Below are 132,059 nucleotides of genomic sequence, written 5' to 3'. Positions count from 1 at the left end.
AAAAGCGCCTGCAATATTCCTACAAAATATATGAAAAGCACCTGCAATTATCGTACAAATTAAAGTATCTGAAACGCGCCTGCAATATTCCTACAAAATATATGAAAAGCGCCTGCAATTATCGTACAAATTAAAGTATCTGAAACGCGCCTGTAATGGTCCGTAAAAGTATCTGAAACGCGCCAGTAATGATCCTGAAAAGTATCTGAAACGCGCCTGCTATTTTCCTACAAAGTATATGAAAAGCGCCTGCATTTTTCCTGCAAAGTATCTGACATGCGCCTGCAACTATCCTAAAAATTATCTGACATGCGCCTGCAACTATCCTAAAAATTATCTGAAACACGGCTGCAATGATCCTGCAAAGTATTTGAAACGCGGCTGCAATTATCCTACAAAGTATCTGAAACGCGGCTGCAATGACCCTGCTAAGTATCTGAAATGCGCCTGCAATTATCCTGAAAAGTATCTGACAAGCACCTGCAATTATCCTACAAAGTATCTGAAACGCGCCTGTAATTGTCCTACAAAGTATATGAAAAGCGCCTGCAATTATCCTACAAAGTATATGAAAAGAGCCTGTAATTATCCTAAAAAGTATCTGAAACGCGCCTACAATTATCCTAAAAATTATCTGAAAAGCACCTGCCATTATCCTAAAAAGTATCTGAAAAGCACCTGTAATTATCGTATCTGAAACGCGCCTGTAATGGTCCTTAAAAGTATCTGAAACGCGCCTGCAATTTTCCTACGAAGTATATGAAAAGCGCCTGCATTTATCCTGCAAAGTATCTGACATGCGCCTGAAACTATCCTAAAAATTATCTGACATGCGCCTGCAACTATCCTAAAAATTATCTGAAACGCGGCTGCAATGATCCTGCAAATCATCTGAAACGCGGCTGCAATTATCCTACAAAGTATCTGAAACGCGCCTGCAATGATCCAAAAAAGTATCTAAAACGCGCCTGCAATTTTCCTACAAAGTATATGAAACGCGCCGGCAATGATCCTGAAAAGTATATGAAACGCGCCTGTAATGGTCCTGAAAATTATATGAAACGCTCCTGCAATTTTCCTACAAAGTATCTGAAACGCGCCTGTAATGATCCTACAAAGTATCCCAAAATACGCCTGCAATGATCCTAAAAAGTATCTGAAACGCGCCTGCAATGATCCAAAAAAGTATATGAAAAGCGCCTGCAATATTCCTACAAAATATATGAAAAGCGCCTGCAATCATCCTACAAAGTATATGAAAAGCGCCTGCAATTATCCTACGAAGTATCTGAAATGCTCCTGCAATTATCCTAAAAATTTCTGAAAAGTACCTGCAATTATCCTTAAAAAGTATCTGAAACGCGCCTGCAATTTTCCTTCAAAGTATATGAAAAGCGCCTGCAATTATCCTACAAAGTATATGAAAAGAGCCTGTAATTATGCTAAAAAGTATCTGAAACGCGCCTACAATTATCCTAAAAATTATCTGAAAAGCACCTGCCATTATCCTAAAAAGTATCTGAAAAGCACCTGTAATTATCGTATCTGAAACGCGCCTGTAATGGTCCTTAAAAGTATCTGAAACGCGCCTGTAATGGTCCTTATACGTATCTGAAACGCGCCTGTAATGGTCCTTATACGTATCTGAAACGCGCCTGTAATGGTCCTTAAAAGTATCTGAAACGCGCCTGTAATGGTCCTTAAACGTATCTGAAACGCGCCTGTAATGGTTCTTAAAAGTATCTGAAACGCGCCAGTAATGGTCCTTAAAAGTATCTGAAACGCGCCAGTAATGGTCCTTAAAAGTATCTGAAACGCGCCAGTAATGATCCTGAAAAGTATCTGAAACACGCCTGCAATTTTCCTACGAAGTATATGAAAAGCGCCTGCATTTATCCTGCAAAGTATCTGACATGCGCCTGAAACTATCCTAAAAATTATCTGACATGCGCCTGCAACTATCCTAAAAATTATCTGAAACGCGGCTGCAATGATCCTGCAAATCATCTGAAACGCGGCTGCAATTATCCTACAAAGTATCTGAAACGCGCCTGCAATGATCCAAAAAAGTATCTAAAACGCGCCTGCAATTTTCCTACAAAGTATATGAAACGCGCCGGCAATGATCCTGAAAAGTATATGAAACGCGCCTGTAATGGTCCTGAAAATTATATGAAACGCTCCTGCAATTTTCCTACAAAGTATCTGAAACGCGCCTGTAATGATCCTGAAAAGTATCTGAAACGCGTCTGTGATGATCCTGAAAAGTATCTGAAACGCGCCTGTGATGATCCTGAAAAGTATCTGAAACGCGTCTGCAATTATCGTAAAAAGTATCCGAAACACGCCTGCAATTATCCTACAAACTTAGCAATTTCTGACTGTAACATGCATACAATATATTTGGAAGGTACAGTACTTGGAATGAGCCTACAAACATCCTGATTTCTTACGGGAGTTACTATTTCCCCTCTGTTTTCTAGCTGTAAGGTAACTATTTTATGACTCTAGAGTCGCTAAATTTTGTATACTGTTGTACTGAGTTTTCCAACGCAAGATATTTTTTCTGCAAAACGTCTAAAATGTTCTGCATTGCTCTCTGGAATCACCTTAATTTTGTCTGAAATTGAACATTTTTCAGGTTTATTCCAGTATTTTTCCAGAATATTCCAGTTTATTTGCAATATATTGCAGACTCTAAAAAATCTAATTAACAGCAAAAATGCAGCCGTGAATTTTTGTACGGGCGGATAGACGTTTCTTTTTCTTTGACTTTCAGATTTGGAACTTTCAGGGTTTTTCCTCTTCACCGCCTGAAAATTTTTATTCGTAAGTGCATGCCCATCAATGCAACCTCTTCTTTTTTCAAATACAGCTGGTGCGTTCTTATATTCGGCGAGTCGCCAGCGAATATTTGCCGAGTCTATAGTATAGGGAGTATGCTGCTTCCCCTCTGCAGGCAAAAACAAACTAGAAATAAATCATTGGAGAAATCAAGATTTGAAACGACTTATTTTGTACTTACTCCTTTTGAACATGTTAAATGCGGCCTTTACGCTTTACTTTGAAGCTAGATGGCTATAGTGGGGATATCTTTATAACAATGGCGATCCCCATTAATTTTTCCTACGGTAACCTTGAAGGAGAAAAGTTTATAAAATGTCTAAGAATGGTTTTTGTCATTGAGCATTTGCGAGTGCAATCACATCTCATTTGAAAAACTTTAATTTTTAGCCACATCGTAGTATACGATAGGCTCTTGGTTTGCCCCGAGCCGTAACAGTAGTAATAGCAGTAGTTGTGGCCGTAGTTTTCGCTTCGCTATCGTCAGATTTTAGGTAGAAAGGAATTCTAAAGTACCTCAACCCACCCATAGGGCCGCATAGGGCTAACTGGGCTCGGTAATAGATTTTATTTTAATTAAAAAATGTTCACAACGCACCCGGGAATAAAACCCGGGACGCTGACGTAGCAGTAAGACACTCTACCACTGCATGGTCTGCACCATAAAGACTCGATAGGAAAGCCTAGTTTTCATCCTTAATTAATCTCTAAAGTGTTGGGGTGCGGGGTGGTACTTCTTTATCTGTGGGGACGGATATTATTTAATTTCTATCAGTGGGGTTTGATATTATTTAATTTCTATCAGTGAGGTTGGATATTATTTAATTTCTATCAGTAGGGGTCGGATACTTTTGAATTTATATCTTTGGGGTCTTTATATTTATTTTCATTTTATTGAAGTGCTAATTTAATACGATGTCGCTAGTAATCAGATTGTGCTTGTTGCTATTTTACCTTTATACAAATATTTAAAACTACCAAAACTTAATGTTAGTCGAAATGATACACTTTTATACCTTTACAGATCCCTGAAGAGACAATTTTCTTGAGAGAACTACAACTGAGAGCTAGAGTCGAGTATTAATCATGTAGGAAAATATTTTAGTCAAATCGAATTTTTTTTATAAGAAAGGATGATACGTAGATGTTTATAATCATGTCCTTAAAACTGAAAATTTGATTATCTGACACTTAAGCACATTCATTTGGTCAACTTATGTTTTATTTTCAATGCTTTGTCTAGAATGTAAGTTTTCATTAATTTTTTTAAGCTCTCATAGAAGCACTTATGATTAGAAATCTCAAGTCTTTCGCTTTTCCTTTTTATCGCTTACTTTATAAATCAAAGTGTAAAAATGCCTTTAAGGTCAAAAGTGGAGAATTGAAAGCGTTGGTGAAATGGTAAAAGAAAATCAATAGGCAAATTCAGAAAATGCTATTACGCGACTCCAAGTTCCTCGAAAACGAGAAAATAGAGAAAAAATTATAATTTCCAAAGTTTTGGAAAAAGACAAAGTTTGCCAGGATGAAGTGAAAGTTTTTTAGCGTCGTTTTTATACACCTGCAATTTAAAATCAATGATCCTTTTGAAGATTACGCCTCATGCCTTCACCCTTTTCTCAATTCAACCAACACCATCTTATAAAAACTCCATCGAAACTTGCTTTAAAAATATTTTCAAGGACCCCAACCAACATCGGTGGACTTTTGACACTTGACTCCCTACATCAAGTCCTCGCAGCCAAATGGCCATGCATAGAAAATTTAAACGGCATCATAACGTAGTAACTGCGTGCCTTTGAATTATTTCTTATCTATAAAATATCTGTTATTTAAGGTTGTTGTTGGGGAGTTGTCCCATTACGCCGAATCCCGTTAAACCGAAATCCCAATAAATCGAATCCCGTTAAACCGATTCCCAATAAATCGAAATTTTAAGTATTGCTTTTCTCAATCAAGCCCGTTGGGCGGTTTCTGTCTATTGGGAATTTTTTATCAGAAATGTTATCTGTTGTTAGTGTTTTATAATTCTTCGTCAAAAGTTAATTAAGCAATGGTGGTTTCCGTCTCACCGTGGCCTAGTGGAAGAGTATCGGACCATCAATCGACAGACCCTGGATCGAATCCTCGAAAGGAAAAGTAAGTTTCGTAATACTAACATTCGTGTGTTTGCATACTAAAGTCATTATAAACTAAATTAGTTGCATCTGCCTTACGGTTAGGTTAGGTTAGGTTAGGTTAGGTTAGGTTAGGTTAGGTTTGGTTAGGTTAGGTTAGGTTAGGTTAGGTTAGGTTAGGTTAGGTTAGGTTAGGTTAGGTTAGGTTAGGTTAGGTTAGGTTAGGTTAGGTTAGGTTAGGTCAGGTTAGATCTGGTTAGGTTAGGTTAGGTTAGGTCAGGTTAGGTCAGGTTAGATCTGGTTAGGTTAGGTAAGGTTAGGTTTGGTTAGGTTAAAGAATTAGTCTCAATTATATCATTCCAGTTATTAATTTTTATTTCCTTTATGAATATTTGTTACATTCCATTCAAAATTTTTAAACATCCGTTACAATATTTGATGATATGGCATCCAGTAATTTCGTCGCGGCACTGATTTTACATTCTTTGGGATTTTCAATGGCGGCTTGATATTTTTTTACAGCATTGTTGTACCTTTCGTTGAACTGAAGAAATTTTGTTTTCGCTGGTTTCGGAGGTTTCCCAGCGTCATTATCGAGCTTCAAGGATCGGCATTCTACGTGTAGCTTTTGCAGTATTTATATATATTTCAGAATATAACCAGCTTAAAAAATATATTTAAGACATTGAAATGCCAATCTTAAGAAAAAGAACCCGCCAAAGTATGAAAATTAACCCGCACATTTGGCGTTTTCGGTCCAATGGGATTCGGTTCAATGGGACATTCGATCTAATGGGATTCGGTCTAATGGGACTTTCGATCCAACGGGATTCGGTCTAATGGGACGGGAGCGTTGTTGGGGCCATTGACCCAGGGAACATTTTTTAAAACCAATTTTTTTAAGAAGATACATTTTCCAACATATTTGTTGGCTTTTAGTAAAATATATAATGTACTTATCCCTCAGCCTATGGGACTAATTGTTTTTATTTTATTGGGCAACTGGCAAGTTAGCGTCTTTGCTATCTACTGTACTTCCGCTTGTCCACTAACGAATTAAATATTTCCCCAAGTTCCTTAATTTTATTTTCCCAATTCAATTGATTTTTATAAATTTCAACACAAAAATAGCCATACCATGAACAATTTTAGTCCTAAAACTATCCTATATAGTCTTGTTGACCCATGAAGTGTACAAGACAGGAAAAAAATCCTATTTTTCCTATATGACAAAACTCCATTTCATAACTTCTGCAATAATAAAATTTTCCTTTATTTCGACTAGGCCTACTGGCATTTTTCTCTGTTAAATCACTCATTTCGCTGTATAGCCTTGAACAATGAGTTATCCGATTAAATCTTTTAACTACTAAAGACTAATGAGTAAATTAGGGTCCTAGCGAAACTGGTGTTCAGTTTCTTAAGAAAAGCAGTTTATCTTCGAGCTTTTCCTTGACTGTCAGTCAGTCAGTCAGTAAGAACTTTTGCTTAAAATTAAATATATAGATAATTATATTCCAAAAATTCCCTGCAGCCATTAAGGAATGCGTGAAATATTTTAATATTTAATTTTCATCAAATAATTAGTAGGTTGAGGAACAAAGCCTGAAAAATTAAAACAAAATACATTTCGCCGTATCGGATTCTTGGAAAATATATGACTATAGAAAACATTTCGACTGAATTTTAAAATGGTGTCCCATAAAGTAACTAAGACGTTCCGATGGGCTGACGAACCACAGCAGGTGTCTTTTATTCTAGTATCTTAAAAACCATAAAGCGGAAAGGGAAACTGGACATTTTATGGGTAAAAAATCCATTCTTTGGAGGAGCGATAGTAATCTAGTATATCAAGGTCACTCAAAATTTAAGTGATCACTGGTGATAGTAAAGTGAGGAGAGGAAGTAAATTGTATTAACATATTCCTCTAAGATCATTTGCCCGTGTCTTAATGCATCCTTTTTAGGCTGGTCCATTTAGGACAATGACTACACCTGCGCAGAGGATGCTGGATCCGTTATATCGTGGAAGCGTCTAACGTATATCTTTTAAGAGATACGTTATTTTTGGGATCCACATACCTTGGGCCATTATCGATTCGCAAGCTCAATTTTAAATGAGAAATACACGGTTATTTGAATGATGTGGTTAGGTAAATGCGCTTCCAGTTAAGTGTGTAAAATCGTTTTATAAACCATTCCATTTAATACTGTTGGAGAATAAATTGCTTCAATTGAGTTGATTAAAAATTAATTTTTCACGTTTTTCAAAATATTTTTCCTTGAAATCAGTCGCATACCAAATATTTGCACTCCAGGCTAGGTTTGGTTCGTTTGGGATAGAAGAATGTAGGTTAGGGTTTGTTATGTCAAGTTAGTTTAAGCTATGTAACTCATACTAAAAATATATTCTTTTAAATGAAAAAAAAATGTGGTAGACATATTTAGAGAATCGCCATAAAAGTAGTATATATTCGGCCAGATCTTTGCTCGATATGGATTCCCTTAAATGGTATTATAATGAAGATTATGATTAAAAATTAAAGATAAGATCAACGGTTTTCTCCATTAAATTTATTAACTGAGAATTAATTGTTCTTAATCCGAATATCTAATTAACTGTTTCGAAGTTCGGCTTACTTTAAAAGTAAATAATCCCTCATTTCTTGGCTGAATTATTCTATAATTGCGTTCCCGGGATATCTAAGCTAGGGTTTACGTTTCGTAAACCCGCGATGATGCTCGGTTTCGGTTGAATGGGAATTTCGAATTTTGCGTTGGAGTTTCGGTGCAATTGGAAGGAACCATTGTCCAAGCAACGAAGATAGAATATCCCATAAATAGAAAGGATTAGATACTAGTCAAGTATCAAATGTTTTTTGTTTCCAAAAAGCCATGATTTGAATATCTAAAACTCTGGCTTCTGATAACCCTGTTGAAAGTTGGGGGTGAATGTCTTTTATTTTTGAAAAGAACTTTTCTTGAGACCGTTTTTTATTTTTCTAACTTTTTTTCGGTTCGGGTTCCCTTTAATAATCATTTTGAAAACTTTCGGTTTCAGGATTAAGGAATATAAGATCGATGTACTCTTTTGTTCCGCTACAAAGAACCGGGCGTCCTTCAACACACCACGTCGCTCCATCCCTACTCGCCTCTACCCTCAAGCTATCCGGGATTTTAATAGAGTTTTCATGAAAACGACAATTATAAACTTTAAAGGTACAATGAAATGTTTTCCCATAAGTGGGCGTTGACTCACAATCGTTATTTGGAATCTATCTGGAATGAATTGTTCCTTTTTAGAAACTAGGTTCACAATATTTTCAAATCAATTGTTTTATTATATAAAAACGTCTTGGTTTGGACCAAGGCCGAAAAAACAAACGATATGTGTGAGGTTTATCAATTGACTGAAGTACCAGATATTGAAATTTTGTTCTAGTTCTTTTTATCCACTCAACCCTTAATCAATATTTAATTCAATCAACTGATTTTACTGTTAATCGATCTAGTCGCTCTAAATTAATTGAAAAAATTACATATCTACGCTTTTTCAAGAACAATTACATTTTTGAAAACATTTTATCATGAAATTAATTGTTCTTTAAAAAGCGTAGATATGTAATTTTTTCAATTAATTTAGAGGGACTAGGTCGATTAACAGTAAAATCAGTTGATTGAATTAAATATTGATTAAGGATTGAGTGGATAAAAAGAACTAGAACAAAATTGCAATATCTGAAACTTCAGTCAATTGATAAACCTCACACATATCGTTTGTTTTTTCGGCCTTGGTCCAAACCAAGACGTTTTTATATAATATCTGTCACTTCAGTCTTAATGTAATTAAATTTTGAATAATTATATTTGCTTTACCGCCCTCTAAAATATAATGGTGCATTCAAACACCATATATGCTGTTTTTTCCAGTGCCATAAAAGACATCATTTAGGGTGTACTTTAACCCCATTTCTATGATCAATTCACGCCATTTACTAATATTATTTGCAAGTATTGAGAAAATATTAAGCATTTATGCACCATTTACAGTGGCTTTTAACATCTTTTTTAGACAATCTATTAAACTTCTAATATTACTTAGTTAAATGGTTTTAAAAGTAGGGAAAAAGTACGCTACCTATGTCACCTTATTAAACCAAGTGAAGTGAAATAATTGTTAAATATATATTATAACCACTACACCACAGACACGTGGTAAGTCTAAGTTTTCCAAGAGATCTAACTAATTATTATGTCCAATCAAGATGGTTAAAACATGTATCTACCTGGGCTCGAACCTGGGACTTTCCGCGTGTGAAGCGGACGTGATAACCACTACACCATAGATACGTGGTAGCACTGAGTTTTCCAAGAGATCTAGCTAATTCTTATGTCCAATCACGATGGTCAATACATGTATCTATCAGGGCTCGAACCTGGGACCTTCCGCGTGTGAAGCGCACGTGATAACCACCACACTACAGATACGATGTGACACTGAGTTTTCCAAGAGAGCTAGCTAATTATTATGTCCAATCACGATGGTCAAAGCCGTACTTCTGTAATTAAGTAAAATTAACGTACTTAGACTTAATTGTTTTGATCAAGCTGGCCGATACCACACCCTGAATACTTAATTGTTAATTTAAGATAATTCCGAAAAATATCTTCGCTGTAGTTTTTAAGTTATCGGTGGGGAAAAATCACGAAAAACCCATGTTAATCTCCATAGGAAATTAGCAAAAGCGGGTGAATATTACTTTAACGTTACAAAACGGTATCAAGTCATATCTACAAGGGCCTACCGGCCCTGTAGAATTGCGCTAACTTATAAAGCTTTAAATCATATTACTGCTTTTAATAAATAGAAATGTAACTTCTTATTTAAATCAAAAGTATATAGTTTCTATCCGAATTTATATAAATTATTTTTTCCAGAAGGCTGACATTTTCCTGGGGCGTAGTAGTAGGAAAGCACTGAGAAAAACTTTTTCAATCTTCGGCCATCTTGATAGAAACATTCTTCTTGGTATAACCTAGACGCTTTTCAATCGATTTCGCTCATATTTAGTACACTGGTTCCTATACGCTATAGACGGGTTTTCAGGCTTTTGGTATTCAATTTTCCGCCATCTTTTAAAATGGCGAACAGAAATATGAGAAACCATCTTTATGGACTTCACTTAAATTTATTTTACTATTCGCTAGCGAAAACTACGTAGACGCCACCTATCCACTGCGTGGAACTAAATAGTGTTGATCAGAATAAATCAGTTGTCCCCATTTCGGCATTGCCGGCTCTCCGCGTTATTAATGCACTGAAACAATGGAATCTCAAATAGCTATGTCATCATTAAAGGGAGTGTGAAAAAGAAAATCAAGTTAATTTTCATCGATTCTGCTAATTATAAGACCAATCTGCCTAGTGAAATACATCCGTATGGTTTAAAATCATGTATAATTTTAAATAAGTACCTCCGACCGATCCCGTAAGTCCCTGCCATCTTTTTAACAAAATTCTTGTGGCACGCTCCATCTCTTGAGCCACGATTGTCACAAATTTTATCAAACCTCTCGATAAATTTCTTTCGAAACAGAGCGTACTTGGTTGGAGGTACTTATTTTAAATCTATATCTATATAAACATGAGTTAATAATATGTCAGCTCCCTATAAGTTACTCAGGCAATACATTTTTATACTCCAGCGTTTTCTCCCGCGCCGCCGGCTTCCCAATTATATGCGACGCTCTGCGGCCGCCACGCGAACGAAAATCTTATTTACTCTTCTTTCCGGTTTTTCCCTGGAAGCGCGTGTAGTGGAAGCTAGCCAATGATATCGGAGCTATTTAAGCAGCCGAATATTTCGCTCAGTAGCCTCGGTTAAGAAAACAGTTAAGAGATCAGTGGAATGGATTTAGCTGTTGTATAATTTTCTGGATTCAAGTCACATTAACAACTCTTATCTTTAGCATTCTTTATCAATATCGGCAAATTGCATTGAGTTCCTGCACTTTTTTGTCTCAGTACTGACACAAACGCCTTGATTTAATTTAAATTGTTAAAACATAAACATTCAAGACTAAAACACTCCCTTGGTGAAAAAGCAGCCGACGACTCGAGGTCGAGGAGCCGTACGAGCTGGATTTTTTTCCGACAAGAGAGAGCGCAACATTCGGATTTTCTTCCCGCGCGGGCGAAATGAGAAGAAATCGCTGGATACATTACGCCTATGGAGCCTGAGTAACTTATAGGGAGCTATTAACTCATGATATAAATCAAAGTCCTGACTGATTGACAGACAGACTAAACCGCTTGCCCTAGAAGGCTGAAAATTTGCAGGAACGTTACTCATAAGTAGTAGGCGCGTACTAAGAAGGATTTTTCTAATACGAAGCCATCTTAATAAATGGGCCCCCAGAAATGTAAAAATCTTCTCTATGCAACCAAGTCCGCGCTTTTCAAACGATTTCGCAAATATTTTGTACACTGTTTCCCTTAACCTATAGACGGGCTGAATGGTCTTTTGGGTTCGATTTGTTGCCATCTTTCTAAATGGCGGCAAAAAACTTAAAAACCCTTCTTTATGGATAATGTCCACATGAAAAGAAATAAAAAAATGTCCCTTCGGGCAACGCCGAGTGCCTTCGATCCTAAGGTGCTACAACATTATCAGTCGTCAGTAAAATCTACCCATTCTTTATATCATTTTGATGGAAGTTCTTATTACACGTGAGCGACGCCGCTGATAACAGCTAGTTATCCACAAAATTTGAAACGAATTTTAATTTTAAAATCATTCTGTGTTACATCTTGGATGTTTCACTATGTAGTTTCGTCTTATAATTAGTAGAAGAATCGATTAAAAATCACTTGATTTTCCATTTGACCCTTTTTTTAAATTATTATTAATTACTATGTATAGTTTTATTTCTTATTTTTTTTTTCATAATTGTGAATCTCACCATGTTTGAAATTCTAAAATACATTAGAGAAAGCCAGGAGCGTTAAATGAAGGGGAAAGAATCATAAGAATGTTCAGGGAGAACCAGAAAGGATCTCTAAAATTATATTTTTGGCTAACGAAAAAGACGACGTAATTTTAATTAATGTGTGAAATGATAACTCCGACTTTTGTTCATTACTATTTTGAGTTCCAGTATTATTACAAAAAGAACAGCACAATTTCTTCCGCCTCTAGTGTTAGTACAAGCGGCCATAGCCCATATGTTTTGGTTTGTTTGATCACCACTATAAGCAGGAAAACCAAGTTGCAGGGGTAGCGATTGCGGCGCCCCCTATTCCCGTTTCGCTAGCGAATTTCACTATGGCCATTGTTGGGCTAAATTTTCCACCATCTTTTAAAATAGCGGGCTGAAAATCGTCCCGATGGGCAACCCTTGGTTCTTTTATTTCTACTTCACTGTATGGCGAAATCTTAGTCATGGTTTTCAAAAGTGTAAGTACATTTGAGCCCTGTGAAAGAAGCTGTAGGTGCGCGAGATTGAAAGCTAATTTGAGACGTCGATGCTGAGGGGGGTTGCACAGGGAAACGAAATCCATTTTAATAGCATTCCTGCTTATATTAAACGGCACGGAACCGTGGTCCAAGCACCAAGATAATATATTCCTTAGCGCTCGCTTTTACAATGAAAATTCTAATACGTTGACTTCCCTTCCAGCAAAAACGTTTCCAAAAACTTGTGATCATTTTCCGATCAAATATTATAAAAATATAAAAATCTTTCTAACAAGACGACCCAAGGGCTGGGATCGTAATAGTAGCTACATCATACCGTACTTAATAGGTGCACAGAAAATTTGAGTGAATAGCCCCTTGATGCACTACCTTTAACTGTTTTAAAATATTTACTTATTTTACTTATGTTATAATTATAATACTGTGATAGGAACGGAAAAAGGCAGTGAGTACCCCCACGATGCACATCCTTTAACAGTAAAACGAAATACCCGTAAATACCCATTAAAAGAAGTCCTCTCGATGCCCTAGCAAAAAATTATTACCCTTAATCCTTACCTCATCACAATTTGAAATGCTTAACCTTACTAGTAAAATTAAATGAAAGGCTTAAACTTACTATTATAATCCCCATCCCTTTGAAATACACGAACGAAAAACATCCCCTTACCACAATTCTCTCACATTCACTCTCCCTTCAATGACGAACGAAAAATTTTATACTGCCTAATGCGGTTCTCCTTCACGACGCCATCACCACCACCACCTTCAACAACAGGCCAGATCAAACTAAGACCCACATCGTAGATGTTCATCATAAGATGTGGCTAAAAATGAAGAATAATAATGGTGTACCAAACCGCTCTGACAAAGGTATACTTAAGTGAATAAAATTTTAAAAGCAGTCCAGATGTCAGGCGTGAGTTACCAATAGCATTTTCTAATGTGGATCTTATGATAAAACTTTCGCCGGACTCTTGAACCTCCGTCGCGAATTAGTGAAAGAAAAAATAACTATACTATAAGCTTCATCTCTGAAGGAATATTCACCCTAAACCAGCGGCTATTTTTCAAATTGTTCCTTTAAGAGGTTTGGGTTTTGGAGTCTTGCCCTGTCTGCCACAGCTAACCGACAGCGCCACATGCTATTACCATGAATCAATAAATAGATTCGTGCTATTACACTTAGTTAACCTCAGCAAGTTTTGAGGGACATTACTGAACATAGTCTCATTTAAAATTTTAAAACGATAAATAAAATTGCAGTTGAAAAGCGTATAATTGTTTCGCCAAGATTGGATTGTCCTGTAATTGGACACTACTCTCAAAAATAGAAGTTGGCATTTTACGATCTGATTAAGCTAGTTTTCCATTCCTATTGGTCTGTGTTCTCCGCGTTAACACATGTACATATTAATGCTTTGAAATCGCAATATATCTTCTATTTTAAATTTGTACGGGAAACACGGAATCACGATCTTTAAGCCTAAATTAATTAGAAATTTAGAAAATCCTATCGGATAATAATAATTTTTCGTTTGGGATGCTACGTCGAATGTAATGGAAAATTAAATGAAGCCATCTCTCCTCGCTTTAATCTAATTGGCCATTTTTCATCAGTCTTTGACTGAATCCATCATTTTGACATTGGAAAAAATTTTTTATACAGGAAAATTATCTATTTAAAAATATTAAATCCATTTTAGTAAATGAAAACACGTCGAAACACATATCTCATTAAAATTTCAGGTAGTTTGGATCAGTAGCACAGAGGGTCTGGCCAAAATACCTATCATCTCCCTTAGAACTTAATGCAAATTTTGGTTTCATAGAGGCAATTAAGCTCCTCGCCGCCTAACCTGACTGTTGGGCACAATTGCGATGCATGGTGAGGCTGCGGTCGAGAAACGCTACTCATCACCGCTTTCTTCGAGTTATTTGATGACCAAAGTTGACGCCTGTAACAACGATATACATTGCGGGGTGTGCGATTACCTCTTTTTGGGTATTGAACCGGATACCGAATACCAAAAAATTTTCTTTATCAAATGCCGAATCCAATAGTATATTCCAAATCGAATACCGAATAGTTAGGCCTTGGTAAATTTTTAACTAACCGATTAATCGGGAATTGTTACACCATGTATTCGCAAATAGTTAAACGAAGTATTCGCGAACAGTTAAGCCAAGTATTCGCGAACAGTTAAGCCAAGTATTCGCGAAAAGTTAAGCCAAGTATTCGCGAACAGTTAAGCCAAGTATTCGCGAACAGTTAAGCCAAGTATTCGCGAAAAGTTAAGCCAAATATTCGCGAATAGTTAAGCCAAGTATTCGCGAATAGTTAAACCAAGTATTCGCGAATAGTTAAGCCGAGTATTCGCGAATAGTTAAGCCAAGTATTCGCGAACAGTTAAGCCAAGTATTCGCGAAAAGTTAAGCCAAATATTCGCGAATAGTTAAACCAAGTATTCGCGAATAGTTAAACCAAGTATTCGCGAATAGTTAAGCCGAGTATTCGCGAATAGTTAAGCCGAGTATTCGCGAACAGTTAAGCCGAGTATTCGCGAACAGTTAAGCCGAGTATTCGCGTATAGTTAAACCGAGTATTCGCGTATAGTTAAACCGAGTAATCGCGTATAGTTAAATCGAGTATTCGCCTATAGTTAAACCGAGTATTCGCGGATAGTTAAACCGAGTATTCGCGGATAGTTAAACCGAGTATTCGCGGATAGTTAAACCGAGTATTCGCGAAAAGTTAAACCGAGTATTCGCGAATAGTTAAACAATGTATTCGCGAATAGTTAAACAATGTATTCTCGAATAGTTAAACCGAGTATTCGCGGATAGTTAAACCGAGTATTCGCGGATAGTTAAACCGAGTATTCGCGAAAAGTTAAACCGAGTATTCGCGAATAGTTAAACAATGTATTCGCGAATAGTTAAACAATGTATTCGCGAATAGTTAAACAATGTATTCTCGAATAGTTAAACCAAGTATTCTCGAATAGTTAAACCAAGTATTCTCGAATAGTTAAACCAAGTATTCTCGAATAGTTAAACCAAGTATTCTCGAATAGTTAAACCAAGTATTCTCGAATAGTTAAACCAAGTATTCTCGAATAGTTAAACCAAGTATTCTCGAATAGTTAAACCAAGTATTCTCGAATAGTTAAACCAAGTATTCTCGAATAGTTAAACCAAGTATTCTCGAATAGTTAAACCAAGTATTCTCGAATAGTTAAACCAAGTATTCTCGAATAGTTAAACCAAGTATTCTCGAATAGTTAAACCAAGTGTTCTCGAATAGTTAAACCAAGTATTCTCGAATAGTTAAACCAAGTATTCTCGAATAGTTAAACCAAGTATTCTCGAATAGTTAAACCAAGTGTTCTCGAATAGTTAAACCAAGTATTCTCGAATAGTTAAACCAAGTATTCTCGAATAGTTAAACCAAGTATTCTCGAATAGTTAAACCAAGTATTCTCGAATAGTTAAACCAAGTATTCTCGAATAGTTAAACTAGAGGTGTGCGGTTAACCGTTTCAATCGAATAATTCGATCAAATACCGAACCGAATTATTCGATTCGGTATTCGATAAGCCCATTTTCACTATTCGAAACGAATATCGAATACCGAACTGACTATTCGGTTAAAGTTCGACTACCATAAATTTAGGTCCTTGGCACTAGAGAGACCCACCTTATTTTAAAAAATAGCATCCCGATTTTATTTGTCCTCCATCAAAAACTACCATCAAGTGCCTAGGAAAAGTTTAAAAAATACTTGGCCACCAATGAGGAGAGGTATTTTGAAATTTAGGAGCTCCTAAATGTTTTTCTCATTGCTTTGTATTAACTATTTGCGAATATATGGGTTACCACCCGATTAATCGGGAATAGTTAAGCCTAGTTTTCGCGAGTATTAGGGTTAACTATTCGCGAATACTAGGCTTAACTATTCACGATTAATCGGTTAGTAAAATATTTACCAAGGCCTAACTATTCGGTATTCGATTTGGAATAAACTATTCGATTCGGTATTTGATAAGGAAAATTTTTTTGTATTCGATAACCGGTTCGATACCCAAAAAGTGTTATTCGCACACCCCTAAGTTAATCCAAGTATTCGCGAATAGTTTAACCAAGTATTCGCGAGTAGTTAAACCTAGTATTCGCGAATAGTTAAACCATGTATTCGCGAACAGTTAAACCTAGTATTCGCGAACAGTTAAGCTGAGTATTCTCGAACAGTTAAGCCTAGTATTCGCGAACTGTTAAGCCTAGTATTCGCGAACAGTTAAGCCTAGTATTCGCGAACAGTTAAGCCTAGTATTCGCGAACAGTTAAGCCTAGTATTCGCGAACAGTTAAGCCTAGTATTCGCGAACAGTTAAGTCTAGTTCGATTGAAACGGTTAACCGCACACCTAAGTATGTATAGTTTTTAAAGTGTCCAATGAATTATTAAAATACAAAGTTATACTTTATTTAGCATAAATTAATAATAAAATAGGGCTTACCTTAATGAACTTCCATTCCCGAGTCACGTTATCGTGAAACAGTAAACTAACCCTAAAAATGTGGAAAAAATAGTCTGGTATTTGAAGGATCACGAAACAGATGGCGTACACCTAAACATTTAGGTTAAAAGTTATTGCACTGACCTATGACAATAATTGACTAACAATCTGCCACCATGGATTAATATTTAGGGAGACCAAACTGCAATGCAGTGCAATTTAAAGGAAAGCTTGATTCTCACTCCAATAACAATAATGTAATATGCTTTGTAACGACTATTGAAATTAAAAAGTTTTTTATTTTGGAATTTTTTATATTATTTTTTTATTTGTTTTTTTGGAATAATTATTTTAAGCTATGAATCACGTGAACGACGGTATTCTTGACTTGTTCCATATAATCTCTCTTGGTTAAACGATATAAAAGGCAAAGTTTTTCGAACGAGACATGCAAATCAGATTTCAAGTCTGTTATCCATAGTCAGCACTGGTGATATTGAGTAATGGCTCGCACTAAAACAGGACCGAAGGATATGCGCAATGTTACAATTAGGAAGAGGAAAGTCGATAAACCGGAAATTCCAAGATCGATTGACCATGGTAAATATGTAGAATAATCTGGGCTATACCGTCTTATTTCCACAGAAAAGAAACTGTATTTGAAATACAGATCTTTGGGGTTTCTCTTCCAATCGCCCGCCTTACATTGATCACTTTGAAGTTTCTATTGACCTTGATAGGCTAGAATCCTAGTTAACCTCTCCTCATGCACGCCACTCACGTAGTTGTTAAGACCCAGGTTCTAACAGACTGGCACGTCTAAGAATAGAACATACTTTAATTCTTGATAATTTTATGCGTCATTTGATCTTCTCGGGTCAATCGTGGCTTGAAAATAAAGATAGCACGTGTGATAATTTAATGGGGCGTATTTTCAAGGAATTTGTTTGAAAGTTGAAATTAACGTTTCTCATTTTAACTTGAATGTTTACTCGGAAATGAACTGTGACTGTGCATGAAGAAGAGGCCTAACATTTGCTTATCAACTACAAATGACTATAAAAGTGATGTTTTTATTTATAGCAATTGTGAAGAAAAGTAGGCACCCACGACAAACAGTTTCGAGTCGTGTCTAACTGATCCTGCCAGTTCCACGCGTGAAACGTAGACTACAAGATGGCAGCTACGCCTTCAGTTACCAAAGAGACGCAGTTGTAGCCTTGACCGCGGCTCTGGAATACCTGTGGCTGAAATAATGGAAATTTCATCAGCAAAAGCTCTTGGAGAGGAAAGGCCGCGTCACTCCTCGGCACATTATGTTGGCCCTCGAAGAAGACCTTGATTTGAAGTCATTGTTCAAGGGCATAACCATCGCTTCCAGTGGTGTAAGGCCTAAATTAATAACATATCCGAAGGAAAAGAAGAGCGCAAAAAACAATAGTTACTTATGATGGTTTTAGTTTAAATTCAACGTTTTCAAATATAATTGTTTAATCTTAAGTTTTATTAGGCCTATTTTTTATAGTTTTTGGAAACATTTTTAAAATTTTATTTTAAAAGGTAATAAAATGGTTTACGTACATTTGGTGTTATAAATTACTCTATTCCATTCTTGACCTACGATATATATCGTACTTAGATGAATCGAGGCATTAGAGGGGAGTTAACATGGACCGGAGCCTCCGAGAAATATAGGCCCATGCATGTAGCGAAGCGAGAATATTATTTTACTAATTTAGTTCGCCGTGTTTTCCCGCTTGGTGGCGCTTTCAGCACCGTAAAATAAACAAATTCAGCCTTATGACCCCGTCGAGTGCTACAATATTAGGGCAAGGTATAGACGTAGAGCGGTGAAACCGAGGTCGCGGAGAGTTAAAAAATGTTTTTGAAAATTTCCGAAGACCTTTACTAAACAATCATTCCAAAGAAGTAAAGGATAAAAATGTTAAGGTTAAAAAAATGAAAGGTTTTGAAGGGGTAAAAAATCCTCTAATGGTATATGAGCACTGTGAATTAGCAACACAAAGGTTGAAAATATTTCCTCTATGAAACTGGATATTTCCCCACGTAAAATCAACATGCATGGGCCAAGATATCTCGGAGGCTCTGATTTCGCTCATATTTAGTACAATGGGTCCAATACTCTTTAGACGGGTTTTCAGGCATTTGGTATTCAATTTTCCGCCATCTTTTGAAATGGCGAACAGAAATATGAGAAACCATCTTTATGGACATCACTTAAATTTATTTTACTATTTCACTATGGCCATTGTTGGGCTCAATTTTCCGCCATCTTTTAAAATGGTGGGCTGAAAATCATCCCGATGGGCAACCCTTGGTTCTTTTAGATCTAGCTCATTGTATGTAGAAATCTTAGTCCTGGTTTTCAGAAGTGTAAGTACATTTGATCCCTATGAAAGAAGCTGTAGGTGCACACTGCGCGAGATTGAAAGCTAATTTGAGACGTCGATGCTGAGAGGGGTTGCACAGGGGAACGAAATTCATTTTAATAGCATTCCTGCTTATATTAAACGGCAGGGAACCGTGGTCGAAGCACCGATATAATATATTCCTTAGCGCTCGCTTTTACAATGAAAATTTTAATACTTTGATTTCACTCCCATTAAAAATGCAAGCAAAAAGCATTTCCAAAAACTTGTGACCATTTATCGATCAAATATTATAAAAATATTAAAATCTTTCTAACAAGACGACCCAATGGCTGGGATCGTAAGAGTAGCTACATCGTACCGTACTTAACACGCGTACAGAAAGTTTAGTGAATTGCCCCTCGATGAACTACCTTTAACTGTTTTAAAATTATTACTTATTTTATAATTATAATAGTGTGATGCGAACGGAAAACGTCAGTGAGTACCCCTACGATGCGCATCCTTTAACAGTAAAACGAAATACCCACGCATTAAAAGAAGTACTAAAGAGCCTCTTGATGCCCTAGCAAAAAACTATAACCCTTAATCCTTACCTCAATATTTTTATTTACGTTATAATTGTAATATCTGGGGCCACAAGCTAGTACTTTCTTTTAAAATTCTTCTCGATTTGAGGAGAAATACACGTAGATTCTAATAATAAACACCGTCTTAATACCATTCAAAATATAACGTCGGTAAATACTTGCTTTTGCTTGTTAAAAATTCCGCTCGATTTCTGTGAATTTTGAAATTAGGGAGCGGAATTGAAACGCGTGAAACCCTTATTGTCGACGGGTGACAGGAATTTTAAAGGGAGTATTAAACCTCCAATTTAAATTAAGGCAATACCATAATCCTCTCTCTCACTTTAAATATATCGAGCAAACGTAAAACACAATTTGCAATGCTTAACCTTACTAGTAAAATTAAATGAAAGGCTTAAACTTACTATTATAATCCCCATCCCTTTGAAACACACGAACGAAAAACATCCCCTTACCACAATTCTCTCACATTCACTCTCCCTTCAATGACGAACGAAAAATTTTATACTGCCTAATGCGGTTCTCCTTCACGACGCCATCACCACCACCACCTTCAACAACAGGCCAGGTCAAACTAAGACCCACATCGAAGATGTTCATCATAAGATGTTATGGCGAGCCAAAGCGGACAAAATTCGAAATTCGCTCTCCCTCCTTAGATATTTCGCGCTCTCCCTCCTTATAATACCCTCGCTCCCTCTCTTTAAACCTCGCTCCCTCCCTTCAAAACCTTCTCTCTCTTTCAAAACCTCGCTCTCCCTCTTTTTAATACCCTCGCTCCCTCTCTTTAAACCTCGCTCCCTCCCTTCAAAACCTTCCCTCTCTTTCTAAACCTCGCTCTCCCTCCTTATAATACCCTCGCTCCCTCTCTTTAAACCTCGCACCCTCCCTTCAAAACCTTCCCTCTCTTTCAAAACCTCGCTCCCTCCCTTCAAAACCTTCCCTCTCTTTCAAAACCTCGCTCCCTCCCTTCAAAACCTTCCCTCTCTTTCTAAACCTCGCTCTCCCTCCTTATAATACCCTCGCTCCCTCTCTTTAAACCTCGCTCCCTCCCTTCAAAACCTTCTCTCTCTTTCAAAACCTCGCTCTCCCTCTTTTTAATACCCTCGCTCCCTCTCTTTAAACCTCGCTCCCTCCCTTCAAAACCTTCCCTCTCTTTCTAAACCTCGCTCTCCCTCCTTATAATACCCTCGCTCCCTCTCTTTAAACCTCGCACCCTCCCTTCAAAACCTTCCCTCTCTTTCAAAACCTCGCTCCCTCCCTTCAAAACCTTCCCTCTCTTTCAAAACCTCGCTCCCTCCCTTCAAAACCTTCCCTCTCTTTCTAAACCTCGCTCCCTCTCTTTAAACCTCGCTCCCTCCCTTCAAAACCTTCCCTCTCTTTCCAAACCTCGCTCTCCCTCCTTATAATACCCTCGCTCCCTCTCTTTTAACCTCGCACCCTCCCTTCAAAACCTTCCCTCTCTTTCAAAACCTCGCTCAATCCCTTCAAAACCTTCCCTCTCTTTCAAAACCTCGCTCAATCCCTTCAAAACCTTCCCTCTCTTTCAAAACCTCGCTCCCTCCCTTCAAAACCTTCCTTCTCTTTCTAAACCTCGCTCTCCCTCCTTATAATACCCTCGCTCCCTCTCTTCAAACCTCGCTCCCTCCCTTCAAAACCTTCCCTCTCTTTCTAAACCTCACTCTCCCTCCTTATAATACCCTCGCTCCCTCTCTTTAAACCTCGCTCCCTCTCTTTAAACCTCGCACCCTCCCTTCAAAACCTTCCCTCTCTTTCAAAACCTCGCTCAATCCCTTCAAAACCTTCCCTCTCTTTCAAAACCTCGCTCTCCCTCTTTTTAATACCCTCGCTCCCTCTCTTTAAACCTCGCTCCCTCCCTTCAAAACCTTCCCTCTCTTTCTAAACCTCGCTCTCCCTCCTTATAATACCCTCGCTCCCTCTCTTTACACCTCGCTCTCTCCCTGCAAAACCTTCCCTCTCTTTCTTAAACTCGCTCCCTCTCTTTAAACCTCGCTCCCTCCCTTCAAAAGCTTCCCTCTCTTTCTAAACCTCGTTCTCCCTCCTTATAATACCCTCGCTCTCCCTCCTTATAATACCCTCGCTCCCTCTCTTTAAACCTCGCTCCCTCTCCTTATAAAAGCCTCGCTCTCCTTCCTTATAATACCCTCGCTCCCTCTCCATATAAAAGCCTCGCTCCCTCTCCTTATAAAAGCCTCGCTCTCCCTCCTTATAATACCCTCGCTCCCTCTCCTTATAAAAACTTCGCTCCCTCTCCTTATAAAAGCCTCGATCCCCCTCTTCATAATAGACTTGCTCCCCCTCTTTATAATAGAGTCGCTCCCCCTCTTTATAATAGACTCGCTCCCCCTCTTTATAATAGACTCGCTCCCCCCTCTATATAATAGACTCGCTCCCCCCTCTATATAATAGACTCGCTCCCCCTCTTTACAATAGCCGCGCTCTCTCCTCAGAAAAAACGGTCGCTCTCTCCCCTCAGGAAAACGGTCGCTCTCTTCCCTCAAGGTAGCGTCCGGGCTTGCTTGTTTTTTATCGTTGCCTTCCACAGTACATTTTTTTGTTGGGATGCGCTATTTTGCAAAGCCATACAGTTGCGGTGAAGATATTCAAACAGCTCGTGCTACTTTGCAGACCGTAGTTCAGGAGACTCATATGCAGACTCTGTATAGGTTGGAATTATATACAAATTATTACGGATAATTACAGATAATTATAAAATAAAGTGCAAAATAAACTAAAATCTTATTATCCATATTTTTTTCATGTAATACCATGCCAATTTTCTGGGTAATTTTAAAATAAAGTGACGTAGCTTATGTTTAAAAAGGCAAAGCTCTGGTGCTTAACTATGCAAACGTTAGCTCACACGATTGTCAGATATTGAAGAGGTAATTTCGGAATTTACTCGGGTACAAGCATGCTTGTTGTAGTGTTTTTCGACAGTCATTTAGGCGGTCCAAAACAGTCCGAAAATTAGTGAGTGCACTTTTCGGCAAATTTCAAAATGAATTAATTAATCTTCATTAACAAATTTATTCTAATATCAATTTTGTCTGTAAGTTGTACTCAAGCATTTATTGTGCAACTTTAGAAATAATTGCTTTTGTGTTATGAATTTAATTAACTTTAAGGTATGTTTCCGTTTCTCCCAATCTCAGATTGGTGGTTGCCCATTTCCGCAGAGTTTTATTTTTCACACCTTAAAAACCCATAGCCCGTTTCCGCACAATTTTTCATAACCCATTTCCGCACAGTTTAATAAAAAAAAACAATTTTTACTTTCTTTTAGAAACCTTAAGCTTGGGCTGCTGACTCATTGGAACGAAAATAGGAAAAATATGAGGTTTTATGATTATAAAATTTTCGATACTATTTAACGATAGATTTAATTTTGATACAGATTTTACAAACGGTATTTAAAAAATGCTCCTTTTACTTCTTTTTTTTAACAAAAACACACTTAATTAAATGCTAACGTCTATCAATACACTTTTCTTTATAGATAGTGATATTGCAATGGTCAAATCACAAGTTTAATAGGATACCTCTATTGTAGCATGACCTAACTGAACCAAACCGAACCCGAACCAAACCTAATCTAACCCTAACCGAACCCGAACCAAACCTAACCCTAAGCGAACCTAACCTAATCAAAACTAAACCGAACCGAAGCCGAACCAAACCGAATCCAACCCTAAACGAACCGAACCGAACCTAACCTAGCCAAAACCTAACCGAACCAAACAGAACCTAACTGAGTGGGAATGTTATGGTAAAAAATGGTGAACTAAAATTTTAATGTAGAAATGGGTTATAAAAAGTGTGCGGAATTGGGCTATGATTCTCGAAAATTGTGCGGAAATGGGCATCCTCGCTCAGATTTCCCAATCGGATTTTTTCTCCCAATTTTTCAGATTCCCATTTTCCCCGAAACCACGTTCCTCCCGAAGCTCTTAGATACAGAATTTAGTAAGGTGGAATTGATTAGGTTCGTTCATAAGTTTATAAGATATGTTCCATAAGTATGTCACTACCCATACTTCGTAATGTTAGAGGCTTAATTAGAGCTAGTTCAAGAATGACGTGAGAATTGACTACACTCGGTTTTGCAGTCCATCCTCCTCTTTAGTCTGTACTAAGCCTTTGACAGCGCCTCACTAGGCGCCGCTTTACGAGAATCTATGACGTTTCACCTACGTCACTTCATGACAAGCTTTCATTAACGACTGACACACTTATGGTTCGTTGCAGTTGTAATTGATTACTTTAGGTTATGTTTGGTTGTAATTGATTAAATTAGGTTAGATTTGGTCGGAATTGATTAAATTTGAAAAGGTTGGATTTGGTTGGCATTGATTAAAGTAGATTTGGTTATGTTTGGTTGGAATTGCACAAATTAGATTAGTATTGGTTTGATTTGGCTGGATTTGATTTATTGAAGTAATGTTTCACTGGGTTTGAATAAATAAATTCAGGTTAGGTTTGGTTGAAATTGATTAAATTAGGTTAGGTCAGGTTTTTTTTAAATTGATTAAATTCGGTTAGGCCAGGTTTGGTGGTAAGTGAATAAATAAGGTTAGATTTGGTTGGAATTCATTATTAAATTTGGTTAGGTTAGGTCGAGGGGGCTGACACTTCAGGAACTCGGTGTACAAGTGGAAATGAACTCGCAAGAACTCTCACGAATTCGTCAGAACTCCGAGATCTCTTGATTGAGAACTCCTGGAAACTAGCTAGAAATCTCTAGAATTCAGAATAAACTCGCTAGAATTCTCTCGAATTCAGAAGAACTCGCGAGAACTCTCACAAATTCAGAAGAACTCGCACAAACTTTCCCGAATTCAGAAGAACTCGCACGAACTTTCCCGAATTCAGAAGAACTCAGAAACTCTTTCTAATTCGCCATATGTCTAATCAGCGCCACTAGCGGAGGGTCTGAAAACTACTCCCATTGAGTCTAGGGCGCCATACACGGGTTCGCAGAATTTCCGTCAGATGGCGCGGCGCTCGAGCCCTGGCGGTGATTCTGCAAACCCGTGTATGGCGCCCTAGACTCAATGGAAGTAGTTTTCAGACCGTCCGCAAGTGGCGCGGATTAGAACTCGCAAGAAACTCTTTGGAATTCAATAGAACACGCAAGAAACTCTTTGGAATTCAATAGAACTCGCAAGAAACTCTTTGGAATTCAATAAAACTCGCAAGAAAAACTCTTTGGAATTCAATAGAACTCGCAAGAAAAACTCTTTGGAATTCAATAGAACTCGCAAGAAACTCTTCCGATTTCAATAGAACTCTCTCGTATTCAGAAGATCTCTTGCGAACTCAGCAAAATTCGAACTCAGGGTTACACAAAAAAATGAAGTGTCTACACCCTCGCAATTAAGATTGTACGAACTGTACTTTTTCTCCTAATATCTTTATACTTTTGGTAATACCATAAGTTAATTATCCTCCTCTAAGTACACAAAACGCTATGCTTCCTATGGCAATAGTGTCTGTTTGGATTCCATTACAAAGACCCTATACCCTATCCGTAACATGTATCAACTCAACATTAATACAAAATTGTGCTGTATGAGCTAGCGCTTCCTACATATTCTTTACTACGCTTTAGGCCTGAAACCTGCTTCGAACTCGCCAGAGAGAAGAATTTTTGGGTTCGGTTTGAAAAATACTTTCCACCCAATACCCTACGCGAGAGATAAAAATACGAAGTTTTGAGATAGCGGGAGGGAAGGTTCACCTGCCAGCTTGACTACTAACAGAAATACTACTAGTGATTATATAGTGAACTCTCCCAAAATATTCGCAAACGCCACTGAATAGGGTGCCACCTTGCGGCATTCTATGGAACCTGGGAGAGAAGGATACCTAGCAGACGACGTTAGTGGGAATTGTTGTGGTTTAGCAAATTGGCTATTTATTTAATAATTATGCCTCAACCAAGCAATGTTTATTGCTCTGTTCCTCAGTGCAATTCATCTAAAAAAAGATGTATACCTGGTTTAAGTATGCACGCCTTCCCCAAAGATAAAAAACAGCGGTCTTTGTGGCAAATGAAACTCAAAATCGGTAAAAACATAACAAATTCGATGCGAGTCTGTAGCCTACATTTCCTACGGTCAGACTACTTCTTCCCAGGTTAGTACTATTTTGGTTGTGGTATTTAATTTTAAATTAATTAATATTTTTCATAGATTTACCTAGTGAGAAAAAAAGATTAAAGAGAGGAGTTATACCCTCCAGATGCTTGCCAGTTAGTCAATTGGAAGTTAATGGAATTATTAAACGGAAAATTCCCCGGAAAAGTCCTCGCAAAAGCCCCAGAAAGAGCCCCTTTAAGAAGAGAAATGAAAATTTAAATGAAGCTGGGATTCAGGTAGAAGAAACAAGTCACATCCGAGAATGCACTCTACGGGAAGCTGATGTTCAATGTGACAGTTGTGAAATGGCAGATGTTTCTGTGCAAGTTAACACGCTGACAATAGAGAAATTTAGCCTTCTTAATCTCATTAAGACTGATAAAGATCTAAATACGATGTGCGGTCTTCCATCTTTTGAGTGTTTTCGAACAATTGTAAACTGCATGGAAGACATTATCACAGTGAAAACCTTACTGCCCGTTGAAGGTCTCGTAACTTTGGTTCTTACAAAAATGAAGCTCAATTTGACATACAGTGTGCTCTCAACTATGTTTAAAATTCCCGAAACTAGTTGTAGACGATATTTTCAAGGAGCAGTGTTAGCGTTAGCGGATGTTTTGAGAGATACAGTAGAATGGCCATCAAAGGATGAAATACAGAAAAATATACCACAATGTTTCGAGAATTTCAAAAACATGGTGGTAGTTTTAGACTGTAGTGAAATACCTATTGAGAAGCCAAAGTGTCTGAGGTGTAGTTTGTTGACATACTCATTCTACAAGGGAGTTAACACAGCTAAGTTTTTAGTTGGTGTTTCTCCCGCAGGGCACTTAACATTTTTCAGTGACGCTTATGGTGGTAGAGCCTCGGACAAATTCATCACGTCAGACACTAAAATTCTTGACCGATTAATACCTTACGTAGATGGGGTCATGGTAGACAAAGGCTTTTACATAGAGCAAGAATGTTACGACAGAGGGATTGAACTTATAAGGCCTCCGTACCTTGGGAAGAAGAAACAATTAACAGCTCAAGAGGCTCGACAAAATGTAGCGATAGCAAAGGCAAGGGTACACGTTGAGAGAGCGATTCAACGCTTTAAAATCTTTGCCATTTTTAACCAAAAGCTTGAATGGGAGATGTTACCATATCTAAATGCAATGAAAGACATAGGAGCTTCTATCGTCAACTTATCCCGACCTATATTAAGCGATAAAAGATTCTAATATCATTAAACAAATAAATTCAAACAGATTAAATTGAAAATTTAAGAATTGGACTTTTTTATTTCCATCATTCTACTGCAATTTTTGGAAGCAAATATTTAAAATACACGGTTTTTAATTTCATTAAATACTTGTCAAGAAATGCTAAGTCACGATAAACATGAATGATAAATATTTCATTTAATTTTTGACCAAACACGATGAAATGGCAAACGTTTAAGTTGGTTAAAGCCATCCCAAGTTGAATCTGGCCATAATATTTGTGTTTCTTTTTTAGGGCATAAACCCCATTGGTTTTAGTCAAATATTTAATTTTTTTGCTGTCAAATATTTTATCGAGAGAATCATTTTGGGCTTCAAAGGAGCATTTAACTTCAATTAGGGCTACTGGTATGCCTCCTTCAAAAACTATTCCATCTGGGCTATAGCCTAGCCACGGCAATAAATAATTAATAATAAGGCCTATAGATACAACAGTTGAGCCCGTTACTTCTTGGTATTTCCTAATTGCGTTTAATTCGTTGGCCTGACCAAATTTTGTATACTTATTTCCCTTGAACTCAATGTTTTTTAAATGATTTGTTATTTTTTTCACCCAATCCCCATTATACGTAAATAAGGCATAGCTGGTTGATCCTGTAATTCGAACTCTCCTGAGTTGTACCCAAATTTCTTTACAGTCGGAGCCATCACCACCCTGCTTTTCAGTCTCGATAGCGATTTTTAAAGCTTCTTCTTCAGTGATAACAATTCTTTCGCGGTAAAAGTTTTGCTGTTCCAGCTTTTCTATTTCCATCTGAGGTGCACTAATGCTGTCTATTACACAATTTTTATCTGAAGCGTGCTTCAACAAAACCCTACATGATTCTTTATTTGTGTCCAAAGTGCTATCCAAATTAGCTTCATTCTGAAATTGATTAAAATTCCCATTAACAGATGGGTTAGGTTCAGAAATAGCAAGCTCAGAAGCATGATTGAGACTAATTGGTAGGTTTGGTTCGGAGGTGACTAGGTTAGATTGCAGGTTGGGTTCGGTGGTGACTAGATTTGATTGCAGGTTGGGTTCAGTGGTGACTAGATTAGGTTGCAGATTGGGTTTGTTGGTGACTAGGTTAGTACTGCGTACTCTACCTTTCTTGTGTAAAGAAATTGCAGAGTCCGGCGCACACTCAAGCAATTTGCGTTTGAAATGCTGTTTCTCATCAGCTGACGGCTCCCGATGAAATCCCACAATTTTTTTCACGTGGCACATTTCAGTTAATGGTACTGGATCATACATTGACTTAGCGTCACTTTTCCTTTTGCCCCATTGTTGCGTTATATCGGTGCAGCTTAAATCATCTCAGGAACAGAAGTAACGCCACACAATGTTTACATTTCTCTAGAAGGCCTGATTTGCAAGAGCAAACAACCGAGAAGTCGCCTTTAACATTTAATGAACAATTTAATTCGAGGGGTTCGCCTTTTAAATCACTCGTTTTCAAGCAAAGTGCGACAATCTTCAAATTATGTTCTTCTCTTTTCTGTATTCCACAACATACCAAATGTTTACTTTTCAAAACTTCTTCTCCCTCTACAAGGCACCGTTTTCTTTCTCCTTGATAATCAATATATTGTAGAATAGACTCGATAGAAACCGAAAATTTCACTTCCTCCATGTTCTAATAAATGTAACTTACATGAAAATAGTTTTTAAACTACTAATTTTAAGAGTAAGCGCGATAAAAAGTGCTAAACTGTCTATACACCGACAAGCGCTATCCTTCTCTCGTCCGCCATTTTGAAATTCCGTAGCACCCCCTATATTCAGTGGCGTTTGCGAATAGCTCCACATATTTAGTAACCGTCTCGGCCGTTCGGTGGCTGCACCTCGACAGAATTTTCTCTCTTTCGATCTTAGAGCCATACAAGTTCTGACGTCAAGCTACCCTGCCGAAGATACCCAGCCGAAACCCCGCATTTGTGTACTTAGAGGAGGATAATTAACTTATGGTAATACACAGGTTTTTTCTTCGTACTCGTAGAATCTTTTTATATCCAACTATGTTTAGTTACCTTTTCGTCGGTATTTGAAAATTTTGGGGAAAAATGTAACGGAAATATACCGGTAAATTAAGTTTTTTAGGATACGGCCCGCCAAAATGATCTGCTCTATGGGACTTTAACATTAGACATAAAGTAGTTGGCTCGGCCCTTATTGAAAGTGTTTTCTTCGGATTCAACGGTTCAAATATCTTGAAAATTTACAGAGACGTGAAATGAAGGTTTCTAAATTGTCGTCCAAAGTTTCAAAGTTTAAAACCAATAGTTATTTTTCCCAAAATTCCTAAAAATTTGGTTTTTGAGTGAGCGCAACATTATTAATTGTTTCAATTCCAACCTAACGAAACCTGCCCTATAAAAGAAGCAGTATTTTGCTAAAGAAGATGTATTCGACCAAAATAAAGACTTTCCAAATATAGTTAAAAACGTATAGAAAACATTTCCAATAAGAAAGCGGCCTAACCTAACCTATTTTTTCAATTCCAAACTAAATTAATTAATTAACCTTATTAACTATAATACAACCAAACCTAACGTAATTTAATCAATTCCAATTAAACGTAACCAAGCCAAATTTAATCAATGACAACCAAATCCAACCTTTTTAAATTTAATCAATGACAACCAAATCCAACCTTTTTAAATTTAATCAATTCCAACCAAACCTAACCTAATGTAATCAATTGCAACTGCAACGAACCTAATCAATTCCACCTTACTAAATTCTGTATCTAAGAGCTTTGGGAGGAACGTGATTTTGGGGAAAATGGGAGTCTGAAAAATTGGGAGAAATAATCCGATTGGGAGAAATGGAAATCTTAAAAATTGGGAGAAAAAATCCGATTATTAAATCTGAGATGGGGAGAAATGGAAACATACCTTAAAGTGAATTAAATTCATAACACTAAAGCAATTATTTCTAAAGTTGCACAATAAATGCTTGAGTACAACTTACAGACAAAATTGATATTAGAATAAATTTGTTAATAAAGATTAATTAATTCATTTTGCAATTTGCCGAAAAGTGCACTCACTAATTTTCGGACTGTTTTGGACCGCCTAAATGACTGTCGAAAAACACTACAACAAGCATGCTTGTACCCGAGTAAATACCGAAATTACCTCTTCAATATCTGACAATCGTGTGAGCTAACGTTTGCATAGTTAAGCACCAGAGCTTTGTCTTTTTAACCATAAGCTACGTCACTTTATTTTAAAATTACCCAGAAAATTGGCATGGTATTACATGAAAAAAATATGGATAATAAGATTTTAGTTTATTTTGCACTTTATTTTATAATTATCTGTAATTATCCGTAATAATTTGTATATAATTCCAACCTATACAGAGTCTGCATATGAGTCTCCTGAACTACGGTCTGCAAAGTAGCACGAGCTGTTTGAAAATCTTCACCGCAACTGTATGGCTTTGCAAAATAGCGCATCCCAACAAAAAAATGTACTGTGGAAGGCACCGATAGAAAACAAGCAAGCCCGGACGCTATCTTGAGGGGAGAGAGCGACCGTTTTTTCTTAGGAGAGAGCGCGGCTATTGTATAGACGGGGAGCGAGTCTATTATAAAGAGGGGGAGCGAGTCTATTATGAAGAGGAGGATCGAGGCTTTTATAAAGAGAGGAAGCGAAGCTTTTATAAGGAGAGGGAGCGAAGCTTTTATAAGGAGAGGGAGCGAGGGTATTATAAGGAGGGAGAGCGAGGCTTTTATAAGGAGAGGGAGCGAGGCTTTTATATGGAGAGGGAGCGAGGGTATTATAAGGAGGGAGAGCGAGGCTTTTATAAGGAGAGGGAGCGAGGCTTTTATATGGAGAGGGAGCGAGGGTATTATAAGGAAGGAGAGCGAGGCTTTTATAAGGAGAGGGAGCGAGGCTTTTATAAGGAGAGGGAGTGAGGTTTAAAGAGAGGGAGCGAGGGTATTATAAGGAGGTAGAGCGAGGTTTAGAAAGAGAGGGAAGGTTTTGAAGGGAGGGAGCAGGGTTTAAAGAGAGGGAGCGAGTTTTAGAAAGAGAGGGAAGGTTTTGCAGGGAGAGAGCGAGGTTTAAAGAGAGGGAGCGAGGGTATTATAAGGAGGGAGCGAGGGTATTATAAGGAGGGAGAGCGAGGTTTAGAAAGAGAGGGAAGGTTTTGAAGGGAGGGAGCGAGGTTTAAAGAGAGGGAAGGTTTTGAAGGGAGGGAGCGAGGTTTTGAAAGAGAGGGAAGGTTTTGAATGGAGGGTGCGAGGTTTAAAGAGAGGGAGCGAGGGTATTATAAGGAGGGAGAGCGCGAAATATCTAAGGAGGGAGAGCGAATTTCGAATTTTGTCCGCTTTGGCTCGCCATAATATGTGGCTAAAAATCAAGAATAATAATTGATGTACCAAACCGCTCTGACAAAGGTATACTTAAATGAACGAAATTTTAAATGCAACCCAGATGTCAGGCGTGAGTTACCAATAGCATTTTCTAATGTGGATCTTATGATAAAACTTTCCCCTGACTCTTGACCCTCCGTCGCGAATTAGTGAAAGAAAAAATAACTATACTATAAGCTTCATCTCTGAAGGAATATTCACCCTAAACCAGCGGCTATTTTTCAAATTGTTCCTTTAAGAGGTTTGGGTTTTGGAGTCTTGCCCTGTTTGCCACAGCTAACCGACAGCGCCACATGCTATTACCATGAATCAATAAATAGATTCGTGCTATTTCACTTAGTTAACCTCAGCAAGTTTTGATAGTCTCATTTAAAATTTTAAAACGATAAATAAAATTGCAGTTGAAAAGCGTATAATTGTTTCGCCAAGATTGGATTGTCCTGTAATCGGATACACTTTTCAAAAATAGAAGTTGCCATTTTACGATCTGATTAAGCTAGTTTTCCATTCCTATTGGTCTGTGTTCTCCGCGTTAACACATGTACATATTAATGCTTTGAAATCGCAATATATCTTCTATTTTAAATTTGTACGGGAAACACGGAATCACGATCTTTAAGCCTAAATTAATTAGAAATTTAGAAAATCCTATCGGATAATAATAATTTTTCGTTTGGGATGCTACGTCGAATGTAATGGAAAATTAAATGAAGCCATCTCTCCTCGCTTTAATCTAATTGGCCATTCCCCAATCGTTTACGGATAGACATAAGTGGCATTGAAGCAATAAGTAAGAAACGCACCCAACGTTTAAAATTAATGTATGTTAATTTCCGATTAAAATTGATATCCATTAAACTCAATTTGATATTTTTTGTCAATGAAGACCAGCTTAAATTAAAGAAGAAATCAAGCCTTGAGGGTAATGTGGGCGAGCCAATGGGTATTTAGCAAAAATTCAATGGGAAGTTCATATCCTACTTAATGCTACTATGTCACTTGGGAAAAGAGGACTAAGCGAGGTCAGGGTGGGAAAGTATGAGGAGACCTGGATGCTTTCGAAGCTGAAACGTTTCAATGAAAATCAAATAATTGAATATCAATAATTATTTTCTGGGCCAATCTGCCTAGTCAATTATAATGGAACTTTTTCGCCCTGTACCAATTCGCGCCATAAACGGCGGCAACTTTCGCCCTTAGTTAGCCTTTGTATCTCATTTAACTGATCCAGATATGGATGCTACAAAATAACCAGTGGATCTTCTACACTGCACTGAGACACCTTTACACAAGAAAATTGTAAATCGTTTTCATAAAATTATCTATTCAAAAATATCGAATCCTGTAGAATAATTTTATGTTAAGTTATAATTTTAGTTGGCCAAAAAATGAATATGATTTTTTTGTATATGATATCGACATTAGTTTTTTATGCTTCCCTTTTAACGATATATAAAGAAACTGTAAATGCAATAAGTTAACCACACTCTAGTAACAACCTCGAATGTAACATTTGTTTGACGCGCTAATAAAGCAAACTCTTTTAATTTAAACCACGACTTTAAGATTATTATATGGTGCCGAAAATCCGGGAGTTAATTTGAGAGTATCGGAGACGAAGTTAAAAGTTTAAATACACGATTTAGAGTTTAAATTACGCGAAAAGTATTCGGGATGGCGGACAAATTAGAAAAGTTACGGAGAAAACGCGGTAACGTGAAAGCGCAAGCGACGCAAGTCATGAAGGCAATAGAGTCGGAGTTGATGGCTACAGTTACTGACACCGAGCATTTGTCAGTACTTATCCGACAGCTGAGCAAAAAGGAAGAAATCCTGCTGAAGCTCAACGACGAAGTATTCAACGAAATTACTGATGTTAAAGAATTAGACAAGGAGGATCAATTAACGGGAGATTATCACGATGCACTAACCGAATGGGCAGAGAAGGCTACTTATCGTATATCTCAAATGGGAGCCGGAGGTCAGACAGCAGCAAGCAATACGCCAACGGGGTCAGTAAACTCTTTAAATCTGGGAGGAAATATAAATCAAGGTCAAGCAACAGTGAAATTACCCAAATACGTAATCAAGAATTTCAAGGGAGACATTACTCTTTGGAGGACATTTTGGAGCCAGTACAGCAATGCAGTACACGATAACCCTGACATGCCAAAGGTAGCCAAGTTTACCTACCTAAAATCATATCTGGAAGGTTTAGCAGCACAAGCGATCGCAGGATTGGCGGTCACGGACGAAAATTACGATGAAGCCATCGATATTTTGGTGAAAAGATTTGGGAATACGGAGGCAATCACACACACGCACATCAGGAAGTTGATGAGCATACCTGAAGTCAAACGGTCTACGGATACAACAGGTCTACGGGAACTCCACGATGCATGCGAAGTAGAAGTACGGAGCCTCAAGGCGTTGAACCTTGATACAGACGACTACAGCAAATTCCTCTGTCCAGTAATTCTTGGAAGACTGCCTCATGAATTATCATTGGAGTTCACACGCACAACTAAACAAGAAGATTGGAAGGTCTCAGAATTATTGCAGTTTCTTTGTCAAGAAGTCCGAAGTCGAGAACGTATGTCTGCCATAAATTCAGTGGAACCGTCTAGCGCAAGTGGAAGTCGGACATCGGAGGATCGAGAAATTACAAGGCAACATTACAACGGAGCAAAGAACTACGGTAATACGTCACGGAAAAGACCGGTATCAGCCTCAGCATTGGGGGTCGGAGCAGAACCAGTCACTTGCGTATTCTGCAAGACCGCAGATCACGAGTCAGAAGGTTGCCAATCTCTATCAGTCAAGGAAAAACGGGATGTCATCCACAGAGAAGGACGATGTTTCCTCTGCACAAAGCCTTACCATAACGCTCGAGTCTGTAGAAGTCGAAATAAACTTTCATGTAAACACTGCGGGAGGAAACACCATTCAGCCTTATGCGAATCAGAGTCGAAGACACTGGTACAAGGGAAGACTATGGAAGACAAGGAACATACCAAAAAGGATCAAGGAACTTCAGCAATATTAACAGCTACAGCCATCACGCCAAGTCCTAGTGGGAAGACTATATTACTACAAACGGCACAAGTACACGTTTCTAATGGCGGAAGTAGCACCAAACGAGTCCGTTGCATAATGGATAGCGGATCCCATCGAACGTTCATATGTGAAGATCTTTCGAGAGAACTTGAACTACATGAAATTGGATACGAAAATCTGGATATCTTCGCCTTCAATAATGCAAACCCGGAGAGAGTACGACAACGAAGAGTGAAGGTTATTTTGGAAAATCCCATGGTACTTGGTAAGAAGATAGAAATAGAAGCCCTAGAAACTAAGAGCATCTGTAGTGCCATGATATCGGTTCCTGGAGAGGAAGTTACTAAAACGTTACGCCAGAGAGGATTGCAAATAGCAGACGATCAACAAGACCCGGAAGCTGTAAAGGGGCCTCCAGGAATCCTTCTTGGTTCTGACTACTATTGGACGGTGGTGATTGGGAAAACCGTGAGATTGGGAGCTTCTCTCGTTGCACTAGAAACCAAATTCGGCTGGGCTCTACAAGGACCAACTAACGTATCTTCACTATCCATTGGAGTAAACATGATTGCCACAAACACAAATCCAGACATGGAGAAGGAAATAGCGGAGACGATAAAGGCATTCTGGAGTCTTGATTCTATGGGGATTACGGAGAACCAAGGAAGGTCGGCGACAGATCAAGAAACGCTTGAAGAATTCCGGAAGTCAATCACCTACAAGGATAACCGTTACGAAGTAGCACTGCCATGGACAGAAGATAAACACGCACTCGGATCAAATTACAACTTGGCAAGATGTCGCACTGAAAACCTAAGAAAGAGGTTTTGCAAGGATCCTTTTTTGTTTGCCCAGTTCCGAGAGGTCATTCAAGAGCAAGAGAGACTTGGGATCATAGAAGAAGTTCCAGAGTTAGAAGAAGATTATGGAAACCCTAAGTACTACTTACCTTACCATGGAGTCTTCCGATCGCAAGCCACAACAACAAAACTCCGAATTGTCAACGATGCCTCAAGTCACGAAAATGGAGTACCGTCATTGAACGATTGTTTAAGACAAGGTCCGAACTTAAACCCTGAAGTCTTGGATGTCCTAATTCGCTTCCGGACACATACGATTGCCTTTACATCAGACATCGAGAAGGCGTTTCTACAGATATCACTAAAGCCTGCCGATCGAGACTGCGTACGCTTTCTTTGGTGCAACGATCCCAGTCCGACTGAAAAACTGAAGACCTACAGAATCACAAGAGTACCCTTTGGGGTTAAGTCCAGTCCTTTCCTGCTATCGGCCACAATTGGATATCACCTTGATCAGCATAAGGAGGAGCATGAAGATATCTGCGCACGTCTACGAAGAGATATCTACGTTGATGATTTTGTGTCTGGAGGCGACGGAAGAGCTCAGGTGGAGACCATCTACCATGATTCAAATGCAATACTCAAGTCAGCCGGAATGAAGCTAAGAAAATGGAGGACTAACGACATGGAGCTCCAAACTCAATGGAATCACGAGCAAGACATTCATGACGATAGCAAACGAATCCAATGCAAAGACACCATTTCTCATGAAAAGGTTCTTGGCCTGATCTGGAACTCTGAAACTGACAGCTGGGTCTTCGACTTGACAAGCCTCTTGCCATACCTTGCGAACTGCACAACGACCAAACGGAGTGTACTTCAAGCTGTCGCACGGATATTCGATCCCATTGGATTTCTAACGCCTTTCATAATTACCGTAAAAATGCTCTTTCAACGAATATGGGAGCTTGGATTAAACTGGGATGATGCCTTACCCGAAGCCATGGCCAATCAATTCGAACAATGGCGAGACGAGTTACCAAGCCTGAATCTGATTTCAATTTCACGTCATTATTTCGGAGGTCACCCAGAGACTGAATTGGATAAAGTAGATCTGCACATCTTCTGCGACGCTAGCGAGAAGGCCTATGCCACCGTAGCATATGTCCGTTATACCACCACAGAAGGGAAAATTGGAGTATCTCTGGTGGCTTCCAAATCAAAGGTCGCACCCCTAAAACGACTAACACTTCCACGACTGGAATTGATGGGTGCAATCCTGGCGGCACGATTGGTCACTTACCTCAAACCGAATTTCCTAAAGAAACTCAATGACATCAGATTATGGACAGACTCTTCTATTGCGTTGCACTGGATCAAGGGTTCTGCCGTGCAGTGGAAACCATTCATCTCAAATAGAGTGACGGAAGTGCAATCGCTTACGGAACCAAGAATGTGGGGCCACGTTAGAGGAAGAGAAAATCCCGCTGACCTTCCAACACGAGGAGCGAATATTGATACCTTGGCAAGCAGCAGTATTTGGTGGCATGGACCGGATTGGCTCAGACAAGAAGAAAAATTATGGCCGAAGCCGACTGTTGAAACTCCTTGCAACATCACAATCAAGACAGAAAAACGAACGAAATACCAGGACGTAGCACAAGGATCCTGTATCGTATCGCCAAGAGAAACCCTACTAGATCTAAAAACGTGTAGCTCCTACCGAAGGATTTTAAGGATATCAGCATGGGTCTGGAGATTCGTTACAAACTGTCGAAAGGCGAAAACTGACAGAATTCAAGGAGCTCTCTCGGCCGAGGAACTCAACAAAGCGGAGATGACCTGGGTACAACAAGCCCAAAGCGAAGACTTCGGCAAGGAAATTCAGCTGCTGAAGAATGGACAATCACTACAAGAGAACTCTAAAATACGTGACCTCAATCCACTACTAGACGAAAATGGACTTATATGCGTAGGAGGAAGGTTGGACAAAGGGGCATTCACGTATCGAGAAAAACATCCCTGGGTGTTGTCAAAGGATAATCACTTAACGAAGTTATTAGTGATGCATTATCATGAACGGAACGGACACGCGGGACTCAGTTTAACTATCTCGGACATCAGAGAACGATTTTGGATACCTCGTGGACGCCAGGAAGTCAAATCAATAATTAAGAGATGTGTTTTCTGTAAACAATTCAACGTCCAGGCAGGCCAAATGCAAGCAGCACCACTTCCAGCCGACAGGATAACCGAGACTCCACCATTTGAAACCTCTGGCGTTGATTTCGCCGGACCTTTATACGTTCGAAACGGAAAGAAACTGGAGAAGACATACATCACCCTTTTCACCTGTGCTGTTACGAGGGCCCTACATCTAGAGCTGGTCACCAACCTTTCCACGGAGAAGTTTCTACTTGCGTTCAGTAGATTCATAGCAAGACGCGGTATACCCAAAATTATGTACTCCGATAATGCACGTACTTTCAAGCGAGCTGACCGAGATGTCCAGGAATTATGGCAAAAACTAAGAAGTCCGGAAGTGAAGGAGTTCATTGGCAACAAGGGTATTACTTGGAAATACATAACAGAAAGAGCGGCATGGCACGGAGGCTTCTGGGAACGTTTAGTACGCACAACGAAAGGCTGCTTGAAAAGAATCCTGGGGCGAGCCACTTTGGGATACGAAGAGCTGGAGACAACACTCATGGAAGTAGAGGCGATCGTCAATTCCAGGCCTATTTCCTTCGTATATAACGAGCCTGGTGAACCATCTCCCTTGACCCCTGGACACTTTCTCATTGGACAGAGACTCATGGCCTTACCCTCCAGAACGTTCCCGATCTCAGAGCCGATTCCTACTACTAGACAACACTTGATGAAAAGACTGCGTTATCGCCAAAATCTCCTCGACCGCTATTGGGCAAGATGGAAATCGGAGTATTTGTTCGAACTTCGCTCAGCGCACCATGTGAACCAGCCAAGGAGGGAAACTATCCTAAAGATCGGAGACGTAGTCCTCGTACATGAGGACAAAACCCCAAGACTATCCTGGAAAATGGGAGTAATCGAAGAAACATTCAAGGGGAGAGACAACAACATTCGATCATGTATGGTTAGAGTAAATGGTGGTCAACGCCTGCGTCGCCCTCTTCAACTACTCTATCCCTTGGAGATAAATTAGTCATATGTAAATAACAAAAATAGTTAGAATATGGATGAGCTTCACTCATCGGCGGGCAGTGTAGAATAATTTTATGTTAAGTTATAATTTTAGTTGGCCAAAAAATGAATATGATTTTTTTGTATATGATATCGACATTAGTTTTTTATGCTTCCCTTTTAACGATATATAAAGAAACTGTAAATGCAATAAGTTAACCACACTCTAGTAACAACCTCGAATGTAACATTTGTTTGACGCGCTAATAAAGCAAACTCTTTTAATTTAAACCACGACTTTAAGATTATTATAAATCCATTTTAGTATATGAAAACACGTCAAAACACAAATCTCATTAAAATTTCAGGTAGTTTGGATCAGTAGCACAGAGGGTCTGGCCAAAATACCTATCATCTCCCTTAGAACTTAATGCAAATTTTGGTTTCATAGTGGCAATTAAGCTCCTCGCCGCCTAACCTGACTGTTGCGCACACTTGCGATGCATGGTGAGGCTGCGGTCGAGAAACTCTACTCATCACCGCTTTCTTCGAGTTATTTGATGACCAAAGTTGACGCCTGTAACAACGATATACATTGTGGGGTGTGCGAATACCTTTTTTTGGGTATTGAACCAGATACCGAATACCAAAAAATTTTCTTTATCAAATACCGAATCCAATAGTATATTCCAAATCGAATACCGAACAGTTAGGCCTTGGTAAATTTTTAACTAACCAATTAATCGGGAATTGTTAAACCAAGTATTCGCGAATAGTTAAACCAAGTATTCGCGAATAGTTAAACCAAGTATTCGCGAACAGTTAAACCTAGTATTCGCGAACAGTTAAACCTAGTATTCGCGAATAGTTAAACCTAGTATTCGCGAATAGTTAAGCCTAGTATTCGCGAACAGTTAAGCCTAGTATTCGCGAATAGTTAAGCCTAGTATTCGCGAACAGTTAAGCCTAGTATTCGCGAACAGTTAAGCCTAGTATTCGCGAACAGTTAAGCCTAGTATTCGCGAACAGTTAAGCCTAGTATTCGCGAACAGTTAAGCCTAGTATTCGCGAACAGTTAAGCCTAGTATTCGCGAACAGTTAAGCCTAGTATTCGCGAACAGTTAAGCCTAGTATTCGCGAACAGTTAAGCCTAGTATTCGCGAACAGTTAAGCCTAGTATTCGCGAATATTTAAGCCTAGTATTCGCGAATATTTAAGCCTAATATTCGCAAATAGTTAAGCCTAGTTCAATTGAAACGGTTAACCGCACACCTCAGTATGTAAAGTTTGTAAAGTGTCCAATGAATTATTAAAATACAAAGTTATACTTTATTTAGCATAAATTACTAATAAAATAGGGCTTACCTTAATGAACTTCCATTCCCGAGTCACGTTATCGTGAAACAGTAAACTAACCCTAAAAAATGTGGAAAAAATAGTCTGGTATTTGAAGGATCACGAAACAGATGGCGTACACCTAAACATTTAGGTTAAAAGTTATTGCACTGACCTATGACAATAATTGACTAACAATCTGCCACCATGGATTAATATTTAGGGAGACCAAACTGCAATGCAGTGCAATTTAAAGGAAAGCTTGATTCTCACTCCAATAACAATAATGTAATATGCTTTGTAACGACTATTGAAATTAAAAAGTTTTTTATTTTGGAATTTTTTATATTATTTTTTATTTGTTTTTTGGAATAATTATTTTAAGCTATGAATCACGTGAACGACGGTATTCTTGACTTCTTCCATATAATCTCTCTTGGTTAAACGATATAAAAGGCAAAGTTTTTCGAACGAAATATGCAAATCAGATTTCAAGTCTCTTATCCATAGTCAGCACTGGTGATATTGAGTAATGGCTCGCACTAAAACAGGACCGAAGGATATGCGCAATGTTACAATTAGGAAGAGGAAAGTCGATAAACCGGAAATTCCAAGATCGATTGACCATGGTAAATATGTAGAATAATCTGGGCTATACCGTCTTATTTCCACAGAAAAGAAACTGTATTTGAAATACAGATCTTTGGGGTTTCTCTTCCAATCGCCCGCCTTACATTGATCACTTTGAAGTTTCTATTGACCTTGATAGGCTAGAATCCTAGTTAACCTCTCCTCATGCACGCCACTCACGTAGTTGTTAAGACCCAGGTTCTAACAGACTGGCACGTCTAAGAATAGAACATACTTTAATTCTTGATAATTTTATGCGTCATTTGATCTTCTCGGGTCAATCGTGGCTTGAAAATAAAGATAGCACGTGTGATAATTTAATGGGGCGTATTTTCAAGGAATTTGTTTGAAAGTTGAAATTAACGTTTCTCATTTTAACTTGAATGTTTACTCGGAAATGAACTGTGACTGTGCATGAAGAAGAGGTCTAAAATTTGCTTATCAACTACAAATGACTACAAAAGTGATGTTTTTATTTATAGCAATTGTGAAGAAAAGTAGGCACCCACGACAAACAGTTTCGAGTCGTGCCGAACTGATCCTGCCAGTTCCACGCGTGAAACGTAGACAACAAGATGGCAGCTACGCTTTCAGTTACCGAAAAGACGCGGTTGTAGCCTTGACCGCGGCTCTGAAATAATGGAAATTTCCTCTGCGAAAGCTCGCGAGGAGAAGAAAGGCCGCATCACTCCTCGGCACATTATGTTGGCCCTCGAAGAAGACCATGATTTGAAAGCATGGCACAACCATCGCTTCCAGTGGTGTATGGCCTAAATTAATAACATATCCGAAGGAAAAGAAGAGCGCATAAAAAAAACAATAGTTACTTATTTTGGTTTTAGTTTAAATTCAACGTTTTCAAATATAATTGTTTAATCTTACATTTTATTAGGTCTATTTGGTTTATAGTTTTTGGAAAAAATTTAAAAATTTTATTTTAAACGGTAATAAAATTTTTTACGTACATTTAGTGTTATAAATTTCTCTATTCCATTCTTGACCTACGAAATATATCGTGATTTAGATGAATCGAGGCATTAGAGGGGAGTTTACATGGTCAATAAGCTATTATGAAGTACTACTATTTTAAATAATCTTTTAAAACTGACGCAATAAGTTTCAATTCCAGACATCAGTCCGTGAAATAACTTATTAGTTTTATTATCTTTTAAAGAAAATAGATTAGAAATTCATTTTGAATAAAATGACATTTAAATTAATCATTAAAATACTTCAAATTAAATATGAGCTAAAACTCTTATAAATTTCCAAACACGGTGAGAGTAAGGACGGCCCTATAACTCCAAAAATTTAACCGCCCTTCCTTCCCCCTTTGGGGGTGGCGGGGTAAAATTTTTGGCGTTATAGGGCCGTCCCGGGAACAGGGAATTGATGACGTCACGTATCACGTGACGTTGTTAGCGGGAAATTTGAAAAGTTGCGCCATATTCATTAATATCTCAACAATTTACTGTAAAATGTTTATTTACCCTTATTTCAATATAAATATATCTTTTTAAGCATCATTTTACAATAATATTAAAGAATATGTTACTGATTATGGCCTTTTTCACCATTCTTTTATATTCATATAAGTTATTCCCTTGATATCGGAGAAAAATTAGCAATAAACACTTCCACAAAGTGCCGTCTTTTGACGCTACTTTCAGCTTTCGGAAAGCCACGATTGGTGTGGAAGTCGAATGGGAATTCGGACCAAGGGCAGGGAAAAACATGACGATCTGAAGAAACATTTATTCGACAGCGAAGATCTGGTTTACAAGCAAAGCTTTAATAGTTTCATCTAACACAATTAGGGCCATTACAATAATATCAGGATTGCATGGAGGGGCTGGAAAAGCTAAGGGGCTCTCGTTGTACCCTTGATGGTGGAAACATAAGGCGAGTCCTTTTAAATTTTTTTTTTAAAATTGAGAAGTGTAGCTCCTCCCCCTACGTCTGTTTAGCTGTCTACCGAAGGCGGAAAATGTCATGACTCGTTAAAAAAGGCATGGCAGAAGTGACCTTTTAGATTTTAAATGCGCTGATTCGCCGCCGTTCGCGTTCATATTCGATTCTGTAAGCCTAGGCAGAGGACCTAGGGTAGAGGGTGGAGAATTATAGCAAACAAGTTTTTTTGGCAGCCAATGAATGAATAAAAATGTTTTAAGTGGTAAATTTGATTTTTACGTCAGGCCATGACGTCACTAGCGTAAATTAAGCCACAGTTGTTTCCAAGAACATTTCACACCGATTAGGATTTGACATTAGCCATTCCAACCCCTCCATACATTCCTGATAATATACTAAGCCGAATGTAAACCATTCTTTTGGTTTTTAGCCACATCGTACATTGATATACGATGAGGCTATTAGTTTGTCCCGCGAGCCTGTGGTGGGTGTGGTGGTGGTGGTAGCAAAAGTATATAGATCTATAAAAACAAAAAGTACAGTTCATGAGCAATTCCCTGCCTTTGGCTGTAGACGGCATGTAAACTGAGAAGCTAACGGTCCTCCTCTCAACCCCAACACGAACTAACCAATCGGAGAAGCGGTTTTTGACGTCATAGGTTTATCGATTTTTTTTCTGAAAATAGTACATCACGCTGACGCCCCAAACGTTAATTCTTTGTACTAGTCTAGTAGCGTCTGCTATCGTTTCTGCTAGAATATAACAGTCAAAAATGGAAAACGACGTATCTGTCGACTTAATTTTAAAAGACTTTGAAAATAATGATTTTTTTACAACGGACCCGTCGGAAAAGAGGAAAAAACAGATTATGTTTATGAAGGATTCTGGCTCTTTAAAGGGAACTGTAGAAAATATGAATATACAATATAATTTACTCTATTCAAAACATGAAGGAGATCGCGGAGGTTATTCGGCTTTTTTATATTCATGGTGCAAGTGGGTTCACAATTTAGTCTTTTCTGAAACTGGAACAGATCCAGTAATCTTATGTGATGACGAATGTGAAAGTGAATTACTAAATGTTATTCAGTGGGTGGGTTGGCGGTTCATTGATCTTAAGGCCAGTGACAAACAAATCAATGATGTTCTACCACAAAAGCGGTCTTATGACCAAACATTTATAGAATACGAGGAAGACATAATCGCTGCAAAAACATCTAAATTGAGACATTTAAAAACCGACAGGCTTTATACAATAAATAGGCTGGTTGGTGGAGTTATGGGAGAGATCTGGTCTGTTAACAAAGAAGGGATGCAAATTCTTAAAAAAATTAAAAAGGGCAAAAAACCTTTAAGTGCAAAGCAAAGGGATAAGGCACACTTGTTGTATAGAATTGCTTTATCAATAAGAAATACTGAACAACTAGTCTCAGAAATTCCATCAGTTATAAGAATGATCAACAGAGGCGGATTATTTATTGCGCATCCAACATTGATACCGTTTGTATCTCGCTTATGCAAAATGGTTGTGGACCTATATAGATATTGGTCAACTACTCCAACCCCCGGGAAAACAATTAGTAAGTAATTTTAGTCCTTTTGGTAAGCTTTTATATCCCTGATTTTGAAACCTTTACTATTGCAGAGGAGACCACAAAAATTATAAGAGAGGATGAATCTTTGAAAGCACAATTTCACGCAATAGTGTCGGAAATTCCTGAAGTTCAGGAACATGGATTTACAACTAGTCAGTTGGAAGACTTCAGAATAATATTTCAAAGGAAATTGGTCCACGCCAAGTTGGCTGACCTCATAAGAGGTGCAACACGTCGGAGAAACGAAAGGAGGGGTAATCGAGGTGTAGGAGGGCAAAATTTACGGTGTATGCTGTATGGGACTAAGAAAAAAACTGTGATTAACAAAAAGGTTGTGATTAACAAAAAAAATGTGATTAGCAAAAAAAATGTGATTAGCAAAATAAATGTAATTAAGAAAAAAAAGGTGATTAACAAAAAAGAGATAAACAAACAAAATGTGATAAACAAACAAAATGTGATAGACAAACAAAATGTGATAGACAAACAAAATGTGATAAACAAAAAAAAATTTGATAAACAAAATAAGTCTCAAAAACAAAAAAGTCCTTATGAAGATGAAAACTGCCATAAACAAAACATCTTGGATCCTGATCTTCCAAATCAAGACACAGACTGCAGCAACACTCAAATAATAAGCCCAACTAGGCCAATCAAGTCAAGTTCTTTCAGAGCACCTAGAAAATTAAGAGACATTGAAGATAACTTACTCTCGGAGAACACTCAAATTAACAGCATAAACAATGATTCAACTACGCCAAACAAATTAATAGAAGCTGAAAAAACGTCAAAAAATAGATTAATAGCAGGGGAAAGCGAGTGCAGCAACAAAGGCATAGTAAGCCCAACGCCATCAACTTCTGGGTTTACTATCGAAGGACATGTAGGGGAAATAACGAGATCAAGATCAGGGAGACATATTAAAAAGAAACAATTAAAAGACTTTTGTTACCATTAAAATTTTATGGTACTATTTTAAAATGTGTAATTGTCACCAAGCGTATATAGATCAAGTATAGTTGTTGACGTTTTGATGGTTGTTATATAGTTTGGTTATATAAGTTCCTGTTCTTATAATTTTATTGAATGTTATGACACCTTAGTTCCTATTATAATTTTAACTGAATGTTAAAAGTTAAAATACCTAAATAGATTGTTAAATACAAAATAAGAACATATATTGAATGTTAAAAGTTATAACACCTTAGTTCCTATTTTTATAATTTTAACTGAATGTTAAAAGTTAAAATACCTAAATAGATTGTTAAATACAAAATAAGAACATATCTTATTTTGACTCTTACGATGCAATTTGAAAATATGTCAAATAGAAAATATTGCTGATAATAAGTCGAGAACAATGAAATTTTTTTAAAAACTTTTCTAAAACCTTTATTACTTTTATAAAGTTGTATAGTTTTCCGAAAATGCAACTACATTGGGAATGAAAGGAGATACGAAAATTCAATTCCTATTTTTCACAAATATCCAAGCCAACTTTGCGGTAAGATGCCTCTGCATTTTGAGAGGTTTTTGTGCACCCCTTAATCAATAAGGCTCGTCGCGCGTTGCTATAGTTTAAACTTGTTAATTTACCGGCTGTTACATATTTCATTTGGCTGAATAGAGTTTCTACCGCAGAGCCGTTTAACCGAAGAGGATAAATGTATTTTGAAGGATGGCGCGTCGTGAAATCTTGCAAGTAGTCAATGAAACCATAAATAGATATTCGAAGAAGCTCAAATGTTTGCCATGCAAGAAACTTGGGGTTATTTGTCATTTTCTTACTATCAGTCATTCGTTCAATCGCCCAATTTTCAAAATACTTTAGTCCATTTAACATGGATCTTATGGGTGGCGACTCTAGGCTATAAACTCGTTCCTTAGAGAGCAGGCCTTCTTCAAATATGTCATGACACGCTTTTAAAAAGTCATAGCAAGCCATCACATTTTCCCTGTCATTTGGGACGTCTTCAAACGTTGGATTGGCATAATTGTAAAGTTCTCCCATCACTTCCATTTGTTGCAAGATTCTAGCTGGGGTAACATTTAGTTTCGTCCAGGAATCACGGTCAATATGGGATTGCAGAAGACGCTTGACCTGAACCAATTCGCCACTGTCCCTTCTGTCATCTTCTCGCTTTTTCATTTCAGCAATTTGTTTCCACCCAAATCTTACACCTTGTTTTGTGAAATCTCTAGTTCCTTCATCTTGGGAATGATTTAAGGCATTTATCATATTCTTTAGTTGGTGGCTTGGGCACACCATCCAATAAATCCATCTCTCCTGGACACACCAATTTCTTATTTTTGTGCTGAACCGGAAATTTAATGATCCATCTTCATTCGCAGAAGGTTCGAGGGCTTTGCTGATACCTAAACTTTGTCTTAGGGAAGAAATGTTGCTGCTCCCTCCATCGCAAACGAAAACTCCTACCTCCAACCCTACAGAATGGAATGCGAAAACAGTCTTCAACAGTGTGCTAGTTATAGCTGCATGAGTGACTGGCTTCGAAAACATGAAATAGGGGCCTATAATGTCAAAAGATGTAGTGGTGCAGCGCCAAAGATATTGAAGAGCATATTCAGCTTCCAAAACTTCCGAGAGGTTTCTGACTTTGTATAAATCTTCTAAAGACGCATATTCATTGGGATCCATTGCAGCCCCCATGAATTCACCATTCGTTGAATTCCACATTAATTTTCCAATGATTTTGACCTCATCAAAAATCAATGCGCCTTCCTTGACAGGATTATAATATTCGGGGTGATCTCCAACGAACTCATCAAACCTTTTGGATTCCTTCTTGAGGTGAACAAGATCGATTCCTGGCTTACTTTCAATCTGTCTCACTTTGGCCTTTAAGGTGTGAGTACTTGGTAATTGCAAAACGTCAAATGATGCAAGAGCCTCGTACGCTGCAGGTGAACGAGAATAGACACTGAGCGCAATTCTATAAGTAAGTGGACTCCATCTGTTCCCTTGCGATCCTTTTCTACATTTTTCCTGATCATTCAAAAAGTCATTTTTTGTTGAGGGTTGACTGTTTAGCTCCCATGCTTTTCTTAATGCCAATCCAATAGTCTTGTTTTTTTTCATGGCTTCACTAAATATTTGATCCAAATCGTTACGTCCTTTCATGTTAATTTCAGCAACGATTTTTTTCATTTCCCCATCGTGTTCTTGGTTTAGTTCCAAGGAGGTCGCTATAAGTTTGCTTTCTAGATCCTTTACTTTTCGAACTAGTGATGATCGTTTGCGTTTACTTTGCAACAACCTTTTTCGCTTGGACTTGGGAGTCAAAATGGTAATCCTGCATCGTGAATCAACAGACTGCCTCTTTAGTTTGGATCTCGGGGTGACTTGTTCTTTTTTCTTTTTGCAATCCGTCATGTACCTGAAAGTAATGTGTTATGTTATTCCCAAGTCAAATTCAAGCTCCACAGCTTGGTGGATTGTAAGCTTTTACCAGTTAAGGCTACGACAATTTGTACATTGGTACAGCCTTTCCCGAATTTTTTCTTTAGCAGCATTGGGTGGAGGTACAAACCATACAAAACAATCAGTAGCTTGATAACGCTCAAATGGATAAACATGTTTTTGAAGCATTTTGGTACATTCCATCCCCATTGCTTCATCCTATTGGAGAGATCCATTGTTTTTTAAGTATTAAGTCACATTTAACAATGACAACATTAGAGTTCATCATACCTTCCTTATTCCAGTACAAAAAACGTATTTTTTATCCAGTGACGCCATGGCATTGGTGACTATTTCCACATTTAGGGTTTGAGTTTCAAAATTGTAGTACTTAATTTGTTCTACACCTTTGAAAAGTGTCAATATTGACAAGGTTCCATCACAAGAAAACAACAAGCGTCGCGGAGCATCATAATAATTTGCTACAGCCAGTAACCCATTCTCCTGGTAAATCTCAAGGTATTCCACAAGTCCATTATGGTCTTTTAAAATTCTAATAGAAGCTCCTGCTAAGCATATAATATGTCCAATTATTCATCAATTATTATTATTGCGAGGTAAACAAAAGGATTTACATACCTTGACTTAAACTCTCTGTAAATGTTTTTAAAGCTAATATGGCTGGAGAAATAAGTTCTAATTCATTGAACGTCGTATCAAACGCAGTGGCTTCTGTTGAAATTGATAGAGCTCGTCTTCGTTTGGGTCCAAAACTGTCATCGGCTGTGCAAGTCTCTTTATCCAAATATAACTTTCGTTTACGACTATTTTCAACTAGGTTTAAACTATTAAAGCAATTTATTTCTTCCCATTTCTGAGATGGTACGTTAAATCCAAAAATCTCCGTTTGAGTTTCAACATTTCTTATGTTTAAACCAAAGTCTGTCTGGATTTCAGCGCTAACTTTCACTAAGCCTTTGCTCTTTAACTCACTGGCGCTGGTTTCATACGTTTGTACACCAACATCTTCTTTAAATACTACATAAAAGTTACACTGAGTTTGCTGGTTTTTGGAAGTTATTGCATCCAATTGCGCTTGGCTTTTCTTCCGTGGCATTATTTGCTTTATTAATTGTCTTATTATGTCAAAAGATTGTAGAAACCGTTACCGGACTCACTGTAAAAACAAATGCAAGAGCCAAGAACCCGATATTATGACCCATAGCCCATTCGATCCGCGCTCCCGGTCCCGGACGCTGCGCTGCTCGCGCTATAGCGCTATAGCGCGAGCAGCGCAGCGTCGTGATGCGCGTAATCGAGTGGGCTATGTATGACCACAGACGCGATGCTTAACTAGATGACCAAGTTTTCTTGGCTCTACTTTGTGAGAGCCTTTTTACGCATGTACCTGTGCTACGGTCGTGAATGTAATCATACGCGGAGGGGGGTCGGCACTATTTTGAAATGAAGCGGGGATTCTCATATTACACGGCGCGAGGAAGAACCTATGAACTGTACTTTTTGTTTTTATAGATCTATATACTTTTGGTGGTAGTAGTAGTTTGGAATGTGGTCAGAGTTACCCAAAGAAATGGTTATATCAGAGCTAGCCGAAGAAATGGTTATTTTATGCCTTTGGCAGCATAAATTTTTCCTTTGTCATTGAAGGGAGAGTGAATGTGAGAGAATTGTGGTGAGGTGATATTTTTCGTTTTTGTACTTTAAAAGGATGGGAATTATAATAGTAAGTTTAAGCATTGCATTTAATTGTACTAGTAAGATTAATAATTTTGAATTGTGTTTTACGTTTGCCCGATATAGTTAAAGCGAGAGAGAGGATTATGGTATTGCCTTAATTTAAATTGGAGGTTTAATGCTCCCTTTAAAATCCCTGTCACCCGTCAACAATAAGGGTTTCACGCTTTGGGTGTACCCCATATGAGCAGTTCCCTGTAGAGCAGTTCTCGAAATAGCAACCGCGATTCCATAAAAACAGCTTAGTTTTTCAAAACTGCTGTTTTAGAAATAGCGGCTGCTATTTTGAGAAATAGCAGTGTTTGTCTTGAGTTTCGAGCATGTCTTAACAATACAGTTATATTCAATGGTTTCAAATACTACCTTTTCCGTGATCATTTAATCATTAATGTGACCTACTAACCTAACCTAACCTAACCTAACCTGACCTCACCTGACCTAATACTATTTAGTTGAAATAATCAACTTTAACCTAACCAAATTATCCATATCTGACCTAGTTCTTTTTGAGTTCTTATAACCCAGCTGGGCCAGCTTACACCATAATAAACAACTATAGTTTTTCGCATATCTGTTTATCCGCTCTTTAGAGAACTGCTGTAACGGTACGCCGCGTTTACGAGAACCGCTGTATCGGTAATTGCTGTAATGGGTAAACTGCCATTTCGGGAACCGCTATTTAGAGAACTGTTGTTATGAGGACCGCTATTATGAAATCCTCTCATATGGGAACTGCTCATATGAAGGCTTCCCTCACGCTTTCAATTCCGCTCCCCTATTTCAAAACTCAAAGAAATCGAGGGGATTTTTTAAAAGCAAAAGGAACTATATACCGACGTTACATTTGGAATGGTTTTAAGGCGGTGTTTATTATTAGAAGTTACGTTTATTTCTCCATAAATTGAGAAGAGTTTTAAAAGAAGGTACTAGCTTATCTTATAGGTACAGATATTACAATTATAACGTAAGTAAATTTATTGAAGTAAGGATTAGGGGGTTATAATTTTTTGTTAGGGCATCGAGGGGCTATTCACTGTGATTATCTGTACTTCATATAATGGGTATTTCGTTTTGCCACTGTTAAAGGTTGCGCATCGAGGGGAAATTCACTCAAATTTTCGGTGCTCCTGTTAAGTATGGTACGATGTGGCTGCTATTACGAGCCCTTGAGTCGTCTTGTTAAATTTGTGATAGTACGAAAATGGTTTATGTTCGTACTATTGCGATTATTTAACAGTATTTAATGGTTTAAGCTACATAAACCAGTGGTTTTAACATAAACCATTGAAATCCAAACCAAAATTATCTAAAATGAAAAAGTTCTTCAATTAATCCATTAGATTTCAAAATGGTTTTAATTTAAACCTTCCAGGGTTTGAGTTTTGGACAAAAAGTAAACACACATTTATGGTTTAAATTGAAACCTGTATTTTTCACAGTGTATAAAAGAATATTAGGTCTTTCTTCTAACAGTAGAACATAATGGATTTGATCTAAAATCAGAACATTGAGGCTAAGTGGACTAGAATTACAACATGATGGGGTTTGTGTCTAAAATTAGAATGTTTTTATTTCTAATATTAGAATACAATTGTTTTCTTTTTAACTTCTAATATCAGAACAGTGAAGTTTTATTTTCTAATATCAGAACAGTAAAATATTGAGTTCTAATACTAGAACATTTAAACTTTACCTCTATTATTAGTATTATTAGAACATTAGCAGAATATGGTCTAAAGACGGATAATTAACGACATATGGTTTAAAATCGGAACATTTCTGAATCATTCTGAAAACAGAACATTAGTTCAAGGGTCGGATACTAGAACATAACGGTTTCATGTCAAATTTCAGAACATCGTCGGTTTAATCTAGGTTTATGGACAAACCATTCATGGTTAATTTTGACTGATACCATTTTCAAATCGTAAAACACCTAAATTTAAAATATTACAGGTATGATGTTTCAGTTTTAATAATGTAGAGACCATTTTAGACCCCTAGTTTTTACGGTGTGCCTTTTTGGGAATGTCAGACCTCTCGGGGAGCACTCACATTGAAAACTTAACAATGGTTTTACGGTAATTTAATTACATCTTTAAAAGACGAGTTATTCGAGTTAAAAATCGATCCTAATTTTAGGTATGCCTTTTGCTACAACACATATTTGCCACCTTTGATTTGCAAAGTTTGCTTTTAGTTCACGGGGAACTTTATTTTGTACACGACAGTTCATACCACGACTATTTGACGAGCACTAAAGAATGATTGGTTGTACTGATAATGTACAAAAAACTGATGGCAAACTTTAAAATAAAGGGTATTTAGAGTATGTTGGCATCTTTGGCCAAGTCGTAGAACATTGATTTCTCATTCTTCAAAAGAGCATGTGGAGAATCGAATTCCGCAATTCTACCCTGATCGAGAACCATCACCCTACGAATAGATAAAGGACAAAACGTTAGACGCATAATGCCTTTTCAATTGCTACATGAACTAACTTGTCGTAGTCCAAAATGGTGTTTATTCTGTGTGCGATGGTGATGATGGTGGAGTTTGCGAATTCCTTCCTGATGGTCTCTTGAATGAGATCGTCGGTGTCCATGTCGACCGAGGCAGTCGCTTCATCCAAGATGAGGATCTTTGTGTTCCTTAACAGGGCACGAGCCAAGCAGACCAACTGACGCTGACCGACGCTCAGATTGTTACCTCCTTCAGCCACGGGGTGATCCAGTCCCTGCTCGAGTGACGCCACGAAGGACTTCAGGTGCGAGTGTTCGAGGGCGGCCCACAGTCGCTGGTCGTCTTGTTGCCCGAAGGGATCCAGATTGAGTCTCAGCGTGCCCGAGAAGAGGACGGGCTCTTGGGGGATGATGGTCAGCCGCGATCTCAAATCGGACAAGCCCAATCCCTCCACGTTCACTCCGTCTATGACTATCTGACCCCGCACTCCTTCGATCAGTCGGAAGAGCGCCAGCGTCAACGATGACTTTCCCGCGCCTGTCCGCCCCACCACGCCCACCTTCTCTCCGGCTTCGATCCTGACATCTATGTCCTTCAAGACCAAATCCAAGCCTTCTCGGTATTTGGTACTGTAGTCCTGGAATATGATTTGTCCTAGTTGAGGCCAGTCAGATGGAGGCTGAGATTCTGGTTTCTCCCACTCGGCCTCAGACTCCAAACGACAGTATTCGTCAACTCTTTCTATAGAGACTAAATTTGATTCCAAACCCGTAGTGGCCGAAATAAGGAGTTTCAGAAAATGCAGAACCTACGATTTATAAATATTAAATTTGTACCTAATTTGCTTAAATTAACTATACACACTTAAAACTCATGGGTTGAATGAGTTGGGCTATTTGAATTTTAACTACAATTTGGTTAAAAAATAGCCCAGTAGCAGTTGAATAAACATTCCCTGGTAGTTTGGGATGGGGTTGTTTCAAAGCCAAAAAATATGGTTATTGCAGTAACCCAAATTGGGTCATTTGCAATTTTAGGCCAACCAAGCATTCAAATACATGAAATTGTACACTAGATGTATGTTTAGAGAACTTTGCAATACCAGTTATTTAAGTAATATGTAAAGTTACTCTTTCTGTATTAATTTTGAGTTGATAAACAAGATTATCGTAAATATAAAAATAAATAGTTAATTTTATACATTTTCTTCGATAAAAATTAACTATTGAACATTAATGAGATACTAGACTAATATTGACGTATTAAATGAAGCATACGCCTGTTGATTTGTCTTACTCAAATCGGTACATAAGACTTCGAATCTTAGTAATGGATCAGAACAGCGCAATTGCATCAACCTTTGGTGGAAGTCCCACCATTGGTAGGTTAGACGTCACGTTTCTCGTAACCCTAGCCGATCGCCGCGTACATCTTAACTTAATGATGATGGAGTAGAAGCAAGAAGTTATATCAGTATCTCTGAGATACTAGATATAACTTCTTGGTAGAAGCCAGTAAGTACAGATTGGTGTCCATTTGGGATGGAAAAAGACCAGACGATGATGGTGTATAGTAGCCAGTATTTACAGACTCGAGTCCATGTGGGATGGACATTCAAGTAGAGGATGGTGGTGTTAGGCAGACAATGGGGTAATAACCATAAGTGGAATACAATGTTCCAAATTTCCCGGACCTGTAAATGCAGTCTGGAAATTGAGAGCGCATTTGCTCCGATTTTTCAACTGCGAACGCGGTGGCTCGGGTTGTAAAAACAGACATACACGTCAAAATTAGAACCTCTTCGTGACAAACTTCAGGTAAAACTAATCAGCGATCTTACAATATCGTGGAAGCTGAAACATGTAATAAATAGCAATTTGGGTTCTGTTTTGAGAAGTTTTAATCAACACAAATTAGGCTTCATTTCAACCCAAAAGTATGTAAGAATTTTATCCAATTTGTGGCTACCTTTTATCCCAAAGTTGCGTCAAAATTACAATTAACCCTTGCTAGGGTATTTTTTTACCCAAATATGATTTTACAATTTAACAAGTAATGTGGTTACTGGTTAGCCGAAATCTGAGTTATAGTTTACGTTGACTCAATATTGGGTTAAATAAAACACCAATTCTAGGGTCAAGGATCAACAACCCAAAAATTGGGTCGGTTAAATACTGACCCAGCAAAGAGTTGAAAAATTACCCACTTTGGGTCAAAAACAACCCAACATTTTTAAGAGTGATAATTGTTCAACGTCATCGAAAATTCTGCACAAACTCTGGTGAAAATGCAGGGGAAACTCATATTAGCCAATTAGATAAAATAATATAATAACCTTCATAGAAGAGACCTAATAACGAATTTAATGCAAGTATTACAGTATTTCTCCAAAAGTATATAAATTGAAGCAAATAGTCTCAGTCAAGCACGTTATACCTTTCCCCAATTTCGAATGACCTTTTTCAGCAATACTATTTCGAGTCGCAGGAATTGGATACAATTACGAGATCTAATAAGGTTATGTTCCTGCAGTTTCTATTATTTTCACTATTTTGCATGTACTGACGACGAAAGCGGAAACATCGTTCGCTGAATTGTTGTAAAAGATAGATCGAAAAAGTAATTGTCTCATTATTAAATTATTCTAAATCTAACAATGACGGCTTGTTATTTTTTAGAGTTGATTGGTTTTATAAACAGAAGTTACGTTTCGCGTTTACTTTCAATTAGTTACGAAACCATTTAAGAAAAAAGTTCTCCAAAAAAATTGTTTACACATAAACTTCAATTTCGCTCAGACTACGCCGACAGTAACTATAATGAGCAAAAAGTTGGGAAACCAAAATAAACCTCTGCGAGTCTAGACGAGTTCTATCTACCTACATTAGCGACGCTTCGCTATAAATCTAAGAAAAGCCTTCCGTATCAAGAAATAATGGAAAACCAACAGAGATTTTAGGTTTTGGTAAGGTTATTATTTACTAGCTTCGACTTCATTTGTAGCGCTTACCCGATCAACATTCGCCAATATCATTCCGACAAAATTAGTTGACAAAGTTCCTTTGCTCAAAATTATGAAAACTGCGGTGCATAACATCAAGCAATTGCCCAAGATATTGTAGCGTACTGTCAGCCATCTGGAAAGAAATAGGAATTTATTGAATTGAGCAAAAGAGTTGCCACTTGGAATACCCGTTTTGCATCAACAGAGCATTTCAAATCGAAGGTAAAAATTTAGTGTATATGCTATAAAATTTAGTGAATGAGATACCTTTGCGCCATATTCATCATATAATTAGCAGCAGTGCATTCGTCGATCAATTTCAGGAAGTGTCCTTCGAAGTTCTCTACGGCGTCGCATGCCCTGATGACAGTGCTGCCAGCCACTGATCCTCCCACGTGCGAAAACAAGAAGGAATTTCTCAAGCTTGTTATCCGCTTGAATTGACGATTGCTCGACATCAAGAAGCGCTGCAAAGATATTGGATAATCTTCAGTTTTAATGAGTTATTAAGTAATTCTCCCCGGAGTGGGCGAAAGGACGCCTGGAGTAAAATGCGCGTGTTTTCTTCAACATTTTGCAATAAAATATAAGTGTGAACACACTCTAAGTGCATGGTTCAATATTTCAAAGATTTGTTGCTATTTTAAATTAGCGTGGAAAGTGTTGGGTGGAGAAGTTCCAATTTGGCACCAAGACCTCTTCCAAATCGGGTTTTCGTTGAGTGCAGTCGCAACATTTTTCTCTCTCTCTGATTATCGTTATCTAACTTATCTTATCAATATGACGAAACGCGGTACCGGTCTCTTCGGAGTGTGTATTGCGTTAATGTTTATTTTACCGTTTTTTTGCCTCAAAGGCTCAGTTAATTCTCTTGCGTGTGAACGTGCTATTCCTGCGTTTCGCATTTCGGCTACGTCGCATTGTTTTGATGTCGTTACTTTCAATGGCCATCAATTTGTTAAGAGTAAACCTTTGACTATTAAGCCTCTATGCAGCCGGTGCAGTAAGTTAACTTTTGTCTCCATTATTCTGATTTTATCGGGTGATATTGAGGTGAATCCGGGACCTACTCTTAAGAGTCGTTGTAAAGTCTGCCTCAAGTCTTTTCGTAAGTCTCAGAAACGTTTTCGCTGCAGTGTGTGTGATCTTGACTTTCACGTCAAGTGTGTTTATTCGAATGTTTTAAAAAAATCTCTTCATCTTGAGGACTCTGGCTTCGTGTGTTTAAATTGTGGTTTACCTAGTTTGAATGATTCTTTTTTCACTGAATTTACCTCTGGCGATAAAGATAAGAGGTCTCTCAATATTAACGCTGACAGAAGTACAAAGAGATCAAGATCGCTGATCTCTTTTCATGTGGCGAATGTAAGAAGTTTAAAAAATAAATTTCTCGACTTATCAGTTTTTGTGGAACGGAACTTACCCGATGTTATTGGACTTACTGAGACATGGCTTAGTGCGGATATTTCTAGTACTGAGTTCTTTACTGAAGACTATGTAGTGTTTCGTAATGATCGTGAAACTAGGGGTGGTGGAGTTCTTTTGGCTATTAGCCAAAATCTCTCGCCTGTCGAGACTGTCATTGATAATGAACTATATAAGACTGCCTCTGGCAAACGTCTTGAAGTAGTTTTTTCGTCCGCTAAATGCGACTCAAGATCAATTCTCTTTGGTTGCGTTTATGTCCCCCCTCCGGTTACCCAAGACTACATATTGAGTTTATGTTCTCTACTCAGTGAGATAACAGATATTATTAACAGTCATGATATCTTTGTCTTGTTCGGTGACTTCAACATGGCATGCCTTGGTGTTAATAGACCTGTCCCTGATAGTCTACCTTCGTTGGACTTTTATGAATGCGTATCCAATCTCGGTCTAACCCAAGTTGTCTCTGATAGCACTAGACTTGGCAATACTCTTGACTTGGTTTACATTAATGAACGTCGCTTCATTAAGGAAGTTAAAACAATCGATAATCTTCCTGGTTGCGATCATGATGCGGTGACAGGTCTAATCGCTTGTGAACGTGCAACGCCAAGAAGCTCAACCACGGAAGTTCTACAGTTGAGTCGCGCTGATGTGAAGGGCTTGAAAGGCCTGATAGATTATGCTCCGTGGCATTTAGCGTTTAGCGAGGACATTAATCTAACATGGGACTTTTGGTTACAATTGTTTTGGTCTTGTTTTAAAGACAGTGTTCCTTCAAGGACGGTATACTCAAAGAGATTTCGGCAGCCATGGATTTCTGGTGATATTGTTCACCTTGCTAATGTCAAAAGAACTTTATACAAACTTTTTAAGTCTAAGCCAACTGAGGCTAACAGAGCTAAATACAGACGGTCCTGTAATTTGATAAAAGCTAAAACTCGCTCTAAATTTAATGATTACGTGAATGACTTGTCCTCTAAGATTAAGGACAAACCGGATAAGTTTTGGAAGTTTGTCGCTCGCAAAACTAGAATACCTATACCGAACTTTATGAATATTGATAATACCCCTGTCACTGACGCTTCTTCGATTGCATCAATGTTTAACTCTTTTTTTCAATCTTGCTTCAATAAGTCTGACTCAATCCCTCTTGATGTTGCTTCATTGCCTAATCCGACTAGGGACCCAGATCTTGTTTTTACTCCCGGTTCCGTTGCTGCTGCTATAGCACGCTTAAAGTCCAGTTCTTCGTCTGGGCCCGATGGGGTTTCTACTAAAATGATTAAACTGTGCGCTACGAGCATATCTAAACCCTTGTCAGAATTTTTTAACTACTCTTATAGATTAGGTAAACTACCTGATGCCTGGAAGAAGGTCAATGTAGTACCCCTTTATAAAGGTGGTTCTTTGAGTCGTTCAGAGCTGGAATCTTATCGACCAATATCACTTTCTTCCGTCTTTTGTAAAGTAATGGAATCTATTATATGTGAGAATCTCCTCGTGTTTTGCTCAAAAAATAATGTTCTTCCCGAGCGTCAGTTTGGTTTTCGTAAAGGATTTAGCTGTACAACTCAGCTTGTACAAGCTTTCCACTCTTGGGCTCTCACCCTTGACACCATTAATCCTCCTGACGTACACGTAGTAATTTTTGATTGGAAGAAAGCCTTTGACTCTGTACCCCATGATCGTCTCGTCTCTAAGTTGCAGGCTCTAGGTATCGGTGGTAATTCCTTGCTCTGGGTCTCGGATTTTTTGAGGGATAGATTGCAGAGGGTTGTCTATCAGGGTCAATCCTCGAGTTTTCTTCCTGTTACTTCTGGGGTACCTCAGGGCTCTATTTTGGGACCACTACTTTTCAACTTATACGCTCATGATCTTCCGATGAGCATATCTGCACAAAGCACTCTCTGGCAATATGCAGATGATTCCTTTTTATCTCGTGCTATTAGGACACTGCAGGATTCCGTAACTCTTCAGAGTGACATTGACGCAATCTTTGAATGGGGTTTGCTTAATTTGCTTAATTTAAATATTAAAAAGTGTTCTTTCATAATTTTTACGAGGCGTCGCAATGTACTAAATTATGATTATAAGATTAATGATTTTTCTTTGCCTCGTGTTTTCAAGTGTAAATTGCTTGGTATAATATTCTCAAGTGACCTTAAGTGGTCTAACCATGTTATTTATATAACCGCTAAGGCCCGTCGCATAGCTGGTTTGATTCGTAGAACGTTTGGACGTTCGAAAGCGTCGCTTATATCTTTTAATGCTCTGGTTATTCCATTGCTACAATATGGTGTAGAGGTCTGGTCACCTTATTTAAAGAAAGATATAGATTCTATCGAGAGGGTTTTGCGTTATTTTACATCCTTTTACCTTGGTCAACCTTATATAAATTTTCCCATGAATCGCAATCGTGTAAGATTGGATTATAGTACTCGTTTGAAACAATTGAATTTTTTGCCAATGTATTTGTTAAGTCAAAAAGCTGGTTTAATTTTTTTGTTTAGAATCATTAACGGATGCTATTATTTTCCCCTTTTAGACTATATTAGTATTAACGAGAGGCATGAATGCTTAACTTTTTATATTTCTAAATGTAGATGTGATGCTTTTTTACACTCTTTTTTTAATCGTGTTATTAGACAATGGAATGCGCTTCCTTTTAACATTAGATGTTCTATGACAATTTATACTTTTAAAAATGACCTTGATTGTTATCTCAAACAACAGCGATACCATGTTTAAAAATTGTTCTTTTTGTTTTAATTTAATTTATTCTAATTTAATTTTTGTATGTCTGTCTTGGCAACCAGTGCGATAATGGGACTTGTCCTTAATCTGGTTGCCTTCAGTGGAATTTATTTTTTACTGAAAAATAAACATTATTATTATTATTATTATTATTAACGCTTGATAAAACTTTTTAAAAGCCGATAATAATCTTGACTATTTTTATTGTTAATTGGAATGTTTTCTATTTTTCAATAGCACCATTTGTAGCGCTACAAGTTCAATTCCCTTATTATTAAAGATTAATAGAAGCAATCTATCCCTCGGCACGAATTCAGTGCGTTCATCCAGGACAATTAATAATTGAGAAAGATACTGACAGGAGACTGAAATCTAGTTCATACCTGAAGTAAAAAGTATCCAACGACAACAATGATGCAGGGAATTATGAATAATGGTAAAAATATTGCAATTCCTAACGTGAAAACAACAAAAAATATCAATCCTCTATTGGTTAGCGATAGTACTGGAGGTAATTGCTGGTCGAGGGCGTCGATGTCTTGGGAGAAACGATTGAGTATCCTTCCAACGGGGGTAGTGTCGAAGAAGGACATGGGAGAACGAGATACGCTGTCAAGCATTGTCCCATGTAGACAGTGTGCCGCTCGAAGACAGCGAAAGACGTTCATGATTATAATGCTAAATCCAGAAATGGCTTGGCTTAGACCAATAACTACTGAGACTGCTATGCGGATTGCCTTTAGGTCAGGGTTCGCTTTAATATCTTCTTTGGAGTCCGCGCACCAAAGAGACAGCCAGTACACGGAGACCACATTTAAGACTGCCGAATTGGTGGTCATTACTTCGATGATCGCAAACCATGTTATGCCATAGGTTTTAAAATATTGCTTGTATTGTGATACGGAAATCTGCGAACGACCAATAACATTATAATGAGGAAAGTGGTGTGAAGAAAAGTCAAAACTCTCCTCGTATATTAAAGAATATATACATTTCCTTCCTTGAGAGTCTCTTTAGTCACGAGTTTTCCCTCATCTTCATTTGAGACTTTTCCTTGGGATGCAAGATGAATTTTCTCAACTTTGGTATTTAACGTACTTTAAAAAAATACTTATTTCAGCAAAGCGTTTTCAAATTTAAAGAATCAATTCAAACATGTTGGGAAACCAAATTGAACCTTTCCGAGTGGAGCCGTTTTTCTTAAATAATTTTAATCAGTATTAACATGAATGTATTTATTAACATGAATATATATGTGTATCATTAGCCTTTCTATCATGTTATTCAGGGATGGGAGGGACCTTTCTATTACATACGCGTTTAACGTCATCGTGGTAGCCAATCAAAATCGAGACACCTGGAAGTTCGAACAGCAGACGACCAGTTTAACAAAATTGTATGGGGGATACAATTTTCGGTTAGGTTCACCAAACTGCGTCAACTGAATATTAAAAATGATCGCCGATACGTGAATAAATATCTCAACACGATGTCCGAAAGTGATATTGATCTTTTAAACGAAATTATAATAAGTGCCTGCAACGTTTTTCCTAATCTAAAACTGAAAACTGTTGGTAAAGTGCTAAGCCTTGGCCATTATGAAAATTAATGTAACGGTTGAAAGTAAACTACTAACATTTTAAATCGTGAGAATTGATGAAGCTGGTTTTTCCCTGCTGTTGGAGTTAAATAATGCGGTAATTGATCAATTTACAAGCATAATTAGCCTTCCGCGTGACAAGAGCTTTAGCTTTAAAAACAAACCGCGAGAAATTCTCTGACGTCACTCAAACTAAGCCCCTCCCATCCCTGAATATGTAGTTTAACTAGTCAATGCAGATATATATTCATGTTAATAAATAAATTCATGGTATTAATCATTTTAATCGCCATTAACCTTAATTTTAGTTACACCGATTAATAATTTAAAAATAGCTATTGTTGACGTTTGAATTCGAGCACATGCCTCTTTAACAATTTTAGGAAATTTAGGGTATTTAAGGCGATTTTATTCCCAATAAAAGATAAGAAAACCCGCAATAGCGTGAGCCTTCGGTGGAAGTCACACCATTGGGTGGCTTGACGTTTTTCGTAACCCTAACCGATCACCGCGTACTTCTTCTTAACCCTAACGATCATAATGGAGCAGAAGCCAACATTGCCTTCTGCGAACACGTTTACTTCAATTTGCCAACTGCGAACGCTATGACAGACAAACACACCCACACACGCCCAGTCTTGGTGAAGTCATCGTCACTCGGAGAGGTAAAAATTTAAATTAAGGGCTGTCTCTACAAACAGTAAGAGCCACATGGAGGTTGTTCGCAAAGAATTTATCTATGAATTTTCACTTTTCGGCTACTTACTGGAGGTAGAAACTAAATATTTCATATAGGTCCACACAGGAATACATAGATTTAGTACTTGGAATCTTTAAGAGGCCATAGATCCCACACAAATATCTGATTGACTGTGAGGGGAAGCGCCAAAACTTTTAAACGACCTGCTCCTCCTTCCTCGCGTCTCATTGGTTATGCGAATGTGTGGGAGTGGGACAGATCGAGATCATGACCTTTTAAGCTGTCGTCTGCATCAGTTTCGGCTCCGAAATGGTCGGAAAGTGCGAGAACTCGGAACAGTTTGACGTTAACGACATTTCTGAGGCGGAACTTTCTCTAACTGTAACTAAAGTCGACGATTTGGAAGTTAGTCTAGCTCGAAATTCAGTATTGAAAGCGAATGCTATAATATTTTCGAGAAAAGATGACGTTACCTCCCCTTAAACCCTAAGCCTTTGCATAGGGATACTGATGTTTTGTTTTTGTATAACTTTGGTGTGGAAGGAATTAAATTTTTACTCCACCCTGTGAGAATAGTAAGATCGAGTTTTTAACGGAAAGCAAGTCTCGCCTTTTTTTTTAGAAACGTAATCCTTGGTCTACTTGTTCAGACGACGTATCATGTCTACATTCGGGTTCACCGCGCATAGGTCGCGGGAGTCGCGGCGCAGGTCGCAAAATACGTCAAATAAATTATGCATGACGTCAACGGTGACGGTTTCTACACCGCCTCCCCTTTCAGTCAGACACCCAGGCCCATAAAATGGCCTCTTAAGGATTCCAAGTAGTAAATCTATGTATTCCTGGTCCACACTAGAGATATATTTCAGTTTCGCACGCCAGTTACGCGCGTCGTACACACACGAAATATTTGCTTCGCCCGCGAGATCGCTCTGTACGCAGCACCAAGGAAATCTGTTTGAAATTTCAAACATTTTCGCGTCGTACGCGCTAACGCAGCCAATCAGGAGAGGCCATGAATCACGTGGTCTTTTTAAGATGGCGCCGAACTGTGAAACACACGGCAAACAGTTTTTAGAAATGAATAATCTCGTGATATTTTCTCTAGTTTAATTAGGGCACCGATACTCGGGGTTCCCCGATAGTATCGGATCGGTTGGTTAATATGATACCAAATGTGGATGAGAGGGAAAGTATGACAATGGCCACAGAGCCTGTGTTAAAAACGCGGACATCAAAGTTTCACCAATAACTATTTAGTTTACTAGTGACTGATGGACTTGCAAACTCGCGACTGAAAGTAGTTCAGACTATTATGCTCCTTGGTTTAACCATAGCCCACTCGCTCACGCGCATCACGACGCAAGCTGCTCGCGCAATAGCTAAATTACCGAGATTTGTTTTAAACGTATCTAGTTTTATGTGCTCTTCTATTGCTTCGATAACCTTACTTAAATCCATATTATACCTTCAAATACCTTTTAAAACATTACCAGCTACTCTGTCCTGACTACAAACACAAATCGAGGAAGTTCTAGCATACACAATAGCAGACGACAGTAACCGCGTAACCGCGAATTAACACAAGACCTATTTTAAGGGAGTGAACAGGCCCAGTAAAGCTACGCCAATAGAACGGTCAACTACGGCGAAACTCTGATGACTCGCGACTTTTGGCCATTTTCATACTTTTCCTCTCATTTACTTTTGATGATACTTAACCGATATTCGTTTAAAATGCGTTACATGCCGCTACATGACATGATTTTTAGGTCTTTCTGTAATGTATTGATGGTGATATCTTATTTCTATGAATGTCAATCCGGATGATTTCTCATTTACATAAAAAGTACCTGAATTTAGTTTACCTAATAACTAAGTTTAATTGAAGTTAAAGGATAAAAAGGCCTCTCAGCATATACTAGCTAAAAAAGACAAGCCGTGATATTATTTTGAAAATACTTCTAAACATTGTAGTTTAATTCACGAAATTACTCTTTAAATTATTTCCTAATAATTTTAATAGATATGTAAATGGCACTAAAAAGATCGATATCGGTTGAAGTATCGGGTTTTGGGTCATAGTGAGTAAATATCGGTATCGGTTCATGTTTGCATCGGTATCGGATTAAGCCTGGTATCGGCCATCAGTATCTCTAGTTTTAATAAATCGTAGAAATAAAATGAAAAAGAAAAGAAGAATATGGATTTTAGGAAGTATTCGCTGACCGAGAGAAAGACGGAAATTTTCATAATTTAGTCCCAAAATTTAGGATGTACATAACAGAATGCAGAAAGGCAAAGTAGCAGACTGGACTTCGAAGTTCCGGTATTTCCTATTGGTTAAAACCAGGAATGTATAGATATTGGAATGGCTAAAGGGGTGTCCGGTGTTCCCTTGATGGTGGAAACATATGGCGACGCCTGATTTATTATTATTATTTTTTTTTTGAAAAGTGTATTTCCTCCATCATCGTCGGCTTAGCCATCTCCTGAAGGCGGTAAATGTCTAGTCATTTCAAACTAGGGACCGAGCGGATAGAGGGTGGAGTTAGCAGAAGAATTTTCACTTTTTGGCAGCCAATGAAAATATTTAAGCGGGAAATAATCTTATTTCGTCAGTTTATGACGTCGCTAACATAAAATAAGCCACACCAGATTTTTCCAAAATCATTTCACGCCTAATATGATTTGACCTTAGCCATTCCAACTCACCTCCATTCATTCCTGGTCGAAACAAATAGACGTGGCGTTTTCCCTCGATACATTGGAAAATAAACTTCGTGTGTGAACGAGATGCGAGCTAGCGATCGGCCAACGCATGCGAGGCGTGCGAAATATCTGTAGTGTGGATGGACCTTAACAGACTCACGATGGGTCTTCTTTATTCTCGTCGCTCATGTGCTGCGCGAAATAATCATTGGCCATTCCCTGTCGGCTCATGATTTCATCATAGGTTCCGTTCTCGATGATTCGTCCGTTGTTCATAAAGAAGATCTCGTCCACTTCTCGGAGGAAGCTCAAGTTGTGCGTCACCAAAACTCTCGTCTGTAGCAAATAAAATTTGAAGAGCGTGCTATTAAGTTCCTAACATAAGGAACTTTCAAAAGCGAGCAACTCACAGTAGCGGCGCGAGGATACTCTTTGGTGTAGGCTAAATGCTTTTTGAAACTATGGGACCCCTTTAATTATTGTTAAGGATATTTAAGTACTTAATGTTTTAATTGTTTTCTTTGTATTATATTTCTTATCTTAAAGGGATAGAATCGGCTTTATCTGAGTTGGTCACACTAATATTGGTTTTCTATTAATTAACCACCCCTAAAAACATGGGGGTCAGTAGAAATCGCGAGAAAAATTTATTAATTAAAATAAACGTGAATAAAAATTAAAATTTTGAACGCCAGATTTAAAATCGGCCACCATTTCCAACCCATTACCTACGTAGGTAAAGTTCGGCCTCTGATTGGTTGGTAGTAGTTGGAATGAAAACGGTCGTTTAAGGAGTAAAAAGTAGTAGGAACGAGAATCTAGGTCAGCTTGCCTGGTGAATCGTCGTCTGCTTATATGCTTAAGAATGTCAGACGAGAAAGTATTTCTGATCATTCCGGTCCTGAATCTGAGGATGAAAGTTCGAACTCTGATTCTTTGGATTCAGAAAATTCGGAACAATTTATAATAAATGAATCTGAGGGTAGTTCTTCTGAAGTAGAAGAATTTGGTGTGCAGCCATACCAATTCCCGTCAATCTGTATCATACTGCGCTCACAGAATGAATCCCCCTACCAGTAGGAAAAACACTACGGAGCCTTAGAGACTTATGACGTCGAAATTGGTAGAGACGAACTAGTAACGTTTTTCGGTGGTTCGGCTCTGTGTCACCAGGTGCCCTCGTGATCGCAAAACAAGAGCATTTTGGATCTTTTAATCGTAATTTAAAAATCATTAATTAAACTAAAATATAAAAACATCTATATTTTCAGAATCCTTATTTGTCTATCTATCGAAATAAATTAACCTTATAGGGATTTATTGCAATGAAATTAAAAGAAAGTATCCCTTTAACTCAAAGCCGACAATTACGATGACAACGAAAGTTTTTAAAGCCACAATTTTTATAACTGGCCATAAACTACTTCACGAAAAAGAAAGCATGGTCACGTTTTTTCAGACCCACTCCCCTAAAAACCACGTCCCATTTTTAACCCCCCCCCTAACGCACTATGACTTGTCTTAATTTACAAATCTAATTTGATTAATTTGAAAAGATAATCTTTTTTTCTTTAGTGTTATGGCGTTCCACTCAGATATTTTTGTCAGCTTGTAATTCAAAAGTTCTCTTCCGTTTAGCCCCTGACGGAGCTTCAGAACTTTAATGTCAGATGTGATTTTCTATAAGCTTCAAAACATTTTCCATAAAACTTAGTTAATGGGGCTCACTTTATAGGTTTCGACATTGCTACGCGAAAACCTTAGTCTTATCGAGATTGGGATTAAGATTTCAGATATTAGCGAAAGAAACGGAACCATTTCAATCCGAGGGGGTGGGGGGGGTCCGATTCATCCTCGCTAATGCAAGCGAGGAATAAACAGTGACATTAAAGAGGTTAGGCTGACACTACTCGTACTCTTTATTTATTTTACTTTAAGAGACCCTTACTGGGCCCCTAACGTGGCTGTAAAAAACAAATGGTTTTAATAATTTCCCTTCTCAAGGTTCGTGGTCTAGCGCAACTATTTTATATTAAAAGGCCCTTGCAGGGCCTTACTCGGCCACTAATGGCTTTTATAGGCCCTCAAAGTGAAACGAAAAGTAGGCTATAGCCTGTGTCGCCCACCACTAACGCCGCTACTGGCGACTCAAAGGTTTTATTTGCGTTAACTGTAGAGAATTACAGCATCAATACATTTTGAACTCTTTTTGAGCCGCTATTACTGAAGTTGCGAGGATTTGAATCAAAAACTACGCAGCTTAAATAATTACGTATGTATTTGACAGTAAAGACACTGACTACTTTCTGGGCCGCCATAATCAAGTACAATCGGAATTTAAACGAAAGGGCACGTCGACATCTCATTTAGATTATTGGATGTTAAGCACTTACATAGAAAATATGAGAATAGCGTTAATTACTTTATTTCGCAGTAATCCCTTTGGTCCGATGACTTCGTTAAAGAGATGTTTGGCCACGTGCGAGTCAACCGCCCCCAACGGGTCATCGAAGAGATAAACATCGTCATTGCGGTAAATTGCTCTTGCCACGTTGACCCTTTGCTTCTGACCACCACTCAAATTGATACCCTATGTATAATTAATATACTAACACTTTACTGAAGAAAGCAACCATCTATGAAATTATGAATATAACGTCGTTACGCCAGGTTTTTCAAGTACAGCGCCGTATATATATTTTCAGTATATTTCTAGATTAACCCGAGAAACAGACCTTTTGCGTAAGACGTAGGGCCACTCTTCCATGTTATGTGCGCGGAAGTGACACACCACTCATGATTCTTAGCGTATCCAACTTTCAATATCAAATTAAATAATGCATATTCATTCCCCTCCGCGCAGGAGAATGAATATGCTTTCTCTAACTTTTAAGGCGCTCTTGTACTTTACTACTTCGAAAATGAAAATTTTCTTCATAATTCAGTTTTTTTCCTCAAAAGGTTTTGCGTTTCAATGATACATACTCTTTCTCCAATCTCCGTTTCGTCGTCAGCGGGTAGTTGGTCGAGGTCTGGTTGTAGGGCGCATGCGCGTATGACGTTGTCGTATCTTTCCAGGTCCATATCGTCGACGAAGAGTATATTCTGTCTGAGTGAGGTGTTTTGGATCCAGGGTTGTTGAGTGACGTATCCAACTCTCCCGGCCACTCTCACCTCCCCCTTTATCTTCTGCATCTCCGAAAGAAGAGCGGACAAGAGAGAGGACTTGCCACAACCCACCGGACCCACCACTGCCACCAAAGAACCATGAGACACTTTCAAATTGATGTCCTGAAAAGACTCCGCTGTCGTCTCTTCCAGGTTCCATTTAAACGTTCCGTTCTTAATCTCAATTGCTAGAATTTTCATAGAAAAAATTATGTTAACGCTGGTAAAATATGACCAATTGTGAGAAGCTAGAGTAAAAATATCTGGAAATAATCTAAAATAACGCCAGGTCTTACCATTCTCTATAAATACGATATGTGTTTTGGATTTTTTTAGAAATAAGATTATCAAAGGAGCTAATAGGGGATTGTAAAAAAGATTAGGAGGGGAAACAAAAATGGGGGGAAGGCACTAAAAAGTGTTTCGTCACGTGGTGCAGCTGCTTTGAACCTTCGAGCAGACGCTCCTTTAGTTGGACCTTTATTTATAAAAAAATGAACATCAATGTAATGCAAACGTACTTCATATTGCACGTAGTAAAAGAAAAACTCGCCTTCAGTTTTAAATTAAAACGTTTAATTATCTGCAGCGAACAAATCCACAAAATAAAGTTTTCAGTTAGGCCTTGTCCCACCAAAAAAAAAAAAAAAAAAAAACATTATGGGCGGGGGAGGGGGTGTAGTAGGACGTTTTAAATATGTCCAGCCTTCTTTTTAAAGTTATCTGGCAGTACTGAAAACACTTTCACGTGACCTCTTTCTTTTTTACAATCCCCTATTGAGTCTTTGCGGGTTTTTTTTCTATACTTTATTATTATGCTTAAAACGTTTTTTCAATTGTCTCTTTTCCATGCTCAAGTTCGCGGTTCACTCTTAACCACAATTAATTTCGAGCTTAAGTTCATCTGCTTGTGAAGGACGAGCCATAATAATAATTTGACACACCATATTGGGCGTTGCTAGCCATCTGCTCCACGTAATTCTTGGTTTCTCCCTGACACAACATGATTGCAATTCTTCTTACCGAGACATGAGCCTATAGAAAACTAGTTAGTGGTTTTGTGTTATTTTGAGACGTTTTAACAAAAGAGAAGGTCAACGTAACAATCCTGTACGCATCTTTTACTATAAACAATGCTCATTTCATGGGAAAATGTTTTGTACCAAATGTTTTAACATGGCATAAGTTGCCGTTATTTAATTTCGCCAGCAATAATTTCAAAACTTTCTTTTACAGCAGTATATGATGATAATACAATGATACATAATGTCAAAAGTTTATATATTGAAAGTAAAAGCCTCGGTCAAGTAGGTGGAAAGTGTCAGGCTATCCCCGTTTCTCAAATTTCCAACCCCATTTTATGGCGTAATATTTCAAAACGCAGCACTCGGAATAAAGCGCTAGAGCTATGCCTATTCCTATTTATTGCACCCGCGATTTCTTAAATTTTGGGCGTCCGGACGGCCAAAGCGGTGGTATTGTTCGCTTAATTGTGATGACAGAGTGAAAAAAATCGTCTTCTAATTAAAACGCTTTAACTAAAAGATCAACTCTAAGAAAAAAAGTTTTTTAGAGTTGATTGGTTTTCTAAACAGAAGGTGTTGTTTAAGTTTCCGTCGTTTAAGAATTACCAGAAGTCCATTAAATTAGCCTAGGAAGTAAACAATTACAATAGCTGGCATAGCGTACGTCTCTGATGGGGAAAGAACTCCTTCTAACTCCATGGATAGGGGGTTAAATTTTTCCCCCTTTCCTAACGCTGTTAGAATTCTCGAACTCCTCTCTTGGAAGTCTTTCTTGACGTGAGCGGGGCGTGACTTCTTCAGCACATGAACGCTGGATCTCTAAAGGGTAGATTGTTTGCTTTATAAAAAATTAAAAAAGGAACGGGCACGGTCGTTAAATATTTTTTTCAATAGGTTTATGAAGAGTCATAAAAAACTGAATGACCTTGACTGTTCCAGAATCCATCTCCCCCAACCCTGTTCATTTTCAGCCAATAGTTTTTTCTCTCTCAATAGGGAAAATTTTGGCGTACGAGTCGCACCTAAACCGGAGATCTGAGAAAAATTATCGCGAGGTGGCGAATGTGTCGCCCTTCTTCAGTATTACTACACAAGAGAGGGGAGTCCTAAACCCCGCTTTTGGTTACTTCCTAGGCTAATTTAATGGACTTCTGGAATTACGAATGAAGAACAGAACGGCAAATAGATATAGGTAAACTCAGAAGTTTAAGACTTCTTATCCTGGGAAGTATTGGACTCTAACCATATCCGGAACCATCTCTGTTAGCCAACTTCTTATTAGGTCCGATCACCGCGCCACCTACGGCATTTCTCTCATTTTGAGTTGTCAGGCTGATTTGTGCGCCAGCAGCGGGCAAGAAACGAAACTTTAAGGTGTGTCCTGTGGTTCGAGGTAACGAATCAGAAACGGTGACAAGAACAGCTGTTTTAATAGACTGCTAGAAATTCCGGTTAAACTAGTGTGGGGTCCTAGGCCCACGGATTGTAATGGATTTTCATAGAGTTCTAGCCAGACGGCTTTTCAACGATTGGTGCTGAAAAAGTTTTGAACACGCCCCACAGTTTGAGTGCCACAGCCTCTCGGTGTGGGATTTTTTTCAGTACATTAGATAGTTTTCCTAGTGGGGAGGAAACTTTCGACCCTCTTTTACGATTGCCATAGGCAATTTTGACTTGCAGGGATGGATACTATCATAAGGAGATTATCTCTCTCTCTAAGGGCCCAAGCGCCTCTATTAGCAAAAACATCTAGTTCTGCTAGATGTGACGTAGATTTTGTATAGGGGCTCCTTCCGAATTTTTCGTCAAATTCGCGGGAGAGAAAAATAATTTTCAAAATCAGCCACGACCGATATCCTAAGCCGGTCGTGGTCTAGAGGCGAGCTCTGAGATAACGCTCCCAAGCGGTTGGGAATCAAACTAAAACAGGCGGGGAGGCGAGTGGCGAGACACGAGAGAGGAAGGACTGAGGGGAAAAAATAAGTAAGAGAATTTCCAGAACCCCCCAGCTCTCTGAGACACAAGAGGTAAATTCGCGCTTAGTAAAAATCACGAAGAATTGTCGTGAGAAATCTTTGAAGGAGGGAAAAATGTTCAATATCGGGTTACTCTGCAGCGAATGCGCTCGGCCTCTGTTTAGGCTATACAATTATTAAACCACTTGAGATGAGACGGATGGCTGACCAAATCGGACATACATACATTTCAACCGTAACATAGAATCTTGGGCCCTTAGAGAGAGAGATAATGTCCTTATGATACTATATAATGCCTTAGTGTCCAATACTTCCCAGGATAAGAAGTTATCAACTTCTGGTAAACTAGGGTCTATTTTTTTTTCTTTTTTTTTTAAAGACGTTGGACTGACCGTGATTTGAGCCGCGTTTAACGGGTGTGACCCAAAATCCCCCCAGACTAAATGACCCCGGACAAAATCCCCCCAAATCATAAGTAACGGACAAAATCCCCCCAAAACTCCTACTAGATGGACAAAATCCCCCCAAAATTCCTACTTGATGGACAAAATCCTCCCAAAATCATATTTAATGGACAAAAGCCCCCAAATCATATTTAATCTACAAAATCCCTCCAAATTATATTTAACGGTTAGGTTAGGTCAGGTTTGGTTAGGTTTGGTTAGGTTTGGTTAGGTTTGGTTAGGTTAGGTTAGTTTAGGTTTGGTTTGGTTTGGTTTGGTTCCAATAATTCGTTGTCACCTTTTCCAAAATATGCTCCTTTTAATTAGCTACCACCTTTTCCAAAATATTCTCCCTTTAAATAGCTACCACCTTTTCCAAAGCATTCTCCTATTAATTAGCTGCCACCTTTTCCAAAAGATTTTCCTATTAATTAGCTAACACCTTTTCCAAAATATTCTCCTTTTAATTAGCTAACACCTTTTCCAAAACATTCTCCTACTAATTAGCTGCCACATTTTCCAAAATATTCTCCTTTTAATTAGCTACCACCTTTTCCAAAATATTCTCCTTTTAATTAGCTAACACCTTTTCCAAAACATTCTCCTATTAATTAGCTGCCACCTTTTCAAAGTATTCTCCTATTAATTAGCTGCAACCTTTTCCAAAACATTCTCCTACTAATTAGCTGCCACATTTTCCAAAATATTCTCCTTTTAATTAGCTACCACCTTTTCTAAAATATTCTCCTATTAATTAGCTGCCACCTTTTCCAAAAGATTTTCCTATTAATTAGAAATATATTTAATGCAAAACCACACAGTATGTCTTCTTCCAGTTCAATAGAATTTTGGTCTTTTATTGAGGGTTTACGCTTGGACGTTGCTATTGCCTTGGGTCTGTTACATGACGAACAAAATGGCGTTGAAATTAAAGCCAAAAATTGTAAAAAATATTTCGAAAAGCAAAAAATTCTAAAAAATATGTGCGTGAAATATGATAAAGGGCTTGTAAGTTTGCAAAATTTTCTAAGCTGTGTCGCCAAAAAATGTGAAATGTGAAATAAACCAAACTACTTATATTTGAAACTTCTGTTATATATTTCTCAGAGGATTTTCGTTGGGGATTTTGTCTTCTTATAATGATTTGGGGGGATTTTGTCTTGTTATAATGATTTGGGGGGATTTTGTCTTGTTATAATGATTTGGGGGGATTTTGTCTTGTTATAATGATTTGGGGGGATTTTGTCTTGTTATAATGATTTGGGGGATTTTGTCTTGTCATAATGATTTGGGGGGATTTTGTCTTGTTATAATGATTTGGGGGGGTTTTGTCTTGTTATAATGATTTGGGGGGATTTTGTCCTACATTTGGGGGATTTTGTCGCATTGGGTTAAATGGGGGGATTTTGGTATACAATCGCGTTTAACAGAGCTCAGTGCTACCAGAAGTTCATTAAATTAGCCTAGGAAGTAACCAAAAGCGGGGTTTAGGACTCCCCTCTCTTGTGTAGTAATACTGAAGAAGGGCGACACATTCGCCACCTCGCGATAATTTTTCTCAGATCTCCGGTTTAGGTGCGACTCGTACGCCAAAATTTTCCCTATTGAGAGAGAAAAAACTATTGGCTGAAAATGAACAGGGTTGGGGGGAGGTGGATTTTGGAACAGTCAAGGTCATTCAGTTTTTTATGACTCTTCATAAACCTATTGAAAAAAATATTTAACGACCGTGCCCGTTCCTTTTTTAATTTTTTATAAAGCAAACAATCTACCCTTTAGAGATCCAGCGTTCATGTGCTGAAGAAGTCACGCCCCGCTCACGTCAAGAAAGACTTCCAAGAGAGGAGCTTGAGAATTCTAACAGCGTTAGGAAAGGGGGGAAAATTTAACCCCCTATCCATGGAGTTAGAAGGAGTTCTTTCCCCATCAGAGACGTACGCTATGCCAGCTATTGTAATTGTTTACTTCCTAGGCTAAGTTAATGGACTTCTGGTGCTACTGAACGGGTTTTTGTTTTTGGATTTTGACGCCACGCTGCTGAGCGCGGTCCTTAAGAAAATAGTCGGTTTTGGATAGCGTGACGTAAAACGCGTACTTCTCAGCTCGGTGAAAAAATGGTGAAATTATTATAAATAGCTTTTGCTGATTGTGATGGGACTACCTATTTCATTGCCGTGAAACCAGCTGATCACGTGAGAATTTTAAGAGATATGTTAGTCTTTCTAATTTTAATTATCAAAATTCTTCTTATTTATATCAATATGTTTTCATACAAGTTTTGTTAAGCCTTGATACCTTACACGCTTTGTTGCGCTACCGTCATTTTTAAAACACCGATGACTGGGGAAAAGTGTTCAGCAAAGCTGACGTCATTATGACTACATAGCTAACCGGTAAAAGTTTTCTAAAATCCGCTGTTTTGCTTGGTGAGCTCTGCTGAACGCAGCCTAAGATAGAGCTCATCAACTCAACGCATTGTCTGCTACGTTAAAAAAGGTGCCAAGTTGGCAACCACAATACAAGTATGCGTGAAAGACAGTTTCAAGTCTGATCTAAGAGAGCTGGGAAACCAAAACGTTTTGTTATATCATGTATAGTACGTTGGATAATATTCAAATTTTTTTGCTTAGAAACTTCAAATAAAACAAACTTTCGAATATTTGATAATCGGAAAACAGATAATGCATTTAGTAGAAGAAGCGTATAGTAAATTTTTCTTTTGACCCTTCCTTCAATGCGTTCTTACCAAAACTAGGGTATTTATTAAATCCGGAAACGTCAGCATTGACGTCCCTAATAATCGAACCAACTGAAACGAGACGAATGCTTTCCTCGCGGTGAGAACGTTATCGTCATCAATTAATACGTACATAGCGAAACACGGTGTCGTAATCTGGATATTTAGAAAATATCTGTAAGAACTTAAACGCAGTATGAAGGTAAAATATTATGTTAGCCCTGAAAATATATAGTTAAATAGAAAGATATGACAACCAAGAGTAAAACCAGGTTCACCCTGTGTTCATATTCCATTGCCGGAATGTGGCATTATCGCCTTTCTTGAGCTGGCGAAAGCCTTTTCAGCGATTATGCCTTTTTTACCCATGCAAGAACGCTTGGATAAGAAACTATTACGGAGCTGAAATCGTTACACCTCTAAGTCCCCCTGTCATCATTAGTTCGTAAGATATATTCCAAAAGTTTGTCACTGGTTACTGGTCACTAAATAGGAAGACGAACTGCAAAAGCGAGTGTAGTCAATTTTGGCGTCCTTCTCGAACTAGCTCTCAGTAAGTCTCAAGTATTACGAGGTATACTCAAGGAACATATCTTATAAACTAATGCTGTCATTGATATTAATAATCCACTTTTTGTAAATTTTTTCTAATTCGTACCAAAACCGTTATGAGGGCAGTTATAAATATGTTTATTCCTTTGAAGAGGCCTTGCTTCTTCAATAGTGCAATTTCCTTTTTCCTGATTTCAAGAACGATTCTGTGGAATGATCTCTCCCAGGCGTACAACTTCAGGACACGGATTCCATTCAAGATTTCACTCATCATTTTCATTCTCTTGTCCTTCAGTTTCATCAGCTCAATCTAATAAGCGAGATAATTAAAGAAACCATTGAGAGAAACTCTGCTGGTAGCGATATTGTTATGAAGCTCGTCAAGTTAACTGTCGTAATTCAACCCGCGATTTTCAAAGTATTTACAAGAAACCTTGCGGCGTACGATCTGCTCGTCACGATTTTAGGTACAAGAGTAAAAGCACGCTACCGCTAAACCATCCGCGTTTGCTGTACAGACTGTTAAAAAAGTCTTTGCGCGTTGCGTTTTTCGCACATAGTTTACTATATTTCAAAAACTATTCAAGCTAGCGCTCTGGAATAAAGTGCGTTATAAAAGTTTTGCATTTCTCTTTCATATTTTACCCGTTCCAAAGTTGTCCTTTGCATACTTATACCGGAAACCGGAAATGTCAAAATTATCAACTTTGAAAATATTGGATTCTCGAGGATATAAATGCGATTTTCGGAATCCTTGGGGTCGATTCATATTTGAAAAGTGTTCACCAAATTCAATTCGGATGAATAGGTCACGAGTAATCAGCCTTTATTCAAAATCTGGCAAACTTGGTTAGATTGGCGATAATTCATAATCGAGTATCGAATCTTTGTCGTAATAATGCTTGTTAGATGTTATGACACTTTATGCATATATATATGATTGGTCTTTTGGCGCAATACTTTGAAACAAATCAGACGTTCATTAAAGGGATGGTGAAGTGGAAAATAAAGTCATTTTTTATTAATTCTTCTATAAGACCAATCTGCATCGTGAAACATCCAGGAAATAACACCGAACGATTTTTAAACGACAATTAGTTTGAAATTTCATGGATAATTTTAAATAGGGATCTCCGACCAATCGCGTAGCGCCCCGCCTTTTTATCAACAATTTTCTCTTGGCACGCTCCGTGTTGAATAAATTTATCGCGAGACTTGAAAAAATTTGCACTATGTGACAATTGTGGCGCGAGACATGGAGTGTGCCACGAAAATTTTGTTAACGAAAAGGCACGGCGTTACGGGATTGGTCGGAGTTCCTTTTTTGAAATTATTCTTAAAATCTTAACCTAATTTGAATATTAAAATCAATGGGAGGTATTTCCTGAATTTTTCATTATGCATACTGGTAATCAATAAAAAAATCACTTTATTTTCCACTTCCCACTCCCTTTAAGAGAAAACTCGCGTCTTTTGAAGAGGAGAAGCGGTTTGAAAATTTTGTTATTTGGGCCATGATATCATAATATTTAGAACTCATATTAATTACGTCTAGGTCTTCAGCCCGATTCATTGCAGCCTAGAGAAAATCTCACTCGTGATGGCGTATGCGCTTCACGAGATCCCTTCAAATAGACATATTCGACTATTCCAAATAAGAAACAACTTCAGAGGAGAGGGCTTCTATGCTAGGAATGTTCGCTACGCGATTGAGCTTCGCTAAACGGAGCCTGAGGTTGGCTATAGCCTCCCCCGTTTAGCGCAAATTTGAGGCCAGGGATAGATTTAATTTTAGAAGTGGGAATAGAGAATAGAGTAATCTAGGAACGCGTCAAATTCCCGGACCCCCTTCCACGGAAAGGAGGGGTATGAAAGAAGAGGCGTGTCAAAGCGACAAAGGTAAAAAGGAACAACGTATTTTTTGCCGATCCCGTCAGTAACGTCAGCAAAACGTAGTTTAATTGAGCAATACGAAAATTTAAACTTTTCATCACGCGTTAGAGGAAGGGCTCTATACTGGGCAATGAGTCGGACTGAATTAAACACTAACCGTTCTCGAATCCTGCTTCTAAAATTAAATATATCTCTATTGAGGCTTAATAATAAAGCCGACCACAACCAAAGCATGGGCAAAGGCGTATTTCACAACTGACGTTCAAAGCTACCGATGGAAAAACCTAAAAATTAAATGAAAAAAAAAATTAATGCCGGTAAGAATGATCACAACTGAAAATAACAGCTAAAACGAACCCGAACTTGAAGTTGGCCTCTCTGCGCTGCTGGTCTGCTACTCCTTTCGTTTATTTTCTATGGCAAAAATACTAACTTTGGGAGGTATTGGGATATTAGGCCATTTGTGTTTTAAGACTTTTATTGTGAAGGAAAGATAACTAGCTTTTTAAAGAAATTTTGGATAACTATTAATATCATTATTGATAACTAGTTAAAAGTTGAAAAATATTTATAAAATTTGGACGAAAATTTTCAAATAACAAGACTTCCTTCGAGTTTCAAATTGAAGAATGCTCGTGTGCTTTATTGAACTATTTTATACAAACAAGACAGTCACTTTCAGCTTGAATTGTTGCTTGATATTTTAGTGGACATCCCCTAGCCCTTAAAGGGAGGATGAAGAGGACAATAAAGTGATTTTTTTTATCGATTCTTCTTCTAATTATAAGACCATTTTGCATAGTGAAACATCCAGGAAATACCGTCTGCGTTCTTGAACTATCTATTACAAACAAGACTGTCACTTTCAGTTTCAATTGTAGCTTAATATTTTACTTAACCTCCCGTAGCCCTTAAACACATTTTTAATCTTTTATTAAATGACAGAAATAAACGCTAAATCGGGTTCAAGTCGGGCCAATCCAAAGCGTTAATTCATTCGTTCTCCAAAAATATTGCAACGAGTCGGGACGTATGGGTTGGACAATTGTCCTGCTGAGCCTGAAACCATACACTAAAACAATGTTTTAAGTTAGTCAAGAATAACTATCAGGTGATTAATATTAATACCGGTCATGACGTGGGCTGGTTACTCATACGGAGAAAAAATACCAGCGAACAGGGCGCATCTCTATTTTTAATATTACAATGCTTTACCTCCTAATTTCATTAGAGTTTATGTCTGTCTTTTAGAATACGATTAAGAATGTGTTTAATGGGAGGGTGAAATGAAAAATCAAATAATTTTTTATCGATTCTTTTACTAATTTTAACACCATTCTGCATAGTGAAACATCCATAAAATATCTCCGAATGGTTTTGAAACTCCAATTAGGTTAAGATTTTACGGAAAATTTGAAAAAATGACCTCCGACCCATCGCGTAACGCCCTGCCTTCCTATTGACAAAATTCTCGGGCCGCTTCATGCCGAATGAAATTTATCGCGAGATTTAATAAAAGTTGCTTGCGATGTGACTATCGTGGCGCGAGATATAGAGCGTGGAACGGAAATTTTGTTAACAGGAAGGCAGGGCGTTAAGCTATTAGTCAGTGGTGCTTACTTCAAATTATCTTTAAATTCTGAACCTAATTTGAATTTTAAAATCATTCGGAGACTGTATTTCCTGGATGTTTCACTGTGCATATAATGGTCTCATAATAAGAAAAATCGATCAAAAAATCACTTTATTTTTCATCTTCATCCTTCCTTTAACGACTAGGGGATGTCCAATAAAGGCAACAATTGAAACTGAAAGTGACTGTCTTTTTTGTAAAAAATAGTTCAATAAAGCACTCGAACATTCAATTTGAAACTCAAAGGAAGTCTTGCTATTTAAATATTTTCGTCCAAATTTTATAAAAAAATTTCAACTTTTAACTAAATATTAAAATTTATTAAACAGGGTCGTTTTTTCTTTCCTACACAATAAAAGTCTTAAAAAGTTAAAACACAAATGGCCTAATATCCCAATATTTCCCAAAGTTAGTATTTTTGCCATAGAAAATAAAAGAAAGGAGTAGCAGACCAGCAGCGCAGAGAGGCCAACTTCAAGTGTTTACCGTTCGGGTTCGTTTTAGCTGTTAGCTGTTATTTTCAGTTGTGATCATTCTTACCGGCATTCATTTTTTTTTTCATTTAATTTTTAGGTTTTTCCATCGGTAGCTTTGAACGTCAGTTGTGAAATACGCCTTTGCCCATGCTTTGGTTGTGGTCGGCTTTATTATTAAGCCTCAATAGAGATATATTTAATTTTAGAAGCAGGATTCGAGAACGGTTAGTGTTTAATTCAGTCCGACTCATTGCCCAGTATAGAGCCCTTCCTCTAACGCGTGATGAAAAGTTTAAATTTTCGTATTGCTCAATTAAACTACGTTTTGCTGACGTTACTGACGGCATCGGCAAAAAATACGTTGTTCCTTTTTACCTTTGTCGCTTTGACACGCCTCTTCTTTCATACCCCTCCTTTCCGTGGAAGGGGGTCCGGGAATTTGACGCGTTCCTAGATTACTCTATTCTCTATTCCCACTTCTAAAATTAAATCTATCCCTGGCCTCACATTTGCGCTAAACGCGGGAGGCTATAGCCAACCTCAGGCTCCGTTTAGCGAAGCTCAATCGCGTAGCGAACATTCCTAGCATAGAAGCCCTCTCCTCTGAAGTTGTTTCTTATTTGGAATAGTCGAATATGTCTATTTGAAGGGATCTCGTGAAGCACATACGCCATCACGAATGAGATTTTCTCTAGGCTGCAATGAATCGGGCTGAAGACCTAGACGTAATTAATATGAGTTCTAAATATTATGATATCATGGCCCAAATAACAAAACTTTCAAACCGCTTCTCCTCTTCAAAAGACGCGAGTTTTCTCTTAAAGGGAGTAGGAAGTGGAAAATAAAGTGATTTTTTATTGATTCTTCTACCAGTATGCATAATGAAAAATTCAGGAAATACCTCCCATTGATTTTAATATTCAAATTAGGTTAAGATTTTAAGAATAATTTCAAAAAAGGAACTCCGACCAATCCCGTAACGCCGTGCCTTTTCGTTAACAAAATTTTCGTGGCACACTCCACGTCTCGCGCCACAATTGTCACATAGTGCAAATTTTTTCAAGTCTCGCGATAAATTTATTCAACACGGAGCGTGCCAAGAGAAAATTGTTGATAAAAAGGCGGGGCGCTACGCGATTGGTCGGAGATCCCTATTTAAAATTATCCATGAAATTTCAAACTAATTGTCGTTTAAAAATCGTTCGGTGTTATTTCCTGGATGTTTCACGATGCAGATTGGTCTTATAGAAGAATTAATAAAAAATGACTTTATTTTCCACTTCACCATCCCTTTAATGAACGTCTGATTTGTTTCAAAGTATTGCGCCAAAAGACCAATCATATATATATGCATAAAGTGTCATAACATCTAACAAGCATTATTACGACAAAGATTCGATACTCGATTATGAATTATCGCCAATCTAACCAAGTTTGCCAGATTTTGAATAAAGGCTGATTACTCGTGACCTATTCATCCGAATTGAATTTGGTGAACACTTTTCAAATATGAATCGACCCCAAGGATTCCGAAAATCGCATTTATATCCTCGAGAATCCAATATTTTCAAAGTTGATAATTTTGACATTTCCGGTTTCCGGTATAAGTATGCAAAGGACAACTTTGGAACGGGTAAAATATGAAAGAGAAATGCAAAACTTTTATAACGCACTTTATTCCAGAGCGCTAACTTGAATAGTTTTTGAAATATAGTAAAATATGTGCGAAAAACGCAACGCGCAAAGACTTTTTTAACAGTCTGTACCGGGAAGAAGTGGAAAAGGAGAGGTATTGTTCGGGCTTATTTGACTGATAAGTGTAAATCCTAATTCCCACATCTAGAGGAAAGGAAAAATTGGTTATCGTTTATCACTCGACCACTTGAGGCGTCAGATTTCAAACTACGAATCCTTTGACTGTTGCTCAATCAGTACTATGACTTTTTAAAATTAATACACTCAGTATTGGAGAGAGGGCCCAAATAAATCTGAATAAGCAAACCGTAATCTACGTGACAAAAAGGAATAAAATTAACCCCCTCTCTCTCTCAGTTTCGGATCGCGCTGTTAAATACTATAGTTTACCCCACGTACAATAACTCTCTTTATCTACTCCTCCCTGGCTGTTGAAACCAAGTTTTCTTTCCCTACTGTAGGGAGTGAGGGGAGAATCTAAAACAAAACGATTTCGAGCCTATAAATGAGTTTATTCGAATGCTCGTAAAAACCTCTATAGTGTCTTGGGATTTTTCTGGCTTCTCGTGTCATAATCCACCATCATAGAAACATTTCAAAGTCCTTCGTCCTCTATACAAAATCCCCTACTCTTTGGACAAAAAACCGACAGTCTGGACAAAATCTCCCCTCTCTCTGGAAAAAAACCTAGTCTCTAGATAAAAGCCCTCACTTTCTGGACAAAATTTCCCCACTCTCTAGATAAATCCCAGGCTATAACTCCCATCAAAGAGAAGGTAAAATAGTGGGTAAAACATCAATGTAACCTAAGGCATCAGCGATCCGGTGGTGTAATCGAGAAGGCTTTGAATTGCGGAGAGAAGGATGGTGAGTTCAGATCCCCGAAAGTGCGTTGAATAAATTTGTCGTATTTTTAAGTTTTTCGTTCAGTATCACTATAGTTTCAAGTGGTATGAGTGGGCTGAAATTTTAATGAGTGATAAGCGTAAATAATGCAAAAAAAATTCTATCATCTATTTGTATTGACGTAATTTCAGGTGGGATATTCTATGGATATGTTTCACAATGCTATAGAACTTAAAATTACCCGAAAATTTCAATAAAAATCCATTTATTTTGCTTCTTCCCATCCCTTTAAGAATTCATAATTTTTAAACATTTGTCGCAAACACATTTTTGGGGGAATTTGTCCCGTGGCTTGTGGTTTTTTATCCCAGACATCTCTTTCGTGTGATATTGTCTGGGTCTTGTGGACCATATGAGAGGAGATTATGTCCTATTTTTCGCTCTGAGGATTATGTGCTCCATTCTTATAATTTAATTTCCAAAGAGTGGCGCGTGCAGGTACGGAAGGAAAGAATCTTCCATCTCGTGTTTTTATTTTTGCACATAACATCTAGATGGCGTTTGCAAAAATGTTACTCTTACCCCTCGAGCACCATCGGGTGGTCAACCTGGTGGTGCAGAGCAAAAGGCCTTGTCGTGGCGGAGGGGACCCGAGTTCGGTGTGCCGGTTAGGATGGTTCCTTGGGTTCGCCCTTGTTCGGGCCTTTCCCTGCCCCGTTCCGCGAACGTTTATCTCGGCCCGCCCGGATGTTGCTATGGCTCATCCCCAGCTTTTGGCAACCCTCTGGAGGTCGCGGATACACTTTCAGACCGTATGGGACTGCTGTGCTCGGAGGGAAATCCTCCGTCCCCTCGAGCCTTCTGCTGCCTTAGTCCATCTCTGTCGCCGACCACCTCCTGGCTGGGCTCGCCGCTGACGGTGTCCTGCCTCAGTCACCTGCTCAAGAGGCGTTGCCGGGCCCACTGGCCGCACCCGTGTGCCTTGACGGCGGTTCCGCAGGTACATAAGGGAATATGATGGACGACAATTGTGGGGGGGGCGCTGATAAGGCCCCCCAGCTAGGTGCAGCGCCTAATCAAATGTTCTGGCTTTATACGGAAAATTTGACGAGGGAAAAACCACTCTGTAATAAAGTCTTTCTGAGGGTGTACGATGGGAAGCGTATTACGCGGTATAACGCGGAAATACACTCGGGAAAACTTTTTACAGTTTCTATGGCAATATTAGAACGGATTGTAGGCATATCGCCCGAATTTACGGCATTAAAACCTCCAAAGAGCTATAACCGGGGGAATACGCTAGTGCCTGATCCCTGGAAAGACGTGCGGTGCTCGCGACATGCGGTTTTGCTGACGCTCGCCTAGGCGCCTCGCTATTATGTATTTTCAGCTTGAGAGGTTACTGAGAACCAACGAAGGAGATATCGCCGCTCTAACCCCCCCCCCCCCACCCCCGCTGCTAGGGGAATCATATATTATGTACGTAGGGAACCTAGTATTTTCAGCTTAAGATGATCCTGAGAATAAAGGAAGGGGAGATTGCCGCTCTAAGCAGCGCTCGCTAACATGGGAACATTTACTATGTACGAAGAACCTTGTATTTTCATTGCCGATTGAATAGCGGTGAGCGGCCTCAGTGTGGTTTAGTTAGCAAAGGCTTAAAGCCGATCGAATGATCGGGGATTCGTGCCGGGAACTTATCATGAGAAATTTAAATTAAAGAATAACTTAATATATTTTCCAGTTGATAATTGTTTCACATTTATATTTTAGTTTCATTGATTTAAAAAAAATGGTATTGGCATCGGTTAATTTAAGATATTGGCCAATTGATCATCACCATAAGCATATCATACCACCCGTAAGCGTGAATCCGATGGAATTTAGCCACAGGCATTATCTGGGTAAAATTCGCGACACGGGTCTTCCTGGTGGCACAAAAAGGAAACGTTTTTCAAATGGCGCAAGGGATGCTACCGGAACTTCCGGAAGCTTGGACACAAATACAAGGATTAATATATATCTTATTCTTACCTATTATATGCTCTACCTACATTAATACTTGTAATCATAACAAACATTTCAAACCGTGGATTTCTATGTTCACGTCATCGCTTATGATCGGGAAGGGGGAGGCATGCAAAGTTAATGTTTATTTAAATTTTATTTATTCATCTATTTATTCGGATGGGAGATTACACCGAATTTTTATAACAGTTTAAGTGGCCAATATAAAACTTCTTCCAAAGGCTTAGCGCGAAATTGAGGCATGCGGTAACCTACTCTTTTATCCTATTCTTCCGAAACCATATGTACTGTGTAAACTTATCCCTATCATTTTTATTTTGCACACGACATCTAGATGGCGTTTTCAAAATATTACTCTATACGGAAAATTTGACGAGGGAGAAGCCACTCTGTAATAAAGTCTTTCTGAGGGTGTAAGATGGGAAGCGTATAACGCCATTTCACGCGGAAATACACTCGGGATTACTTTTTACAGTTTTTATTTCAATATTAGAACGGATTAAAGGCATATCGCCCGAATTTACGGCATTAAAACTTCCAAAGAGGTAATACCGGGGGAATACGCCAGTGGCTGATCCCTCGGACGAGGTTGTTCGCTTTTCAACTCTTTCGAGCGATGTTCGGGGCTCGCGAAGTTCGCCTAGGCGCCTCGCTATCACGGCGATTCGATATTATCAGAAGTCCATTAAATTAGCCTAGGAAGTAAACAATTACAATAGCTGGCATAGCGTACGTCTCTGATGGGGAAAGAACTCCTTCTAACTCCATGGATAGGGGGTTAAATTTTTCCCCCTTTCCTAACGCTGTTAGAATTCTCGAACTCCTCTCTTGGAAGTCTTTCTTGACGTGAGCGGGGCGTGACTTCTTCAGCACATGAACGCTGGATCTCTAAAGGGTAGATTGTTTGCTTTATAAAAAATTAAAAAAGGAACGGGCACGGTCGTTAAATATTTTTTTCAATAGGTTTATGAAGAGTCATAAAAAACTGAATGACCTTGACTGTTCCAGAATCCACCTCCCCCAACCCTGTTCATTTTCAGCCAATAGTTTTTTCTCTCTCAATAGGGAAAATTTTGGCGTACGAGTCGCACCTAAACCGGAGATCTGAGAAAAATTATCGCGAGGTGGCGAATGTGTCGCCCTTCTTCAGTATTACTACACAAGAGAGGGGAGTCCTAAACCCCGCTTTTGGTTACTTCCTAGGCTAATTTAATGGACTTCTGATATTATGCACGTAGGTAACCTCGTATTTTAAGCTTAAGATGATACTGAGTGGAGATTGCAGCTGTGAAGAACCGCGCGCTATTAGGGGCAGTGATGGGCACTATCATATCTTTTTTGAATCTGATACTTTATTTGATAGTTGGAAAAAAATCTAGCTATCATTTGACCGATTTTGATAGTGATAGATCAACCTAAATGATAGGCATGAAAAAATTGAGTTTGAAAGTTCCGATTCGTAAGGAATTTTTTTTGATACTTTTCCTGATTCATTAGTTTTTAAGAATATTTAATTTGATTTAAATTTGATAGGTATCGCTACCTATTAAAAATATTTGAAAGCAAAAATTATATTTCTAATATATTTAATAAAATTTTAGTGAATTCCTTCCTTCCCTCTTCCCGGTATACAGCAGCAGTAGGTCGAGGGCAAGGCTGAACTAGAATTGGGTTTCTCCCTTCTACGGAGAGCTTTAACACCTCACCCTCGCATATTTTACAATGAGCTCGTCCAGTTCAGTAGTTTTCTAACTCTCATCACCCCTCGGTCTGGTCCCCTCCCACGGTCCCACCCTCCCGGTGTGAACGAAAGTTTCAAGCGATGGACAATATGCCGAAGGAATGAAAGGCTGTAACTCCTCAGTTATTTTGAAGCTGTCCCTTTTCGCGGTATTTCTCCCTCCGAAGCTGGCCTGCAGATTCATTGGATTGTTTCCGCGAATCGGCTTATTTATTCTAGTGATCAGTGAAAAGAAATTACACATAAAATTAATCGGAAATTTCGCGGTAGTAACTAAGCTCCTTCTGTTATCTATTTCATCACGGGAACTTGTAAAAACCTATCCTTTTAGTCATCGGCTTGGCTTGAACACGTGACTTTTTTTAAGTTGCGTTTGATTCTTTAATGTGTTTAGTATGATATTGAGACGGTGAGAGTTCGCCATTTGACAGGTATAAAAATTGATTGGTGCAAAACTAAAATATTTTTATAGGTATAAAAATTGATAGGTGCAAAATCCAAAATATTTTGATAGGTAAAAAATTGATAGGTGCGAAATCCAAAATATTTCGATAGGAAAAAAATTGATAGGGGCGAAATCCAAAATATTTTGATAGGTAAAAAATTGATAGGGGCGAAAACCAAAATATTTTGATAGGTAAAAAATTGATAGGGGCGAAAACCAAAATATTTTGATAGGTAAAAAATTGATAGGGGCGAAAACCAAAATATTTTGATAGGTAAAAAATTGATAGGGGCGAAAACAAAAATATTTTGATAGGTAAAAAATTGATAGGGGCGAAAGCAAAAATATTTTGATAGGTAAAAAGATATATCGAAATAAATGTGCCCAACACTGATTAGGGGCGCCTCAGCAGCAGCTTTATCGGGAGACGGGAGTCTATAGTAATGTACGCGGGAAGCTAATATTTTCAGTCGGCAGCTCTAAGCCTTTGCTTAACTGAATTTTCTACTTTGATTTAAATATTAATTTTTTAAGCTAAGTATAATTTTTGTGATCTAAGTGAGACCATTTTTGTTCGTAATATATTCTTTTACTAATAGCTCAAGTGTTGTTTATTTACTACTTGAAGTTCCGATATAATTTTATAAACAGATTAGCATCATTAGCCGAGCCGATATTGTATATTAACGGATGTCAATCTCCCTAGATACACCTCTCATTAAATTTTTGGACATTTAAGTATAATTTTTGTGGTCTAAGTGAGACCATTTTTGTTCGTAATATATTATTTTACTAATAGCTCCTTAGAAGATTGCGTTTAGTGAGGAATTTTAGCTTGACCATTGCAAGCAAAACTCTGAGGCCATTGCCCAACGTTCAGTGAGCCGCTTCGTCACATTATCTTATTACAATATCACATATAATGATAAGTTTAAGCACGGATATCCTGTTGAGATTGTTTTAAAGTTCCTAACTCTCGATTTTGAAGTTATATACGGTCTAGTGACACTTGAAGTTCCGATTTAATGTTATAAACAGACTAGGATCGTTAGCCGATATCGTAAATTAATCGATGTCAATATCAAAGCTTAACTGAAACACGGATACCAATTTTTTTAACTCATTAATCTAAAATAAAAATATAATCTTTCATATTTAAAAAAATATTCAGGTAGTATTTATAAAATATTAATTAAAAGACGTAGTAATTGTCTAGATTAGTAAAATCCATTATCGGTAAGTGTACTCATACAAATGGCCATTTGATTAAAGTTCCTTTATAGAAACTAGTTCAAAAGAAACGAAAATTATATTTATATTTCTCCTTTATTATCACAAAACGTTAACCTTTCTATTTTGGAATAGAAAAACTTCGGGAATTATGCAAAGAAGCTGCCAATTTTGGTGTCAGAAAATAATAAAATTCATCATCTTTTGAAACTTAACCTGAGAAATTTAAATTAAAGAATAGCTTGATATCTTTTCCAGTGGGTAATTGTTTGATATTGATATTTTCGTTTCATTGATTTTAAATAAATTGGTATTGACATCGGTTAATTTACGATATTGGCCAATTGATCATGACTAATAGTTTAAATAATTTCAATTAAACGGTTCAAAACCTTCAGGAAAAGCTTAGTTTTATAATGAATAAAATTCTAATTTTAAAGTAATAAATTAATTTATCGTAGGTAATTAATTTACTGCCTTAGTGTTATTTATGCTGAAATAAAATTATGCAATGAAAGAGGAAGTGACGTACATTTGCGTGTTTCGCGGGAGATTCAAATGTCGAATTGGTTTAAAGAAATAAGAGAATAATTTGAGATGGTGAAATGTTTGGCGGGAGATTCAAATGTCGATTTGGATTAAAGAAATAAGAGAATAATTTGAGATGGTGAAATGTTTGGCGGGAGATTCAAATGTCGATTTGGATTTGGGTTAGAGAATAAGGTTTTAAGCTCTCTTTCCTTATGAAACCAAACCTAATGTTTACATTTGGATTTGGGTATTTAATCATTGAAATTTTTAGAGAATAGTGTCCCTGGATACATTTCAAGTGTTCTGCTTATTTCCGCTCTCGCGAATTTCCAGGAGGCTCAAAGTATTTGACTTATTTCCGCCCCTTTTCAACCTTGTCTTGCTGTGATTTATTTCGTCGGTTTTATTTTAAGCAGGGACAGAAGTAAGATAACTTTGAGACACTTATAGGGGTCACTGCCTCACTGGACCAATGTCCTATAAATTGATTGGGTGTGCAAAATGTTCTGGTTGCTGGACCAGCTTGTTTTCTATTTTGAACAAAAATTCAAGATTATTTACGCTTAATAAACTTATAATAACAACTATACTCCGAATACCGCCGCCATCCAGACGAGTCGAGACGACTGTTTAGATTGCCAAGTTAAAAGATAGTAGGGGCCCAGTAGGGGGATACTGGAATTGCTTCGATTCCCCTCGAGGTGGCGTAGGACCTCAAATCTCTCTCTGGCGCTATTGTACAATGGTGATTAACCGTGGTCGTGTTGTGAACTCACGCTTACGGGTGGTATGATATGCTTATGCCATCACTAATAGTTTAAATCATTTCAATTAAACTTTTTCAAAACCCTTAGGAGCGCCTAGTTTTGAAATGAGTAAAATTCTAATTTTAAATTTATAAATTAATTTATCGTAGATAATTATTTTATTGCCATAGTGTAATTCATGCTGAAATAAAATTACGAAATGAAAGAGGAAGTGATGTACATTTGGGATAGGTAAATGTTTGGCGGGAGATTCAAATGCCAATTTGGATTTGGGTTAGAGAAATAAGAGAATACGGTTTTAAGCACCATCTCCATATGGAACCAACCCTATTGATTAGATTTGGATTTGGGGTCCTAATCATATAAATTTTTAGAGAATAGTGTCCCTGGAAACCTTGGAAGTGTTTTGCTTATTTCCGCTCTCACGGATTTAATGGAGGCTGGAAGTATTTGGCTTATTGCCGCCCCTTATCGCCTTTTTCTAACTTTGAGTTATTATGTCGGTTATCTTTCAAGCAGGAACAGAAATTATATTACTTTGAAACACCTATAGCTAGGGAGGGTCACTGCCTCAATGGTCCAATGTCCTATAAATTGATTAGGTGTGCCCGGACCAACCTTGTTTTTCCCCGCCTGCTTTTCTGAATTGGCTTATAATAACTCGCTGTTAACATTTCTTTGAAGTGTTCTGCTAGAGATGGTTGATCATTTATGCATGTGGCCCCGATTACGGTCTAGTGGTGTTTTAGTTGGATAACATTTACCTGCAATTCCTTGTATTTCTTGGTGCTGAGATAGTTCAGTGGAAGAAGAACGAGAATAGGTACGACGCCAGCAAAGGCTGAATATCCCAGTTCTCGATACATGAAGGCGAAACACAGTACTGTTTGTACTGGGACCGACCACAAGAGGCCCAGTTGCGGCGACAGAATTTGGAATCTGTTCGTGTCGACGTACATCGTGTTCAGTATTTCGCCCATGGTCAGGTTTCGCCGATCGCTGCTTGTCAAGCGAAATGTCTGTTTCGACGAATCTCATTAATGAACTGGCGTCCCATTATCACGACAAACATTAACTTACTTTTTTGTACAGAACGTGCATGGTGGCGGATTTGAGTCTCAGTCCTAATTTGGTGTGAAAAATGGCGCTGCCTTCTTGCAACAGAGTTTGTGTAAGACTGGCCACACCGTAAAGGCAAGCGTAAAAGATCCCCTTCCACAAAGGATCATGACTCGTCGAGTAATCAATGATGGAACTGAAAACATAAGTATAAACTGGTTAAATCGTTCCAAAAATTCATTACAGCGCGACCAGCCATTTGCAATCTCAACGTCTGCTTAAATCAGTTTTGAATAATTTTCAGAGGATTGAAAATATTCCGTTTAAGACATCTGACCAGAAGTTTATGACTTCTTATCCTGGGAAGTATTGGACTCTAACCATATCCGGAACCATCTCTGTTAGCCAAGTTCTTATTAGGTCCGATCACCGTGCCACCTACGGCGCTTCTTTCATTTTGAGCTGGCAGGCTGATTTGCGCGCCAGTAGCGGGAAAGTAACGAAACTTTAAGGTGTGTCCTGTGGTTTGAGGTAACGAATCAGAAACGGTCACAAGAACAGCTGTTAATAGAGTTTGCTAGAAATTCCGGTCAAACTAGTGTGGGGTCCTAGGCCCACGGATTGTAATGGATTTTCATAGAGTTCTAGACAGACGGCTTTTCAACGATTGGCGCTGAAGAAGTTTTGAACACGCCCCACAGTTTGAGTGCCACAGCCTCTCGGCGTGGGATTTTTTCAGTAGATTAGATAGTTTTCCTCGTGGGGAGGAAACTTTCGACCCACTTTTACAATGGCCATAGGCAATTTTGACTAGCAGGGATGGATACTATATAAAGCCTTAGTGTCCAATACTTCCCAGGATAAGAAGTCATTAACTTCTGATCTGACCCACAGAAAATGTTTCTGCTCAGTTAGAGCTTCAATATGAGCAAAGAATCAAAGGAACTTCATTTTACGCTTATGGTGTACAGCATGTACAATATTGAATTTTTATTTTATTTTAATGTTATCTTTTGATTTCCCAGAATTTATCACTTATGATATTATGACGTTTATTAATGGTTTAAAAAATGAAACTTTTTACCCAGTCAAAAGGGCAGGACCGATAGACACTACGTCGGACAGAACTTGTAAGACCACTCCAGCAATCATGCAAGGCCCGACTGTCCTCAACAATGGCCAAGCGATTGACTCGCTTTGACATTTCGTTCCGTTTTGTACTTTCGAAAATATTTTCATTTCCATTTCATTGTCGTCACTTTTGGTCTTAGCTTGGGGCTTCCAGTGTTTTTCGAAAATGCGCGAGACTGTCAGCGCCCTCTCCGAGTCATTCAAGTCGTACACATCCGATGGCTGCAGATTATTCTTCCAACCTTTCCATAGGGCACTACAATTCGTTAACAATTGACAAGAAAACTTGAAAGTTAGCATTGAAATAAAATAAGCTGCCCAGAAATAACTTCTTCAAGCAATGGTAATATATAAGAACAGGAACAGAGTTACCTGGTAAGCCATGAATGAACCACGCGTGAACAAAACGATGCATCATCTTCCCTTGATTTCTTAATGTTTTAAAATAATTAAAATTTTGTTAAAGAAATTTAAAAGAAAAATGAAGTTTATGTGTTCCATAAGTATGACACTAAAGCGTTACCTACAGCTAAATGGAGATCGACAAGCAAGAAGGCAAAATCAACTAGAGCTCCTAATGACCAGTGTCGAACTTATCTATATCTATATAAATCAAAATCCTGACTGACTGACTGACAGACTGACTAATAATCAACGCTCAGCCCAAACCACTTGCCCTAGAAGGTTGAAAATTTGCAGGAATGTTTCTTATAAGTAGTAGGCGCGTACTAAGAAAAATCTTTCCAATCCGTCGCCATCTTAATAAATGGCGCCCAGAAATGTAAAACAATCTTCGCTATGCAACAAAGTCCGCGCATTTCAACCAATTTTGCAAATACTTAGTATACTAGTTTCCATTAACCTATAGACGGACTAGATGGTCTTTTGGGTTCAATTTCTTGCCAACTTTTTAAAGGGAGGCCAAAAATTTAAAAACTGTGCTTTATGGAATAATGTCCGCGTGAAAAGTAATAAAAAAATGTCCCGACGGGTTGATGGGCAACGCCGAGTGCCTTCACTCCTAAGGTGCTACAAAAATATTAGTCATCAGTAAAATCTACCGAGCATTCTTTATATCATTTTGATGGCAGTTCTAATTACACGCGAGCAACGCCGCGGGTAACAGCTAGTATTACATAAACGACTTACAACAGAAATGATTGGAATATTACCATTTTGACTTCGATTGCTTTCGCATGTTTTTCGTAGTGCGGAGAGATGTCACTCAGTGTGTGTAATAAGAGAGTAGCTAAAACTATAGGGTAAATTACCGACTCAGTTACCAGGCCGAAATAGTCATCTTTGTCGTTCTGAAATATAACATGTTTTTATCTTTCCATAATACTATTTTTAAATGAAAACCTTCGCTTACTTGTAGATAATATTTGATAATGGTGGATCTCAGTGTGATAGTTTGCGTTAATGTTAATAGAAACCAAAATATTGTCAGGATTCCGGACAACACCGTGCCACCTCTTAGGCCGTATATTATGAGGAATAACGCCAAGATCTGCAACACGCGAGCTTAATTAATTCCATCAAAACTTTAGATATGGATTTTTTTTTAAATTTTCTTACATAGGTTCCAAATTGAAACACGACCGCCAAATTGCCAACGACTTCAAAATCGCTGTAGTACATTTGTTTTCCAAATTTTAAGACGCTAATTGCGGCCAGTAACAAAACCAAGAGCTGAAAACACAAAACAAAAGCTACGTTTTATGAACTTTTCTGACAAGACCGCGGTCATCCTGTGCATTTTGTGCCGTACATCGATGATCCTTGCTCAATAAGGACTTACGCTTTTCGTAATGGAAAGATGAGAACAATGGATGCCTCGCCGCTCCGACTTGGCGATCAAGGCAACTTCCAATGGTAGGAACAACCATAGTATGGCGCACGGCACCCAGACCAAGATGGTCTTTTGAAAACACGGAGTAAAATCCGGGTCATCCGTGTTCCATGTCAAATTGGCGTCCTTTCAAATACAATTACACTCTCCTAAACTCTCGCAAAACTCGTAATATTCGTACTTTAATTCAAAACTATGAATTTAGTAAATAAACATCACGTAACATACCCAAAATGGTGAATTACAAAAGTCATCCATTATGAAGGAACCCATTTAAAGGTGAATAAATCTAACTTTCAGCAATTTTTTTTACAGACTAGTCTAACTAATACTTTCAACGTTTCACAGTAAACCGTTCTGGTGATGTTTCAAACCCCTACACTAAAAGACCTTGATCGAGACTCGCTCGCAAAACGCAACTATACTATACTATTATATCGAATTCGTCTACATTAGACCTGAATATCAAAATACCAGACGTCAGGCGATAAAATTTATCTTTTGTGAACTGTAAATTTTGTATTTATAATAATCTTTCCACCACTGATTACAGACCATATTTCTAGAGCTATATCTATCCTTGTAAAAGATTGTGTAATCCTTAAGAATTCACTCAAATTTGACGTCACACACGATAGGTTTAAATCTCAAATTGCAAAGAAGAAAATCATGCCAAGGCTGTAACGAATGCGTAGCTCTTCTAAAACCAAATCTGAGGGAAGATAATCAGTCATAGATGTAACAATTAAGCTTATCGGAGGTGACTTATTTTTAACCCATACTTTGGGGGCCCCATTTTTGCGTTAGTCCGTCGGAACCTACTGCGGGCAAAGGCTAATTTACGCCTGTCCAGATAGCCTTTGTTAAATGATTTTTTGCGTTTGTATGATTTTTTGTAAAATAATGTTGAATAAGAAATCAATGTAACCTCTAAACTAAATTAATTTAAATGTATTTCTATTGAAACTTTACTTTAAAGTGTAACTGCATTACAATTTTATATTCCCTTACCTATAAAGATATTTTTTTTTACCTCTTTCAATACCAAGCAAAACGCCCCTCGGTACTTTCCCATCTTCTTGGAGGGTCCCATGGCTCATCGGTTAGTAGTGGAAAGTTTCTAAAAACACTTCGTGAAGCCTCTCTTCAGTCCTTTTCATGACCATATAAGGTAAATTTTGGAGGCACAAGAAGCTACTGACCAATGAGAAATGGGCCTCCCTTTTTTGAAAATATCTTGGAACTCTAGGAGAGAAATCCTCGTTTTAAAAGACGAGTAGTTGCAAACTTTCGCTAGATCTGTAAACTTCGGGAAACCTCTCTCTCTCCTCCCTCCTAAGGGACCTATCACGGGATGGGCGAATTTATAGAACCTTTTTTGTAACTCGTTGAAACTTTAATTACCTTAATAAACTTTTTATATTAATAAACTTAATATTTTTGTTTTTATTTAAACTCGAGTCCATGAACATTTCACAGTAAATTATACGCCCAATCGAACCACCGAAGTAGGTTTAGTTTCTCGAGAAATAGCAAGAATAATTTTTACCATAAAATATGTGGGATTAAGATATTTAGTACCAACTTTCAGGAATTTTATTATTATATGGTTAACTGAGTAACTGCTTATTAATTGTAATAAGTTTAGCTTTCACTAGAAGTAAATCAACGGAAGTTTGGAATAATTTTTATGCGGTCAAGGCTTTATAACGTTAAGAGAGTATAAATCAAAAATGAAATTATTTTATAGGGTTAAAGCTTCATAAATTGAGTATAAAGTAAATCAGACCATCTTTCCTAAGGCTAGAACGGTTTCACAATGTAAAAGCAAGTATGAAACAAATCAAAAATTAGATTAAGTTTTTATTAATTATTAAAAATAAATCAAATAGTTTAGTTGTTAAATTATTTTATTTGATATTAGAGAAGTGAGTACAAAGTGAATGTCTTTAATTCAAAGGTAAAGGGAAAAACGTTACATAATTTGACTCATAAATCCTATTTAAATGTTAGATGAACTGACTTGTCGTAGTCCAAAATTGTGTTTATTCTGTGCGCAATGGTGATGATGGTAGAGTCGGAAAATTCTTCCCTGACGGTCTCTTGAATGAGATCATCGGTGTGCATGTCGACCGAAGCCGTCGCTTCGTCCAAGATGAGGATCTTGGTGTTCTACAACAAGGAACGAGCCAAACAGACCAACTGACGCTGCACGACGCTCAGATTCTGGCTTCCTTCGGCCACGGGATGATTCAGTCCCTGTTCGAGTGACGCCACGAAGGACTTCAGGTGCGAGTGTTCCAAGGTGGCCTTGTTGCCCGTAGGGATCCAGGTTGAATCTCAGCGTGCCCGAAAAGAGGACGGGCTCTTGGGGGATTATGGTCAGACACGATCTCAAATCGGACAAGCCTAATCCCTTCACCTCCACTCCGTCTATCACGATCTGACCACGTACCCCTTCTATGACGCGTCAGTGACGACTTTCCAGCGCATATCTGCCCGACTACGCTCACCTTTTCTCCGGCTTCATTCCTGACATCTATATCTCTCAAGAGCAAATCCAATCCCTCTCGGTATTTGGTGCTGTAGCCATGAAATACGATTTCTCCTCGTTGAGGCCAGTCAGATGGAGGTTGAGATTCTGGTTTCTTTGACTCGGACTCGGACTCCAAACGACAGTATTCATCAACTCTTTCTATAGAGACCATATTCAATTCCAATCCCGTAGTGGCAGCGGTAAAGACTTTCAGAGTTTGCAGAAGCTGTGATTTCAATATATTAAATTGGTACTTTATTTGTAGAAAATAAATTATGTTAAACGTGACTGAAAAGACTGTATATTTTGTTTTATTTAGAGTAAACACCACAGAAAGGGAGGCCGAGTTTCGTGACCTCAGGCTACGTCCGTTGTTACCTCTTGGTGCGAAATAAATAACCTAGGATTCCGGTCTACCTCCTTTGTGTTTGCTTCCTAACGTTTAATTAATAGAATGTCTATAGTGCATACACGTGCTTTCATGGATACTGCAAATACGTGCTAATGGGAACTAAAATAGCGTCGAATTGCTACCTTTGGCAGTACAAATCTCGTGGCATAAGCACGCTTTGGGTTTCAGCATGAAGGTTTGGTTTTAGAAGAAGTTATGAATTTTGCCTTTATATCTATTGACATGTGCAAAAATATCATAAAATTTCGTACTCGTGATAGAGGATTTTTTAGCATTGTTTACCCGTCCTTATGAGGTTATTGAGCTGTTCCTGATTTCCCCCGAGACCACTTTTATCATGCTTCAAACCCGCGTCTTTGTGTGAGGAGGCAGATAGAGTTCCAGAAACAATTCGCTATGCTATTTCACTATAAACTAAGTTAGTACTACGCTACCAGGTTGTAGTGGCAAAGTAATTTGATGGACGGCTGTATCGAAGCGGAATTTTTGGAAAGCAGTATATATATATTGATATATTTTGTTTATAGACCCGTTTGTAGGGTTGGCGCGGAGGGATGGGGAATGTGGGCCCGGTAGCAAGAATGTGAGTTTCATTTTCATGAGAAAAGGACACTATGTATAAAGGCTAGGTTGCTGTTATTAATTTATAGTTGTAGTTCTTCTCCTGATCCTGCCATGTGAAATGAAGTCGTTAACGGTTTAATCAGTTTTACGTGGTTCAACAGGACAGGAAAAGTGTGTTTGTTGCGCCGTAAGTATTTTTTAGATTATTTCTCTGATTAATTAATTTGCAATTTTAATTGGATTGAAATATCGGGCGTCTTTTAGACGGTAATTATTTGTTTGTTCTAAAATCTTGGGGATGTTTGAGGATTTGGATAATGAGTGAAGGATAATTGATCAAATTCCGAGAAATGTTACGGGTATTGTAGTTTAAAGGTTATAAGGTTGGTTACTGAACTTTTAGGACATGGATCAATTGGAAAGTTGTTGAAATTAGCGTCTGTAGGTATGTTATCTACATCTTATCATGTACATCTACGATGTGGGTATTAGTTTGGCCTGCCCCGATGTTGGCGCCGTCGTGAAGAGTACCGCCTTTTGGCAGTATGAAATTTTTCGTTCGTCATTGAAGGGAGGGTGAATGGGAGAGGATTTTGGTGAGGTGATATTTTCGTTCGTGTATCTTAAAAGGATGGGGATTATAATAGTAAGTTTAAGCAGTGCATTTAATTGTACTAGTAAGGTTAAGCATTGTGAATTGTGTTTTACTTTTGCTCGATATACTTCATTATCAGCGTCAGATTTAAACTCGAGAAATCCCATCCTATTCCACCACCCTAAAATGACAGATTAACTTTAGACAAAGGTTTGGTGTTAAGAAACATCGATTTTCTCGAAAACCATAAATCTCGAACGATAAAAGAAACAAGGACCAACGTAGAACAGTTCGACAATGGACTGGATGCGTACACACTTCATTGAATAGGTTTAGGAAGACGAGGAACTAAACTGAATAAGAATACCAAGGACGTTTGCAAGTCTATACAACCGCCAGAAACATTGCCTTCATAAATACAACGTGGCCACGTGGGGATATTTTGGCGCGAAATCGTCTTATCCCATAAGAGATTTTCAATATAACCAAATTTACCGTTCTAACAGCCGATTTAAAGGGAATCGTTTGCCAATATGTTGAATTGGAATTAGTTGTTTATTTCTATAATAAACTATCTCGTTATACGACGTATCTTTGGCTTATTCCACGCCACTCTATTCTTATTTATCCTTTATTTCATCTTTTATGACATCGTATTTCCGCTCCATACTTAACCATCCTTGTTTCTGTGCAACGGGGTAGCATTAACGATCCATTGTCTACTTTTAAATTTTAAATAAAAAGTATTAATACTATATTTATTGCAATATTATTATAAGAAACATAACAATATTAAGTGTAACAGTCAAGTTTGTGTTTGTTTGCTATTCTTGAGTCATAATACTTTTTAAAATCTCAGAGACAATTCTTTTATTTTGCCTTAGTAACAAGAAATTCATTGTTGAAACTCTTTTTAATTGGATTATGTCGTTGCTATCTCACTATGATAAAACCCGTCTGTTATAGTCTTATCTTATTTTAACCTTTTAAGGTAAGTTTCACCGCGTAACTAATCTCGCCTGATGTTATTCCACAATGAAGTGAAATTTTACAAGCTGATAAGGACTTTGAAAGATTAAATTAGTTCAGTCGTGTCCATAGCCTTAATAATAACGGAAATAAACGCTAAATTCAGAATGTTTAGTTTAATTGCTTATAATTAATTGAAATAGATATAGATCGTTCAGTAAGAACATTGTAATTGTAGTTAAAAGTTATTTTTATGTGAGCTGTTCATTCGCTAATCTGAAAGCGTAATTTTCAAGATTCCGGATATTGTTCGTGAAAAGGCTTAGGAAGATGAAAAGGTAGGTTTTAATTTAAATATTTGAAGCATTGTTAAAACTAACGACGTCATGTTTATACCTAGTTCTTAACCAATAGAAATTGTACTCCGTTAATGTCGGATGAAGAATTTGGATAGAATTACGCCACGTCATGTGAGTGATCTCATTACTATTTTAAATAAGTACATGTTTTTTCACTTTTAGTTTAGTTTTCAATGAATTTACATGTTTTTTTCTTCTTTTTTGTTGTGTGAAATTATAGCATAAGCTTGCCGTGTTTGTTTTTTGAGTCTCTGGGAAAATTAAGATATTCTACAATGGCAGGGCGAGGTAGGATAATTTATAATACGCTCTGAATGTATTTTCATAGTCCTTTAAGGGTCATAGTGCGAAAACTGTTGCTTACAATGGTGAGGGTAGGAATATCTCTCCACTTTCATTTAAGCAGAAGGGGATAATAGAAGGATGACACTCTGTATCCTCTTATTATTCCACACCCCGAGTCCGAAGAAGACAATCGTATTTTCAGGGAATTCTTCCGTGTTGCTATGACCATCTAACTTAAATGACCATGGTTCTATTTTAAATATTTTGAATATTGAATCTGGTTTCCATAACAGGGACAGTTTCAAACGCGGAAAATGAAATTGATAATTTAGCTCTTGAAAATGTCTCAGACAAATTAGCTGTCGAGGATTGCTTAGAATTCAGCAACGGAAAACTTCTCAACGACCTCAAAACTAAAACACCAAAAGAAACAAGGGCTAAAGAAAAACAGGTACCATTTTCGAAAGAAGATCAAGTGGAGTTAATTGTTAAATATATGCAAAAACATTTCAATATCCTGAATTCAAAATTCCCGGAAACGTTTCAAGGTTTGAATGAATACGTCTCAACATCAATTGTCAATTTATCCAACTCTATAAAAGATAACGAAAGACAGTTCATGGGAGTCCCATTACAATGCAGATTATTGGCGTCATATATGCTTCGTAACATTTCAAATGAACAATTCGCAATGATAGACAACGTATCGTTAGTGGATTTATACGAAAATTATATTGAAAGCAAAGTTGGAATTTACGACAACGAAAAATGTTCCCCGACGGACGGTAACGTAGCTGCGAACCATGTTCAAAAAAGTATGAAATCACAAATACTTAAGAAATACAGACAATACGCTCTTCAACTTTTGCTGTCTGAAAACGTATATGAAGAATTGAATTTCCCCGAACTTGAGGACGAAGAAGGTCTACTTGAGGATTCACTTTTAAAGGCAGGAGTTTATACCGGAAATCTGACGTTTAAGCATCGAACCTTTGCTGAATATTTCGTTGTGGATTACCTTTTGCACCTAGCTAAAATTATGGAAAAAAACGCAGGTGCCTGGAATAAATTGTTAATTTTGGCTCGAGAAATAATGTTAAAAGCGGAATTTATAGTGATTCGAACCTTCCTCGATTGTCTCATTCGAAACGGCAGAAATTCCGAGGGAACTGAGAAGATTTTACGAAGTTCAGTAGAATTTTTAGGTGAGAATTATCCCAAGAATCCAGCAGCTTGCCACAATGCCTCGAAAGAAACCGTTCTACACGTACTAATCCACGAAGGTCAACTTGATACACTATGCAACTTGATCGACATTTTATCCAAAGATAACCAACGTTTGTTAAAGTCTTTAGTTCAGTATCGGGAAAGACAAAACGAAAACGTTGAACGGTGGTATTCTGATGGCTCCGCTGGATTATTTTCGCCTTTGTACTTGGCTTGCCGGTTTGGTTATACTGAAATAGTCGAGAAGCTATTGGAAGCCGGAAGTGACGTCAATCCACTAGAGTGTGACAGATTTAGTCCATTGTATGTAGCATGTAAATTTAGTCTTATGCAGAATGGTGCTGATGTTGAAACAAGGCCTTATATAGGTAAGTTAAAATGTTTCTATTTGTTTCTGCATTCATTAAAATGCATAGTTTTTTCATCGGTAATTTATTTCTTGCCAAAATCAATAATACAGAAATTATCTCTTATATAGTTGGTTTTAAGACTAAACTATTTTATCTAGTGATTGTTTATACTAAATTTTATGTCGTTATATTTAAAGACACCAATATTTATATTAGGGATACCAAAAACAGCCTAATTTAACCGAAAACCGTTTTTCAAATCCGGACCACCACCTTTTCGGTTTTTTGATTCTTTGGTTTAAATCGAAACGGTTTTTTTTTGAGTTCACTATTCACGTTTCAGTCACTTGAATTTTATGCCCAGCAATCTGTAGTGACGCAGTGAGTCAGCGACGTCAGTTTAATTGCATGATTTCTGAAGGATAAAAAAAGCTGCAGTGTTTCGTTTCTCCCCACACTGCTAAGTGCTTCTGTTTTTGGTCAATTTTTTTTTATTTTTGGATCGGTTAAACGGGCCTTTTTTAAAAAACCAGTTAACCGAAAACTGGGTTTGGGGCAAGTTGATATTCCTAATTTAGATGCGACACGAGTAATCTTTATGGTTCCACGCTTACTAGAGTACTCAGTATTCGCTCACTTCTAACTTTTCTTACTTAGTGTAGACGAGGACAGAAATATTTTCAGTGTCACTTGTTATTTTTCGTGAAAACACAACTTCACTTCATATTCATAATTTATGGTTTCATATTTGCTTTAATCTCTCTCATGAAGTATTATTAACCGTTTAAAACGCAACGATTCCCCAACTAACTGTAAACTTGGGCAGGAGTTCATAATAAGTATGAAACCTGGAATACATAGATTTAGTACTTGGAATCTTTAAGAGGCCATAGACCCCACTTAAATATCTGATTGACTGTGAGGGGAAGCGCCAAAAACTTTTAAACCACCTGCTCCTCCTTCCTCGCGTCTCATTGGTTATGCGAATGTGTGGGACAGATCGAGATCATGATCTTTTAAGCTGTCGTCTGCATCAGTTTCGGCTCCGAAAGGGTCGGAAAGTGCGAGAACTTGGAACAGTTTGACGTTAACGACGTTTTTGAGGCGGAAATTTCTCTAACTGTAACTAAAGTCGACGATTTAGAAGTTAGTGTAGCTCGAAATTCAGTATTGAAAACGAATGCTATAATAATTTCGAGAAAAGATGACGTTGCCTCCCCTTAAACCATAAGCCTTTGTATAGGGATACTGATGTTTTGTTTTTGTATAACTTTGGTGAAGAGTGGAAGGAATTCAATTTTTACTCCACCCTGTGAGAATAGTAATATCGAGTTTTTAACGGAAAGCAAGTCTCGCCTTTTTTTTAGAAACGTAATCCTTGGTCTACTTGTTCAGACGACGTATCATGTTTTCATTCGGGTTCACCGCGCATAGGTCGCGGGAGTCGCGGCGCAGGTCGCAAAATACGTCAAATAAATTATGCATGACGTCAACGGTGAAGATTTCTACACCTCCTCCCCTTTCAGTTAGACACCCAGGCCCATAAAATGGCCTCTTAAGGATTCCAAGTAGTAAATCTATGTATTCCTGATGAAACACCGCCTAAGTCCCAAAGAAATAGTTACCCCAATTTGTAGCGCCCACGCGCATTAACTTTCTCACTTCCGGTTTAGCACTATTTTGATCTTGTGATTTTGGGAGCGAAAATGGCTCGCGTCTGCGTCTGTCGGCGTGGTGGAAATTAAGCCTTGGCTAAGAAGTTGGCTTTTCGATGGTTTCTAGTTTTATACAAAACATTTAAACGATCGTCATTAATGTTTTGTTGTGATATATGTGAGCATGGCCAACTTAGATTACCGGTGGTAGAATGTCTGCCTGGAAAACTGGGTTGGTAGCGCACCTAAAGGCGAACGTAGGGGCTATTTTGCTCGTCCTTTTTTAACATGGGGCTCGGGTAAAGCTGGCAGGCCTTCTAACGCCGAAAGAAGGTTATCTAAAAGGCTGCTTTCAGTAACAGGCATCGATGACTAAATGATAACATCGATGTTTTACTGAACGCTTTTTCGTGGCTTTGGGCATGACGTCACGATGCTCATCGTATGCTCATTAGAAAAACCAGTTGTGAGAGGTTTTTTTGATGAGCATCGAATTCATGACGTAAATTTCGTCATTTTGCGCCGTGACAAAAAAAATGGAGGGAGCTACATCCCAGTCTCCCGCAATCTTAAATAATGAAGAATTGACAAATATTATCGTTATGGATAATAATACTAAAAATCTATATATTATTTCGGTTAATAAACGTTTTATGACAGATTTTTAAGAGGTAGGCGTTTCGACTTAGTTGATAAATTGAAGTATTATATCTTTGTAAATAGTTCGGTTTCATTATTTTAGCCTCTGCCATAACGTTATCATAATATTGTCGCCATTTTGAAAAGCATCGATTACGGAAAATTGTGACGTTCAACAACTGCAACGTCATCATGACATCAAAAGAACACCGATTTCATATTCCCAAACATCGATGTTTTTCCCTGATGAGTGTTACTGAACGCAGCCATAGTTGGCCATGGTGTTAATGAGAATTCCGCGGTTAAATTAAATAACAAGGGGGTTATCATGAACCCCTGACCTAGGCTATACTTTGCTGCGTGATTAGTAATGCATGCTCTTTTAACTAGACATGACTCGAAAACACCCTGCCGCTTCAAACAACCACGTCAAAATTGCGGAACTTTTAATAAATGCCGGTGCTGACGTGAACTGTGGAGACTCTTTTAGAAAAGATGCCCCGTTACACCTTGTTTCATCCCTGGGTCAAATTGACGTCGTGAAATTGTTATTAGAACGCGGCGCTAATTGGGATTTAAAGAATATCAAAGGTGATACGCCATTGCACGAAGCCGCTGATGGGGGCTCCGTTGATGTCGTGAAATTCTTATTAGAACGCGGCGCTAATTACGACTTAAAGAATTACAGAGGTGAAACGCCAATGCACAGTGCCGCTTTTAGGGGCCACGTTAATGTCGTGAAATTGTTACTGGAACTCGGCGCTAATTACGATTTAAAGAATGCGGACCGTGAAACGCCAATGCACCGTGCCGCTTTTGGGGGCCATGTTGATGTCGTGAAATTATTACTGGAACACGGCGCTAATTACGATTTAAAGAACATCACGGATACAACGCCAATGCACCATGCCGCTTATTGGGCCATCGTTGATATCGTGAAGTTGTTACTAGAACGCGGAGCTAATTGCGATTTAAAGAATTACAGAGGTGAAACGCCAATTAACATTGCCGCTGAAAGGGGCCACGTTGATGTCGTGAAATTATTACTAGAACGCGGCGCTAATTACGATTTAAAGAGTGACATTGGTGAAACGCCAATGCACAGTGCCGCTTATTTGGGCCACGTTGATGTCGTGCAATTGTTACTAAGTCGCGGAGCTAATTACGATTTAAAGAGTGACAAGGGTGAAACGCCAATGCACCGTGCCGCTTATTTGGGCTTCGTTGATGTCGTGAAATTGTTACTAGAAAGCGGCGCTTGTCCTCAGTTAAAAAATAATAAAGGAGAAATGCCATTAGACATAGCTCTTCGACGTAAACATAACGTTGTAGTGGAATTTCTTAGTAGTTTTATTGATGATTTAAAAAATAGAACTAGTGCCGAATTAACACACTAAGGGGTCCCTGCTGACTCTAGTCAGGAGGAGCAATATGGCTCTAATTAATACTTCAACGTAACTTTAGTTATTTTCAAAATTTCAAATAAAAATATAAATGGGGCAATGCGTGTATAATAATTTTGGTATTTCGAACTGAAATCGGGTACTCTTAAATTTGCTTATCGGATATCGGGGCGGTACCCGAATTCTGTTATCGGGTACCAGGGTAATAAAACTTAGCGGAAAAATGCTTGTCGAGTACTAAAATTTAGATGTAATACCTATCGGATAAAATTATTATAATTGTCGTCGGTCAAGTAGAGAAAATTATAGGAGATCATAAACTTATCATCGACCATTAAGTTCCTATGTCTGAATGGGATCTAAAAGGGGGCTATAGTCTGTCCCGTTGCTGTCTATAATCCGTTAAACCCCAACTTGGTATTAAATTATACGAGACACTACCGCCGTGAAAGCCTTCCCTTTAGTATACTCTTAAGCCCGGTTTTCACGTGAGCGAGATTCGAACCGATTAACTTCGTCGAGAGATCGAGTTTCAATACTGCAATGTTCCTTCAAGATTTTAGCGAGACGTTGTTAAAGCAAAAGTTCAGATAACATAACTGATTATACCTTTGTTGTAAATTATATTAAATTACGTTGTAGGCAAATAGACCTAAAGCTTATCTTTTTTATATCCATGATAATGTTACCAGTAACTCTTTTTTAACTCGAACCGATTTTATATATTTAATTCTTATAAAACTGTATCTTGTACTCACTCTTTAAGTTGACTTGAATAAACACTGTTTATTTTTAAACCGTCTTATTAGTTTTAACAATAACCTTAAAAGAACGGCTTCCTGTTTCTAAAAATAAAAGGATTTAAATGTTAAAATTAAAGTAAAATGAATTTTCTCTTATTACAATATGATAATTAGCATTAGTCCAAAAAATATCAAGAAATACTCCGCCAGGCGCCATTGGTTTAGTGGCGACTGATAGCCCTTGCCCCTACGGGATTCGTTTAATTCTCACTGGCTGAGAGAAATTAAGGGGTAAGATTTTCGATGTAGCAGACGCTACTACAGCAATGGCGGATGGGTAAGTAGTCCTTGATAGTTTTTAAGCTCTCTTAGATAAGACTTCATACTGATCGACTGTAATGTATAAGGAAGGTTTTTTAATTGGATATAACTTTTTCTGTATCGTACTGACTGTTTTGAAAAAAAAATCCACTGACCTACTGTTCGGGCCCTCAATATGTGGTTAAAATTTCAATGAGATCCATTGAATAGTTCATTTTATAAAAAATAAAGTTGCTAAGGGTGGTTTTCATTTCTATAAAAATAATCAGTCATTTTGAGAAAAAATCTAAATATTTCCATAGAAATAACATGGGTGGTTATTTTAGAAATAACCATTTTGTGGAAGCCGTTATGCAATAACTGTAGTACGTTCAATTGACTTAAAAATGGTTCTAAACGAAAGCCTCATATTTGGATTTTCCGCTTTCCAAGTTTCATTTATTAAATTTAAGTTTAAGTATGTTTCAAAACCATTCCAATCTGCAATATATTAGCATGGATGAGAGTCAGTTTATGATGTTAGCACGTTTAAACCTATTTGGTCCAATTTTCGTGGTGGTAGAAAAACAAAAGGCACCTAAGCTTGTGTTACCTAACAAGTTAAGTTGGAAAAGAACCCCACACATAAATATAAAAATACCAACTGCCATAGAGACAGTAACAATAAAGGTGATTTAACAAGATTACCGACGACCGGTAATTAAGCTAGATTACCAACGACCGGTAATTAAGCTAGATTACCGGCGACCTGTAATAAGCTAGATTACCGATGGACGTGCAAGAATTTAAGGGATACAAGCTTGATTTTAGGTTTTACATTCGACTAAAATTTGCTTTTAGGAGATTCAAATCCTTGGCTATCTGAAAATATTTCCTTGAAGAGTTAAAATTTTTATATTTTAATATTGGAAACCTTGCGAAGAGGAAAATAATATAGGCCTTTTGACTGTGATGTAGTTATTAGTGTCGACAAGTTGGAAAAACCAAAATATTACCTCTCCGAGTCAAGAGGACTACTTACAAACTTATTTACCTAGATATGGAATTATTTCTCTCTTTTTTTGTGAAGTAAAAAGTTACGAGTTATTAAAGCAGTGTTCCAAGAATAGAGAACATATAGTAAAGGAGATGACATTTTTCATCCAATAAGAATGTGCCTTGGACACATGAAATCAGTCAATAGGGAAAAAACAGGAAATGAAGATTAAAATTTTGGGAGAAATATAACCTTTATGTGTTTGAAAAGGCCCGATTGTCTACGCTTCATCTGTTAACCCTATAATCTCATAGCTACATTCACAACTGGTTTCGAAGTATAAACACTATTGTTTCGTTTCACCTCATATATATATTATTAGTTTGCCAACACGAGTTTTAACGTTAAATATCACTAACGCTGATTTGTAGTTAGACGAGATGAAAGTCAATGCGCACCATAACCAGAGTGAAAACTCCGAAGCTACAATCGCATTACGATTAGCCCTTTTACTTATCTAATTGCCACTATGGTGTTTACTTCTATTATAGAATCTCAACCTTCTTATTTAAACGTGTACTTAACTTCCGGCTTACTCTGAACCGTTAATGTCTCTTCTTTACAGAGACGAGAATCAAAACCCTTAGTTATTTCCCCTTTGGTTCATAAAGCCTAATACGGATAAAACTTTAACCCGACGGAGTCTAGGCCTTAGCTTTCTTATTGACATCGCTATAGCAAGGATTATTGTATATACAGATTAAGTAATATACAGGGTGTTTCTGGAAAGTCTGGCACAAATTAACAGGCATTTTCCTTGGGTCAAAAGGAGTCCGAAAGGTCCTATGACGTTTTGGGGTAAAGCGCTCCGTTGCGACGTTATGGGCTCTCAAAAGTAGGCTGAAAAACAAGCCGATTTTGCAGAATTATAGCACTAGTATTGTGGTTTTGACCCAATGGTTTTCGATTATTGAGCATAAGGCAATGTTCGAAATAAGTTCAAACCTAGTGGAAAACCGTGAACGTGTTAAACGGCCAAAAGCGTTAATCCCCTTGATTAATGATTGTATTTAAAGGTAAGGAAAGTAGCTCAGATATCGGTTAGTTGTTTGTTCAGATGTACTGGTAACTGACCAGTCTTTTATTCTTTATTTCAATTAGACACATTATTGTTATTGTTATTGTTGAAGGGGGTGACGCGTCGCCGCGTCGAGCACCGATACCAAGGGTATATTGTGCGCCCTGAGCTGGTTAGACTGCGAAGAGTCCTGTCGCCTCGATGAATCGGAGAATCCGATTGGCCGAGACAGTAGAGAACTGGTGAGGTTCCATAGTATGCATATCAAAATGCTCAAACCTCATGGCCGCGAGGTAGTCGCAGCTGCAGAGGATATGGGAGGAGGTTTCCTCTACCTCCCGGCAGAACCTACAGAGTGGGTCATCAACGATGCCCAATAAGTGCAGGTGTCTATTCAGCCGGCAGTGTCCAGTGAGGAGACTGGTGACCAGCCTAATTTTGCTTTTGGTGAGGGCAAGCAGTTCCTTTGCCCTAGTGATAGAAGGACCCGGGACAAACTCCTTGGCTTGTCTCTGCCCATCCATGTCAAGCCAGAGCTGCAGTTGAAGTGCAGACATCCGGCAGTGAATCCTATGGCGAATGATGCCATGGGGGATGGGAACCGCAGGCTCAGGTCCGAAGAACTTCGCCTCAGCCCCCCCTTTTGGCATACATATCAGCCCTCTCATTGCCCAGGTATCCGCAGTGCCCTGGCACCCACAACAATTGAACCTTGTTGCGGGCAGCCAAAGAGCCCAGCAGATCCAGACAGCTGAGAACCAGTCTAGAATCGACAAGGCACTGATTTAGTGCCTTGAGGGCGGCCTGACTATCCGAATAAATCTGAATCGTCCGTCCGCGGTAGTTTTTCTTGTTGCAGAAATCCGCGCATAAACAAATGGCCATGATTTCCGCTTGGAAAACACTGGCAAAGTTGCCAAGGCTCTCGTAAAAACCAAACTTTTTGGTCAAGCAGTAGACCCCGGCACCAACACCAGAGTCCGTCTTAGAGCCGTCCGTGAACCAGACGGACTCCCCCCCAGTTCCAAGGACTGGGGTAGTCTCCCAAGTAGCGCGACTGGGAAAGTGCACGCTGAAGGGCTTGTCGAAGTGGTATGATATAACAGACTTATCTGAGACCATCGCAAGTGATGGCTCAGAACTGCTAAACTCACTGAAAAGCTTGGTGTGACTGAAGTCCCATTGCTTGGGCTTCCACCAGCCGAGGTTGTTGAGCCTACAGGCTCCCATAATAGCTTCTTCCTCAATAAAGAGGTGAAGGGGAAGCATATTAAGAAGGATTTCCAGAGAAGCTGTGGGGGCTGTCCTCATGGACCCCGTGATACCGATGCACGCCAGCCTTTGAAGCTTGCGTAGTTCATCTTGGGCTGTCTTAAGGCGAACCCTGGGCCACCAGACAAGAGCTCCATAGGAGACCACTGGCCTGATGATCCTAGTATAAATCCAGTTTACAGCGCTAGGGCTTAAACCCCAGGACTTGCTGACTGAACACCTTAAACGCCAAAATAGAATTTTGGCCTTCTTGATGCTCAGATCAAGATGGGATTTCCAAGTAAGCTTGGCATCAAGAGTCACGCCAAGATACTTGACCTCGGAGGACTTCTTTAAAACCTGTCCAAAGAAGGAAATATCGTTGAAGAGGTCATTGGTCCTTTTCCGTGTAAACGGTATAAGGACAGTCTTGTTGGGATTGACGGTCAGGTTAACTCCCCTACACCATTCCTCAACATCATGCAGGACGGATTTCATCAGTGCAGCGATAGTCACAGGGAACCTCCCTGTAACAATCACTGCGATGTCATCCGCATAGCCGAAACAGTGACACCCCCCCTCCCCGAGTCGACCCAGCAGCTCATCCACCACCAGGCACCAAAGAAGAGGGGAAAGAACCCCTCCCTGAGGACAGCCACGGTCGGTGGAGATCTCCAAGGATTCCCCGAGAAGAGACGCCGTCACCCTACGATGCGTGAGCATGGATTTAATCCAACGACACAAAGTGTCGTCAATACCAAACCGCTCCGTAGCGCGAAGGATAACTTCACTAGAGACCCTATCAAAGGCTCCCTCAATATCAAGGAAGATGGCCAAAGACATCTCCTTGAACTCGATGGCCCTATCAAGGCAGTTCAAAATGCCATGAAGCGCCGTCTCTGTAGACTTGCCTTTCTGATAGGCAAACTGAAAAGTGGACAGGGGTGTGTGGGAAAGAACACCATCCCGCAAATACCTGTCCACCAATTTCTCTAAAGTCTTTAGGAAGAAAGAGGTAAGGCAGATAGGTCTAAATGCCTTAGCCTCAAGATAGCTCGTCTTCCCTGGTTTGGGAATAAAGATAACCTTCGAGCGCTTCCAGATATCTGGAATATGCAATGCTGGCTCTGAATATCCTGCACAGATAAGGGCCAATGGCGTCTATGCCTTCCTGGAGGAGGGCGGGAAAGACACCATCTGGGCCAGGCGACTTATAGGGTTGAAACGAGTTTACAGCCCACTTAAGTCTAGAGTATGTAACTATCTTATTGGCGATGCCCCAGTCCGCCCTGTGTGCTCTCCGAAAGAGCACGGGGGGAGCGTCGGTGCTTGTGAGGTCAAAAGCCTTGGAGTCCGGAAAGTGTACCTTGAGCATATGCTTAAGAGTATCAGTCCCTGACTTGGTAAACTCACCTTCTGCCACCTTGATGGTGCTGAGCTGGTGAGTGTTATCATGAGCCAGGATCTTCATGATCTTGGCAGTAGCGGGGGCATCAGAGATGCTACCGCAGAAGTCCCTCCAGGAGTTCCTTTTGGCCTCCCGGATGGCTTTATTATACTTGTTGAGGGTCTGTCTATAAATAGTCCAGTCCCCAGTCCTCTTAACCCTATTAAAGAGTTTACGAGTAAGCTTGCGGAGCTTGCCAAGTTCCGTATTCCACCAAGGAACGAGCCTCGGCCGGCTGACAGGCTTCGCCGGACAGTTGTGGTGGTAGGAATTGATAATGGCTTGTTGCATGAGATCAACTGCCAAATCAAATTCCAGCACCGAGGAAAGCTTTGGAGCACTACCTCTGAGTAGGAGGCAAAGTTCCTCCCTGTAGCCGGACCAATCGGTCCGACGGGGGTTGCGCAGTTCCGTCTTAACCGAAGTTGGCTTGACCGCGACCGAGAAGCAGATGTGCCTATGGTCCGAAAGAGACGGTTCATTAGACACATGCCAATTAGAGACCGACAGACTGATATTGTCTGTGGCCAGGGTGACATCAATGACCTCCTTTCTGTTAGAAGTAACGAAGGTTGGCTCATTGTGCCTGTTGAGAATATGCAGGTTCGTACCGACCAGATATTCAAGTAGTTCATCACCACGTCTGTTGCAGTCACTACTGCCCCACGTGACATGGTGGGCATTGGCATCACAGCCCAAAATGAGCCTGTCCCCCTGCCTCTCACATCGGTCGACAAGAACGACAACCTCCTGTGGTGGCGGGGAACCCGTGGCATCATGGGGAAAGTAAGCAGACGCCATGATAAGGCCAGTTGCCACTCCAGAAGAGGAGGGCATTACCTTAATCACAGCAGTATCCCTAGTGAGGTAGTTCGGAAGCGGAAGGATGTCAAGACCCTTCCTGGTCAGAACACACGCCCTGGGGTTGGGTGAGGTAAAATCATAAGAGATATTACCTGCATTCTTTAAACCAAGGATTTTGGCATTATGAATCCAAGGTTCCTGAATGAGGGCCACATCCAGGCCCTCTAAGGCAAACCTCCGGCATAGAACTGCCGAGGCTGCTTTGCAGTGATGCAGGTTGATCTGGATCACCTTGATGCTCATGTCTTAGGAAGAGAGGCGGCCCCGGCTACTTGCTTGGCGGTAGCGCGGAGTCCCGATCCAAGACCGGTATCTCCCTCGCCTCCACCAGCAGCACCCTCGGCCCCCAACTCCATCCCAGTCACAGGAGCGTAGGTCCTCTCGGTATCAGAGTCTTTCAAAAAGTCGGACTCTGTCCCGAGGTCTATGTCTGAGCCATCTGGAAAGGATGGCTCTAAATTAATACCAGCAATATTTGCTGCCAGCTCCCCACTCACGCTGGCTGCAGTATTGCCTTCTTCTTCAGAAGCCTCAGAGGCATTCTGGAGAGGGTCCTTTGGCGCATTCAGGACTTTAAATGTCCCGACATCCACACCAGTAAGACCCTCGAAGCCGGCCTCCTTGATGGCCTCCATGGAGGAGCCATCAATTAGGAAGATCCAGCGTCTGGTACTCTTCTCATCAAACGACTTCAGGCACCGCCAACAGTCGGTCAGAAACCTGCCGTTGTAGGCCTTCAATCGCCGGAGAAGAGCCGCCGGATCAGTGGTGCGACGGTCCTTGGTCCGGAAAGACACCTTGAACGGCTTCGGGAGTTCACATGCCTTCATCACTGAAAGCCGTGTTCCCCCTATGGCACGCTCATTATGGTGTAGCACCTTCACGAGCCATTCGCTGGTCGCAAAATCCCCACATGAGTAGATCATGGCCCCAGCCATGATGTGGAAATTGAGAGGACGCGGCAGCGAGCTTCCCGAAGAAAGCTCAGCGTCCAGTGCGTCAAGTATAGCGGCCTGGATGGGAACGACGTCCTCCTCCGTGACCGCATTAGTCGGATAGCCATCTTTAACGATGGCCATCTTGACAATACTGGCGACGTCGCAGTAAGACTTGGTCTTCTTTGACGCCGCAGCTTGTAAGCTAGGCGAGGGATCAGGGTCCTCCGCCCTAGCTCTCTTTCCAGAAAGGGTGGTAGCTTCTCTTGCACCAGGCGTAGAGTCCGTACCCGGGACGTTACTCCCAGCACCCGAAGGTACAGGAGTCCCATCTCGGCCCGTATCTCTTGCACCCAGTGCAGAGTTCTGGCCACCTTTTTGGGATTGCTTTCTTCGGCGGTTGGCCTTGCGCCTCCTATTAACCTCACTCAACCTGGTGGAACCCGATTGAGGAGCAGGAGGTGACTTTTGGCCTTCCGCCGATTGCGGGTGGGTGCTGCCGGAGGCAGCATCTCGCCCAGAAGCAGGTTGGGAGTTGCCTCCGTCCTTGAGAGAAGGCTGGGTACCGGTAGAACCGGCTCCATGCCCAGGTTTGTTTTTGGTTTTTGTTATTAAAGAATCCATAAAAGATCCCACGAGTAATGAGGCAAGTAAAAGGTCACCACCCGGTAGTCCTCAACCCGGGTGGAAGGCTAATTACAACGGGGTTTCGCCTGGTGCCCCGAGGGGATCGTTCGAGATACCGTAGATTAACTTCCCCGGTACCACACAGCCCTCAGCACGATACCTGCACACCTTGGCTTGGGAAGGGCGCGTATCAGCTCAGCCCACAAAACGCAGTGGTTGACCAGCTCTCACCACCGAGGAGGTGTGATACAACGCACTGTTGAGGACCCAAGCTGGCGGCCGCGCAAGCGAAAGAAAAGGCAGAACAGCAAGGCAAGGGGGGAAATTAAGCGCGCCATCCAGCTTGCGTCTCCAACTTCGAGAGCCATTAGACACATTACTTTTACAATAATCCGAACGAACCCCATTACTTTTACAATATCAATTCGAATTAACCCCTTAACCTTTACAATAAATCGAAAGAACCCCTTAAATTTTACAATAAATCGAAAGAACCCCTTAAATTTTACAATAAATCGAATGAACCCCTTAAATTTTGCAATAAATCGAATCGATTCCATTAATTTTACAATAATTTGAATCGAACCCATTACATTTACAATAATTCGAATCGAACCCTATTACTTTTACAATAATTCTAATGAAACCCAATTACATTGTTCTACAAAAATTGTTCAAAATGGGCACAATCAACGTTTAAGCAAACTTAAGCGCGTCGTTTGAAAGATTCACGAACACGTTCGAAGATTCCTGGCGTGTTACGGATGCTATCACATCCATGAATTATCCTTTGTCGTAAGTCTTCGACATCGCGAACTTCACTACGGTATAACAAGTCCTTGAGATAGCCCCAAAGAAAAAAATCGCATGGGTTAAGATCGGGAGATCTTGCTGGCCACGCAACAGTTCCGCCTCGACCTATCCACCTCCGGGGAAACGCGACATCAAGATATGCTCTAACTTGAAGACAACAACAAATTATGCTGTGTTGGTCTAAACATTAGGGTAGTTTTCAACGTCAGAAGTTGTAAGTTTTTTACAGACGGCTTAAATGTGTCTACCTTAACGTGCTTCATGGCGTACGTGCACATTTGGAAGCTTATCTGGAACCATAAGTTTATAAGATATGTTCCATAAGTGTGTCACTCGTTAATGAGAGCTTGTCATGAAGTGACGTAGGTGAAACGTCATAGATTCTTGTAAAGCGACGCGTAGTGAGGCCTTGTCAAAGGCTTAGTACAGACTAAAGAGGAGGATGGACTGCAAAACCGAGTGTAGTCAATTCTCACGTCGTTCTTGAACTAGCTCTCATTAAGCCTCTAACATTACGAAGTATGGGTAGTGACATACTTATGGAACATATCTTATAAACTTATGCTGGAACTAATCATGGTCTTCTTCACGAATGCAGAGTACTCAGATATGCATCTTATTTATGGACTGGCTCGGGGAAATGCGGTGGAAGCTCGGCGCTTGTACCAGGAGCACTTTCCTCAACGACAAGTTCCCAATCGACAAACATTTACGGCAGTCGACAGACGCTTGAGAGAAACTGGAAAACTTCAACCTTCGGGACCTGAACCTCGTGCGGCGATTGTTCCCAAGGATGTAGAGGACACCGTTTTGACAATTTTCGAAGATGATCCAACAACCAGTACCAGGAACGTCGGGCGGCAATTGGGCGTTAACCATGTACTCGTCTGAAAAATCCTTCGAGGACATCAGTTCCACCCATACCATTTGCAATAGGTACAAGCTTTAAAAGAAGCTGATTATCCGAAACAAATCGATTTCTGCCAGTGGTTTGTGGCACGGGTAAATGACTTAGACATTCTGCGTACTTTGCTACTTTCCGACGAGGCCAATTTCTCGCGTGACGGGATCATTACTTAATTTACATAACTATCACGAGTGGAAGCAACAAAACTCGCACCACTGTCATGAAACATCAAGTTCAGTTTAGTTTGAACGTCTGGTGCGGAATTGTAAGAGATCATTTAATTGGACCTTACTTTTTGCAACCGAGGCTAAATTGGGAGGCGTACATGACCTTTCTGCGTGACAATTTACCGGAGCTTTTAGAAGACGTACCGTTACGACTGCGACAAATAATGTGGTTCATGCACGATGGCGCACCGCCCCATTTTAGTCTTCAAGTTAGATCATATCTTGAGGTCGCGTTACCCTGGAGGTGGATAGGTCGAGGTGGAACTGTTGCGTGGCCAGCAAGATCTCCCGATCTCAACCCATGCCATTTTTTTCTTTGGGGCCATCTCAAGGACTTGGAATAGTGATGTGAAGTTCGCGATGTCGAAGACTTACGATAGCATCCCTAACACGCCAGGAACCTTCGAATGTGTTCGTGAATCCTTCAAACGACGCGCGCAAATTTGCTTAAACGTTGATGGTGCCCATTTTGAACAATTTTTGTAGAACAATGTAATTCGGTTTCATTCGAATTATTGTAAAAGTAATGGGGTTCATTAGAATTATTGTAAAAGTAATGGGGTTCGATTCGAATTATTGTAAATTTAATGGGTTCGATTCAAATTATTGTAAAATTAATGGAATCGATTCGATTTATTGTAAAATTTAAGGGGTTCATTCGATTTATTGTAAAATTTAAGGGGTTCATTCAATTTATTGTAAAATTTAAGGGGTTCATTCGATTTATTGCAAAATCTAAGGGGTTCTTTTGATTTATTGTAATGGTTAAGGGGTTCATTCTAATTATTGTAAAACTTAAGGGGTTCATTCTAATTATTATAAAACTTAAGGGGTTCATTCGAATTATTGTAAAGGTTAAGGGGTTCATTCGAATTAATATTGTAAAAGTAATGGGGTTCATTCGAATTATTGTAAAAGTAATGTGTCTAATTGAAATAAAGAATAAAAGACTGGTCAGTTACCAGTACATCTGAACAAACAAGTAACCGATATCTGAGCTACTTTCCTTACCTTTAATTACAATCATTAATAAAAACAAGGGGATTAACGCTTTTGGCCGTTTAACACGTTCACGGTCTTCCACTAGGTCTGAACTTATTTCAATCATTGCCTTATGCTCAATAATCGAAAACAATTGGGTCAAAACCACAATACTAGTGCCATAATTCTGCAAAGCCTGCTTGTTTTTCAGCCTACTTTTGAGAGCCCATAACGTCATAGGACCTTTCGGACTCCTTTTGACCCAAGGAACATGCCTGTTAATTTGTGCCAGACTTTCCAGAAACACCCTGTATAAACAGCCATTTCAAATAATAATATTAAAAAATATCCTTGGAATATCGAAATGAAACAGAGCTTTAAAGCTACAAAACTACTAAAGGCATCGTAATTACGAAATGTGTTTCCACATATTCACTTTATAATAAAGTTTATATTATGAAAAAGGTTCTGAAGGATTTCTTTACACACCAACACAAGGCGAATTGCTAACGCGGCGCACTAGTGTAACAACAGACCGACACACTGACAATCACATAGACTGCTTTTTACCCGTTTTCGCATTAATTTTGATTTGAGAAACTAGATTATCTTAAATACTAAAATAAATATAATTAATATTAAACATTTTCTTCGTTAGTTTTTCGCCTTATTGAGCGTTACATCGTTATAAAAAAACAATTAATCATTTTTGAGAGACTTGACTAATATTGACGTTTGAAATGAAGCATACGCCTGCTGCTGGTGTCCATGTGGAATCGACAAAAAGACCAAATGATGTACATACAGTCTGGTGTTTATATGGGATAGGCAAAGGCCAGATAATGGTGGTGTTTAGAAGCCAGTAAGTACAGACTGTCCATGTGGGATGGACAAAAATTCCAGGTGATGGTGGGGTTTTGAAGCCAGTAAATACAGACTGGTGTTCATATGGGATGGACAAAAGACCGGCTGATGGTGGTGTTTAGAAGCCAGTATGCACAGACTGGTGTCCATGTGGGATGGATAAAAGACCAGATGATGGTGGTGTTAGACAGACAATGGAGTAATAGCCATTATAAATGGAATGCAATTTTCCAAATTTCCGGGAACTGTAAATGTGGTCCGGATATTGAGAACACATTTGCTCCAATTTGCAAACTGCAAACGCGGTCCCCTGGGGTGTAACAACAGACAGACACACCCCGACAGACACGTCGAAATAATAACCACTCCGTGACATACGTCACTCGGAGAGGTAAAAAGTTCTGTAATTGATCTTGATCTTTGAGAGCTATACAGCACGTTTATTTTTATAGCTTCGAAAACTTCACAATTAAGTTTTCATATGGTTTTTGTTTTGTCAGCGATTTTCTTTCCATTTTATTCTTTTTATAGGGCTGAATTCTCTACCTAATTGTAAATTTTTGACAGAAAATAAAACGCAAACGCGTACCAACTGTAAAATGATGCGCATATTTCATGTTAAAATATTTTACTGAAGTGACTTCGGTGAAAAAAGTAATATAAGAATTTTTTTAAATAATTGATGTTTTATAATCATGTCTTAAAAAGTGAAAATTTTAATATCTGTTACTTCAGGCAATTAATTTTCTACACTTACCTTTTAAACTTTCCGGTCTGTGCCTACAATGATAGTTTTTGTTAATTCCAGAGGTTTATGACTTCTTATCCTGGGAAGTATTGGACTCTAACCATATCCAGAACCATCTCTGTTAGCCAACTTCTTATTAGGTCCGATCACCGCGCCACCTACGGCATTTCCCTCATTTTGAGTTGTCAGGCTGATTTGGGCGCCAGCAGCGGGCAAGAAACGAAACTTTTAGGTGTGTCCTGTGGTTTGAGGTAACGAATCAGAAACGGAGACAAGAACAGCTGCTTTAATAGACTGCTAGAAATTCCGGTCAAACAAGTGTGGGGTCCTAGGCTTACGGATTGTAATGGATTTTCATAGAGTTCTAGCCAGACGGCTTTTCAACGATTGGTGCTGAAGAAGTTTTGAACATGCCCCACAGTTTGAGTGTCACAGCCTCTCGGCGTGGGATTTTTTTCAGTAGACTAGATAGTTTTCCTAGTGGGGAGGAAACTTTCGACCCTCTTTTACGATTGCCATAGGCAATTTTGTCTTGCAGGGATGGATACTATATAATGCCTTAGTGTCCATTACTTCCCCAGGATAAGAAGTCATCAACTTCTGTTAATTCCTATACACTTATACAGAAGTCCATTAAATTAGCCAAGGAAGTAAACAATTACAATAGCTGGTATAGCGTATGTCTCTGCTGGGGTAAGAACTCCTTCTAACTCATTGAATACGGGGTTAAATTTTTCCCCCTTTCCTAAAACTGTTAGAAATCTCGAGCTCCTCTCTAGGAAGTCTTTCTTGACGTGAGCGGGGCGTGACTTCTTCAGCCCATGAACGCTGGATCTCTAAACGGTAGATTTTTGCTTTATAAACAAGATGGCCCCGGCCATATGACGTTTTGCCTGGGCTAGCTAAATTTATTGTAAGTTGACCCCGGCCTATATACTTTACGGTTATTTTTTTTCATCTAAATATCAAATATCATTCCAATTATGAATAAAAATAATCTAGCTTGATCTTGGGTTATAGATTTATGAAACAAGTAAATAACCAACTTCTGTCCTATGAACTGGAACAATTTTGTTGCAAACCTAATATTTGTGGGATAATTGATGCGTTTGGGCAGTAAAATTATTTTATTGGTTGCACGCTTATAGCATTATGCAACAAGCGCTTAGAATTAGCCCCGAGTCATGTTGTCTTGAAACTTGCCGCGATAGAATTGAAGTAATTTGCATAAGCCCTAAAGAACAACGCTAGACATGACACGGAAACGGATGGTGGAGATAAAGAACAGAGAAAATCGTACTGAATAAAAGGCAGACCCGATAGACATTACCGCCCAAAACAACCTCATTCCTTTTTGTTTATGACGTACTAAGCGTTAATTAATCAGAGAAGCCGGAAACGAAAAAACTTACAAAAATCTCATAATATTTGTGCCAAGAAAGTTAATTTAAAAACAATTTTACATATCTTAATTTAGTATAAAACAATTTTAGAACTAAAAATGGGGTAGAAGGGACGCCCAATCTGCCAGCCAGGGTCGGACCAACACTTTTCCGAACCTCTAAAACGCGCGAAAGTAAAAACTTTGTAAGGAAATAATTTATAATTAAAAATGTGGTTGAAGGGACGCTCAGCCTGCCAGCCAGGGTCGGACCAATACTTTTCCGAACCTCTAAAACTCGCGAAAGTAAAAACTTTGAGAGGAAATTTTTTCTCACGCTTACAAGATTGGCAACTCCCTATCTTCGACGGCAGCTTATTCTATATAAAATTTGTTCTAGCTTTGGTTCTCAGCACGAGCAAACCCTGGTTCCTATACTGGAGTGATTTTGCGGTAATCTATAACCTAGTTTTAAGCGTGCTGACAACACACGAAAGAAATATTTCGAGACAAAAGACGAAAAAAAATACTGATATTTAGGATTTAAAATCTCGACGTTTTAAATCCTGTAAATCGGTAATTGCATTGTCCGTTGTCTGCACGCACAAACCTACGTTAGTGATCATAATTTAGCCGCTCCAACATAGAAATCTGGGTTTGCGCGTGCTGACAACCAACGCTGGAAAAGATTATATATCAAATAAGCTGCCGTCGGAGATAGGGAGTTACCTATCCTCTAAGCGTGAAAACAAATATCCTCACGCACATCACTGCCTTGAATGTACAACAGAAGCGTTTTTTATGTGACGTTTTGAATTTGCGATTAGTAACCGTTAGATGGCTCTTTTCTGGGGCAAATTTTTGCGATGACGAAAGTAAATTCGCATAGCGCAGTCTCGCATGACGTCACGTCCTTCACTTATGTCGGACCAGGGTGGGAAATATGGATTTTTTTTAAACTGGACTAAATTACCCATTGAGTTGAGAAAATTACCACTAGAGTGGCCTTTCATCCGCTAGGATATAATCCGATTAACTATATCACGCGCTTGTGACGCCATCCTGGTGCAACCGAGGGAACTAAAAGAAAAGGCGGGAAATTTGACTGATTTCAAGAATACATGTATTTATACCTTTCTTATCTAGGCTTCGAGATGGCGACACCATCGAGTGATAAACTTGGTAGCTGTCCGTCCGTCCTAATGTTTTCAAAAGTGTGCCACGTACCCCAATAGGCAGGTTAACGCAAAGGCCACTCTAGTGGTAATTTTCTCAACTCAATGAAATTACCATTTGGACCAAAATTTTAATAGTTCAGGGCTGCCAGATTCCGCGCCTAGAACGAAAAGTTAGTGCCACCGTGCGGAGAAAACGCGAAGCTTGATCTAGGGGAAACCCGGGAAACAAAAATGGCAGGCCGGAGGCCTGTAGCATCAGCGGCAGTGTATGCGACGTTTGATAATTCAGTCCCAAATGAAAATTAGTGCTCGAAATTTCTTGCAATGGATGAACCACAATTTTCAGAAGAGAATATTGTCAAAAATGGTAAGTGTTGAAAACCTAATCACTCTAATATTAACCAAATTAGTTATGTAAACTCTTGAGCCTTGGTCATAACATTAGTATAAAATTGGTAATACTGTTTTTGTTTAGTACCTGTTGCTCTCTCTCTTGTCAAAATTGCTACGAGTATTACACATATTTTCCAAAAGATCCTCCTTAAAAAATTCGAAAAGCTCTTAAGTCAAACTTTAAGGGAAATGAATTCACACAGTATTGAATTATAAACGAAAAAAAACTCTTGTTGCTTTAAAAAAAGAGCGAAGATTGGTTTTGAAGTCAACCCTTCTTATCCATTCTTGGGGTGTTCCCCTGACGGTCTAGTCAACGATAATTTGGTCGAAATGAAGTGTCCAGTCATTGGTGAAAAAGGAAACTTAGAAACAGTCCTCAAGAAAACTCTTTACGTAATCAAGAAGGACGGAACATTTTCTTTGAAACCCAAACAAATGTATTATGGGCAAGTGCAACTTAGTTTAGCCCTTTTAGGACTTCAAAGTTGTCATTATGTAATTTATTCTAAACTGGAAGATGACTGTTTTGTTATTGATGTGCCAAAAGACCAAAAATTTATTAACAATCTTTTACCAAGATTACAAATTACTTATTTTAATTACTACATTCCAAATTATTTGAAATGGAATAAAAAGAACAGAATGTAATGGCGCAAATAAGGCTGAAGTGATATTTTTAAGTTCCTTAAAATGTGATAGAACCTTACAAATTTATTAAATAAAATTGTTTTACAAAATTTCAGGAGTCTTGGGTGCATTATCCATTTGCATTTTTTTTTTCACGGGTTTTAACAAGCTTGGGAACTGCTTAAGAGTTAATTTAAAATGATTTGAGGTCTGAACTTTCCTTATTCCAAACAAAGCTGATAGAGCGGTGAATGAAATGCCAAGTTTTAGTTTCATGAGTGTCAAAAATACCCTATCTCGAGACTCGTAGTTTCCCCCATTCTTGGCCCATGCTTCCTCTCTACCTTATTTGTCCATGAAAAGGGGTATGAATTTACTATTAATATTTTTAATGATCACATCAAATAGACCAGTACTCTGTAATCCTGTTAATGAAATTATAGAGGTGGCATTCAATATTCCATTAGAAGCATTAACATAACATGTATGATTTTCCAAGGTGTTGACCATAATGCATTTACTGGGTTGCCACGGAATATTCAAAACCAAATTCCCTGACTTTTCCAGGTTTTCCCTGACCTTTTTCTGAGATTTTCCCTGACCTTTTAGGCCGAAAGTGTAAATGTTTACAGCACGTTTTAAGTGCTTATAATTAAATAAAGTCTCTACGTTTAAGTTTTCCAATGTATTTTTCACACCAAAATGATTAAGAAACATTTTCACCAAAATGATTAAGAAAAATTTTAACTATAAATAACAGTCTGAGAGATTTCTTTAGAGAGCATTAACTTTACAAAAACAATTCTAGACATTTTTTAGGATTGCTCTCGAGTTTTCTGTGTTAAGAGAAGATGAGAAGAAACTTTCATTACTCTTTCAATAAAGACTTATCCCCAGAAATTTTACCTACTAAAATAAAATTCCCTGACTTTGCTGAAATTTTTCAAATTCCCTGACTTTTCCCTGACCTTTTTGGCCCATTTTCAAATTCCCTGACTTTTCCAGGTTCTCCCTGACCCGTGGCAACCCTGATTTATCATTGGGGTTTGGAGTGGTGCATTTGTCGGTCGTAGTTTCCTCGGTAGTTTGTTGAACAGCATCAATCCCCAATCTTTCAGCTAGAATATCTGCGTCTGCTGGTCCATTTATTTCAGCTGTTTCACTTGCATGCAAAGTTGGAGATTGTGAGAGCTGATTTCTTTTTTTCAGTCTTTCCAATCACCCATTAGCCTTGAACTATTGTTGATCATGTTTCCTTAACGGGAGTTTTTTGGAAGGAACAGCCAAAGGTCCAAGTCTGGGAGGGTAACTTAACTTATCTACAATAATAACTCTTATTATAATTGCTTTTAAATTAATATTATACGCTTAAAACATACCTGACTGTTCATATTTCGGTTGAGGGCGGTAATCCTCTTTAAAATGAAGGGAGCAGACAACCATGGACTTGTTGCGTGGTTTACCCATTTTTAAAGCTATATCCCATTGTTTCGACAATTTAACGTCGCGCGGAAATTGGTGAAAGCGGACACCACTCATTGTGGCATTATTTTTACACCCATACACGCTGCAGTATTTAACCATTGTTTAATTACGTTTAAATAAACAGCAAAACTGACAAAAACTAGCCAAATTATCGCTGAGCAGATAGTTGAATTGTTGATTTAATTTTATAATTATCTTTGAGCAATTCAATTTAATTAACTTTAATTAAACCATGAGTATGTTGATTGCGTTTGTCATTAATGGTATCGCCGGAATTAAGTTACATTTAAACACCTGATTAAACTATCTAATCATCAATCATCAGACCTTGCAATAGGCAGACAACAAACTAGACGAAGTTTGCAGTCTATTTATGACATCTCATGTTGCCCTCTATTGATTATCTCTCAACAACTATCGTTAAATTTATTACTTAAATAATATAATTTTTTTTAATTATAATAATCATATTAGCTAATTAGAATTATTTACCTTTAAATGAGTATGTTTCATAGATTTAAATTATATCGCTAAATTAAAAAATTGGGGGGGAGGGGCGTTACGCCAAACAGCTCTCTCTCTCCATAGCCCTCTCTCTCGTCTCCCGCTAAAGCCACGAGTGGCGGGCGTCGGGGAGGTGGGGGGGGGTCCATTTCCTCTCAACCTCTCTCTTCTCTTCACTATAATTTAACTCGCTTTATAATACAAGCAAGCGTGGCTTCGTGGTAGCACGAGCGGGCGGGCGCCTTCACTGGCGTCTCGTATGGATCAGGACGTTGTAGGTTCGAGGCCCGGCGCCGACAGTAAAATAATTTCAATTGAAATTAAATACGTTACGCCACCTATGAGGTGTAACGTGAACTACGGGTGAATTTCGGGTTGAAAATTCGCGGGAAATTTAAAATTCGAAATATTCATTTATGACAAAATTCATCAGGTCACAACATTTCCAGTCACAACATATCCAGCCAGCCGTCCAGCCAACAGAGATCGGAACAATACGTTTTCACTCTAAAGAGTGGCAAAACGTAAAAATAGCAAGGCTCCCAAGAGGACCATTACAATTTTTGCGCCACATCTCGTATATTATAGCGAAATCGATACCTGTTGGCATTTTCCAAAATATATTTAAAATTATTTTTCAAATTACTAATGGTGATATGAAAATTAACATATTTTTACTTGAATCGTCTTATCATACATAACCTTGAAGGAGAGAATAATGGAGTGGAAACCCCCATACCTTAAGCGTTGCCTTTGTACCCCCACCTACGGCACCATAGTCCTCCCATCATCCCCAGCGGTTAGGTAGGGTCGTGCCGGACGAAATTGTAAAGGACGCTCCCTCTATCTCAAAAATAGAAGCTAGTTCTCATTCAAATAAAATGGCGCTACGCGGCAGCACTTAGAAATCGCCTACGGAAAGGTAGGGGCGTGCGCGAGGTACACTGGGAGAGATATGGTGCCGCAGGTCGCCCATCATCATTTCCAATCCATCTGACTCCCTTATCCCTGACATAACTAAATATCCACGCCAAAAACGGACCTTTTCGCCGCAAAGTGGAAACACTGGCGACATCTCGTATATTTTAGCGAAATCAACACCTGGCATTTTCCAAAATATATTTAAAATTATATTTCAAATTACTATTTAAAATATTATTTTTTCATATTATTTAAAATAAATAATTTATATAATTTAAAATAATATTTTGTAAATGAATTAAATAGCTTAAAATAAATATAAATTTTTAACCATAATTTCTAGGCAGACTCGAACGCGCGAGTCTCAATTTAAAAACAATCCACGAGGAAAAAACGGTCGAGCGTTCTGACCACTGGGCTACGAAGAGCTCTGCAATTTCCCTTCTGTTTGCGTACTGTATACATATTGTAAAGCTAGAGTTGACTGACAGCTGAGGGTGAAAATTAAGGCGGGGTTTTCGACGCCGTCCAATAAGCGGTGTGACGAAGACGAAACGAAGGAGGAGTTAAGACGAAACGAAGGAGGAGTTAAACTATCGTATATCCTCCCCATAAATTTTTTCGCCATCTACCGATGGGCGCAAAAATTAAAAAGGAACAGCCACGGTCGTTAAATAGATTTTTTTTCAATAGTTTTATGAAGAGTCATAAAAACTGAATGACCTTGACTGTTCCAAAATTCACACCTCCCATCCCTTCTCCTGATGATATGCTAAAGAGGGCTCGGTTTTACAGTGGAAGGGGGCGTTTTCCGGTCCATTTAGAGATTCAGCGTTCATTTTCAGCCAATAGCTGATTCTCTCCCAATAGGGAAATTTTTGTCGTACGAGTCGCACCTAAACCGGAGATCTGAGAACAGTTATCTCGAGGTGACGAATGTGGCACCCTTCTTCAGTATTGCCAAGAAGGAATTTACTATAAGAAGGCCTAAAAAGGCGTCCGGTGCGCGCTTGATAGTCGACAATCCCCCGCATGGGTGGGGGGAGGCTGGAAACCAAGGCGGGACTTAATATTTTATCTTACTCTATATTTTCCACCAGCTATCTCTTTTACCTTTTCGTTAAGCCTTGGTTTGGTTTTTGGAACTCACGAAATCATAAGTATAATACACTTGATTCGATTTAGAAACAATTATAGAACGAACGATTTTCACGTAGAGACACGTTTTCAAAATCTTAAACTAACATGTAAATGGCAATTAAAAACCATTCCCTAACCGTTTCAGCACCGCTAGCAGCCTCCATTTTCTGTTTACTTTGCTCGAGGTTTTTTTTTTCTCTATTCGGAATACGTCAATCGCGTCTGTATGACCTATCTCCACGAGATCCAATAGGAAAGCTCAGAGCAACGACGGACATGAAAAGGGTGGGGCTTACTTGTCCACTAACACTGGCGTAAGAGTAGAAGCGTAAAATCTAGTGACTTAGGCATTCTTATAGTAAATTAATTCTTGGTATTGCTACACAAGAGAGGTGAGTCCCAAACCCCGCTTCTGGTTACTTCCTAGGCTAATTTAATGGACTTCTGACTTAAACTAACTCTTGGAATTTTGGTGAAAAAAACTAAGATAAGAAATAATAAAATAATTGTTGTTTTCTAAAAATTAAAATGTTTATATCTGTTACGTCAATCAATTAATTTACTACACTTATCTTTTACTTTTTCTCGTCTTTGTCTACAAAGACAGTTTCTATTAATTTTAAGTGAGTTCCTATCTAATGGCAGTAATCCTACAATTACCATTATATATGCATACATAGTTACATACATCATAAGTCGAGGGGCTAGTCACTTGAGTAATCAGGTGTACAAAACCGCCGAAATCGATTACTTGATTTCTAGAATTCTAAGAAAATCATAAGTAATCATAATCAATTTTGTGAGTAATCAGAAATCTCCGATAATCACTGGAAATCACATGGAATATTGAGAGAATCAGAAATAATCACATGATTTCCTAGTAATCTTTTGTAATCATCTCGGTAATCACATATTTCGTCAAATAATCACGCATAATCAATCGAGGAATTCGAAAATCCAAAATAAAAATCGTAATCAGTTGAAATGGAGTAATCAGTGGAATTCAAATAGAAATCACGAGTAATCAGTGGAATTCAAATAGTAATCACGAGTAATCAGTGGAATTCAAATAGTAATCACGAGTAATCAGTGGAATTCAAATAGTAATCACGAGTAATCAGTGGAATTCAAATAGCAATCACGAGTAATCAGTGGAATTCAAATAGCAATCACGAGTAATCAGTGGAATTCAAATAGCAATCACGAGTAATCAGTGGAATTCAAATAGTAATCACGAGTAATCTGTGGAATTCAAATAGTAATCACGAGTAATCAGTGGAATTCAAATAGTAATCACGAGTAATCAGTGGAATTCAAATAGTAATCACGAGTAATCTGCGGCAATAACGGGAAATCATTGTAAAGATTATGGAAATCACTGTAAAGATTATGGAAATCACCTAAAATAATCGTAATCACGGAAATCAAGAAATTCATTCAGTAATCAACGGAATTCACATAAAAATTCAGAAATCAGAAATCAGGTGTACAAAATTTTGGAGAATGACTAACCCCTCGTCATAAGTTTATAAGATATGTTACAGAAGTATGAAACTTCCTAAACTTCGTAAAGTTAGAGACATGCTGAAAGCTAGTTCGAGAACGACGCTAGAATTGACTACACGCGGTTTTGCAGTCCATCTTACTATTTAGTCTGTATTATTATTTGACAGCGCCCCACCAGGCGTTGCTTTACGAGAAACTATGACGTTTCACCTTCGTCACTTCTTGACAAGCTCACAGTAACGAGTGTGAAACTTATGGAACATATTTTATAAACTTATGATACATGTGTCATTTATAAGATAGCGAAAGTTTGTGTTGTCAAATAAAACAGTACACAGAGCTCCTACACAATTTGGATAACCTGAAAAAAAGTATTAGAACTTGAAAATAGACTGAAAAGATCATGACAAAATTATTATTTTATTTATTTATTTATTTATTTATTTTCTTGGAGGAAACGATTGGGAAAAAATTCAAAGTTGGAATAGCAATATTGTGATATCAGTTCCTACGTCATACTAAATTTTCAAGGTTGTAACTTTTTCGGGCTAATAATTAGTTTGTAATTTGTAAGTTATTGCGATATGATCAGGGAAATTTGAGGATCGTTGTCAGCGGAAAACCTGGAAAAGTCAGGGGAATTTGAGGGTCATTGTCAGGGAAATTTGATGATCATTGTTAGGGAAATTTGATTTGATGATCTTTGTCAGTGATAAAACTGGAAAAGTTGGAGGGAAGAGCCTTTCGAAACATTTATACGAACCCTGCAAAGAAATAACGATTCGAAAGTAAAATGGATTAGTGGTCAGGAGTTACAAAATAGAAATAAATGTCACGCAGAAGTGCGTGCTAAGTCAAATTCTCTTTTGTTCATTTTTGTTTTAAATATTTACAGGTCTTTTCTATTGGCTACTTTTGTTATTTAGCACAAGACGAGACTGCAAATTACTATCCACTTTAGTCCCTATATGTTATTTTCTCTTAGCATAAGACTTTTGCTTTTCCGTTTCATTGCGTTACACGTGCATTATTTGGAAACTGAAATTCTAAGAATATTTTATTTAAGCAACGAGTTAACGTGATGAAATAAGGCTCAACGAGTTGAATAAATAACTGGTGAAATATTGAACAACTCTCATCATCCTAGTCATTTAAACCAAAGAGACCACTCAATGTCATTTTAAAGTAATTTACTTTAATTGTCAGTTAACGATAACCATTGAGCGCGTATACCTCCTCCTTGCGATACATACCAAAAATGGCTATGGATAAATTTGTATATGTGGAGTCAAGTTGCTTCAAATACCGGTATGTTTAAATGGATTTTATGCCTAGGTACTAAAACGGAAGTTCTTGAAATGGGGTGTCTAATATAGGGATGTAAAAAGGTGTCCTCCCATTGGATCGAATTCCCAATCGACCGATTTCATCTAAATATGATTACCAATCCCGCCGTTTTTTGCGGTTTCTGCCTATTGGGACTTTTTATGAGGAATTTTATTATTTATAGTTCTATATAATGCTTTGTGAAAAGTTAATTTAGCGATGAAAGAATTGGTTTCACCGTGGCGCAGTGGAAGAGTATCGGACTATAGTGCGACAGTCCGTAGATCGAATCCCCGAATGAAACAGAAAATTAGGTAATAATAGTTTCATGCTATTGATTATTAGTTTCATTTGAACTTAATTGCAGTTACGTTGGACAGTGTGGGGAACTATAAAGTAATCAAAATATTGCAATAAAGGCCTTTGAGTATTTGAAATATTTTTAGTAACTTTTTTATTAAAATTACGGTAATATTTTAGAGTGATAAGTTTAGGTTAAATCTGGTTAGGTTGGGTCGGGTTAGGTAAGGTTTGGTTGGGTTAGGTAAGGTTTGGTTGGGTTAGGTAAGGCTTGCCCCTTACAAAAATGTTCCTAAGAATTCCAAAGGCCATTCTTTGGAACCCTATGGAGCTCTTGGGATCATTTTCTAAAGGAACAATTCCCAAAGACTTTCATTGGAATTTCCTAAAGAAGTCTAGAGACAAATGTCCAAAGAATGTCTTGAGTTTATTTTCCCAAGAAACTCTTTAGGAATTCTAGAGATTAATTTCCAAAGAAGGTTTAACGAATATTTTCCTAAGAAATTCTTTAGGAATTCTAGATGTAAATTTCCAAAGAATGTTTAAGGTTTATTATCCAAAGAAACTCTTTAGGAATTCTAGAGATTAATTTCCCAAGAAGATTTAACGAATATTTTCCAAAGAAATTCTTTTGGAATTCTAGATGTAAATTTCCAAAGAATGTATAAGGTTTATTTTCCAAAGAAACTCTTTAGGAATTCTAGAGATTAATTTCCAAAGAAGGCCTTGGGTTTGTTTTCCAAAGCAAATTCTTAAGAAACTCTTGACATAAATTTCCAAAAAACATCTAGGGAATATTTGCCAACGAAATCTTCAGGAATTCTTGAGATAAATTTCCAAAGAAGGTCTGGGGTTTATTTTCCAATGAAATTCGTTAAGAATCCTAGAGAGGAATTTCAAAGGGCCAGATATATTTGCAATTAAGCTTTAAATATAATTATCTCAAAATATTTTACCCAAAGGTTTCCTGCATAGACATTGCCTTGATGGCTCAAAAGTTAAAAACGTTTCACGAAGGCTTGTCCAGTAGCTAAGGCTCAGCAAGTGCTGAAATGGTTTATCATATTTACCTATATTTTTTTTTTTTTTTGCTTTTAATAATCCGTGAGGTGTTAAGGATAAATTTATTTAAAAGTAAAATACATGTAATTAAAATCGTGATGTTTAGATTTACAGGGAGTATAAGCTGGCAGTCGAAACTTTCGCTTTTAAAAAGTAAAAATTAATTCTTTTGTGACATGTTTTATCTTTATTTTATGTAATTAAAAATATTGTAGATAAAATTAGGTTAAACGCGTTTCTGGTACTCAAAAAACTCTCAGTGAAAATACATTGTTAAACTTCCAAAGATATTTCCCAAAAAATTTCCAAAGATATTTCCCAAAAAAATTCCAAAGAATTTCCCCAAAAAAGTTCCAAAGATATTTCCCAAAAAAATCCAAAGATATTTCCCAAAAAGAATTCCTAAGATATTTCCCAAAAAATTCCAAAGATATTTCCCAAGAAAATTCCAAAGTTATTTCCCAAGGAAATTCCAGGAGCAGATGACAATGGAGTCTCGGACGCTAGCTTCCATAATGTAGAGGGCAATGGGATCCGCGAACGTCACGGTTATTAACCAAAATCATTACGCCAGTGCCACCTCTCGTAGGAAATTTGAGCTTTATTTTCCAACCAATAGCGTGGCTGCAAAGTCTCGAAAGGAGATCTGGGAAATCGCGTCTGGAGCCTCTCTTTAAAAATACGTATCGTCTGCTTATAATTAGCCTAGGGTATTAGAGTTAAAAAATGGATTTCAACTTTTTAATCTTTTTTTTTAGACTAAAATTGATAATGAAAAGCCCAGCGAGTAACTTATGTACACTATTAAAAAACTAAAATGTGTTTCAGTGCCAATTTTTTCTAAATTTCTTCTTGAATTAAATGATAGCTACAAGAGGTTGGGAAAAGACATCACTCACGATCTTTTAAAACACAAAAAGTAAGAGACGGTGATTTCGTTTCCAACCTCTTGTAGCAGTCAATTAATTCCTACCTTTAAGGTCACAAAATGTAGTCTTATCTTTTATCTTAATACCAACGATTACAGCTGTTTGAATAAAGTAAATATATTGTGTATATTTATGTCGCGATCGGGTAAGACGACGAACCTCAGTAGCCACCGTTAGTCCGTTATTACAAAAATAATTCCCAGCAGACTTTGGTGCCAGATATAATCCACCAAAAGCATCGTCTGCTATAATGTCTGATAGCGCCTCTATGGCAAACGATACCGCTACAGCTGTGACGTACGCGGGTCCCATTGCCCTCTATATTGTGGAAGCTAGCGTCCGAGACTCCTTTGTCATCTGCTCCTGGAAATTCCAAAGATATTTCCAAAACATTTTCCAAAGAAAAAGAGGCCAATATTTCCCAATTTCCCAAAGAACCCCTTAAGGATTTCTAAAGAAATTTCCCAAGGAATTTTCTAAAGAGTTCTAAAGAAGATTTTTGTAAGGGTGGTTGAATTAGCTAAGTTAAGGTTAGGTAAGGTTTGGTAGGATTAGCTAAGTTATGGTTAGGTTAGGTTTGGAAGTGGAAGGAACACCGATTTTCCAAAAACATTTTACTTTCAGTGAGGTCCTTGCATAATAAAAGCGGACCTTTTCCAACAAATTCTGTTTAGAAAGATTCTGGAACAATAACGCTACATTTATTAAGGTCCTTGAACCTTAAATATATGCCTTTTCCAAAATATTGATTGTTTTACAGGTCAGGTCAGGTTAGCTGAGATTCGGTTCGGTTACAATAGATGCATGGTAGTAAACTTGGGATTTCATCATCACAGTATCATTATTTATATAGGAAAGTGTATTGATAGACGCAAGCTTAAGGCCAAGGGTATTTTTTAATTCGGTTTGAAAATGCAGCGTTAAAAATATATTGTTTTAATAGCATTGAAAATTTTAAGATAATGAACCCGCACATTTTGGTTATATTCGGGATTCGGTTCAATGGGACATTGGGTCTAATGGGAATCGGCCCAATGGGCTATCAGCTGTAAAAATAACGTATCTGAAAACAAAAAAACGGCAATTTACCGGGAAATTATCGTTACACATTCCCAAAATTTTGAAATACTGACAAATCTATATAGTCGAACATTGATTGATATAAAACGAAGGGTCCGCGATTATGAAATGGTTAATGTGTAAAGACGCATTTCTAACAAAGAAAAACTATTCGGTAAACGCAAAAGTTATCAAAATTTTGGTTAAAAATCGTTTCGCCGTTCGGTAATTTACGGTTATTTTCTAAGGAAACTTATGGTTATTTACCGCAGTAATATGCGGTCATTTATCGCGGTAATTTACAGTCATTTACCACAGTAATTTACGGTCATTTACCGCGGTAATTTACTGTCATTGTATACCCGGTATGTTACGGTTATTATTGCGGTAATTTCGGATTTTACCACGGAAATTTAAAGCGTTAAAAAAGAGTATTTGTAAATCGGTCATTTACCACGGTATTTAATAAATTAATGTTAAATGAACAACGGTAATTTACCGATTCACGTCCCTAGTCGAATCTGAGGACGTGTAAGAACCGCGTTTTCTCATACCAGCGATTATCAGTATAATACGTCACCAAATAGCAAAAGTTACAGCCACGGCCAGTTTGATAATATAGTTTAAAAACCGCAAATCTATTTTCGACATTGAAGGAAAAGCATTCTGACCTGACTTGCTGCTAAAGGGGTTAATTCCCCTAAAGGCTTTCGACTCTTCAATTTAAAATGAAGCGAAAACGTAGTTTTCTATTCTGAAAGCAGTCTTGGCCGCGCTGTTTTGAGAATAGCCCATGTTAGAAAACGCAGTCCTGAGCGACTTGAAAGTAAATTTTTGAAGACCCGTTTAAATATCGCGTTTCCCACGACAATTAACTTTTGGAAAATTCCAAGTGCCTTAAAGATCATTTGTATGAACTTCTTTACCTTTGTGGTACATCGATTATACAAAGAAACTGGGCCCGGGTCTTAACCTCGACTGCAAATACAAATAAAGTTACCTTAAATTATTTCACGCATTTCAGATACCTTCAACCATTTCCAGGCAATTTTGCGACAATTGAAGTAATATGTTCATATAAGTTTGGTTGCTTTTTCTGAAACCGAAATAGTTAAAGTTTTAATAAAACGTATTACAGGAAACATGGGAAATGGGGAACCAAGTTTTAAAATACATCTATAGCAGGGAGTATCTTGAACGCTCCACAAATATCAAGTGAGACTTTAACAAACGCAGTATTTTATCATCGAAAATATATGGATATTGTTATTTCCACAAAATAGAAATTTCTTTTTAATTAACTTGCGTTTAACCCCAACACTAGCAGGGCGGCACGGGAGGTAAAGTTGTTGCAAGAATCAAGATGGGGGGGGGAGGTTTAGGAGTTTTAAATTTGATGTTGAAGAATGTCTTTCATACAAGAAAAGAGTCATTTAGGGGAACAATTTTGGGAATTTAATTATTTCTCGCATAATTGTCGGGTTTTCAGGAAACCAATGGCAAATTACAATTTTCTACATCATCCGGAAGTAGTGCAAAACCCCTAGGATGGATAACAGACTAACGTTCGTCTGAGGAATTTTATACGTATAAATTTTTACTTTCACAGAATTAATTTTGAAGACCACAAAATAAGTTACTTTGACAGCGTCAAAATACACGATTCACCAAGAGCCTTTGATGTATATTACTCAATTATACATTAATGAAATTATAATTTTACATTGTATGAATTTTGGCATAATAGGATAAACACGACATCATGTTTCCAATTCAACTGTCATTTTTCGAAAAAGTGATAGGTGTATTTACACCTTCCGCATCCTATGAGTTTAGCAGCACCGTCATTGTAACTGGTCCACCAAAAAAGATAGTCTCAACTAGTCTGTCATTTTTAGCCATCGACTCGCGGGTGAAAGCTTATACTTTCTATTTGATTATTGACAAGAAACGTTATAAGCACAAAACTCCGGTCGTGACCTAAAACTGTATTGATAATTATCAAATAGGTTGTTACGTTAATGACCTTGTCAATAATTTTAATTTCGACAATCCTGACATTTCATTGGATTCTAAGGCGTCGATTTCAGATATTGGCTCCGAAGCAAATTATGAAGATTTTTGTGAATTTAATGTTGAACAACATTTGGAACAACACGTCTTTGCTGTGCACTGAACGTGAGTGGCATCCTAATACCAATAAATACAATCACTTCGTAACTTATTGATTTTTCGCAGCGATTCCAAGCATTTCACCCGAATTAACTGTTCGACTGATTTCTTCAGTTTGGTTTATGAGCGTTACGATCATTTTATTCTTTATGGGATGTTTTCTAAAAACCGAGTTTACCACAGAGACATACGGCACTCTCAACTCGTTAAAAGACGTAATGGCGTCCAATTTGAAACCCAAAATAATCAGGGGAAGCGTCGTCCACGAATATCTGAAGATTTTGGTAAGCTTGTCTTCAATGAAGATTGATTGGCATCAACTTCAACTATATTCGTAGTATTAAAGTCTACCCTTTTGTTGTTTCCACTCCTTTACATTTGAGAATTTCTTGCCAAGTTTATATCAAAATGTAAGCTGATGTGTTTCAGGCAACCGGCGACGAAGTTGTCAATAAGTGGTTCAACAGTTTAACTGAGGACAATTTCTGTACCCTTTTGGAACTATTAAGTTTAGATGGGTACATGGATATCCTGTCTGGCGAATCGATTCTAATCATCAGCAAAACCTATCTGACTTGGTTAATCGGAGAAGTGCTGACTGGAGGTGATGATTCAAAAGAGATAATAGCAAGCATGGGTGGGCTCTACATTTCGGAAGAAATTAACACCGATTATCTGCACTTCATTTACAACACGTCATTCGTAACTAGTAGCCCTGAAATCCGTGAAATTGGTCAAATGAGGTACGAGAACAACTCCCTAACAATTAGGGAATATCGTTTAGCCAAGTTACATTAGTACCAGTTTTCTAAATAATTACCATCTTTCCTAATACTTTTAGAATTTCGTTCTGCTAATTAATCTTTTAACTATTATTTTAATTTCAGCGTTTTACCGTTTTTTGAAAACAAACCACTAGCATATCTGGACTTTGGTTTCATTTATCCACTTGAATACGTATCTTGGATGAAACCGCAAGAAAGCGTATCCGAATTGAACACATCTCAA

The 132,059-nt window shown here is 38.3% G+C and overlaps 11 protein-coding genes, 2 long non-coding RNA genes and 1 other non-coding gene across 16 annotated transcripts; 4 read left to right on the top strand and 10 right to left on the bottom strand.

Moving 5' to 3' along the window:
* Positions 1–5,310: 5,310 nt before the first annotated feature.
* Positions 5,311–5,813, bottom strand: LOC149713623 (uncharacterized). The gene is made up of 2 exons (XR_016369313.1): positions 5,703–5,813; positions 5,311–5,624 (listed from the first exon to the last, which is right to left on the bottom strand). It is a non-coding gene; the product is annotated as an uncharacterized LOC149713623 (long non-coding RNA).
* Positions 5,814–9,238: 3,425 nt separating this feature from the next.
* TRNAV-CAC (transfer RNA valine (anticodon CAC)) lies at positions 9,239–9,311 on the bottom strand. The gene has a single exon. It is a non-coding gene; the product is annotated as a tRNA-Val (tRNA).
* Positions 9,312–25,686: 16,375 nt separating this feature from the next.
* Positions 25,687–27,367, top strand: LOC149713621 (uncharacterized). Of its 2 annotated transcripts, XM_089843911.1 has the most exons (3): positions 25,687–26,096; positions 26,153–26,584; positions 26,670–26,745. In XM_089843911.1, exons 1-3 carry the CDS (start codon positions 25,889–25,891, stop codon positions 26,699–26,701), a joined length of 672 nt encoding a protein of 223 aa, XP_089700037.1. In that variant the 5' UTR covers positions 25,687–25,888; the 3' UTR covers positions 26,702–26,745. The 2 variants fall into 2 exon arrangements, with proteins under 2 accessions (XP_089700037.1, XP_089700036.1); XM_089843910.1 differs by having other exon boundaries at positions 26,153–27,367.
* A 24-nt stretch (positions 27,368–27,391) lies between these two features.
* On the bottom strand, positions 27,392–28,661 carry LOC149713620 (uncharacterized). Its single transcript, XM_089844069.1, has 2 exons — positions 28,456–28,661; positions 27,392–28,231 (listed from the first exon to the last, which is right to left on the bottom strand). The coding sequence occupies exons 1-2, from the start codon at positions 28,525–28,527 to the stop codon at positions 27,392–27,394; spliced, it is 912 nt and encodes a 303-aa protein (XP_089700195.1). The 5' UTR covers positions 28,528–28,661.
* Positions 28,662–33,407: 4,746 nt separating this feature from the next.
* On the top strand, positions 33,408–38,774 carry LOC149713619 (uncharacterized). The gene has a single exon (XM_089844063.1). It carries the CDS (start codon positions 33,408–33,410, stop codon positions 38,772–38,774), a length of 5,367 nt encoding a protein of 1,788 aa, XP_089700189.1.
* A 4,717-nt stretch (positions 38,775–43,491) lies between these two features.
* On the top strand, positions 43,492–45,385 carry LOC149713618 (uncharacterized). Its single transcript, XM_089843909.1, has 2 exons — positions 43,492–44,209; positions 44,275–45,385. Exons 1-2 carry the CDS (start codon positions 43,498–43,500, stop codon positions 45,180–45,182), a joined length of 1,620 nt encoding a protein of 539 aa, XP_089700035.1. The 5' UTR covers positions 43,492–43,497; the 3' UTR covers positions 45,183–45,385.
* Positions 45,386–45,590: 205 nt separating this feature from the next.
* On the bottom strand, positions 45,591–48,811 carry LOC149713617 (uncharacterized). Of its 2 annotated transcripts, XM_089843907.1 has the most exons (3): positions 48,285–48,811; positions 47,695–48,214; positions 45,591–47,622 (listed from the first exon to the last, which is right to left on the bottom strand). In XM_089843907.1, the coding sequence occupies exons 2-3, from the start codon at positions 47,853–47,855 to the stop codon at positions 45,696–45,698; spliced, it is 2,088 nt and encodes a 695-aa protein (XP_089700033.1). In that variant the 5' UTR covers positions 47,856–48,214; positions 48,285–48,811; the 3' UTR covers positions 45,591–45,695. The 2 variants fall into 2 exon arrangements, with proteins under 2 accessions (XP_089700033.1, XP_089700034.1); XM_089843908.1 differs by lacking the exon at positions 48,285–48,811 and having other exon boundaries at positions 47,695–48,260.
* Positions 48,812–51,626: 2,815 nt separating this feature from the next.
* LOC149713616 (ATP-binding cassette sub-family C member 1-like) lies at positions 51,627–73,720 on the bottom strand. The gene is made up of 12 exons (XM_089844055.1): positions 73,420–73,720; positions 68,174–68,264; positions 67,047–67,417; positions 66,484–66,651; positions 64,472–64,531; positions 64,222–64,397; positions 60,041–60,146; positions 59,433–59,957; positions 56,310–56,460; positions 55,135–55,354; positions 54,874–55,000; positions 51,627–52,671 (listed from the first exon to the last, which is right to left on the bottom strand). The coding sequence occupies exons 1-12, from the start codon at positions 73,543–73,545 to the stop codon at positions 51,862–51,864; spliced, it is 2,931 nt and encodes a 976-aa protein (XP_089700181.1). The 5' UTR covers positions 73,546–73,720; the 3' UTR covers positions 51,627–51,861.
* Positions 73,721–87,064: 13,344 nt separating this feature from the next.
* On the bottom strand, positions 87,065–91,547 carry LOC149713615 (ATP-binding cassette sub-family C member 1-like). The gene is made up of 10 exons (XM_089844047.1): positions 91,518–91,547; positions 91,239–91,415; positions 91,016–91,129; positions 90,810–90,947; positions 90,610–90,747; positions 89,810–89,868; positions 89,391–89,693; positions 88,328–88,502; positions 88,012–88,266; positions 87,065–87,106 (listed from the first exon to the last, which is right to left on the bottom strand). The coding sequence occupies exons 1-10, from the start codon at positions 91,545–91,547 to the stop codon at positions 87,065–87,067; spliced, it is 1,431 nt and encodes a 476-aa protein (XP_089700173.1).
* A 1,007-nt stretch (positions 91,548–92,554) lies between these two features.
* LOC149713614 (multidrug resistance protein mrp-7-like) lies at positions 92,555–96,835 on the bottom strand. The gene is made up of 5 exons (XM_089844045.1): positions 96,746–96,835; positions 93,803–94,051; positions 93,574–93,732; positions 93,313–93,461; positions 92,555–92,633 (listed from the first exon to the last, which is right to left on the bottom strand). The coding sequence occupies exons 1-5, from the start codon at positions 96,833–96,835 to the stop codon at positions 92,555–92,557; spliced, it is 726 nt and encodes a 241-aa protein (XP_089700171.1).
* A 164-nt stretch (positions 96,836–96,999) lies between these two features.
* LOC149713613 (uncharacterized) lies at positions 97,000–102,947 on the top strand. Its single transcript, XM_089844037.1, has 4 exons — positions 97,000–97,012; positions 97,303–98,064; positions 98,125–98,604; positions 101,271–102,947. Exons 1-4 carry the CDS (start codon positions 97,000–97,002, stop codon positions 102,275–102,277), a joined length of 2,262 nt encoding a protein of 753 aa, XP_089700163.1. The 3' UTR covers positions 102,278–102,947.
* A 3,947-nt stretch (positions 102,948–106,894) lies between these two features.
* Positions 106,895–108,390, bottom strand: LOC149713612 (uncharacterized). Its single transcript, XM_089844031.1, has 2 exons — positions 108,066–108,390; positions 106,895–107,012 (listed from the first exon to the last, which is right to left on the bottom strand). The coding sequence occupies exons 1-2, from the start codon at positions 108,388–108,390 to the stop codon at positions 106,966–106,968; spliced, it is 372 nt and encodes a 123-aa protein (XP_089700157.1). The 3' UTR covers positions 106,895–106,965.
* Positions 108,391–109,283: 893 nt separating this feature from the next.
* On the bottom strand, positions 109,284–110,869 carry LOC149713611 (uncharacterized). The gene is made up of 2 exons (XM_089849052.1): positions 109,461–110,869; positions 109,284–109,402 (listed from the first exon to the last, which is right to left on the bottom strand). The coding sequence occupies exons 1-2, from the start codon at positions 110,520–110,522 to the stop codon at positions 109,388–109,390; spliced, it is 1,077 nt and encodes a 358-aa protein (XP_089705178.1). The 5' UTR covers positions 110,523–110,869; the 3' UTR covers positions 109,284–109,387.
* Positions 110,870–119,416: 8,547 nt separating this feature from the next.
* LOC149713610 (uncharacterized) lies at positions 119,417–120,448 on the bottom strand. The gene is made up of 2 exons (XR_016369304.1): positions 120,027–120,448; positions 119,417–119,966 (listed from the first exon to the last, which is right to left on the bottom strand). It is a non-coding gene; the product is annotated as an uncharacterized LOC149713610 (long non-coding RNA).
* Between the last annotated feature and the right edge of the window lie 11,611 nt (positions 120,449–132,059).

The sequence above is a fragment of the Phalangium opilio genome, unplaced genomic scaffold (assembly GCF_054372755.1).
Source record: "Phalangium opilio isolate 3A_F unplaced genomic scaffold, DU_Popi_V2 ptg000009l_1, whole genome shotgun sequence".
In the NCBI taxonomy this organism is placed as follows: Eukaryota; Metazoa; Arthropoda; class Arachnida; order Opiliones; family Phalangiidae; genus Phalangium; species Phalangium opilio.
The sequence above is the reverse complement of the archived record's forward strand: the minus strand, read 5'-3'. Positions and strand labels throughout refer to the sequence as shown.

Coding starts and splice junctions, on each gene's coding strand:
- LOC149713621 (XM_089843910.1), top strand. CDS start 25,889: ATGCCTCAACCAAGCAATGTTTATTGCTCTGTTCCTCAGTGCAATTCA. Junction 26,097..26,152: donor GTCAGACTACTTCTTCCCAG/GTTAGTACTATT, acceptor TATTTTTCATAG/ATTTACCTAGTGAGAAAAAA.
- LOC149713620 (XM_089844069.1), bottom strand. CDS start 28,527: ATGAGAAACAGCATTTCAAACGCAAATTGCTTGAGTGTGCGCCGGACT. Junction 28,232..28,455: donor AATTTCTTTACACAAGAAAG/GTAGAGTACGCA, acceptor AATCAATTTCAG/AATGAAGCTAATTTGGATAG.
- LOC149713619 (XM_089844063.1), top strand. CDS start 33,408: ATGGCGGACAAATTAGAAAAGTTACGGAGAAAACGCGGTAACGTGAAA.
- LOC149713618 (XM_089843909.1), top strand. CDS start 43,498: ATGTTTATGAAGGATTCTGGCTCTTTAAAGGGAACTGTAGAAAATATG. Junction 44,210..44,274: donor AACCCCCGGGAAAACAATTA/GTAAGTAATTTT, acceptor TTACTATTGCAG/AGGAGACCACAAAAATTATA.
- LOC149713617 (XM_089843907.1), bottom strand. CDS start 47,855: ATGGGGATGGAATGTACCAAAATGCTTCAAAAACATGTTTATCCATTT. Junction 47,623..47,694: donor AATTGTCGTAGCCTTAACTG/GTAAAAGCTTAC, acceptor CATTACTTTCAG/GTACATGACGGATTGCAAAA.
- LOC149713616 (XM_089844055.1), bottom strand. CDS start 73,545: ATGTACGTATTAATTGATGACGATAACGTTCTCACCGCGAGGAAAGCA. Junction 68,265..73,419: donor TAATAAATACCCTAGTTTTG/GTAAGAACGCAT, acceptor AGTTTTCTATAG/GCTCATGTCTCGGTAAGAAG. Junction 60,147..64,221: donor GAGAATAAAGAAGACCCATC/GTGAGTCTGTTA, acceptor ATTTTTTTAAAG/TACGTTAAATACCAAAGTTG.
- LOC149713615 (XM_089844047.1), bottom strand. CDS start 91,547: ATGGATGACTTTTGTAATTCACCATTTTGG. Junction 90,748..90,809: donor TTATCAAATATTATCTACAA/GTAAGCGAAGGT, acceptor GTTATATTTCAG/AACGACAAAGATGACTATTT. Junction 88,267..88,327: donor TGCACGTTCTGTACAAAAAA/GTAAGTTAATGT, acceptor TCGTCGAAACAG/ACATTTCGCTTGACAAGCAG.
- LOC149713614 (XM_089844045.1), bottom strand. CDS start 96,835: ATGACGTGGCGTAATTCTATCCAAATTCTTCATCCGACATTAACGGAG. Junction 94,052..96,745: donor CTAGGTATAAACATGACGTC/GTTAGTTTTAAC, acceptor TTGAAATCACAG/CTTCTGCAAACTCTGAAAGT. Junction 92,634..93,312: donor ACAATTTTGGACTACGACAA/GTCAGTTCATCT, acceptor ATCCCGTGATAG/GTCCCTTAGGAGGGAGGAGA.
- LOC149713613 (XM_089844037.1), top strand. Junction 98,065..98,124: donor AATTATGGAAAAAAACGCAG/GTGCCTGGAATA, acceptor CGGAATTTATAG/TGATTCGAACCTTCCTCGAT. Junction 98,605..101,270: donor TGAAACAAGGCCTTATATAG/GTAAGTTAAAAT, acceptor TCTTTTAACTAG/ACATGACTCGAAAACACCCT.
- LOC149713612 (XM_089844031.1), bottom strand. CDS start 108,390: ATGCAACAAGCCATTATCAATTCCTACCACCACAACTGTCCGGCGAAG. Junction 107,013..108,065: donor CACCATCAAGGTGGCAGAAG/GTGAGTTTACCA, acceptor TTCTTTGGACAG/GTTTTAAAGAAGTCCTCCGA.
- LOC149713611 (XM_089849052.1), bottom strand. CDS start 110,522: ATGGATTCTTTAATAACAAAAACCAAAAACAAACCTGGGCATGGAGCC.